Here is a 144179-nt window from a genome sequence, read left to right on the forward strand (position 1 = left end):
ACGGCCACGTCTTGGAGATTGTGGGTTCAAACCCCACTCAAATCTTTACTTGCCAAAATCAGCCATTGACCCCCATTCTGAATTTCTCAAATTTAAAAGCACTATGAAACATTTCAAAGATTCCTTTTCAGGCAAACTGTCCACCGTAAGATGAACCTAAATAGGTTTGAATGGGGTTACTAGTAGCATGCCAAAGTTTGTGCTATTGCCATTGGGAATGCATTGGGCGTTTAACTTAAATAACTCAGAAACTACAAAAATTTCAAAGTAAAAAGTTCCAGCATGTGTCTCCACAGAAAGCTGAATTATAAAAAGTGTGAATGGAGTTTCTAGGTGAAAGTGCTTTTTTGACGTGCCAATATCTGCCATTGAGCCTCATTGTAAATGTCTCAAATTTGAAAGCACTATATTTCTAAAACTATGAAACATTTCAAAGATTCCTTTTCAAGCAAACATGTCCACCGTAAGATGAACCTAAATAGGTTTGAATGGGGTTTCTAGGTGTAAGTATGTAGGACTAGTAGCATGCCAAAGTTTGTGCTATTGCCATTGGGAATGCATTGGGTGTTTAACTTAAATAACTCAGAAACTACATAACATTTCAAAGTAAAAAGTTCCAGCATGTGTCTCCACAGAAAGCTGAATAATAAAAAGTGTGAATGGAGTTTCTAGGTGAAAGTGCTTTTTTGACGTGCCAATATCTGCCATTGAGCCCCATTGTAAATGTCTCAAATTTGAAAGCACTATATTTCTAAAACGATGAAACATTTCAAAGATTCCTTTTCAGGCAAACATGTCCACCGTAAGATGAACCTAAATAGGTTTGAATGGGGTTTCTAGGTGTAAGTATGTAGGACTAGTAGCATGCCAAAGTTTGTGCTATTGCCATTGGGAATGCATTGGGCGTTTAACTTAAATAACTCAGAAACTACAAAACATTTCAAAGTAAAAAGTTCCAGCATGTGTCTCCACAGAAAGCTGAATTATAAAAAGTGTGAATGGAGTTTCTAGGTGAAAGTGCCTTTTTGACGTGCCAATATCTGTCATTGAGCCCCATTATACATTTCTCAAATTTGAAAGCACTATATTTCTAAAACGATGAAACATTTCATAGATTCCTTTTCAGGCAAACATGTCCACCGTAAGATGAACCTAAATAAGTTTGAATGGGGTTTCTAGGTGTAAGTATGTAGGACTAGTAGCATGCCAAAGTTTGTGCTATTGCTATTGGGAATGCATTGGGCGTTTAAGTTAAATAACTCAGAAACTACAAAACATTTCAAAGTAAAAAGTTCCAGCATGTGTCTCCACAGTAAGCTGAATTATAAAAAGTGTGAATGGAGTTTCTAGGTGAAAGTGCCTTTTTGACGTGCCAATATCTGTCATTGAGCCCCATTATAAATTTCTCAAATGTGAAAGCACTATATTTCTAAAACTATGAAACATTTCAAAGATTCCTTTTCAAGCAAACATGTCCACCGTAAGATGAACCTAAATAGGTTTGAATGGGGTTTCTAGGTGTACGTACGTAGGACTAGTGGCATGCCAAATTGAGAATGCATTGGGCGTTTAAGTTAAATAACTCAGAAACTACAAAACATTTCAAAGTAAAAAGTTCCAGCATGTGTCTCCACAGTAAGCTGAATTATAAAACGTGTGAATGGAGTTTCTAGGTGAAAGTGATTTTTGACGTGCCACTATCTGCCATTATACATTTCTCAAATTTAAAGCACTATATTTCTAAAACTATGAAACATTTCAAAGATTCCTTTTCAGGCAAACATGTCTACCGTAAGATGAACCTAAATATGTTTGAATGGGGTTTCTGGTGTAAGTATGTAGGACTAGTAGCAATGTAGCATGCACTATATTTCTAAAACTCTAAATAGGTTTAAATGGGGTTTCTGGTTGTAAGTATGTAGGACTAATAGCATGCCAAAGTTTGTGCTATTGCCATTGAGAATGCATTGGGCTTTTAAGTTAAATAACTCTATAACTATACAAAACATTTCAAGGTAAAAGGTTCCAGCATGTGTCTCCACAGTAAGCTGAATTATAAAAAGTGTGAATGGAGTTTCTAGGTGAAAATGATTTTTTCTAGTGCCAAAATCAGTCTGAATTTCATTTTCAGGCAAACATGTCCACAGTAAGATGAACCTAAATAGGTTTGAATGGGGTTTCTAGGTGTAAGTATGTAGGACTAGTAGCATGCCAAAGTTTGTGCTACTGCCATTGAGTATGCATGTGCATTTAGAATAAACTCCACAGAAATGCCCACCCTAACAGTTTGATCTGACTCCTATCACAACAAGATGTAATGACTGACTAAACTATTCTACGGTTGCCAAAGTTTGTGCTACTGCCATTGAGTATGCATGTGCATTTAGAATAAACTCCACAGAAATGCCCACCCTAACAGTTTGATCTGACTCCTATCACAACAAGATGTAATGACTGACTAAACTATTCTACGGTTGTGAAGTAATCTTGAAATGTGATGTAATTGTAATCAGGAATGTGATGTCCACTAGATGGTGCTAGAAACATGCAGGATGTGTGGAGCTGGCAATGTGACAAGCTGTGACATATTTTAAATATGACTTCAATATATGAGACTTAGTCATCCAATTGATCCAAACACTATATTTCTGCAATATACGTAGACAGGATTCACTGCAAATGTCAACTACCTTTACAGTGCTAACCCTGCTATAACTTTGAAGATTAATTATCTCAATAAAAAAAAAAGACATTGGACATTCAAAAAGGTGTTTTTATTTTTTCCTTATTTCGCCTGCCCTTTCAAATACACTCTGTATAGTGTGGTCAGGCCTAATTCCACAAACCATCATAGTCACAGCTGTAACTATTGCATAAATACAAAGCAACATACAGGTGATGCTCAACTTTGTGTGTATGACTAGAATGAAATACACCAAAAAGAAAAAAGAGGTTACAGTACTCAATTGCAAGAAAACCCAATGAAAACGTCATTCACAGCAAAAAAAGAAAACGGATTGATAACTTGTGTCCCTCCCCCTAAACTTTGGTTTTACATGTTGTGGTCTTTCACAAAGACCATGACCTAAAAGATAGTTTCACGTAAAGGACAAGAAACAGATAATACAGAGGAAGATAAGAGCCATGCTGGTACCATGAGGGTGAACTTGATGACACGTACTAGAAGAATAATGGGAAGGGTTGGGGGGCCAAGACAAATGTCTCTCACTGACGCCGACTCGCCTTCTCCAAAGCAAGCACCAGATTTGAACATCCTAATTGAGGTACTGTTAAACAATATTATAATACAAACAGAACCAAGTCTCACACACACCAGAAGTAAACTTTTCACCGATGGTCATGATCGCTTCTTTCCTCTCACAGCGAGAATGTTCCTGTGCAACATAAAAACATCTTTGAGATTAAGAAAAAAAAAAGAAAGAAAAAAAACACAAACCAAAAACCTCTTTTTTTTTTAGTTTTTATAATTATACAGAATCTCAAAGCTCATATTAGCTCCAATAAGATCCCAAACAATAAATATGTAGTATAAGTTTGGAGAAGAAAAATAAAAACACACAAACATATATATATGTTTTCAACTCAACCAGTCTGGGAAAAAAAAGGTAAACTCAAGTTCCACCATGGTCTGTAATGCTAAACATTTATACTTTGTCTTACGATGGTGTATAAATTAAGCATTGATGACTGTGGCTTTGACTTGAAAAGGGACGAACTGTCTTTTCAAGAGCTTCATATATGACCTTTATTCAAGCAGTTATATTTATATATAAATTCATTTTTTGTTTATTTTCTTTTTTATAAATGTGCAGTGCTTAGTATTAAGAATTTGTCATAATTATAATTACACAATCTCTCTGTTCTGAAGGGTCTCCTGACGCAAAATATATATCGGCTCTATCTCTGCCAAGAAATAAAAACAACAACAAGCCAACTCATTTTACGACTGGAAAAAGAAAACAATTTGGAAGTGTGCTTTTTGTCAGTGCCCATAATAAACTGATATAAACTTGATTTTGAATTGATGCTGGTATATCTCATTATACAGATTTTTATTTTCTTCCTTTCTTAAACAACCACATGCATTTACATTTATGGATAAAGATTATTTATGTTTTTTTTTTTTTTTGTTTTTTTACATCCGACAAAAAAAAGATAAAGATAATTAGCATTCGTAAACTAGGATCCTTTATTTTCCATTATCTCTAGGTCTCTCTCGCTCTCTATTTCTCTCTTTTTTGCAGCAGTGGAGTCCTTTGTGTCAGTGTCAGGTTATCAAGTGTCTGTGTTTTGTACATGTGTTTATATTTATAAGTGTATCTCGCATGTGTGTGCACGCTCCAACGGTGCCATCTTCTGCAAGAAGTGCGATTGTGGTTGGGGGGGGAGGGGAGGGGGGGGAGGGGCTTGCGGTTCCCTGGCCTCTCCCAAAAGGCTTTCACAGTTTGTCCGTATCAGGAAAGATGAAACAAAAAAACATGAAAACAAATCAAACGAGCAAAGTGGGAGAGGGGGGAGGGGAGAGTCCTGCCCTGCCACCCCCCTAGCGAGGGACTGGCCCACACCCACACCGGGGTGGGTGTCCAGGTTTGTCACTCGTCATCGTCCTCCTCTTCTTCCTCGCCATCGGAGAGGGAGGCGCAGGGGCGGATCTGGCGGTAGCCGTCCAGCCACTTCTCTACCATCTGTGTGACCAGAGGGTGGTTCCGGCGCCGCGAGCTCTTCTGGAGCGCCACCAGAACTCCGCCCTCTGTTACGCAGCAGTCCAGCCACTCCCTCAGCAACTTCTCCTGCTGCTCCTCGTTGCCCATCTGAAGGAGGGAGGTGGGTGAGGACGGGGGACACAGATGGAGAGAGAGAATAATCAACAAACCTACGAGGTAATCCTGGTCTCTAAAACTACCTCCCCCTGGCCAGCCGGGGCGCCTGATGGAGGGGAAAGGAACTGGTCGGAATAACGTGTTCCTTCCACGCGCTACGTCCGGCCAGGGAAATTCCCCCCTGTCAGGTGAAAAGAAGCAGCTTGGACTCCTCATGCATAGAAGGAGGCATGAGTTCAGTCCGCTGCCCCCCCAGGCTGGCAGAGGAAGTGTAGCGCCTACGAGGGAGCTTGTCATTACACCCGATTTATACCTAGTTGTTTGTGCATTGAGTTGAGCTCCAACATAGCCAATTTACAAGCTCACAATGCGTTGTGCTTGCAGAGCTTACATTTTCAGTGGCTGACACTGGCGCGCAACTAAGTACAAATCAGGCGTTACACATCAGATTCTTCACGCACCTTAAACTCATTTACTGCCGAAGACGTCTTTGACGACCTATTTCCCCAATGTTGCTCCCTCCCTGGGTTTTTATTGATTCAGAATAGCCTCTTATATCTACCGTATAGTAGCTTCACCACTAGGCAATGCTCGCTTACGCTGTGGTCCGTCAATGAAATGTTTCCCCGCCGTCCACTTCCATTATAAGTGCGATCTTTGGCCGTGTTGTTCTCGGAATTGAGGTGATTTAACCGAACGTCGATGTTAGGGGCAATACATAACACACAGCCGGAGAGTACCCTTACCTCCTGTGCTGACAGGAAGTGGATGTGGAGCAGCTTCCTCTCACTATCGACCAACGGCAGGAATGTGACGGTGACGTCGTCGTCCGTGTTGAGGTTGGCGCCCGCGCCGCGATTGTCAAAGCCATCGTTCTCCATGGCCACCAGTGCTGAGAAGTGGCCCCGCGTGTAGCCGAGGGCTATGGGGCTCTTCCAGCAGAAACTCTGCTCCCACAGCAGGGGCAAGTACACACCTGGTGCACAGAGGAAAGACAGAGGGGAGGTAAGGAACAAGGTGTGGAAGATGTCAAGGGTGTGGGAAGAGGAAAATGATGGTGATGGGAGAAAGGAGAGAATGAACGAAAACATCAGAGCAACTCTCTGGAACGAGGCTGGCCGTGGTCACACTTCAAGAACCCAATGTAAGACCAGTGTAGCGCGCCCCCTGTTGCTTTAACTTTAATAATTAACAAAGCAATCTTCTGGTGAATGTGGTGCTTCACCTCATGACTACCACAGCTGGGCTGTCTTTTTTTTCTCCCGTCTCTGAACAGTCTGCCATTGTGTTTATACTTTTTACTGGGTTCACCTGCCGGCCATTTTAAAAACGAAGGGCCCCTCCCATCCATAGGCGCATATATAGTGTGTGTCTCTCTCTCTCCCTAACTCTCTCTCTCTCTCTCTATATATATATATATATATATATATATATATATATATACACACACACACACACACACAGTGAGTGAGTGAGTGAGTGAGTGAGTGAGTGAGTGAGTGAGTGAGTGTGTGTGTACATCATTTATTTATTCGTTTAGTGTGCGTGCATGCGTGTGTCTTCCCCGTCACCCACCCCCCTGTCCATCCGTCTCTCACTCCAACCCCTGACAAACAGCAAATCATTCTTCCATTAGGCAGGCATTACCACTAGAGGCCGGTCCTTACAAAGAGCTTTCATCATCCCCCCACACACACAGCCTCGTTCTGCAGTCAAATTAAAGCCAGACTGTTTTGTTTTTTTACTACAGGCCATGGAGGTGGACCCTTTCCTCTGCTCATTGGATTGGCTGGTTCTAGACTGCTTGTGATGGTTTAAATATGGTCAGACGTGACTGCATGTGTGTCCTGGAAACATTCCCGCATTGTTATAAACATGAAAAGTAACATGAAAACATGAAAAGACTACATAAAACCCAGCAGTGTCTTTTCTTTCTTTTGTGATACACATGAAGTACAGTTCTACATTTCTTTCTTTTTTTTAAGCTAAATTTACCTTTAAAGTATCGCTCATTTAATACTAAAAACACCCTTCAATGAAAGTCACTGGGCTGCGCTGCGTTAAGATATGATTACTGCCAGATTGTTTCTAGTAAGAATGAGGGCTACAAAGTATGCCAGCTATGTCAGCTATGCAGACCCATGCGGGATTGTGCTGTTTCTCATAATTTATAGAAACACTGGAGTGAACGAGCACGAGAACAAAAAAATCCATACGGTCGATCAGATGCAAACCCCAGGGCAAAACCACAACCAGACCAGGTATAAAATAAAAGTAAAAGATGCTCACCTTGAAAACGTGTGTATCCAAGTGTTTCGCCACGGAAACTTTTGTAATACTTCACTCCGTAGACGATGATTGGCCTACGAAGTATGTGTGCAAGAACAAAAATGTGGGTCTGTTCCAAGCTGGCCCCCGGCTACAAGGAGAGGAGAAATGACACGGGAAGGAAGAAGGCACATTTAGAAACTCTGAATGCAGAAAAACTACAAGAAAAATGGATTCCGTATGCGCAGAAGAACCCAAGCAATTTTTAACCCATTTTGACCTGAGATCAGATTCTAAAAATGTCTTCTACATCCTGACAGTTTTCTGAAAAAGCTATGTTTCTATGTCAGTCGTTCTTCGATCTGTCAAAAATAGCAGACCTACAAGCTTGTAGCGCACCACTCGGTGGCGCGCTATGAGCTTGTAGATCGGCTATTTTTCAATAGCTAAAGCACAACATAATGCTAACACCAAAAGGGGGTCTTAATAACATACTAACATAGTTCCATAACCCTACATAATGAAACAGCACAATGTTTAAAATGTGGTCTATATTAGTCACCAGCACCTGTTGGAAACCTATAAGAGTTTGCTGAACTGCAGTGCGGCACTGATGGCCGACAGGATAGACTTCCCTTGCATCAAGAGGAGCAAGTTGCATAATTCATACATTCGTTGTTCAAGCGCATTTAATTGCACATACTGCCGGGTGGCAGTGGCTCAGGGTGCAGCAACAGTGGCCGGTAGAGCAGCCGCATGGGAATCGCAAGGTCCCCCCAGTCCGATCCCGGGCTCCCTCAGAGTTACTGTCGAAGTAGCCTCGGAAACCCAGACGTTTTTATTTCCAGGGAGAAAAAGAAAGTCTGGGTCCGAGTCCACTTCAATTCGGCATAAGAGTAGCGCAAACGTCGCTCACTCTCTGCTGATTTCTGATCGTCTGCACCTTTGTTAAATTGACGCACACACGCACACACACCATCCTCTCTCTCTCTGTCGCTCTAATTAATTAGACTCATGTCCTGCAGCTGCGTGTAGTTTCTCCTGTAGTTTCTATCCTGCCGGGAGCTGCCTATGCCATAGAAAGCATAGGTGAGTTCCAGTCTACTGTCGAAGTGTCCTTGAGCAAGACTCTGAACCCCTAATTGCTCCCGATGTGCAGGACAGTGCCTTGCATGGTTTCCTCTGCCCATCGGTGTATGAATGTCTGTGTGAATGGGTGAATGTAATGAACAATCTATGTAAAATGCTTTGGATAAAAGCGCTATATAAATGCACCGTTTACCATTTATCCAAAGTGCTTCACACGATGTGCTTTCCAGTCACTCATTCACACACAGACAGCAGAGACAACTATGGTAAATGGTAAATAAATGGTAAATGGTGCATTTATATGCAAGGCGCTTTACATAGATTTGGGGTTCAGTGTCTTGCCCAAGGACACTTCGACATGTAGACAGGAGGAGCCGGGATTCGAACCGCCGACCCATGGATCATTGGACGACCTGCTCTACCTCCTGAGCCACAGTCGCCCTACATGCTACTATGCATGCAAGGCACCAACCTGCTCAACTGCACCGGTTAGAGCAGGGGTTCCCAACCTTTCTGTTACCAGTCAATGACTGGCTGCTATTAATATATTGTTAAGTAAAAAAAGTAAGTAAGCCTTTGCCGAGCCATGATGTCATGAGGCCCGGTCGAGTCATGAGGCCCATAGGGCAGGAGCCTATCTCCTGTTTCTGTAGCGTGAGGCAGCTTTGATGCACAAGTACACCCCCTGGACATGACGCTAGTATGTCGCAGGGACTTACCGGCAATCCAACACCAGCTCAGTGGCCTTGTGGTTAGAGTGTCCGCCCTGAGACTGGGAGGTCGGGGTTCGATCCCTGGCCGGGTCATACCAAAGACTTTAAAAATGGGACCCAATATATTGTTACATCACTACATAATGGGCATTATTATATCAACAAGGATAGGGTGATTAAAAGAGGTTTATGTCTGTATCAGAAATAACTTTGGACAGGTGGAAAACCTTAGTTGAATTTGCAAAGTGACACATTACTTTACCTGGGTTACATCTTCTGATAGTTGTATTTGAATATTGACATGAAATAACACCGTTATTAGGGTAGGTACCCTCACAAAAAACATGCAGTAATCCTGGTCTCTAAACTGCCTCCCCCTGGCCAGCCGGGGCGCCTGATGGAGGGGAAAGGAACTGGTTGGAATAACATGTTCCTTCCACGTGCTACGTCCAACCAGGGGAACTCCCCCCTGTCAGGTGTAAAGGAGCAACTTGGACACTCAGGCATGAAGGAAGCATGAGTTCAAGTCCGTTGATCTCCCCATGTCCCCCATATATGGGGACTAGGTTGGCGGAGGGTGTGTAGAGCCCAGGATCACATTAGATAATTGACACAGGGGTGGAAAATGGGTTACAAAATCGTGGGATAAAAAAAAAGAGAAATAACACCGTTTAGTGTTTCATTAGCACAAACATGACACAATAGGACAGCTTGTTGTGACGCATCCGATTATGAACACACAAATCTAAGGCTAAAGTTGCCAAGGATTCAACAGTAATGTCACCGTTTATACACGGAAGTAGCACGGAATCGAAGCCGAAGCCGTTTAACCCATTCTGGGCGGGAACCCCTTTTGGTGTTAGCATTATGTTATGCTTTAGCTATTGAAAAATAGCAGATCTACAAGCTCATACGAGCTTGTAGGTCTGCTATTTTTCAAAAAATCGAAGAACGACTGACATGGAAACATAGCTTTTTCAGAAAACTGTCAGGATGTAGAAGACATTTTTAGAATCTGATCTCAGGTCAAAATGGGTTTTTCTCTCCGCTGGGAGGTTATAGACTCAAGGCCGGCAAACAGAATTCCACAGAACGGTGCCGGTGGTTTGGCACTAGAGGGCTGCACGGGTCCATAAAATTGGACCCGGTCCGAAACGGGACCAGTGATATCTGAACCGAACCGTTACGGATCCGAGAAACATTCTAAATTGTCCGCACCCGCCCGGAAACGGCCCCCGAAAGGATTGGATCCGGTCCAAGTGGCGCGCTACGAGCTTGTAGGTCTGCTATTTTTGAAAAATCGAAGAACCACTGACATAGAAAACTGTCAGGATGTAGAAGACATTTTTAGAATCTGATCTCAGGTCAAAATGGGTTAATATAGCCAGCGGGGGTGTGTGTGTGTGTGTGTGCGCACACGGTCGGGATTGGGGTGAGAGAGACAGAGACAAAGCGAAAGAGAGAGAGAGCGAGAGACGGCATGTTGAGGTGCATGACGAGACCCAGCCCTCGTTGACTCTGTTCAACAGGCAATATGGACTTTAGAATGTAATAATTACAACGCACGCAATGTCTATTTTTGAAACCTATTTTTAAAGTTGAAGGGTTTAATATATAAAGCTCGGATCCTCACGGGGAATTTTGGGTAACTGCATTTCAGACGATCCGAACCGAGACCCGCAGCAATTTGGAATGGATCCGACCCTGCCCGAGGGAGAAGTCAATATAACTTTAAGCAACGACGGATACGGCAGTCGGCTACAGCAACTGGAAATGGATCAGTGCTCGATACATAAACCTGCTCTCCGTCGCAGCCCTTTCTACTACGGGAGAACCTACACTTACACGTAGTCTACAACATGTCATAACCATGTTTATTGAAATTATCGCTGTCATACATTTACACCGATTGCTCCATCACCTCTCTTATGCTGTGTAATGTGTTGACATGCTCTGAATGAAGAAATAACACTAATACCATATGTCATATTAACCATATGTTTATTAAAACGGTTTTAGAATAACACAGATTGCTCCAGCACCTTCCTCTTTCCACTGCTGATCATGTCCAGCGCATGTAAGAATTAAGCAATATCGGCAAGTTAGCTGACGCGCGACGGGGTGTTTTAAAAAATAATAATAATGTGTTTATGTTTGACACATGCTGCATGGACGCGTCACCATGGCAACCAATGTCGCCGTTGCCGGAGGCTGTTTGCTTAACGATTTTGACAGCTACGGCGTGGGCGTCATAGCCGCCGTACTTCCGCGTAGCGGAGCCGTCCTGAAAACAGTCGTTGCTTAAAGTCCCTAATATTTTGGGCCCGAACCGGTTCGGGTTCGGCTCTCGGGTATTCGGTTCCTGGTGGATCCGTGCTGCCCTCTATTTGGAACCCTGGGATTCAAACAAAGTGCCTTGCTTAAGGACACTTCGACACAAAGCCAGGAGTCTGGATCAAACCTGGAACCTTTCCGATTCCCAGACGACCGCTCTACCTGGTCCACTGCGGCCCCGTGCTTCACCAATTTTAGCTAAGATACCAACACACGGAGGGCAGTATTATGCGTGTCTTAAGTACCAGGTCTTATTACTTAACTTAAGACCTGGAGGCGTGATCAATGCCATTTGGCTATTCTGAGTGGCCAAACAGCATTGACCACGCCGAGGTCTTAAGTTAAGTAATAAGACCTGGTACTTTAAGACACGCATAATACTGCCCCTAGTGTCTGGAGTGACACAGCGGCATTGTGTACGTACCTGACTGGCTAGCGAGAGGATGAACGCCCAGTCTTCTTGCCACTGCTCCTCTCTCAGCGAAAAGTGCAGGCCAAAACTCTGCGAATACCACGATTCCCACTCCTTCCAGCGTGTATAGAACCTGCAGAAAAGACAACAAGAAAAGTTAGTTTCGTGTTCCCTCCTCCGCGTCATCAGTGCCCATACCCGAGGTGGGGTTGGCGAAAGGGCCATTCTGTGTGGAGTTTGCATGTTCTCCCCGTGTCTTCTAGGGTAGGTACCCTCACAAAAACATGCAGTAATCCTGGTCTCGAAACTACCTCCCCCTGGCCAGCCGGGGCGCCTGATGGAGGGGAAAGGAACTGGTCGGAATAACGTGTTCCTACCACGCGCTACGTCCGGCCAGGGAAATTCCCCCCTGTCAGGTGAAAAGAAGCAGCTTGGACTCCTCATGCATAGAAGGAGGCATGAGGTCAGTCCGCTGCACCCCCAGGTTGGCAGAGGAAGTGTAGCGCCCAGGATTACATTAGATAATTGGCACTGGGTGAAAAAACTGGGTTGCAAAATCGTGGGATAAAAATTTAGATTAAAGAAAACAAAAAACAAAAAAACAAGAAAAGTTAGTCAGTGACACTGTTCGACCTCCCTGAGCACAAGACTGGGTATTAGGTTGAATCATGACTAATACACAGCAAAAACCTAAACAGTAATTTTCTTAGTGAACAACATCAATTTGTGAGCACTACTGTAGACTTGAGTCACATGTAGACTTGAGACTTTCTTATGTAATCTGTATCTGGGTGGTTGTATTGTCCTGATGCTTCATACTTAAAACCAGCATAAATTCCCTGGGAATCACGTCTTCTCAAACTGGCCAAATGCCCGGCCCCTAGTCTAATTCTAGTAAGCCTGCAATTCCAACCTTAGATTTAACCCCAAATCTCAACCGCCAGGACATTAGCCCCTATGCAACTACAATGCAACTTCATCATGAGTGTGAGTCTGGTGATATTCAAGTTTCTGAAATCTGAGATTAAAGGGGTTAGGGGTGATCTAGTAATTAGAGTATGTGGTAACCAAAAGGTCACAGGTTCAATTACGGATATTGGTCAATGTGTCAGTAGCCTCGGAAACCCAGACGTTTTTATTTCCAGGGAGGAAAAAAAAGTCTGGGTCCGAGTCCACTTCAATTCGGCATAGAGTAGCGCAAACATCTCTCACTCTCTGCTGATTTCTGATCGTCTGCACCTTTGTTAAATTGACACACACGCACACATGTACACACAGTCACACACACACACACACTCCTCTCTTTCTCTCTGTCGCTTTAAGTAATTAGTCTCATGTCGCGCAGCTGCGCATAGTTTCTCCCGCCGGGAGCTGCCTATGCCATAAAAAGCATAGGTGAGTTCCAGGCTAAAAGGTCACAGGTTCAATTACGGATATTGGTCAATGTGTCAGTGTCCTTGAGAGATGCTGAACCCCTACGTGCTCACTCTGTGGAAGACACCTCTGTGACTGATGTTTTGTGAACAGAGAAAGCAAACTAATAAAATCATTTTCCATGTACAGTGTCAGTATGTGTGAATGTACTTGGCCAATAATCCATTTCTGATTGTCTGAGGAAGCACTACTGCATAATGTATGTCCTACACTACAGTATGAGGTTACAGCTACAGTTATATTCAATTACAGTGTATCTCATAACTACACAGTTGTCTCTTGTCTCCCAGTGTGTAGCCTCGGAAACCCAGACGTTTTTATTTCCAGGGAGGAAAAAAAAGTCTGGGTCAGAGTCCACTTCAACTCGGCATAGAGTAGCGCAAACATCACTCACTCTCTGCTGATTTCTGATCGTCTGCACCTTTCTTAAATTGACACACACATGCACACATGTACACACACATCACACACACACACTCCTCTCTCTCTCTGTCGCTCTAAGCTGCACATAGTTTCTCCCGGCGGATCCTGCCGGGAGCTGCCTATGCCATAAAAAGCATAGGTGAGTTCCAGGCTACCCAGTGTGTTACTGGCCTAAACCCCCCAGGCCTCACCAGTGAGAACAGTCATGCAGGCTGTCATGGAGAGTCTTGCGGAGGACCGAGTCCTTGTCGTAGATCCCCCAGGTGGCCTGCAGCACAGAGTCCAGCAGGCAGTCCCCTGCGGTGCGGTTCCAGAGGGCATAGAGGCGGCTATCTAACCTGGTTCCCAGCTCCAGGGACCAGTTGATTATGGGGGACTCCTCTTCGAGTTCTGTAGAAACCACAGGGAGAAAAAAAAGATTGAGTGTTCTCGTCGGTGAGCGAGTTCACTAAAGGGTCTCTGCTCGGGTGATAACAACTAGGAAGACATCAACGGAACACAGCGTGCCGCCCGAGATGAGAGAGACCCAAGATGATCACACCACCAGATTTGTTTTGTTGTCGTACGAGAGGTGGTGACATTTGAAAACATTGGTGTCAACTATTGTATTCGTACCTGTCAAACTAGTTCACTCGACAGTGGGTCAAAAACATGAAGGCCATCTGTCTTTTTTTTGTCCCTAATCTTTGCCCATGAGTTGGACTGAATGTTGCACTGCTGCAAACATTGGCCTGGTTAAACAGATGGTCTTACTAAAAAGCACCTAGGAGAGAAAATGTGAGCTGGGTGGAAAAATACTGTGTGTGTGTGCTCGCGTGCGTGTGTGTGCGCGTGTGTGCGTGCGTGCGTGTGCGTGCGTGCGTGTGTATAGGCTGGGAGGAAGTGCAATCATTCAGCAGGGGATTGGAGAAATCCCTCAAACTCGATTAGCCTGATTAGTACAGATGCAAGTGCCATGCACGATAAGGACTGGCACAGCGAGGAGCAGACAGGCAGGGAGGGCACCGTGCCGGCCAAGGGAAATGTAATGTGTAATGTAACACTGCCCGCATCCGGGAGCATTCCCATTATAGTATATATGGACGAGGGAGGGAGTCAGCATTAGTTTGCCAAGCCACCCGACGACCACTGGATCCGGTTTCTCAGTCTTTGCAGTGACTGATTTGTATTGGAGAAAGCTGTTAAGAGCACAGAGTCTATAGTAAACAGATTACATCAGTAAAAATAGAAATGTCACCTTTCTGAACATCTCGGTCCAGCACCTCATCAAACAGTTTCTCCTGAACTGTTGGGGGCAAGTCCTCGATGTCTGCAAACAAAGCACACATAGTATCAGTTCAGTCAGACACTTTCGTCAAGTTAACCTATTTTTTTTTTTTTTTAATATTTTTTATCCCACGATTTTGTAACCCATTTTCCACCCCTGTGTCAATTATCTAATGTGATCCTGGGCTCTACACACCCTCCGCCAACCTAGTCCCCATATATGGGGGACATGGGGAGAGCAACGGACTTGAACTCATGCTTCCTTCATGCCTGAGTGTCCAAGTTGCTCCTTTACACCTGACAGGGGGGAGTTTCCCTGGTTGGACGTAGCGCGTGGATGGAACACGTTATTCCAACCAGTTCCTTTCCCCTCCATCAGGCGCCCCGGCTGGCCAGGGGGAGGCAGTTTAGAAACCAGGATTACTGCATGTTTTTTGTGAGGGTACCTACCCTAGGGGACACGGGGAGAACATGCAAACTCCACACAGAAAGGCCCTTTCGCCAACCCCGCCTCGGGTATGGGCACTGATGACACGGAGGAGGAAACACGCCCACCAGCACCCACAGCGTCCCGAGCGGGAATCGAACCCAGGACCTTATAGCTGTGAGGCGACAGCACTACCAACTGTGCCACCGTGCCCCCAAGTTAACCTATTTATTGCAATGATATTGCATTCAGTTTGGTGGCGTGTGACTCTGCTCCAGTGATGATCTGCGCAAGCATGGCAGAGAAACTGGGGACAACACTAAAGCCCCTTGTTTGGAGAGACCCAGAAAAAAGGAGCTTCAGTTCAGGATCTAGGTGTCCAGATGTAGAAAACATCTGTTTGTTTTGAAATTGACAAAACGTTGGGGTGAGTCTATTTGTAGATACCACGCACATCATGCCCCTACTCTACTACATCTAAAAGGACCTGGAAATGTTAGTTAAACCTGCTTCTGTCTTGGCAACTAAACCCATGTCAACTCCCTGTTTTGTTTTGTACTTTTCACCATGGTTGCTGGGCTTTCTCTTCATGCTCGAGACCCTTGACAACAGTAGTTTATTCTTCAGCTAAAATAAATGAATGCATTGAGTTTGGTGGAATTAAACAGAATGGGTTTCTATAGTGGCCGGAAGCCAAGGTCTGCATTGTTTTCCCAGTCAGACGACTGCTGTGCTGAGCCACCAGCAGCAATAGACTATAAACCACAATAGCCATTCTTCAGTGAAATTCAACAGAAATAGTGCACACATTCATAAAACCGTCCCTCACATTTTGTACAGAATTTGGGGGAGCGCCACAAAAACAAAGCGATAACAAATAATGATTTTTGCTACAGGCGACAGACACACCAACGTTGGTGGCTGCCTTGGTATACACAGAATGCAAGAACAATGCACAGTCAAAGAGTCAATGGTGGCCTCCTGGCTCAGACAGTTGGAAACAGACAACTGTAGCATTATGCCTCTGGGAACATCCCAACGACAAGCAATTTCATAAACCAGAAGTAAACAAAACAAGCATTCTGGCCACATACTTGGCAGGTCACCGGGGCTGGGTAGTCTACTACATTCTTCAGCTGCATTGCAAACATAATAGGCCCTAAACGAAGTACTTTTGACATAAATGACACCTTCTGGAATTTATAACACATTTTATCAATTAATACAAGACAAGTGATATCACCATGAACCTGTGAACCTGTTGGGGTGGGATAAAAGCCTGCTTGTTTCAGCTGAGAATGGAAATCACATAAGCAAGTGATCACCTTATTCATTGCATTAAAATGGTTTTCAGCGACCATACAAAGTCTTCTCACTATCTCAGGACAGTTTCTCTATATTCTTGGGGCTCCATTTTCGTCAGCGCTAAACTGACTAAACTGACTGTCGACTGGCCATTTTAACTATTCAAAAATGTTTAGCAAAATAGTAAAAAAGGCAAAGAAGTTTAGGGATAAGGGGTTTAGCGGTGACGAAAATGGAGCCCTTGGTGTCCTCTACTCAAAACCATTTCCTCTGGCCTACTTCAAAAGAGGAGGTGAACCCACCTCAAACCTCAAGATACAAATGTGGCAATTGAATGTACCGACAACTAAAAAGCCCATCGCTAAATATATTCAGGATGGAACAGTATAGGCTATGGCAGCCTAACCTACCTGCGGGTAGTGTGAAGGTGACCAGGTCTGTCAGGAAATAGCAGGTAAAGTCTCCTTTGCGCTGGTGCAAAGAGGCTGCCACTTCACGGCGGATTTGCTCCGTCAACTCAGGACACACCATGGCTGGGATGCACTTTGCTGCCTGTTGGGACACCTGGAGGAGGGTGGGAGAGAGATGGGTGTCAAAGCAGGACAGGCAACGAAAGTGAGGCTTATTCCACACAATGCATTGATTCAGTCATTCTTCTTTGCATAGCAGTGTAATACTCAGCCTGCTAGATTATGCTGTGGAGTTTAGGCTGGCTGATGGCTAGCGATTTGAATTTCAGTGGCTATATGTAAACAAGGTGGCAATTTAGGAAACTATGTCAGAGCTGACGTTATTAACCCATTTTGGGGCGGGAACCCCTTTTGGTGTTTTAAACATTACGTTATAATTTAGCTATTGAAAAATAGCAGATCTACAAGCTCATAGCGCGCCACCGAGTGGCGCGCTACGAGCTTGTAGATCTGCTATTTTTTGAAAAATCGTGAAAATATTTTTTTCAGAAAACTGGAGGATTTAGAAGATTTTTTTTAAATTTCGAAGTCAGGCCTAAATGGGTTAAATGGTACAAATAACTTCCCATTAGCTTCACCTAATCTAAACTAGGCTGCGTTACGTTCGTGGGAAAAGGAAAATAATTGTCCATGCATGCCTACGGCATGTGTGCCTTTCAGCAGGCATGTTTGAATGGTTCATCCCAGGACACACGCTCTAGCACAATCCCCTGGGATAGGAGGAGAGAGTGAGACGGTAATGGGAGCATCGGACTGAGAGAAGGTCAAGTTCCAGATAATCTGGGATCATAGCGTTAGGATCATAGCGTTGGTGGCAAATAGAGCTGCCATCACTCTTGTGTGTGTATGCATGCGGCGTACACACACGCTCGCAGGTTTTGAGATGGGTGGAAGGTAGGCTTGACACACCACTTAACGGTAACTTTTTAAAAGAAAATGTTTTATCCCATTTGTAACCCATTTCTTTCCCACCCAGTGTCAATTATTAATGTATTATTAATAATTAATGTATTAACCCATTTTGGGCAGGAACCCCTTTTGGTGTTTTAAACATTGTTATAATTTAGCTATTTTTGAAAAATCGTGAAAATGTGGTGCAAAATTGGAATATATATTTTTCAAAAATAGCAGACCTATTTTTCAATAGCTAAAGTATAACATAATGCTTAGTTAAAACACCAAAAGGGGTTCCCGTCCAGAATGGATTAAAAGCTCCTACAAAAGGGAGCACATTGACAATATTCACACGGTGGCCATTTTGGTCTTAAGTCATACTCTGGGTGGAACCAGGAGACGTCTCTTGCCGTCATACCCTAATTCAAACTGCCAAGGCAAGTAATGAAGGTTAAGTGAGGGTAGGTAAACCGTGGGTTTGTTGTTTGTGTGGTAAGCCATGACAGTTTGTGGGTCTACTTGAATACACACGTCGTCTGTGGAGCAAGTGAAGGGTTTTGGCATTTAGCAGACGCTCTCATACAGAGCGAATAACAACAAGATCAGAATAATGGCATGAACCCTAGTCAACCAACAACAGGGTAAATGGTCGTAAATAGAGTGCCAAGAAAACAAGTGCTGAAAAGCAACTACGATAGCAAGGTAAACATCAAATCTAACATCTTAAAAAAAAATCACACGATTGCAGCTCAAAAGCAATAACCCTGTATATAGTTTGGAACCGATTATTATTATTATTATATTATTTTAAATCACACTCCAGCCCTTCGCTTGGAGACACATGCCTGTGTCCTTAAGCAGAGTCTCTGTGCAATGTTACGTAAGTGTGATCATAGTAGGAGGAATCACTCATCCGGAGATCTAGCCAATTCCAGACTGGTGGGTGAAAGGGCAAACTTAAAATCCGGGTGGGAAGTTACAGTACCATTAGTGTTCAAGCGCATTCGAGTTATGTATCTTTTATCAGGCCTGCTGTGAAATAGTGGCAGATTCTGTAGTAGTTGATAAGTTTACTACCCAATCCAAGCAGAAAAATTATATATTTTTAATGACAGCTGTAGCCCCTAATACGACCACAAATGTCCCAAGACACTAGCTAGCCTAGCCACAGAGTCTGCTGCGCTCTGGGGAAAAAAGGTGGTCCCCGGACCACTGGTTGAAAACCACTGTTCTAGTTAACCCATTTTGGGCGGGAACCCCTTTTGGTGTTTTAAACATTGTTATAATTTTAGCTATTGAAAAATAGCAGATCTACAAGCTCATAGCGCGCCACCGAGTGGCGCGCTACGAGCTTGTAGGTCTGCTATTTTTGAAAAATCGTGAAAATATTTATTTCAGAAAACTGAAGGATTTAGAAGATTTTTTTGAAATTTCAAGGTCAGGCCTAAATGGGTTAAATCGGCTGGTTCATCAACTGGCCGTGAGAAAAACCAAAAAAAAAACATCTGACCTCGGTGAGCAACACAGCCAGCATGTCCTGCCTCTGGAAGCGGATGGCGAGGTGCACCAGGGTGAAGCCGTCGTCGAACGCCGACGGCCGGTTCAGGAGGCGCACCTCGTCCGACGTCAACTGCCGCGAGATGTCGCCCCCCGATGATTTGTAGGCCTCCACGGCTGACAGGTCACCCTCCACCACACCTAAAGAGCCGGACGGAAATATAGTTAATTATTCCTGGTTTCATCTCTAAAACTAGAGGTTTTATGGACACTGAAGTGGGACATAATTGCTGCACTGGTCATGCTGTGGCCACAAAAGTAGGCCACTGTTGGGGAAAACAGTTTAGACAAAACATTTTTGCATTTTTTTCATATTTATTAATGCAGACGTTCAAAGTATAAGCACTGAAGCAGACAAATCTATACCTCCGTTTTTACCCGATTACCCGTGGAACGTTTAACCAGTGTTGTGGATAACGCTGTTACTGTAATAGGATTATTGAGTGGTGCAACTACTCCAAGGAACAGCAATGTCCGTGTTAACCTATGTGACTATGTGTGTGACTATGAGTACCAGTAGGGGCAAAAGTGGCGCTGTTGTGCCAGAAACAGAGAGAGAGAGATAGTGCTGCACTGTTGCCTGCTAATGAGAGACAGAGAGAGAGGGGGGGGGGAGGAATTGCACCACTCAGTTCACACACACGGGTGTGATTTTTTTTTGTAACAGTCGCCTAACACATTACTTTTGCAATTAGAGTACTCGCTAATCGGTTACTTAGTTACATTTAAGGCCAATATTTCCCTGTTCATTCCTGACGCATTTGGACGGTTTCCTGAAGAGCTAAGTTCACCTCGTCTCCGTCAACGGAGACTTGCACGGAAACTCCCCCTTAACTGGATTTTTTTATGTTTACCAAGCTTAATCATAATGGGATATTGCATGTTATTCCTAGGCCTAGCAAAGGGGTTTTAATCGTCTGTAACGCAAGAGTAATTACTTATTTTTGTTACTTTTCTCAGAAGGTAAATCTTGTAATGTAACGGAATAGAGCGTCGCAGTCCCGCCCCCTACCAGGGCCCAGGAAATGATTCTCCGTTCATTTTCCTCAGACATTTCAAAAAGTATTTATTTAAAGACGTTTACGCCGCGGACAAAGCCAACTCGAGTCGTGACAAAAAACACAATTTTTTGGGCCGAACAAATAATTAGAAAGAAGAAAAAAACGGTTTTTCTTCTTTGTAATTATTCGTTTGGTCCAAAATATTGTGTTTGTTGTCATGAGTTGTCACGACTCGAGTTGGCTTTGTCCGCGTAACCGTCTTTAAATAAATACTTTTTGAAATGTTTATGCGAAAAATGCATTGGGAATCATTTCCTGGTCCTGGCGTCGTCATGAAAGAGGGCGGGACTGCGACGCTCTATACCTCTGAATGGTAGTAATCCTGTAGCGCAACATGTTACTTCTTTTAAAAGTAACGTTACCCAACACTGCGTTTAACTTATCTTCCCCAGAGGACAGTGTGTCCCAGTGCCAAAGATGGGCAAATTGAGATTTGACACTATTATCTCCACTGTGGCCTTACCCGCTTAACCCATTTTGACCTGAGATCAGATTCTAAAAAATGTCTTCTACATCCTGACAGTTTTCTGAAAAAGCTATGTTTGTCAGTCGTTCTTCGATTTTTCAAAAATAGCAGACCTACAAGCTCGTAGCGCGCCACTCGGTGGCGCGCTATGAGCTTGTAGATCTGCTATTTTTCAATAGCTAAAAGCATAACATAATGCTAACACGAAAAGGGGTTCCCGCCCAAAATGGGTTAAAGTCGGGGTCATATTTAATCTATAACGCATTAATTTAATGTTGTCTAATACAAGTGATATTTGACCCACAAGACTGAGAGTGTGTGCCGAGACTAAAGAAGTGTGGCTTATTGATTGTGTAAGTAGGGTAAATAGAATAAAATCCAATGTACACAACAACCGTGTTGTAACCCCATTGTAAGACAATGATTCAGAGGAACCAGATTATCCGTTTGAAATGAAGGACATCAGAGTCATTTGGCACATAATGATGGGTTATGCTTCCGTCTTGGAAATGAATTCAAAAGCAAAATTAACGAAACAATAAACTGTAATCCTCAACAGCTTTTGATCTTTGAACTGAGACAGACAGCTTCTTTGTAGAAGCTAAGAATTTAGTTTTAGTTTTTTTGCGTGGCTCTGCAGGAGTCTAGAGGGTCAGTGTGTCCATCTGTCTGTGTAAACCCACAAACTGCAGCCAATCAACACCAGAATTCTTGCGCACACTGCGAGTAAGCCACAGAACTAACCTAACAAAATCAGTGGAATGCAATAGGGAAGCAGGCTGTGATCAGGCTGAAACCCACATTTGGAGGCATAATATCACAGACATAATTGACATCTGACGACGTCACAGATGACTAGACACACGAGTCTGAGATTTACATTTGACAATGGCTCCATCACACCGTTCAGTTTAACCCATTTTGGGCGGGAACCCCTTTTGGTGTTTTAAACATTGTTATAATTTAGCTATTGAAAAATAGCAGATCTACAAGCTCATAGCGCGCCACCGAGTGGCGCGCTACGAGCTTGTAGGTCTGCTATTTTTGAAAAATCGTGAAAATATTTATTTCAGAAAACTGGAGGATTTAGAAGATTTTTTTTTTAATTTCGAGGTCAGGCCTAAATGGGTTAAGCGAGTGGATACTGAGAACCACATGATTTGAAATTATGAAAATCTATGATCATTTTGCTTTCAAGTATTTTAGGTGAATCAAAACTGACCAACAAAGTAGAAACGTAAACTAAACTTGTATGCACACACCTCACTGTTTTCCCTCAGGCCTCTCATCTGTGAATATAAAGTGTCACTTTGGCAGAAGAACACTGTGAAGCCTGTTGCCCAACTCCTCCCCTTGAACACAGACAGACCGAATAACCTTGGCTTATTGAACCATGACCCTGGGAACAGCCCCGATACGCCACAACCATTCGGTATACAGACCAGTTCACAACGGTGAGTTCCAAGTTACCGGGTTCTCCGTTTCAGTTCAGTTAATTTTAATTTATAGTGCAACATCTCTGCAACGTCTCCGTGCACTCCACAGGTTCTGACCACCTCTACCAAACATACATTAGCTGTCCTGCACGTATCGCTTCAACGTAATGTCTAATTGTGACCGAAGGTCACAGTTAACAATGGAATTGTGCATTTAATTTCCTGTCAGTCAGTCAGTGTGTCACTCAAAATCCCCATACATGGGGAAGCCCCCATATGGTGCCCAGGTCTCGTGTACAATGGATGATAGTAAATCAGGGATCATAGTAAATGCGAGCTGCTATCGCAATTAAGCCCATATAGAGATAGATCCCTGATGTCATCAATATTAGTATATGGATATATGTCAGAATCTGTTCTGACATTCCATATGTTGATCCTTCCCCATCCATCCTTCCTCTTCGATGTCTCCCTTTTGACTGATACCTGTCCATTTAAACTCTAGACGGGCCACCTCCTGCCCCAAAGTTATTTGTGCAGCCGCGCCCGGCAGCCGGCGAAAACTAGAGTTCTCAACAGGCCCGAAAATGACGGCCCGGCCCTACCTGGGCCCTCATCAAACCCTGTACACTCAAGACACTGCCCCCACTGACACCCTTAGATCTCCATATATGGAGCTGACCTGTTCTGACATTCCATATGTTGATCTGACCTCATCAAACCATGTACACTCAAGACACGCTCCATATAGAAGTAGGGGTGACCGTGCCTTTGCGGCTGCGGGCCCCAGGCTCTGGAACGCACTGCCCTTCACCATCAGATCTGCCCAGTCGATCTGTGTTTTTAAATCCCTACTCAAAACCCATCTGTTCTCCCTTGCTTTTAATTGCACTTGAGTTCCCTTGTCTATTTTTATTGTTGCTCTTTGTCAACGTATGTTATTGTTTTTATTTTTCTTGCCTTCGATGTCATGTCATTTTGACCTGAGATCAGATTCTAAAAATGTCTTCTAAATCCTGAGTTTTCTGAAAAAGCTGTTTCTATATCAGTCGTTCTTCGATTCTTCAAAAATAGCAGATCTACAAGCTCGTAGCGCGCCACCGAGTGGCGCGCTATGAGCTTGTAGATCTGCTATTTTTCAATAGCTAAAGCATAACATAATGCTAACACTAAAAGGGGCTCCCGCCCAAAATGGGTTAAAGTAAGTTTGCAGGAATTTCTCTTTGGATTACTACGTCTAGTGGCAAATGCATGTCTCTCGCGTGCGTTACACAATATTACTCATTGCTGCGGTTTTGTTCTAGAGTCGAGAGGACCACACACAGACACAATGCTTAGCAACCCAAACTGAGAGAGGAGGGGGGGCACAGATAAAGAGTGAGTGTGCGTGCGTGCGCGCGTGCGTGCGTGCGTGCGTGTGTCTGAGAGAAGATGGTGAGAGGACAAAGTGTGCCATGTGGAGCTGGCTGCTCTGCAGTGAGAGATGGAACAGGGTACAGACAGACAGTAGGTTTAAACAGCATAGTTGCTGCGCAGCGCGACGGGGAGGGATCACACAAACTAAAGCGCTCCATTAGTGTGGGCGTTCCGTTGGCCCTGCAGCCAGTACTGTACTCAATAAGGTGTTATGGGAATATGAGAGACTAAAAAACCTGCAAGCACTCAGACAGACACACACACTCTGAAAGACACCAGCTAGAGTGAACGGATTTGGGCTAAATGCACTGCTGTTTTCCCCTGTAACGGTCTAGCAAGCTCTTACCTCTTTGTTCAGTTCCTGAAGACACCCTGCATGCTTATACTCTAGCAATAAGGCCTATATCTATGACATAATAGCTAATCAAACTCTGTCTTGTTTTAACACATTTTGGGCGGGAACCCCTTTTGGTGTTTTAAACATTATGTTATAATTTTGAAAAATAAGCTCGTAGCGCGCCACTCGGTGGCGCGCTATGAGCTTGTAGGTCTGCTATTTTTGAAAAATCGTGAAAATATATATTTCAGAAAACTGGAGGATTTAGAAGAATTTCTTTACATTTTGAGGTCAGGCCTAAATGGGTTAATTTAGGGACAAAAGTAAAGACAAAGTATTGGTTTGGGGACAGGGTGACCGATTCCCTGCTGCCCCGACGCTGGACAGTTCTCTGAAAAGACTGGTTCATGACAGTGAGCTTTACAGTGGGTTGGGTCCAAGAGGAAAATAGCAAGAGGCACGACTTTACTTCCCGTATCTGCATGAAGGGGGCGGACACATTATTTAGGAGACAGGAAGAATGTTGTGAGTGAACGGACATAGACTCTTGGTTAATGGGGGCCGATTTGGGAAATGGATTCATGACATTTGCCATAATATATTGCTCTCGATGCAATTAGGTTGTCAGTGTTGTTGTTGTTAGCCTGGAGGGGGAGGGTGGTGGGGAGGTCAGGGAGGAGCAAACTATGCCTACTTAGGAGACCATTTGTAGGATTTGTAGTCCACTGCGCCTCTAGTGGCTCCAATGAAGTTCGACCATCTTTATAAATTAATAATCTTTGGTTGGGTGTGGCCCAACCACTACTTAGGCCTGACTCACACGTGCACAACAGATTGATGTATAGCTGATGCATGAGACTTGTTTACTGATGCAAGCTCACAATTCATTTCCAATGGGAGTCAGATGGTTTGACACAACATTTTTGTTGTATGAGGGGGAGGGGGGCAGTCGAAACACAGCCGAAAGCCGTACAACAAAAATGTTGTGTCAAACCATGTGACTTCCATTGGAAATGCATTGGGGCAAGATGTAAACAAACCCTTTGTTTACATGTAAACAAACCCTTTGTTTACATCTAGCATACAACATTGTATGCTAGATGCGAAGGTGTGAGTGAAGCCTTAGGCGTCATCAGAGCCAACCAATATGTGAAGATGGCCAATTCCCCACAGCAGCTGGCATTCTCCAGTGATCAGTCCCATGAATTAGACACAGGCAGGTGCATGTCCAATCAACAGGCCTCTGAGTCTCCACCTCTCACAGCTCTCCACCTCAGAACACAGGAAACAAGAGATATGCCAAATACAAAAAAACCTATTCATTAATAGAACTACAAAAATACTAATATGGTATACTAACACTTAAAGAAAAGGAAAGAAATCAACAGTGCTGCCACCACCAGATTCCTTTCACGATGTGTTGTGTTTGTGTTACTAGTGTTACCACACGGTCACAACGGAGGTATGGGCTCAGGCTGTTGCCTTGCAGACAGTGAATCATGTAAGTACGCAGATTATGGGCCCGGGCCGGGCGGCTGGCATAGCCGTCTGGGTACCTTGGCTGGTAATCCAGTCTGGCAGAGTGCCACGACTGCCGACTCCCGATCCCGACGGCCTTTACTGCGTGTCACCCCCCCCCCCCCCCCATCTCTCTCCCCATTTCCTGTCAGCCTACTGTATACCTATCCCACAAAAAATATATAAAATTAAAAAATACATTTTAAAAACGCAGATTATGTCATGCCTGTCATACATCATACAATCTGACCACCAGGTTGATCACATGATTTAACCCATTTTGACCTGAGATCAGATTCTAAAAATGTCTTCTACATCCTGACAGTTTTCTGAAAAAGCTATGTTTCTATGTCAGTCGTTCTTCGATTTTTCAAAAATAGCAGACCTACAAGCTCGTAGCGCGCCACTCGGTGGCGCGCTATGAGCTTGTAGATCTGCTATTTTTCAATAGCTAAAGCATAACATAATGCTAACACCAAAAGGGGTTCTCGCCCAAAATGGGTTTAATCATAAGATTATTATTGAGTCTCTTATGGCACTGCTGCAGAAAAAGGATAGTCAAATTGAATTTTAAGGCAAAACGCCAGATGCCAGAGGGTTAATATGGTGGTAGAAATATACAGGACTTACAGATGCCTGTGTAACTGTGGTGCTCTCAGCACAATGAAAAAAAATAAAAAGGCTGCACACTCATAGCCACGATGGTGGAAGATTATTAACAGAAACCAACGTTTCGACCTTTAAGGTCTTCTTCAGGGAATGAAGAAGGCCTTACAGGTGTTCCAATGGGAACACATCTCAACAGCAGCCATTGAATGTATGGTACAAAAAAAACATTTTCACATTTGGGTTGAGCAGCTGCAGTGTGTGATAGATTGAATTTCAGAATTCAGATTGCTACTGTACATTCAACACAGTTTTAGTCCGATACATTTTCCAGGGTAGATCGTCAAGCAGTCGATATGAAACGTGTCACCTTTATTCAGCCCACCCGAGTTTGCAGGTCTGCCTTCAATCCACTCAAAAGTATACAAATGTTGTTTGATTACATTTGAGAGTATTATATAGTAATATTAAGTAACACGGCAAGTTGTCTTTTTAATCCATCAGCCACTTTGGTCGGCAAGCTATTTAACCCATTTTGGGCGGGAACCCCTTTTGGTGTTAGCATCATGTTATGCTTTAGCTATTGAAAAATAGTAGATCTACAAGCTCATAGGGCGGCACCGAGTGCCGCGCTACAAGCTTGTAGGTCTGCTATTTTTGAAAAATCGAAGAACGACTGACATAGAAACATAGCTTTTTCAGAAAACTGTCAGGATGTAGAAGACATTTTTTTAATCTGATCTCAGGTTTGTTTTCCTGTACCCATCCATCCATCCATCCATCCTCCTTCCCCCTATTCAGAATAAATCCCCACTGGATAAAGAGCCAGTAGAGGCTTTTAAGCCCCCCCCCCCCCCCCACCCTTTTTTTTAAACAGGAAACACAAATCACCGGGCATGGGAGAACTATGGAGGGTTGGGGCGATGGACAGGAGGGAGCCACGGCTTGGGAGAGGGGGATGGCAATCATGGTAACCATATAGAACACCACATTTCTGGCCAGTGAGGGAGATGCAGCCTACATCTCATCACTGGAGCTCCCGATTGTTTTGACACGGCTCCGCGTTGTGAGGCTTGGGCCGCTTCCTCGACCTCACAGCCCCGTGTCTAGTGCACGGCAATGGCACCCTGCACGACGGCAACCTGCGTGATGGAGAGTGAGACATCGAGTGGGGAGCACTTCAGAGTAGAGGGACGGCGCAATGCCAATGGAGTGTAGTGAGTGAGTGAGCCTCTAGTCTATACCGTTCCTGCCTCTCTCTCTCTCTCTCTCCTAATGCATGAAACCCTGAGGACATGCAAGCAGAAACGCACAGACGGTGCTTTTCTTCTGCTCAATGTTAATGCATGTTACTGGCCACGCACGGAGACACTCGGCCTGTGCATGTTACCTTTCAACCACTCTGGGTGAAAAGAAGCGTTTGTCTGCACATAATATTCTCATAGAAATACATTGTGGGGTCACGGTGGCACAGTTGGTAGTGCTGTCGCCTCACAGCTAGAAGGACCTGGGTTCGATTCCCGCTCGGGACGCTGTGGGTGCTGGCGGCGTGTTTCCTCCTCCGATGGGCATCAGTGCCCATACCCGAGGCGGGGTTGGCGAAAGGGCCTTTCTGTGTGGAGTTTGCATGTTCTCCCTGTGTGTCCCCTAGCGTAGGTATACCCTCACAAAAAACATGCAGTAATCCTGGTCTCTAAACTACCTCTCCCTGGCCAGCCGGGCACCTGATGGATGGGAAAGGAACTGGTCGGAATAACGTGTTCCTTCCACGCGCTACGTCCAACCAGAGAAACTCCCCCCCTGTCAGGTGTAAAGGAGCAACTTGGACACTCAGGCATGAAGGAAGCATGAGTTCAAGTCCGTTGCTCTCCCCATGTCCCCCATATATGGGGACTAGGTTGGCGGAGGGTGTGTAGAGCCCAGGATCACATTAGATAATTGACACATGGGTGAAAAATGGGTTACAAAATCGTGGGATAAAAAAAAATGTATATGACCAGACCTCCCCGTTTGGCCAGGATTGACGAGAGAAATACAGCGAGCTTGCGGACGCTTTTTTTGGTGCGTTAACTTCCATCACAGTGTGTAATAGATCATTATATGTGGATAATATGTTGCTTTGCACAGATCGAGAGACCACAGTTTACAGGTTATCGCCCGCAGACAGTAACTAAATACTCTCAATAATGTCTCTAGGATAATTATTTTCGGGTGGCCAGAAAACTAGGTCACCAGAATTCTCCGGCTGTACTCTTATCCAACAATACTATTTGCTTATACTATCATTCCAATTCATTCTGCAGTAGCACATACACCTAATGTAAACAAGCCCCCCCCTTTCGTCTCTCCCACATCTCCAGGTGGCCGCCTGTGGCCTGCCTAAACCCTAGTAATGAAACAGTCTTCCTCTAGTAGTAAAAGATGAGAGATTGGTCTAATAAACCCCACACTGGCACAAGCGAGTAGGCTCAGGCTGTTAAAAGACTCAGGGTCTCACCAGTGAACCAATGTGCCCCTGCTGAGCTTAAAGGGTGGACTTGTGGTTTACCAAATTGAAGTTATAACTCCTCAACCTTCAGGTATGATCAGAACCCGACGAGGCTCTTTGCTTAAAGCAGGGGTTCTCAACCCGTGGGTCGCGACCCCTCGGGGGGTCGCCAAATTATTTTAGGGGGTCCCCAAATTATGAAAAAAAATATATATTTTAAAAAAAAATTATTTTCACGATTTTTCAAAAATAGCAGACCTACAAGCTCGTAGCGCGCCACTCGGTGGCGCGCTATGAGCTTGTAGATCTGCTATTTTTCAATAGCTAAAGCATAACATAATGCTAACACCAAAAGGGGTTCCCGCAGAATGGGTTAAAGGGGCAAGAGGAAAACAAGGCTAGGCTAGGCTAAACGGTAAATGGTGTATTCATATATATATATCCATTCACACACACATTCATACACCGATTGCAGCGGAAGCCATGCAAGGTTAACCTGACTCCGCCAGATGGGGCAGCAGAGGCGGGATCAAGGCATACACAGTGCTGCCTTGATCCCGCCTCTAGCTGCCGCTGATTGGCCAGGCCGTTTGGTGGCCGGAGCATCGAGTCTGCCTGGGAGTTCCCAGATGGGAGCAGGAGGGGGGGGAACCCAGTGTACTCTCTGCTGCCCCATCTGGCGGAGTCAGGTTAATGCAAGGTACCAACCAGCACATCGGGAGCAATTTGGGGTTCAGTGTCTTGCCCAAGGACACTTCAACATGTAGCCAGGAGGAGCCGGGATTCGAACCGCCGACCCATGGACCCATGGACGACCTGCTCTACCTCCTGAGCCACAGTCGCTTCAGGCCACAGGCTACTTCCAATCAGTACTTTGTGTCAGAGTCTCAGAGAGCATTCTCTGACCTAACAAATCCTCTGACATAAAACTGTTCTCTAACACAATGCTATATTGAATAATAAGTAGTTGACCCTTTAGCTTGTGCCAAACTAAACCCTTAATTAAGCATGATAAAAGAGACAAAGCTGTACATTGCATAGTCCAGAGTGTAGGGTGTGTCGGGTGACTTACTGTACATGCAAAAGACCTAATCATTTTGTGCTTCAAGTTCAACAAAATGCTGACAATAACAATATTAATCATTAAGTGACGTCAGTTAAGCGTATCATATATAATGAGATATGCTCATGCATGCTGCAGGGCAGAAGGTCAGTGCTGATGTGCAGACTTTGTTTATTTTTGACTTCTGCAAGTTGTGCAGCATCGCTGATGTTATTTTTAGTGCAGCGGGTCCCACAGCTACCAACTACAGTAGGCCTGTCACAACCCCTTCGGCCACCGATATGTGTTTACAACCGCATGTGTGTGTGCGTGCGTGTGTGTGCATGTCGAAGCAGGGGAAATCTCACTGACAACAGAGGACACTCGTGTCCGAATAGCTCAACTTGACCCATTTTGACCCGAGATCAGATTCTAAAAATGTCTTCTACATCCTGACAGTTTTCTGAAAAAGCTATGTTTCTATGTCAGTCGTTCTTCGATTTTTCAAAAATGGCAGACCTACAAGCTCGTAGCACGCTATGAGCTTGTAGATCTGTTATTTTTCAACAGCTAAAGCATAACATAATGCTAACACCAAAAGGGGTTCCCGCTGAATGGGTTAACTACAGTACTACCAGAGTTAAACTGTGCCATCCTATGCTCAACTTATTTTATTCAAAACTTGGACTATACCAAAAACGACAACAGTGAAAGCAAACATTAAAAGTCCTTGGCTGCCACATGACATCATGTGAAACATCATGTCTGAAAGCCAGATGATTATTTTTTCTCAGGATCCACTCCCTTAAACTGAACAGTGTGATGGAGCCAGGCTCCAATATTATAATGATGCAGAACCATAAATTAAGCTTAAGCGCTCTTTCAAGTTACGTTTCAACTGGTATCTGGCTGGAACAGGGTTAGTCTGCTTTGCTTAAAGGGGCAAGAGGAAAACAAGGCTAGGCTAGGCTACTTCCAATCAGTACTTTGTGTCAAGAGTCTCAGAGATTCTCTGACCCAACAAATCGTCTGCTTCAGCTCATGCAAGACGCGTGGTGAGCTTGTAGTAGATTCAGCTATTTTCACTGTCCGATGCCCAAGAGTAACTAAGTATATATATCTCAGGCTTAACATAAGTATTATGAGCAACAACTCTCTGTCACTGCAAAACACTGATGTTATCGGTAAGGATTGATGGGAAGAAGTGGGGAGATGTCTGGTGTGGCATAGCAGAGTATCTGTCAAAAAGAAATGTAGCATGTGGGTGGCGGTAGCTGCCTGGGATGGCTGGTGCACTGAATAACCCCAGTGTGCTGTACAGTTCATGGAATGATAAGATGTGTGCGTTAAGGGAATATGAAAAAAATGAAGGGGGCTTCAATCTCTGGCAGCCGGTTAGTGGTTACCAGTACTCATCGATCTTAGCCACCTGTCTAGAGAAATGGAGGAAGGGGTTTGTGTGTGTGGGGGGGGGGGGGGGAAGAGAGAGAAAGAGAGAGAGTGTAGTCTGTGCAGACTCATAGGTTTTCACTGTCTGCGGAAGCATATTAAGGTCACCATCAATATAAAAAGGAAGAAATCCAAAACAAATGGACCAGGCTGTTAAATTGCATCGCAGCCAATAACCTCACAGATGCTTGAGCCTCAACAGAGCCTTGATATTTATTGACATAACTCACCGGCGCAGGCGTTGAGAAACAGCCAGTCAGTCCGCCTCATCCTGTTCTTGATCTGCTTTAGCTTTTTAAAGTCCACCTCCTGCTCCTCTCTGCTCCCGATACCGGCCCCCAGTGATGCCAGCTCGATCGTCTGGAAGTCCATGTTCACCTCCGACTCCCGCTTGGAGGTCGGCGGCGACCTCCTCTGGCTCCCACTGCACCCCCCGACTCCCCCGACCACACCGACGCCCCCCGTGACGGCAACAACACCCCTACGGTTGTCTCTGTCCTGCTCGTTGAGGATGGAGGGAGGCTGCTGCTCGGGCTCCGACGCTAGTTTGATGGGCTCCGCCAGCAGGCTGTTTGGCCTGGGGAGGTCACACACTACGCACTTGCGTGCCTTGGGCCAGTTTTCGTATGTGCAGGCAGTGCAGGTCCAGTGCTGTGCGCTGGACCTGGACTTGGTGTTGAGCCTGTTTCGGTCATTATATTCCTCACAGGGGTCCGTGGGGGTCGTCGGGGGAGCGGGGCGGCACCCGGAGCCCGAGGTCTGGGGTGACTCGGTGGGGCTCCGGGGCTGCTGGGCATGATGACGCCCTAGGTGGTGTTGCCCGTGGTGCTGCTGCCCCTGCTGCCTTTGGCACAGGCACTGGGTGCAACGGATGGCACGGGGCCAGTTCAGGTAGGTGCACAGGTGGCAGGACCACTTGCTAGTGGGCTCGGGAACGTCGGCGATGCGGACGCGGGGCCTCGCACTGGAGTCCGGGCAAATGAGGAGACTGCAGGAGCCCCCCTGGGGTGGGCTGCTGTTGCTGTGGCCGAGGCTTTCGGGGTCCCACTGGTGCCGGCTCATGGCGTCCAAGCCGGGGCTGCTCTTGAAGGGTTCCTCGGTGATGATTGCGCCCCTAGTGGGCCTCTGTGCGCGGCACATGGTGCACTTAATGGCCGAGGGCCAGTTCTCATACGTGCAGTAGTCACAGGCCCACTTCACGCCCAGCTCGGTCATCGTCGACGCCGATGCTCAGATGGCGGTTCAACTCTCAACGACCCACACGGAAAACAGGACTCTATAGGATGGGGAAACAAGAGACAGGTCATTTTACAAATAGTCTGCATGTTGTTAACCCATTTTGACCTGAGATCAGATTCTAAAAATGTCTTCTACATCCTGACAGTTTTCTGAAAAAGCTATGTTTCTATGTCAGTCGTTCTTCGATTTTTCAAAAATAGCAGACCTACAAGCTCGTAACACGCCACTCGGTGGCGCGCTATGAGCTTGTAGATCTGCTATTTTTCAATAGCTAAAGCATAACATAATGCTAACACCAAAAGGGGTTCCCGCCCAAAATGGGTCAAACACAACAGGTGTATATAGTGCAAAATGTAGGCTTATTTAGCATTCTGTAATAGCACTCACTAATCTTTTAATGAACAGCGAGTCTTTTAAGTTTTCATTGGTTAACCTTTAAACAAATAATAAATAATGGCAGCTTTACCACCGCCACCTATTTAGCTCAAGATCTGGGTCATTCCGTATATACTGGGTCAGTCTGTATCAAATGTGGTCTTGTATGTTCAGTAAGGGAAAACACAGGCTGCCTAATGTGGCGCTCACGTTCATGTAAATCCTGACAGAACACTGGCATTAATCTGTGGCACAGTAAATCAAAGCCAGTGGGAAAGCGTGTGTGTCTTTCTTTCTAGGTACAGCTGGGTGCGAGTGGAAGGTAAGGACGAAGATGCCGTTGTAGCTGCAACATGATACTGTGTGTCAATACCTCAACCGACACTGGCTTTAAACACATACAGAGCAAATGTGTCCTACAGTAAGCTGGGTAACAAGACACAAGGACAGATGAAACCAGATATACAACACTCATAACTCGTGACTAGTAAAGACCGGTGGAAGTGCTCACATGTGTTACTTTAAGTACCATCAATACTGAAATGTAGAAATGCTCTCTTACAAGTAAAAGTCTAGCAATTTAAATTGACTTCAGTAAAAGTATAAAAGTATTGGAATCAAAATATACTATAAAGTAAAAGGTACTCATTATGCAGAATGTCCAGTTTCAGTTTTAAAATAGAACTAATTTGAAAAAATAGCATAACTAAGCTTGTAGATTGGCTATTTGAAAATGGCCGAAGTATATGGGGCATTGGTGCTGAAGTGGTGTGTGTACACACACACACACACACACACACACACACACACACACACACACACACACACACACACACACAGTGTAATATTTTCCTCTGTGATGTACTTGGTAACTTTACACACCACTGGTAAAGACAGATGCACTGACACTGAACTCACCCCAAAGTACGCATTAAAATTCAAAACAAAAGTATTTTATATAGACAACATTTGTTGAGAGGATACCATTATCATATTACTCAAACATGAAGTAATCTCAAAGCAAACAATCAGCTCGGTAGCTTAAATTAAATTTGCAAACACTTTAGTAGCCTAACTGAAGTAAAATGCAGATTGCATTCATTGCAAACGCCAGCAGGCTTGTCAAGAAGAGAGAATGGCAAACCTGGCTGCTAGAAGGGAATAGAAATGACATTAACGTTACCACTTAACATAATTATCCAGCAAATAGTTAATGAATAGCTCAACTTTTTAGAGGAGCAGGGTTACTGCACCACGCCTTTAAGGTTATCAATGTGCCCTGTGAAAATCAACACATTGGTGAAAGACAACACTCCAGACTAGCACAAAAAAACTGTCCACAACAACATAGACATTACCTATGTTTACATCACACTCCCTGCTTCTTCCCACTGGGGGGATGTAGTCATTATTTTAAGTAGTAGGCTGTTGCGTTTATTTACGTGTGCATAACATTACCTTAAAGGCTCAATACGCACTTTTTTACATTGGTATAGCCTTAAAGACGTTGATTGGTAGATGTAAACTGTGATAGTTTCAACTTTTACCCAGTCATAAATCAACACATAGATCGGCTTGATTGTACTGCCAACGTAAACAAAGACCCAAAACACACCAAATATCGTTTAGCTGTTGTCTGTTAAATCACCTTGAGAGAAGAACATGTCTCCACTGCTCGTGTTTATATTTGGTGGTGGTGCGACGGTCCATTTGTTTACATTTGAATCAGTGATCGGGCCTTTGAAGCTCTGCAGGCCGTAATAAGGTTAACAATATAATCGTGACAAACTAATACAATGTGTTCAATTACAGGTGCACGGATGATTAGACAACATTCAGCTCTATTGCCAAAGACAACAAGAGTCTGGTAGCAGCTGGTGGCTACTAACGTTACTTTTTACTCGCTAACGTTAATCGCTTCAGGAGCTCTTCTCCAACTCTGCATGGATCCACCGCGGTGGTCAGACACACAAACACGGCCTTACCCTTGATTTCTCCCCCGTGTTTACGATCCTCGTTTCCAAGTACGACCAAAACAAACAAGTCTCCGAGCTCCCCCCCCCCCCAGTCCCACTCCGACCGTGAGTCCCGAAGTCCTGCTCTTATTTGGTCGACAGCCACATCTTTGCGTCTGCAGAGGCTCCCTCCGTTCAGGACGACACGGCTTCGAGGTCCATCAAACGGAGTTACGAGTCCCCCCCCACCCCGTCCCTCTGCCGTGTATTTTGTCGTTTTTAAATCATTTTTAATCCCCGTTTCCAAACGCCAGGCTGACCGTCTTTAATGGCGTCGCGGAGGGGAATCTACGGGGGCAGACTGGTTAAAAAACAACAGTAGTGACTGTGGAGGTCCGTGGGCCTGTTACGGTCCGCACAGTCCAAATCCCATAGCCCGAAACGATTTTCACACCGTGATTGGATAGTTGGTTGTCAGCCTGTCAGGTAGCGTGTTTTGTTTTCCGACCATTCATCGTTAAATGTACGTGATAGACGATATTTTCCCACAGAGAATTGTCTGATGACGACGCTATTAAAGGCCAAATTAACTCCAGTTTATTGACAATGTAGTTGTAGTAGACAAACCAAAGAAGCGTATGAATTTATTCTCAGTTGCCAGTGACAACCACCAAGCCAATCACAACGCGACAACACTGTCCTCCGGAGGATGGGTTCTAAACTCTACACCTGAATCTGCCCGCAAAGCCCCATTGGTTACTTTCTCCGTATCCCTTCACGTCGACCAATCGGAGTGTACGTTCTCCCATTCCAAGGCGTTAAAGGGCTTCATCAAAGCCCTCTGATCAAAGCGGGTCTCAAATGTCAAATATAATAAATGCCATTCAACCTCGATTATTAAATTACCCCCTTCAAACTATGAAGCAACGACAATTTCCTTTGTACGCGTACATTTTATTCCAGAGCATCGTAGTGTTGTTGCATACTATTCCCGGCATGCAACCTCATATTGCCTTGCCTCTGATCAACACAGCCAGAAGGATGATGTCATCTACTGCAGCAGCAGCGGTCTGCAGTAATACATGACAGCTTGGGGGGGAAGCACTTCGTGATGCTGGATACGATATTCGATACACACACACACGACCCACACGCCGAATGTTGTTACAAAAGTGACTATAGTCTTAAGTGACTGCATTCCGAAGTCTGCTGATAAATTCGAAATTATTCCTAGCATTTATAATTTGCTATACACATGTAGTTTGTTTGTTTACACACCACTTCTCGTGAAGTCATCAGAAAATAGCAAATCACTGCACGCTTTTTTAAATTCTAGAATTATGTATGTGTGCATAATCCGAATGATTTTTTTCTTACCAATAGAATGGCAATTTTTAAGCAGCGGGAACCACTTTTCAGACCTCAAACAATAAGAAAGACAACAGATCACATTAGCATGTCTCTTTTATTATCTCCCAGGTAGACAGTATTTTCAATGTGGGGAGAACTCTTCTGACCAAACACACCACCATGGTCTAGTAGTTGTGTGATCAAACAAGTCTTGTCCAATACAGACATAGCCAGATAACAGCCCAAAAGATAAAGGCTGTGCAAAGGGACTTTGTGCTTCCAGGGATAACTTGCTGTCCTTGGCTTAGGGCTTCTTTGGGAAGTGGCTGTTGTCTTCAGCCTTCCGAAAAAGGGTTGCGAGTGTGAATACACATCTGTGTCATCTTTGAACTTGAAGTTAAATGGATAACAAACAACGGCACAACCTAGCTATGCTTGTGTTCTACACAGCCTCTAACTGAGACAGGCTTATTAAGTGCTGTTTAAATACCAACACCCCCCCACCACACACACCCCCGTCTACTGTACATTCATTATCTTCCTCATTTATTATTCAAATATTTATATTCCAGTGCACATAGGGAAAGGTCCTCAAGTAACTTGTTGAATTTCGCCACAAACATTTTGTGATTGTGTTACTTTCTAGGTGATTTAAGTCAAGTAACATTTTGAGTGCCAGTCCCCAATCAGCAATACATTGACATTAATAACAGAGCAAACATTGAGTGCCGAGTGACCCTAAGGCAAAAAGCTTGACATTTAAACTAGATTGTGACAGGAACGCGGGACTAGTTCACAAGGCAAAAGCTTCTGCCTACATTTGTTTCTCCACAAAATATTCCACTTGCTTCCAAAATTGTAGCTACCCATGCTTATCGCTGTTAAAATGCCTTCCAGTTGCAGTGCAAAAGTCTATCTGTGTAAAGAACATTGACTGGCTACATTCTGCACCCAAGCAGTCCACATCTCCAAGTTCTGTCATTAAAAATTGCTGGCCGAGATCTGAAACTAAGAAAGATACTTGGCTGGTCTTGCTCCTTAAGGAGTAAAAAAAAAAAAAAAAAGAGGAAAAGGTCACATACATAAGACTGTTTGCCTCACAGCGTCTGTCACTTAACGGACATTCCCTCTAAATATACAGTATGTATTAAGCATACAATTCCAGTTTCAAATAATGAAGCAAGCAGGAACGTTTTTAAGTCACAGGAGCGAGTATGACATATAGGTCCATGTATAAGCATTCACTAGAAGGTTCTGTAGTGTAAAAAAGAAGATAGTATGGTAAAGCAGTAGAGTGGTTCAGGCAGGCAGAACACATCACATACAAGGACGTACGTAGCAAATGCAGGACTAACCCTAAAGAATGACGGCAGTCGATTCCTGTAAAGACAACACCATTTTGGATCATCTTACCCCCCCTCAAGAGAGACGTTGAAATATGCTGTCTGTGTGGTGTGCAGTTAGGAGCCTGCGGTACTGTCCTGAGTGGAAGGCACTGTTATACTGAAATCGAGGTCATGCCGTCTTTGTCACATTATTGAGGTCCATACAAATAGTGTAAGCCCAATCAGGTCTGAACAGGTGAGGTCTACTGTCAACTTTGCCAAGGCAGATAGGTGATCCGCCTCTTTGCCTCCAGTTACCAGGGTTACAATACAACACACTACAGGGGGGGCACATTAAGCCTTATGTTGTGAATTTAATGCATATCGAGTCAGTGAAGTAGTCACACGGTTTCTAGAACAGACAAATCCACCACAACTGCCTTGGTTTAGCTCTGTTGCAGCAGCCGGAAGGGAACTTTAAGCATCTGGTTCAGTAAAGCTACAGTACATTGTGTTTTGCCCTGTGAACCCCAAACAAAGCACAAAAGCCGAGACGGGTACGGCTTGGTCAAAGAGTTATTACTCAAGTGGCACAACATGACAGCATTGGTAAAAGCACAATAAAGAAATCGGCTAACATTTTTGTTTAAGTGCAGCAAAGCGCATACAATTTCAGTGTTACCCCAAGAAGTTGTTTGACATCCTTGTCAATCGAGTGAGATTGGTTAAAATTATATAAGCATTAAGCACCCATTTTAGTAGTGGCAGAGTCCATCAGGATTTGACATCTATTCTAGGTTGTAACAAGAGTTATTAAAAACATACTGTGGATTTACTTACATGGAAATAAATGTAATAAATGGACAAATGTCATAAGTGTGCAGGTAAAAATTATAGTTTACATATATATCTTTCTTCAAATTTTGAAAAATAAAATAAAATGATAACCAGTCACCTACCTCACAAAAACAAGAAGTTTGAAGGCAGCAGAATATTTTCCCTTTGCTTTTCTTAAATAAAGTGTTTTAAAAGAAGGCAAAAAGTAGTGCAAGAGGTAATGGTAAAGTTGGGTGCTCAGAGATGGGTGCTGTAGCATGATCCAGAGAGTGTTGTGCGGTCGGCCTTGTACGGAGAGGACTGGCCAACCAGTTGGCACTTATTGTGTTGTAATATCCACCTCCGAGTCTCCGACACTGAAACCAGACATACCACAATGGAGCAAGCCAGATAAAAAAAAAGAAAAAAAAAAAGAAATTGTCCCCCAGACAAATTTCCCCTTAAAATGGAGATCAAACTAGGATGAAACGAAATACACACAGCGGAACCACCACCTGCGCATGCCTTTCATTTCCAGGGCTGGCACTTCCTCTGTCATATAAGAGATGTCTATATCCTTGATTGGTTGAGATGCCCACCTCTCCAGGTGCAACAACAATTTGTGTCCAATTCGACCTACATGGCCTTCATCTATTAAGTTTGTGAGCCACGCGCGTCTCCGTCAGGACTGAGAGCAGCAGGGCGGCCTTGGGCTAAAATGCTGGCAGGGACCGCTGACAAATGAGTGGCTTCACTGACTAGGTTCTCATACTCGCTACTGTCCTCGTCTTCGTCATCCTCTTCGTCGTCCTCCTGTCCTGCCGCTTGCCTGTCTAGGGAGTCGGAGCTGGATCCATCTCCGTTGCCAAGGTATGGGGTGCTGGGAGTGGGACCAAGTTTGGAGGTAGCTCCAAGGCCCAGCCCCGACCCCATACCCAGGGGACCAGGGGTGGGGTGGCCTGGGGAACCCACAGCCTGGGGCCGGGGCAGCAGAGCAGCACTGGTGGGGCAGGAGGCGGAGGAGAGTAGAGCGTCGTGGGATGTGAGGTCGGCGTAGGAAGGGGGATTAGGGGAAGTACCGGGCCGCTCTGGAGCAGAAGGAGAGTGGAAGGCTACCCTCGACGGTAGAGAGGTTTCCAGGGATTCAGTGTTCTCCTCTGGGGTGTTCTGTGACTCTGCAACATTCTGAGCCTCCCTCAGCCCTGTGTAAGTGAGGGAAAAACAATATAAATGATAAATGACGACATGGCAATTTGAATTAACCATTGATTTTGTTTAATCAGACTGAAACACTTTTGGTAAATTAAATTCATCCCATACTAATGTGGTTCAAGTGGTCTTGAGGTGGCTCCAGGGGGTCCCCAGCATAATTAATTAGTTAATATAGTATCAAAATCTGTTTAACCACTTTAATCCTATACATTGGCTATTTTGAAAGACCTGCAAGCTCACAGGTTGCAATTTAACATGCTGTGGGCTTGTAGATCTGCCATTTAATGAACATTCAGAACATTTTTGAAAACACAAATCTTGTATGGGAGTCCCTGGCACAAAATATTTTCAGATAGGGGTCCACGACCAATACATTTGGTCGTCCTTGACATGAAACTGTTTGAGAACCATTGCCATACTATGTTTAGTGTAGACATGCCGTTTAATAATTCATTCCCAAACAATTACGTACTTCTCTCCTCGTCAGCGGTTTTTCGTTTCCTGAGAGCAATTTCTAGTTTGAGTTTGTTCACTTCTTCTTGAATGTCCTCCTTCACACGTTCACTTTGTTCAACCTCACCACATACAGCCTAAAACAAGAAAACATTTGGGAGTAGTTATTTAGCAATATATCCCCCCATGCAAGAATGTTAAGGATTGTACTCTACAGGGGCTCACCTGCACTTTATCTTGCAGTGCGCTGTAGACTAGGTATATTGTTCGGATATCCTTCATCACACCATCTTTATCGAAGAACTCAGCCCTGTGCAGTAATTCACACCGGTCAATATTTCCAATAAAACATAAAAAAGCAACATATCATAGCATCTCATATATGGTATTCAAGGGAAGTTCACACAAAAAGCTTACATTAAAAGGCAATGAGACAGATTTACATGTGGACATGATCCACTACACGACATGATCTCATGAAGATGTGACTGACTATGCCAAGCGACCAATATCACTGGTCACATAGTGGGACTAGGCGTAGCCATAAACACACCAAAGTATATATATATATATATGCATATATGCACATGCAGACAATCATGTCCTTCTTGCTCACCACATGCATGAATGTTTACCCTCAATGCACCGTAAAAAAAATCACACCCGTGTGAAGTGAGGGGCGCTAATATATTAAAGTCTATCTCATGTTGATTAGGTGATGTAATGGTGATATAAAACAAACGGTGCCAACACAAACATTAAACGCCCATTAACAATAAAGAGATAATGTGACGTAAACGACACATTATTACGTACATTTTCCCTTCATTGTCAATGCGTTGCAAACTTTGAACTAAAGACAAACATTAAACCTGTGTATAGAAACAAATACAGAGCAAGCTTGCACACATATTCGCATACAGAAGCACTTGAGTTCCAAACGTACCCATGCTCTTTGATAACCTTAGCGTAGTTGAGTGAGGTGTTGGGTACTGAAGAGACTTTGTATTCCTGCTGGCTGGTGTTGCCCAGGTTGGGGATCGTTAGAGTGATCCTCTGGTTGTACCTGCTAGATGGAGATGGACAGTTAGCTTAGCACAGACTACTGATGCTGATCACACATTAGACACATATTGAAATCGGTTATTCTGGCCAATAACAGTATTTTTACCTTTCATGACAATACTAAAATGTGTCTTCCCAATGGGGCAGTTTAACTTTATATTACTAAACACTACACTGTTTTAAAGTGTCTGCAGTCACTAAAGTTGTTTCAGCTTAATTGTCAAAAACATGCAAAATTTATTTTGGCAAGCATGCTGTCTTTTCATTAACACCTGTCATTGGCAATACATCGTCATATCAGTGCAATAAATATAACAGGGATAAGTTTGATATCGGACCCGATTTCTATTTTCAACAACAATTATTGTTCAATACCAATAAGCTGACTGATATAGAGCGTCGCAGTCATTTTCCTCATAGACATTTCAAAAAGTATTTATTTAAAGACGTTTACGCCGCGGACAAAGCCAACTCGAGTCGTGACAAATCATGACAACAAACACATTTTTTTGGGCCGAACAAATAATTAGAAAGAAGAAAAAAACAGCAGGTTACAACACTTTTTGTTGTTTTTCTTCTTTGTAATTATTAGTTTGGTCCAAAATATTGTGTTTGTTGTCATGAGTTGTCACGACTCGAGTTGGCTTTGTCCGCGGCGTAACAGTCTTTAAATAAATACTAATAGAAATGTCTATGGGAAAAATGCATTGGGAATCATTTCCTGGGCCTGGCGTCGTCATGAAAGGGGCGGGACTGCGACGCTCTATATTGTACACCCCTAAAATACATTCTGTAAATGTATTGATACTGAAAAGTGTCAACAAAAAACAGATTAGTTGTCTCCTTATGGGAAAGGGTATTTTATGCAAATTTAATTGTATGTGTCATTTATAATACCTTTGTATAATAACTTTGGGGCAGGCCCTTCTAGAGTTTGAATGGACAGGTATCAGTCAAAAGGGAGATATCGAAGAGGAAAGATGGATGGGGAAGCATCAACATATGGAATGTCAGAACAGGTCAGCTCTATATATGGAGATTTAAGGGTTTGAGGTCAGATGTAGAGTTGCTGGCCAATATTGATGACATCAGGGATCTCCATATATGGGCTTAATATTGATCAGAGTAATCTAGTAAGAGAGTAATGACACTCCCATTGACTCGCATTGTAACAATGGAATGCGGAAGTGCTCATTCTATCTCAATGGGATAGTTCCAGCCATAGGAGCAATGTTTGGAACTATCGCCCATAGTCACCCGCTTTGCAGCGAGATCAAAGCGTGTCGCCACTCTTACTAGATTACTCTGATATTGATCTCCATGCCTGATGTCACGTGATGTCACCATATAAGGCATGACCATATATGGTCATGCGTGGGGTGACTAACCAAAAACCGACTGACTGACTGACAGGAAATGCACAATTTCATAGTAAATGCGACTTGCGGTGGCAACAAGTACTTCAATATGCATTCCATCATCTCAATACAATTTAGGCATTTAGCAGATGCTCTTAATCCAGATATTTAAGGAATGTTTGTGCAGGAATGTAAAAAGCGGTCAGCGGTTCAAGAGCTAATCTTGTTCATCCTTTCTCAATACCACTACCTGGCATGTAGAACAAGAGATGTGTAACTGAACGTGATTTTCAAAGAAATTCATCCTTGATCTGTGAGCCATGTGCATGTCTCCTAAGGCTTACATAAAAGTGTGCTTCTCTCCTCATGGTAACCACATCAATGTAACATCTGTGGTTTGGCTTGGAGACCTGCACTGTATGTCCTTCATACCTCTGCAGTCTGCACTAATAAAGAAAAAATCACACCCGTGTGAACTGAGTGGTGTAAGGTCTTATATAGCCTGATCAGCTCTGATCTGACGTAATGTCTGACGTAATGAAATCACACCCGGGTGAACTGGGTGACCGTAGCAACCATGCTCATTTTTTGGTACGAACAGACAGACAGACACGTAAACTAACAAAGCCAGTCGTAGGAGTGGTTTACACCACTCAAAAAACATGAGATCTTCATACCTGCTATTGGGTCTAAAGAGCACATATTCCAAGGCGTGCGTGGAGCTGTTGGCCGTGGAACAGAAGCTGAAAAGGAGGAAGACTAGGTCGGGCACACCCAGCAGTTGAGTCAGCTGCTTGTGGATGATTTGTTCCCTGAACGACATCTGCTGCTGCGTGTTCCTTCGGAACCGGTACCAGCCGATGATGTTCTACATGAGCCGAGGACATGCAGAGGAAAGGGATTCAGCCATAGTTTTGATTTGGAAGCAGAACCCAAGATTCCTACTGACAAAACAGCCTAATTTAGACTTCTTATTGATTGGATAAGACGATGTTTCATGAGCTCGTTATCCTACCTGATCAATAAAGTTTAAATTAGGCTATACCTTGGTGTGCAGGTGCCACTTCCAAATAATGTTCTGCATATAACCAAGCAGTAACAATGTGCATACAGTTGATTTCCAGTGAGTCAGTCTCTCAAGTACTCAACTACTGAGCATGATTAACAAATTATCTTTGCATCACTGCATATTTTGTTTGCACAGGCTTGTTTGTTTACACAGAATTGGTCATGATGGATGACTGAACCTAATTCAGTACCTGTCGTAATCATCATATAAATGATCAGCAATTTTAGTGCACGCACCCAGGCCTTTAGGTAAAAAAAACCACTCACTTTTCGCCTATCTTTAAGAATTCTGTTAAGACTTTCTTCGTTGACTTTGCCTGCGTAGTCATAAAAGCTGGAGATGAAAGATTGAGAACACATTGATTTCAAGGACATATTTTGATGCGTGTCAATCCAAAGCCCACACCACCATGGACATATTTCGACATATGCTGGTGTTTTCAGTGTTTACGCTAGAGATGGTTGATTCCGGCTGGATTTGGCTGCCAGTCTGAACACACACAGATCTGATCTGGTAACTTGCAAAAGCAGTGTGAATGGTTGGGCCAAAAGACTGGATTTGACTGCAGTCTAAATGGGAGCGTAGTATCACTTGAAATTCACGTCTGCCCTCTGGCAAGCTCAACATTACACTGAACAACAATAGAATCCCAGGCTTTCCTTACATCCGGATTTAGACGCAAAGCATTGTAGTACATGTCGTTTCTTAAACTTTGTTAGGCAATTCAATAGAAAATAAGTCAATTCAACTCAATATTTCAGAAATTCAATCAATATCAATAGACTGTATTAAATTAAATACATATTTTTAATGGTTTAAACTGTAAATAATAATATATGATTTTAGCAGCTGTCAAATGAATTATGCAAATTAATTAAAGTCATGATACATTCCATTCATAAATTATATAAAATTAAATTAAAATCTGAAGAGTAAATAATCATATCTTACCTAAATAATTGTGAACACGGTTCATGGTTATGGATTTCTGTCAGGGGGGACAATGAAAATGTCTGAAATTAACATCACAACGTAGACAGTGCAACAGGACTGCTTATGTGAAGAACAAACATGAGGCTAAGGCTTTCTGCATGTTTTTGCACCTGAGATCTTGCACTTTCAGTAGTTGTGTTTAGAGATGTTAGTTTTAACCTGCACTTAGTTCTTTATACAGATTATTTTACACTAGACTGTAGCTGTTGTATGGTCTTTTAACGCACAATGAATTTCACGTGCCTTTTACCCTGTAACTGGTATTGTAATTGTTGACAATAAAGTTGAACCTTGAACCTTGTGTAGAATATTAAAATGATCTAGGACAATTAGGTCAATTTAATATTTATATTTAAATGCAGAGCTGCTCATCTAAGCTGATTATTTCTTAAAGTCAGTCCTATTAATATATTGTTGCTATCGGGCAGAACACTTGTCTCCATATCTCAACGATTAATGCTTTTTCGTTAATTAATGCCCTACTTCATCATACAAGACAGTGTCACACAAAATGACATATTTCCTACTGAAGTAAGACTGTTGTCTGTGGACATCTATCTGGTACTATCTATCTGTTACTGGTTCATTTGTAAATTTCACATGAAATGAGCCGTTTCATGCATTTTGCCCCCTTAGTTTTGAAAGTTTATGTTCACTTTAAAAAAGGAAGGTTCATAAAATTGAAGTCTTCTCGTGTGAGCACTACTTACCGAATATATGAAGCAACTCAGCATTGCTGATCTGTGCGTCATTTATGCTGACAGTCTCCTCTTGCCTCACTTCTCCTAACAGGAAGCCCTCCTGTATAAATGAAAAATTATAGACATTAATAATCCACATGAACACAAGGCATCCCTATTCTGGAGCGAACATTCAGCAAAAACAGATTATCTATTCTACAAGCTCAAGATTTGGTGTAGAGCGGGGGTATTCAACTTTTTTCAGGCCAAGAACCCCTTTGCAGAGAGCGATGAAGCAGCGACCCCCAGTATGTGTGTGTGTATATATATATATATATATATATTGATTGATTGATTGAAATATTTATTAACAGTTTGCAAAATTACAGTACATTTCAAGCACAAACTCAATACAGACTGTTAACTGTGAGTGGACGACCCAATTAAGCATTACACTTGTTCAATTCATCAAAATGTATATATATGAACCACGTTGCAAATGACAATATCAAGCAACATGAACTTGCGTTTTATAAGTCAGCAAGGAGTCACTTCTTTCTACAGGGAAGTGACAGCAGTTAGCTGTCAAGGCAAATCTTCAGGTAAACAACTGCGGCTGATTTGCTCTCTGGAACTATGCAAAGAATGCAGGCAGGATTTACACCTGCCTAGCAACACCCTGGAGGGCCTGGACCACTCCTCAACAACTGTGTAAAGTTAGCTTAATCAATAAAGCTCGGAATATTATTTCATTGCCCATTTCACTTACACTAACCACAAGGCCATCCTCAAACCAGTCATCTCTGTGACTGGTTAATGTGTTTTTAAACCCTGGCTGTCACTTTGTTTGATAGAGCTCACAGCTCACTGCGCTAACATTAGCAGCTAACGTTAGCTAATGCCTTGCCGCTATGCTATGCGAAAACGACATACATGCGACGAATTCAGCTCAGCTATTATAATTCAGACAAGCCATCAAATAATGGTTTTGAATCAAACCGGTATCATTATTACAACCACATACACACGGAGTCGGAAGTCATTGGACTTAGCATATATGTTAGCTTGCTGAGCTGACTACTTCCTGCGACCAAAACTTTTCTTAACAACCTTCCCTGTTTCTGTGTGCTGCTTTGTATCAACAGTACGAGTATAACACCAGAACAGTGTCCGTCGCCTGATCCACAAGACCTGGACAACCAGAAACAAAAATGTGATCCAACATTGAAGATCACAAGTTGGTGCCAGTGAATAGACGAGACCCACAGGGGCAGCTAGGCTAGCTGGCGGCAGCTAGCAGGCAACAGGATGATGATGACAGTGGAAAACAACACATGCACTGTCGCAGCGATCTCAGCTCGCCTGGGCGACTCACGCACACAAGCACAGGTCTACCTCTTAATGTCACTGACGACATGTTCGACACTTACATGATCGCAGTTGCTGTTGGCGCTGTGATAACACACAGAAGTAAACGTATAACCCGAAATGGATGCCGCCATGATGGAAACATCCCATCTATCCCACCACCCCCTGTGACTGAGTTGTTGACTGCTGCTACACGCACGGCGTGGCGCGGACCGCGGTACCTCCTCCTCAGCGCAACTTGTTGTGGGTACTGTAGTAGGCGGCGACCTACCAGTGTTACACCTACATGTGTAACCTATCGAATGACATGACTTCCATTCCTAGCTCAATATTTTTCCTCCGAGGTGGTGGAAAGCCTGGTGAGGCGAGGTTAGCTCAATATCATGTTGTCTTTCATATATTATATATCATAATACATTTTTCAATATTATACTGTCTTTCTTATAATGAAAAATAGAGATAGATAGATAGATAGATAGATAGATAGATAGATAGATAGATAGATAGATAGATAGATAGATAGATAGATAGATAGATAGATAGATAGATAGATAGATTGATTGATTGATTGAAGAATTTATTAACAGTTTGCAGAATTACAGTACATTTCAAGCACAAACTCAATACAAAGGCTGTTAACTGTGAGTGGACGACCCAATTAAGCATTACACTTGTTTCCAATAGGGTCCACCATGTTCAAATCATCAAAACATTTAGAGACGTACAAATAGACACTTCTATAGACAGAACAGGAATTCATCATAAAGGAGGTAAAAAGGGTAAAAAGGGAAAAGAAACATATACAGTGAGGGGGAAAAAAGGGGTGGGCGGTGGGGGGGATTCACGTTCAGCTCCGTTAATTTGTTTGTTTTCCTTGGAGGAGCTGTGTTGGGTCCCCAAGTCGGCTCCGTGGCCGTACCTTGAGTTGGCTGTGTGGCCGTGACCGTCTCTTGTGTTGTCCTTGCGTTGGGTCCCCAAGTTGGCTCAGTGGCCATACCTTGAGTTGGCTGTGTGGCCGCGACCGTCTCTTGTGTTGTCCTTGCGTTCGTGTTTGAGGGATTCCGATTTTACAGGGGCCAGTTTCGAATTGCAGCCGTCCGTAGGTGCCCTTTGAGAGCGGTTTTGAAAGAGTCAAGGGATTCGCATGTCTTAATGACAGTTGGTAGGGCGTTCCACATTTTGGTGGTATAGGAGCGAAAATAATTTAGTCCCTTGTTTGTGCCGAATCTGGGTTGTACATGGTTCGTTGCACTCCCTCTGCTGGAAAAACCAGCATGTATGACCAGCATAACCAGCATACCAGCATACCAGCAAAACCAGCATATGTTGTGTTTTGGTGCTGGTATGCTGATGACCAGCATGGGATGCTGGTATGCTGGTGACTAGCATGGGATGCTGGGATGCTGGAACAGCATGGGATGCTGGTATGGGATGCTGGAACAGCATGGGATGCTGGTATGGGATGCTGGGATGCTGGTCACCAGCATGGGATGCTGGTGACCAGCATGGGGTGCTGGTGACTAGCATGGGATGCTGGTGAGCCCACCCCTGGGGGGTGTCGACCATCACCCTATGACACCAGCTATACAGTTCGGCAGAAATTCCACTTCTCTTTCAATCACAGCAGAGACAACACTCATCACTTCAGCAAGGAGCTACCAACAATACACTGAAAAAAAAATAGAATTCATCCAATTGATTATTATATAGCAACTTGTTGCAATTCGTTTTTTGAGTTGAGTCAATGTTGTAGCTTAAATCGTTGACAGAACAAAAAACTTTCCGTTGGCTTATTCATTCAGCCAATTGCAAATTTCCAGTTTAAAATGTTGACAGAACGAAGAACTTTTCATTGGCCATTAATTCAGCCAATTGCAATTTTCCAGAATAAAATGTTGACAGAACGAAGAACCTTTCATTGGCTATTAATTCAGTCAATTGCAATTCTCCATTTTAAAATGTTGACATAACGAAAAACTTTTCATTGGCCATTAATTCAGCCAATTGCAATTTCAGTTTAAAATGTTGACTGAACAAAACTCTATGTTGGCTTATCAATTCAGCCAATTGACACAATTTAGTTATCGCCACTTGTGTAATACACTCAGTCAACTAGTACTGGTTATTTAGGCATTAAAACAAATTATTTTACATTACAACATAATTGATTGAATTAAATGTACTATTTATTTAAAAGTACCAATAACATTGGGAACATATTCACTATCTTCACAATACTTGTCACAGTAAACTATAAATTCAGTGCAAAAGTGCCATCATATGGCATCAAAATACTGTCACCATGTTCAGTGCAAATGCCTTCTGTGCAAGTACCAATAACATTGGGAACAACAATGTTCAATATCTCCACAATATTCGTCAGTGCAAATGTGCCATCATATGGCATCAAAATACTGTCACCATGTTCAGTGCAAGTGCAACCATTGGCAACATACATTCTATAACCGCATGTAAAATAAATCATTGTCTGACTTATATGGCTTATGACAAGCTTAACAATTCTTGTAGTGGTTCTCAAACTTTCTTTTTAAGGTCAGGATCCCAAATTGAAACAAATTAACCCCCCCCCCCCCATTTGTATTAAAATGTTCACAATATTAGTTCAAATCCCACAATTATTCAACTGTTTTAGAAAATATCCGATCTACATGCTCACAACGCACCACAACGCCTTTTGAGCTTGTAGATCAGCTACCTTCAAACAGCCAAAGTATATGATAAAGGTTGATTTTTATGCCATTGTAAGTAATTGTTGAGAATTCCCTTCAGGACCCCATTTTGAGAACCACTGTCTTAAAGTTCTGAAGTCTGTAACAATATGTAAAAAGTAAAAAAGTTAAATGTGGCCTTTAGTTTTAGTTTAGTAGAGACATAGTTAAGATTTGAAACATTGTGTATTACTGAGACAATATGTTTCTCAGTGTCTCAACGTGTGTTGAACATTTCTCGCTTTTGCACAGCCTCAAAGAAGAACTTCCAACGTGGTGGATACTCGAGACAGTTTGGTTCTAAAGTCAATCTTGTGCAACACCTTATGCAGATCCATTTGGCAAAAGAAAGAAAAAAAAGTCTATATCTGAGACATAGTTAGATGTAGACCCCATCTTGTGCAACGCCCGTACCCCTTATGCAGATCCATTTGGCAAAAAGAAGAAGAAAAAAAAGGTCTATGATGAGACATAGTTGGAAGTCTGAGATTCAACTTCAAAACAATCGGATCTAAAACATTGTCTATTACTGAGACAATACGTTTCTCAGTGTCTCAACGCGTGCTGAACATTTCTCGGCATCCAGAGAGAGGAACAGCTTTTGCACAGCCTCAAAGAAGAACTTCCAACCTGGTGGATACTCGATGTGGAGCGCATAAATAAGGCCAAAGAGAACAGCGAAGGCACTTGGAACATCTGGAAGGCCGTCAACGACCACTTAATCCTCCAATACCACCGCAGCTTGTAGCGCCGAGTCTGGGCCTCCTGGAAGCGCCACGATCTCCAGAATAGCCATACGGACGCCACTGGTGTGCATGTCCACATCGTCTCTCTAGATTGGAGCACATTAACAAAAAATGAACATTAAGAAATATCCCAAAATGACAATGAGGTGGATTTTCATTGATTGCTGAAATGCTGATTTACCTGACAGGTCTGAACAATTGGATCCTTTTCCTTGAGAAAGAACTGCAGTCCTTTGAGTGCCACCACCCTCCTGTGTCTTATGATATATGTGGTCTACATACCAAGAAAAGAACATGAGTTAGAATTTGATTCAAATAACTGCACAACATTGCATGCTTTATTCATTGATAATCTACTCCAGACAGGACAGTGCTGATGATAACCATGTGGGAATTCCAATCAAGAAATAGATCTGTAATTACTTTTGTTAAAAAAGCAAGGAATATAAAAACCAGCTGTCTGATAATCAAAGATACTTTCTAACCACTGATTCCCATGATCTCTACTATCAGTTATACAAAATATCTTCACAGAAAATAGCCAAATTACAAGCTCACATGTCGCAAAGGTGCATGTGTGAGATTGTAGATGTGCTATTTTTGTGTGTTCCACCAGAATAGGGACTATATAGTGGCATGCGGTTAAAGGCATAGACATAAAAACCTAGTTCATTGGAGCGACCTGTAAAAAAAACAACAGAGCGGAAGTGAGGATGGCACTCTGCCACTCAAAGTGACTACTGGCCAATCAGTGTGTCTTTTCATGAGTTGTCAGAATATAGGGTGCGTTCGAATAAACGAACGACCAGAGGGCACAGCAGTGGCCTTAGTTCTATATCTGAACGCACCCTGGGTTAACGAAAAGACCCGTCCCCAACTGCCTCTGATATTTTAAGACCCTTTTGGGCATTATTTCTCCATCTCACCTGGTCATCAAGGCTCTCCAACAGGACCTTTAACTTCTCTTGACTGGGGTGGTGTGCTCTGGAGCGGTAAACTTGAATCAGGCCTCTGGTGTGCTCATCCAGCGTCGAGAGGAATGTTGAGATCAAGTCAACTCCTGTGATTCTTTTGAATTCGGCATACACCTGCAAAACAAAATTAGATAATGGATAAGACAGAATTGTACATCCTAAGACAGGTCATGTAGCTATCATAACTTCACATATCTAGCATCACAGCAGTTGCTCAGGAGATGGAGTGTCTGTGAGTCAGACACTGCCATTGAGCAGGTTGGTACTTTGCATGTGGTTGTCTCGGTTAGGGATAGGGTGCAAGGGTTTGGGTTAAAGTTACAGTTTATAAAAGGGCAGGCAACAGTGATTTTGTCATTTGTTAGATGTCCTGTAAGGTGTTTGAAATATGTCTTTTCATCACAGACCTCATTAAATTCACAAATGTCACACTTAACTGTAGCACTCTTCTGTTCTTTTAGGCTGGGATTGAGGAAATATTGTACATTTTCCAATACATTTGTGAAATGGCTTTAATTATTTGACAATGGATAAGTTACAGCTACGACAGTTAAAATGCTGCTTCAGTATTGACTTCACAATGTCATAATAATATATAGATATTAACTTATATACATACAGTAGGAGTCCTCCCAGAGAACCTGGCAAGTAGGACAGGAAACTGGAGTGACCTGGAACATAATGAAAACAGAACTACTAAGTTAACCCATTCAGGACCGGAACGCCTTTGTGTTTTAAGCATCATGTTATACTAAAAATAGCAGATCTACAAGTTCATAGCGCGGCACCGAGCCACACTACGAGCTTGTAGATCTGCTATTTTAAAAGAAGAAAAACGTGAAAATGTGGTGCAAATCTTTGAATGCATGTTCTTTCACAGCGAATGTTTTTAACTGCTTCTGGGGGGGTCCCTGGAACAACATATTTTCAGATGGGGGTCAGCGGCCATTTCCATATGATTTCTGGGGTCCTTGACATGTAATGTTTGAGAACCACTGACATAGCAACAGGTTTTTCAGAAACTTTAGGATTTAGAATGGAGTTCCAGGGGGTCCCCAACTTAATTATAGTTTGGAACCAAATGGACCTTTATGGGACTGTAACTCAGTGATACAAATGGAACCAAATGGACCCTTATGGGGCTGTAACTCAGTGATACAAATGGACCCTTATGGGGCTGTAACTCAGTGATACAAATCTGGAACCAAATGGACCCTTATGGGGCTGTAACACATTGATTTTACAATATAAATTGGGAGTCCCAGAGATAGAAATGCCATTAAATGGTGGTTGGTTGGTAGACTAATGCATGTCAAACTGCATGGGGGTCCGCGGGATAATTAGTGTCAATTTGGGGGTCCTTGACATGAAAAAAGTATGGGAATCACTGGTCGAGGAGTACTCCCAGTGACCACTGACCAGAGAACCTGGCGTGCAAACATCTAACAAATAAACAGCTATTAAAGTTCTATAGCTGTCTCCTCGAAGTTAGCAAGCTAGCGCTTAGCTTAGCCTTCCCCAGCTATCCCCGGTGGTGAATCTAGCTAAGATAACGTTAGCCACTATTAGCTGCTAACGGCTAGCCAACACTTGAAATGAATAGAAATTTCGGACAAATGGAAAAGAAAAAACACACCAAGTGTTTCTTACCTCTGCCTCCTCGTTGAGGTCGTCCACACTTCTTCTCTCACACCGTCACACAAACAGTAAACTTAAATTAATAAAAACGTGGGTCCCTGGCCTAGTTTACTGTTGTTTTAGGCGGGCGGTCTCAGCTCCAATGTGCATTACCGTAACTGCTCTGCTATACGCGCATCGCAATACACGGTTACCGTAAATGACGCCGCCCCCATCTTGTTGACCCAATGTTTGACACATTCTTCAATCCATTGACCCAATTAACATATGTTAGTTGAATCAAAACAGCCATTGTGGGTATTCACCCAATTAGATTGCCGCCCCCATCTTGTTTATTCCTCACAAAGATGCCATTGACTGGCCCTGTATCTCAAATGGTCAAATAAATATCTGATTGAGGAATATAATATGCCTTTTGTATTTACATCAGCAAAATGTATTTTATGTTAGACGTTGGGGGAAATTAAGATTCTCATTAAAATAAACTATAAAAATGCCGCCCTCAACTAACCAGTTAATCGATAAGGTTATTATCAATGAATTGATCATTCCCATCCCTAGTCTCAGTCATATAGCTCACAATTACGTTTAGTAATCAAGCACCAGCTACAAGCTGAAACTGATGAGCTGTGGGTTTTGAACAGTTTACGTTGTCTTTACATTGCTTAAACCTATGTGAGCAGTAGTGGAAAACATTTCTTAAGTTAAAGTATGAATACTGGTAGTAAAAGTCTGGTAATATTTACTTAGGTAAAAGTATTGGTATCAAAATGCACTTAAAAGTATACCAAAAGCAGAAAGTACTCATTATGTAGAATGCTTTCAAATGCTTAAAATGTATAAAACATATTTTGAAACTGGATCTACAAGTTCTCAATTGGGAACTTGTAGATTGGCCATTTTCAAATGGCCTAAATCTAAGGTGGTTTCCCTACTGTACTTGAGTCAACAAACTGTTGACTCAAGTCAACTGTTGACTCAAGGGGGTGCCATTTTCCCTTTGTTTTTTGCAGATGGGTTCCCAGATTGCTGTAGGTTTTGTAATAAAAATACAAATTAACTAGTAACTAAAGTTTTAAAATAATTGTAGTGGAGTTAAAGTACAATATTTGTCTCTGAGATGTAGTGTAAGAGTAGTAGAAGTTAATAATAATAAATCAAAATGTACTGCAATGTTATTTAACACCCTCCAAAATACATTACATAGTCCTACACAATGACAGTTGGATCACTGTGATTGTGATAATAAAAATGGTTAAATTAAAATGTACCTTTTTTGTTTACTGTACATGTGTAAGCAGATATGTTAAAGTATTTAAAATATATAAATTGATGGGGGGGGGGTCTCAAGGTTCGGGGACCCCAGGGGACCCCCAGGGACCCTCACATGGTAACTGTCATTTCTCAACCGTTTATACAATGACTACTGTACCGATGGCAGCATGAATATGTACAAAGTAATGCATGAGACCAGCTAAACCATCATAGGCCAGCTTCACCAGCATAGCTCATGCTGGTAGACCAGCATGAGCTATGCTGGTGAAGCTGGTGAAGCTGGCCTATGATGGTCCACCAGCTAGACCAGCAAGGCTCATGCTGGTAGACCAGCATGAGCTATGCTGGTGAAGCTGGTGAAGCTGGCCTATGATGGTCCACCAGCTAGACCAGCAAGGCTCATGCTGGTAGACCAGCATGAGCTATGCTGGTGAAGCTGGTGAAGCTGGCCTATGATGGTCCACCAGCTAGGCCAGCATCACCAGCTAAGCTCATGCTGGTCTACCAGCATGAGCCTTGCTGGTCTAGCTGGTGGACCAGCATGGTCCACCAGCTAGACCATCATAGACCATCATAGACCAGCAAAGACCAGCAAAGACCATCAAAGACCAGCAAAGACCAGCAGGGAAATCATGCTGGTTTTTCTAGCAGGGGTTGTGGGTGTGGACTTCGTTAACATTAAGGAAGTATCTAGACAGGTACATGGGTATCTTGGTGGTGTATCGAATCTTGTGGACCAGACCCATTGCAAGATGCTGTACTCTGTCGTCGACCCTAAGCCATTCCAGCCTGTCGAAGTGGGCAGGGGTGAGGTGGGTTCGGGGGGCTAGGTCAAGTAGGAGCCTGACCAGTTTGTTTTGGGAAGTCTGGAGCCTGGTTTTAAGGGCCTTTGAGGTGCTGTGGTACCAGGAGGTGCATGCATAGTCAAAGAAACCCTGTACAAGGGCTCCTGTTAAGGTCTTCAAGGTGTTTTTGTTGACCAGTGAGGAGATCCTGTAAAGGAATCTTGTTCTATGGTTGACCTTTTTGATTACGTTGGTGGCCATTTTATCACCGGAAAGATTAGCCTCCAGGATGGAACCTAGGTAGGTAATTTCATCTTTACGTGTGATAACATTGTCACCCACTCTAACCAAGAAGCCATTTGCCTTGCTGAGATTACTAATAGAGCCAAAGAGAATGGATTCAGTTTTTCCCAGGTAGATAGATAGATAGATAGACATGCAGGCAGACATGATTGATTGATTGCTTGATTTATTGATTTATTGATTGATTGATTGATTGATTGATTATTTTATTAGACAAAAATGCAAAACCGTACAAGTAGTCAAACACTTTGTCTAAAAGGATTACAGAGTACAGACAGACAGACAGACAGACAGTATACAGAGTGTTTTATTTTATTTTTTGACGATGGGTTGAGTTCTCACTTCTCAGATTGGGGGGGGGGGGGGGGGGGGGGACCCCACGTTGACATAACCACATCTTGCCACAGCAAACCAGTGGAACCACGCACTGTGGATACAGCGACCCCTGGTGTCACAGTATTCCATTGCTTACCGATTTCAATGCAACGTCGTCGGCATGGCAGCTAGCATGGATTCCACTCGTGGCTGTCCTCCTGATACTACTTCAGAACCAGCTGAAGACAGAGGCTCGGAAGATGATTTCGGTCCTTCAGAGCTCGGAACGAAGGAATAGTAAGTGTTGCGGCAACTTGCTCCAAAGAACAAAGAGCATCAAAAGTTTGTTAGCTTTTACTAGGGGCTTTCTAAATCAGACACATGTAAACACCACCATGGTGCAGCGAGCACTTCTGCAAAGTGTCAAACAATAATAATCCATACAAACCTTTACCTTTTGGCTGATTATCAGAGGAGCGTCTGTGACCTGTGCTATAATGTCTTGGCTGCGCTCGGTGCGCTGTCCTGTAAATAGTGTACTTCAGCGGATCGTCCACGTACAACATGTCAACATCTGACTATTTATGATTATTTCCTGCCCTCTTTTCCAGCTGGGACGAGGCATACCAAAGAGAATTGGAGACTTTCAGAGACATTGGAGATGTTGGTGAAATATGGTACATGTGTGCCCTGACTTAGCCTACACAGCAGCTCTCTAAATCTAGAAGTATAGCCAATTAGCCATGCTTTTTGTGAAAGCAAACAAAGTCCAGTTAGTCCACTTATCATCCACATATCATGTCATAAACCATATATAGCATTAGTACCGGATGGTATTAGTTTAATAAAAGTGAAGCAAAATCATTCAAAGTGAGATACTGTACAGTAATATTCATAGCAATATGTCACTAACGTCTGTTTTCTCCTTTAAGGTTCGGTGAGGAAAGTATGAGCCGTGTACTTCGATGGATGGACAAAGCTCAAATTCCAGAAAGTGCTGCCATCCTTGACATAGGCACTGGAAATGGAGCCTTATTAGTTGAACTGGTATGATGAAAGGAATACCAAATCCATAATATGGAGTTTATTTTGTATGTCTTATTCCATTACCACAGTATGTGGCTTGTAAATATGACCAGGAATGATGAGCATGTTTTTTCTGCAAGCCTAAAGAACGTTCATTTCTCTGACCACTGTTATTCTTTTCCTCGTTGTGTTGTTTTTGTGCGTAAAGGCTAAACAAGGTTACACAAATATTCTGGGTGTAGATTACTCTGCAGCGTCTGTTGAGCTGTCCAGAAGTGTTCTCCAGACTGAGGACATCACTGGTGTTACTGTAAAGGTGAGTTGACATTGATAAATGGCTATATCACTGTGTAATTACTCCAGTAGTACCGCCCCTTTTTCCTCCAAATACTGCATACCCTGTATAACCCATTTAGGCCTGATGTCGAAATTAAAAAAAACGTTCGCTCTGAAAGAATATATATTCAAAGATTTGTGCCGCATTTTTACGATTTTTCAAAAATAGCAGACCTACAAGCTCGTAGCGCGCCACTCGGTGGCGCGCTATGAGCTTGTAGATCTGCTATTTTTCAATAGCTAAAGTATAACATAATGCTTAGTTAAAACACAAACGGGTTCCCGTCCAGAATGGGATAAACTATAAACTGGTTGGTATGAATAATAAAGTCATATTGCTTGTCAAGCGAGGCGGTGATTTAATAGTAATACCACACGTATACCGATGATATACACTGCATAATTTGATACTGTACTGCAACGTGGCATCACTAACTCTTTAAATGGCAAACTGACGGTTGTATGGATAAAGACAACATGGACAATTATAATTGATAAGGACACTCCAGTCAACAGGTGGTGGTGCTGTAGAGCTGTTCGAACCTCCCGCTTCGAATGGGATCAGTGTATTGAAACGGGGAAAATCAGGTGCAATCAGGCCTTTCAATAGACTGAGTAGACGTCTACCCGTCTACTCAGGTGCTCAGTAGGTTGATTCCTTCCTATTGTGTAGGTTGATCTGTGCAGTTTAATGCATCGCATGCAGCTACTGGAGCTCAGTAGGTGATCATTCCTTTCAATGCAGCCGTGGTGTCTACCGCGTCGAACATCGAACATGCACTGCTCCCGTGCTTGCGGTTATGTTTAGGTTAGGATTAGAGATAGGGATAGTAATTTCGGAACAAGGAACCTTCTGACTAACGACACGGCACCGCTCCAGTAGCTGCATGCGATGCATTAAACTGCACAGATCAACCTACACAATAGGAAGGAATCAACCTACTGAGCACCTGAGTAGACGGGTAGACGTCTACTCAGTCTATTGAAAGGCCTGATTGCACCTGATTTTCCCCGTTTCAATACACTGATCCCATTCGAAGCGGGTGTTCGAACTGTAGGTGTGAACAGGTTATGAAGAAATAACTGACAGACAGTTCTTTATACATACATAATATATGTATAGTTAGGAGGATGTTATCAATAGCAATATATCAATTTGGTTCCTCATCAACTACCAGACAATGGCCATGGCCTGGTTTCCCAAACGACACAAACACGTTTAGTGTAAGAGGTATGGTGTAGCTGCTACACCATACCTCTTACACTAAACGCGCATGTGCTACACTGTAGCACATGCGCACATGCCCTCTAGGCCGCACACTAGTGATGCGCGGGCCGGCTTTTTTTCATAACCCGCCCGTCCCACCGCGCCACAGGAGCCAGCCCGCACCAACCTGCCCCGCAAAAAATATATAATCAACGACCCACCCCTGCGAAAACAAAAAGTAGCCTAACGACTGGCTTTTCAACACCCAGCAAGTTCAGTCCATTTCAATTGCTTTGGAGAGAGAGGGGGGAGGGGGCAGGAACGTGCAGAGGTCGCTCGTTATGAGAGAGAGAGAGGTGACGTCGTCCCTCTTTCCTGTGTGAGTCGTAACAAATTATTTGAATTAACAGTAACACTTACACATGTCACGTCTCACGTGACATGATGACATACTATCTGTCTCGGATCGTTTGGGTTGTGCATATGTGCGCTGATGACGGTCGAGGTTCAGAGCCTCAGAACGGAGAGGACACTTTTCTCCAATGGTCAACAATAAGGCAGGGGCTAAAGTGCCCTTTCATAAGCAACACATTGCACAACAGAACAAGCTGATCGTTTCAACAGGAGGAGTAGACGGTATAGACACAGGAGAGCAGGTACGGGAATGCTTTTTTCCCTACTTTTTTGGGAGGGGGGCCCGCCCTGCCTGCCGCGCGATAATTGCGCTGAAAATCTTGACCCGTCCGCCCGCCCCGCGGGACAACCCGCGGGACTTGCGGGCAAAGGGCTGGCCCGCGCATCACTACCGCACACAGAAGCCTGTGAACATAGACATTCCGTGCATAGATGTGCCACGCAATGGTAGGCCTGAGGCCTGGTATGGTATGCCTCAGGCCTCCACACCTTTCAATTAAAGAATGCTGAATTAACTAGCTTGTATTGGTAACTTTGACTGCACAATAGCGTCCCATTTAACCTCCTTGTATAGGCCTATATTTATTAACCCACAATCGAATATTATAGGCTACTAATATATGTATAGTTTAGGAGGATGTCATCAATAGCCTTATATAAGAAAGAAATATTATTTGGATTCCTCATTAACTGCCTTACTGAGCCATGTACAATGTACACACAACACAAATCAACATTTTACCCACACAGCACTAATAACAACGTATAGTGTGCTTTACTGCTTAGGGTCTGATGGACCCCAGGACATGGCCAAATCCCCAATTGATAATTAGAGGCTGTATTAAATCCTTCCACCCCAAATGCCTGTGATGCTCTTTAGCTTTCCGCAACACGGTTTGACTTGCACTCAGGCCCAGGACTGTGAGAGCAGTGAGAGGAAACTGTGCAGTGTTTACCCTGCGGGGGGGTGGGACAGAAGGAAGGCTTTAAAAGTGGTGGAAGTCTGGCCTAGCGTTTTACATTTGACCACCTCCAGCCCCCAAATGAATGGACAGGATTTAATACATCTGCTGAAATATATGTGCAAAGAATAACAAGTTCCAAATACCATTCATGCATGCGATAAGGACCATGGCATGGTGACGAGTGAGTTTTCCTCCCTCCCACATGTACATATGGTCACATATATGGACTATATATACAACACACATACCTATGCTATGGAGGTGTATTTTGCTTGGGCTGAGAGCCCTGCTGCTGAAGTCAATATTGACGCGTGTGTGCGTGCATGTGTGCGTGCGTGCGTGCGTGCATCTCAGTCTGTATCTCATGTGCAGTAGAACACTACAACACATTGTATGGATCTGTGTTTTTTTTTGTGCACATATGCAGCCTTAACCCATTCAGGCCTGACCTCGAAATTAAAAAAAAAAGTTTTCTAAATCATGACAATTTTATGAAAGATTTGAGGCACATTTTAACGATTTTTCAAAAATAGAAGACCTACAAGTTCATAGCGCGCCACTCGGTGGCGTGCTATGAGCTTGTAGATCTGCTATTTCTCAATAGCTAAAGTATAACATAATGTTTGAAACACCAAAAGGGGTGTTCCCGCCTGGAATTTGATCGTGAGCCAAAGAGCTTCAATGTCACAGGATAAGAGAGCTAGGATGTGTCCCCCTCCAAAAAAAAGGTCATCTTCACTGTCACATCATCATCCATCTCCCAGGCTGTTTTGGCACTTTCCCACATCCAGCTTTCATTTTACTGGCCTGTGCACAAATCCAAGCAATACTCCCAGCACAGCCATACTACAGTACATATTTCACTATATAGTCACTCTACTTAAACCTCCAATAAAACTAAAATGATGTGACCCTTGGGTGGTGGGATTTGTGGCTCTTTGGCACACCACCACAATGCTCTGGTGTTCTGTGCACTGTCTGGATGAAGGAGCCCTTTCATTGGTGCTGGGCCCCATCTCCACAGTGTTGAAATTGGCCTCTCCTATGTGGCCAGCTAAAGTGTACTGCAGGTTCAAAGTGAACCAGTGAGGTGTACGACAGTTACATTTGTAGAATGCCATTGAACGGAGGGTAGCATTGTAATAGTGTCAATGGATGTATATTTTATGATTAGTCAGACAAACAATGTGGCCGATCAAAGGAGTGACTATAACTTGTGTTTACCGGCTGTCACTTTTTTATCTTCTTCTCAGGAAGTGGACTTTTTGAGCTGCTCTGAGGAACTGAGGGGATTTGATGTTTGCATCGACAAAGGAACATACGACGCCATAAGCCTAAACCCAGACAAGACGGAGGAGGGCAAAGGACGCTATGTCCAGGCGCTAAGAGACGCGCTGAAGGAGGGGGGCTTTTTCATCATCACTTCCTGTAACTGGACGAAAGACCAGCTGCTCCAGAGGTTCAGTGAAGGTGAGGGGAGAAGCGGAGCCATCATTAAAATGCAAACAAGCTCTTTAAAATGGCAAGTTGTATACTGTAACAACCCCACGCCCGTGGTTGCAGAACGTAATTGTGCAGCCAGCCCGAGATACCTCTGTTGCCGTGCCGGTTGAAATCAAAGCTTGGAGCTGTATGTATATGCACATCCACAAAAATGATAGTCGTCTCTCGTCGAGATGTAAGCGTGTGCCGGTTTACATTGGTGTCTGTGCAAACAGTTAAACTGTGCCACTGACAGAGACGGTTGCCTGGAGGGCTGTCAAGGTGCAAGAAGCAACAAAAGCAAGCTCGTGAAGCTTGCAAGCTTCCATTTAACAGTCACTCCTTTCAATAGAAGTCAGAACTATGGAGAGGCTGCAGGGGGCCAAGGCCTTAAGACCTCATCTTTCACACTGACAGTCTGACTTTAAACAGCCTTGGGGATACATCACAGATGGCAAATGGATGGCTCGGTAATGCCTCAAACCTTTCTAGACTATTGTTTAACCAGGGTCATATCCCAGACATCTGAGACATTATGTCGGCGCTCAACCAGTTTCGCTGTACAAATGTTAAAACCTTTTAACAGACTGCATACATTTTTATGTATAGATTTTATGATGTCGTATTTTCCTTGTCTGCACTTTTGTAAACTTGTGTTTTTGAAAAGTAAATGGTTGTCTTTCATGTTTACATTTCTTCATTATTATTGTTGTTAGTATTATTTATGATTATTATTTTTCAAATGTGTTACTTTCTATGTTGCTGCTGTCTCCTTGGGGAGACAATTTTGTATTGAAGAACTGAATGATGATATATGATTCATATGTATAAAATGTATTGTCTACCCCGGCAATGACAATAAAAAACAATAAGTTGAAAAAAAAAGAAAAGTAAATGAATAAAATGACTGTTATAATGAATCTCTACAAATTATTTTCTCTCCTGTTTTCTGTAGGTTTCGAATTTGTACAGGAATTGCCCACACCCCGTTTCCAGTTTGGTGGGAAGACAGGCAACAGTGTAACAGCTCTTACCTTCAAGCGACTTCATTGAACCACACTAATGCCAGAAAATGTGTGATATTATATTTGTATATTTTATAGACTTTTCCTTCAATTAAATTATGGCTTTTCACTTTACAGTCCTGTGGGGGAAGAAATTGCCAATAATTATATTATTTGCACACATTTCAACCGTTTTGTAATAAATTATGTATCCCAACTTTATTCTCCAAACTCAACGCTTTATTTATAAATTAAATTATGTATATTTGTTAAGGGGCGTTTACACCGAGGCTGAGCACTATATAACGATATACAATGGTTCACCATTGTATGTTTTTAATAGTTGGTGTGAACTCTGAGTTAATTTTTAAAGCTATGAGGTAAAGATAAATACATTTTACAGTAGAGGGGGCCATTTCTCAGACTTTGAACAAACCCATCATCTTCTGGACTGGTGTCATATTTACTTTACCTTGATATTGTATGTCCAGTGGACAGATGTTTAGCCTGACTTGTATGTTAGTATATTTCAGGATATGTGCAAACATCTATGAAGTTAACATAAAACCAAATAGAGCAGTCAGCAAATGAGGTAATGCCCTGTCTGTAGTTATGTAAAATAGTCCAAATCTGAACATCTGGTGGTGAATGAAAGAATTGCTGAAAAAGTTTCCAGCAGCTATGTTATGACTAACTTTTAAAATGGTTTCAGTGTGAAGTGAACTCTAAAAGATCAAAATAAGCCCTATCAAAAACAGATTCAATCAATCTAGTTTGCTTAAAAACTCGAAGGTTGTCCATGTACACTGTACATGTACAGTATACTTAACATTGACTTTTATGATGATGTAGGTTCCCTTATCTTGTGGCGTCTGTGCTATTTGGTGCTAATATGTGGATAACCTATTTGAACACATCCTTCCTCATCATGTGCATCTACTTACATTTTTCAGTCAGAGCATCAAAGCAGATCTTGATTGATAATCTCATTCACTCATGAGACCTATTTGTCCTATTCCGGTTTTGTAACGGACAAATTGTGATCATAAAGAAGGTGTGTGTGTGTGTGTGTGTGTGTGAGAGAGAGTGTGAGTGTGAGTGTGAGTGTGTGTGTGTGTGTGTGTGTGTGTGTGTGTGTGTGTGTGTGTGTGTGTGTGTGTGTGTGTGAGAGAGCGTGTGAGTGTGTGAGTGAGCGAGCGAGCGTGCGTGCGTGCGTGCGATGACTGTCCAATGTCCATATCTCCTTCAATCAACCAGCAGTCTATAATTAATTCACAGTGGGTGTGGATTTTGTGGAGGGTTGAGGTTTTTTGCCATTTCCTGTCTAAACTCTGTCGTTAATAACTGTCAAACCCTGGGTCCCTAATTGGAATCTGGGCCAGTGGCCCAATGGGAGCAGTCCACACTGAGGCATGCTGTTGAGTAAACAGGCACGGCTTTACCAGAATTACTGCCTGGAAATTTACAAGATGGCGGATATCCTGGTGGTTGTGCATGTCATGCCCGCATTCACAAAGTCTCACCAATTTCCCATGAAATTAGATATTTTTGCAGCTCAATGACACGTTTTCTCCCTCGCTGTGATCTAGAGACTGTCGCACTGTTCCCATTGGCTCTCACTGTGTTTAAATGGCTAGACACCTTGTTTGGCTGCTTCAAGCGCCTCTTTGTTGCACTGCAGGAACAATGTCATTGTTCTGCGCTGGGGCTTAGATTGCATTACGGATTCAAGGTCCTTCTTGCAGGCACACTCCTTTCCCTTATACAGGTACTGTTGCTTAGAAACCTAGCCACAAATATACAGCAGAAGCTTTTGGGAGGCACCAAAATTCCCATTGACCTAGTCATTAGCTTTTCTGCCAGTGCATACAACATCCTGTATTGCTCTTGTGGATCATGGCACAGAGATTCTGAAGTGAAAGCCCCTATTAAAATTAATAACTACGTGGCATCAAAGGAAAGAAGCTCTTCCTTTTAATGACTATTTATGATTGGCTGGCTGGTGTGTTAATAATACCCTGCATAACCTGGTGTTAATACCCTGCATAACCTGTGTGTCTAACCTGTTCTGCTAATTTAATCCCGACAATGTCAGTCTCATTCATCACATTATTACGCTACAACAACATAGACACATTGTTGCATTTGTGGCCATGGTATGTGTCACTGAACAAACTTTCAAGAACAAAAGTGGGCCTTTAAAATGTTACAATGGTAACCTAAGCCGTAGTCTGAAGACCCACCTTTTCAGACTCCATCATGGCCCATAGCACTTATCCTACCCCCTTAGATAGCACTTTTTAGACTTAGATAGCATTTGAAACAGACTTGTAGCATGTCATGTAGACAGCACAATAATTCTATTGTATGTAGTCATAGCACATCATAGTACATATGTATAGCATAGTATAGTAAGTATATATGTATAGTTAATATGTATGGTGTCATTATATAGATATGTTCTAGTTACGTTCTTAGCTTACGCATGTTTCTTGATAAATGCATTTTGTATATGTGATGTACTCCCATACTTTTGTTCTTGCCTAATGTAAGTCGCTCTGGATTAAGAGCGTCTGCTAAATGTAAATTGTAAGCTCAACAGAGAACAGATTCATTTTCATTCATTTAAACAAATGTTTTACATAACCATCGTTATGACGGTAACCATGTCTAAATACAACCTAAACTTGTGGATTATTGGACTGTTACTGAACCATACTGTAGACACGCCAGCATCAGCACATTTTGTAGCCTCTGAGTTGGCACCTTTATTCCACTCATAACGTGAGGCTAATCAAAGGTTTGGGACCTGGCGGTGCAGCTATAGCCTCCTTGACACCACCAGTATGAATGCCATGCTTTCACTTTAACCTCTCAAGTGTGATGGTAAATATTTATGTTTTTCGCTACATCTCCTTGGATACCCCTTTGAAGGTCTCTAATAGGATTTTAGTTGAGTGATTGAATTACTCCACCATGTAGCAGTGCAGTTTTCCATGGCATGGATGCAAATGTGGAAGTGGGACTGGGAAAGGAATTCCTCGTTTGCAGCATTTCAAGACTTTTTGCCAAGTCTGAAAACTTCTCAGAAACCGTGGTTGAGCAGAACTGGCTGCTTGGAGCATCCCCTCCCTTTTGTTCTTCAAAGTTGAGTCTGGTTTCTTTTCTGTTTTCCTCCTTTTTTAATAAAAAAAAGAATGTACATTGTACACATTGTATAATATTTTATAATCTAAAGGTATTTGACAAAAAGAGTCGAGTTTGTTGTTTTTGTACTTGACAGCTATACAATTAAAAGAATATCTTGTGTTGTGAAGAGTGGCCACTGCTTAATGACCCCTCAGTTCATTACACTGACATCAGGAGTGAGAAATCACCCTGAACCATGTCAAGAGGAAATACAGCATCGGCATGACCTGTCGATCCAGTCCAAAACCTCAACCCTCAACATAACCTGCACAGCGAGCAGAAAAACGATGCGGTCCTCAACTGGATCCAGAGTCGGATGGATAGCACCCTGAGTGCAGCACCTTTGGATAAAAACTTTAGTTTTTTTCAACCAAGGTTCAGTAAAAGATGGGATTTTAGCTGTGTTTGACAGGAGGGCGGTACGTGGCATTCGAGCATGGGGCTAATTATGTATTTTTTACAAAATGTGTTAGCGATTTATTTTTTTATTATTAGTCCTACTAGACCCCAAGAAATTACATCTGGCCACAAAAGACCACGAGATCTACTGAATGTGTCAAACTGACATATTGAGCCTATGACACACAGTGTGGCTTCCCCCCAGTAGGCCTCCTTCACATTCAGTAGAACCTGTGATCTTCTGTGGCCAGACGTAACTTCCTGGGGTCTATTAGGACTATAGTAAATAATAAAAAAAGAAATCGCCATAATATTTTGTAAAGAAAATACATATTTAGCCCCATGCTCGAATGCCCCTGCCCCGCTGTCAAACACAGCTAAAAATCCCTAAAATGAAAGAAAGCAGCAAATGAAAAAAAAAAAACAAACTCATCTTTTACTTTCTCTAATAACAACCTAAAACATGAACCTTGGTTGAAAAAAAACTAAAGTTGTCCTTTAAGGTGTACTAAGTGGGGGCCCGGCTCCCTTAGAACTTGTGGGGGTTGAAATTCTGGGCTCTTTATTTAGTGTTATAGCAGTTTGTGTTGTTGGTAACGACCAACAACAGTAACAGAAAACCCACTAAATTGAATCAGAAAGAAAGCTACCTGACATACTGGAAAGAGTTACCACTCAACCCAAAACCAAAATGGAATTCTATTTTGCCTAAATAGTGAATTTGCAGTGGCAGAATACCTGAGCATTGTGACTGACCCAAAACTAAGGAAAGCCTTGACTATAGGTACAGACTCGGTGAACACAGCCTCGCAATAGAGAAAGGCATCCAACAGGCCGACCTGCGGCTCCCAGGCGAAGACAGACTGTGCACCCACTGCACACAAAATGTGGTGGAAACAGAGCTACACATTCTAAACCCACAGATACACACACCCATAGATAGTTTCAAAACATGACCAATATTTGTGAGCTGACTACTAATCATTGTGCTACTGTGTTGAACAGAGCTACCTGTATTAGATCTGCTATTTATCGCAAAACATTTTCTAGCAAGTGACATGAAAACCCTGAAAATGGCTGCTAAGCCAGAGTTTGTGATGTTTTCTAATGCCAATAAAGCTCCTTTGAATTGAACTCACAACCTGACACTGACAGACTAACAACAGCAAGATTAGGCCCACCACTTGACTCGTGTTGCACAGGAGAGAACTTGTGTTGGTGTTTGACGCCACATGAAAGAATTGTTCGTACTAAATAGACCGGAGTCTGTACTGTGTGAGTTGTATAGTCTACTCTACACAGGGTACAGCTGAGCTGTTGAGGGGTCATAAGGTACTGGCTGGCACCTTACTGGCCCCTCGCCAGCACAGAAGACGACTCGGTGGAGGCAGAGAGCCCCTTCACAACGGAAATCCCTTCCCCCAGGCCAGGGACATCAGAGCCTCTGAACCATGGGAACCTTTTTGGGGGAAATCATGGTTGGCTGAGAGGGGTAACTAGCTGGCTGCTGCCTGGGAGCACTCCATCCCTTTTCTTGTTCAGAGTTCAGTTGTTTTGAGGTTTGACAGCAACAATTAATTCCTATCGTTAAGAGTTGCCATGCTTAATGAACACACAATGTTTGTGGCTGTCTTTTGAAGAATATGTAAGATTAGGCCTTTGTTTCTCAAGTGGAAAACAGTTTATTTTGTAAATCTGTACTATAAAATGTATTCACAGATAAAGATCTGCAGTAGGGTATAGCTTACTAAATAGTAAATAATGAACAGCTCAAGCAAGGCCACTATTGGACCATACCATATGAAAGGCCTAGAAATATGGGTTGTAACTTGTAATTGAGAACTCGTCCACCGTTTTTAAAGTTTTGCCGCTTTTAGGGTTAGGCCAACAAAACAACTATAAATCCACTGTTATAGGCCTATTATTCCATTGTTGGCTGAAATAGCACCGAATGTATTTGTCAGAATAATTCTGTAAAAAATGTACAACATTCTATTCACACCCTCCCATGCAATGGTTGGGCTGTATGCGGATATTGTTACAACTTGTTTTGGTAACTATTAGTTACAATGTTAGTAGGCTACTGCACTTTATAGAGGGTATGCGTGTGACATCATCATCAAACCAGGAAGTTATGCAGGAACGCCTACTGAGTGGCAAAAAACTACTTTCTGGCCTTGACAGCCCATACATCCACACATAAAAGTCTTATCTGATTGCATTAAACAACATTAAACAATGTTAAACTCACTTTGCCTGTTGCTTTGCCACTCGATTTGCCACTCGATGTGCCATTCACTTTAAGCATGCACATACTCTCTATTGTATTGTTGGAGTATCTGAAAACTTTACATGAGCATTTGTTTCTTTGGAAACTAATGACTCCACTAATGACTCCACTACATGTCAAAGATTGTGTGCTTTTGCATGACTCCACATTTGTAGGAAGGGACCCCCATTACACAAACTTACAAAAATACATTATGAATACCAATTAAGCGCTATTTCAGAAACTGAGAAAATTGTGTTTACTTTACTTTAACTGATAAACTTGAACTTGTAGTTGAGTCAAATTTGACCAGGAGTATCATCATCATTATTAAATTCAAGAACCGCTGTCTGTCTGTGGGTCTGTCACTTCCCTAGCATAGAGCAAGACAGCTGCTCGCCTAGAGCGCCTCATCACAACTCCACAACGCACAAACCGACTCAGGGAACCTAACGCCGCGCAGCCCTGTCCTCCAACCTCAATCTGCCCCGCATTGCACACGCCAAACATTCTAACAATCATCTTCATTAAATTAATTTGCGTCAAAAAAAAATCAACTCCCTGCAAATCACGTGTCACCAGTGAAATGCATGTTGGGACGGACACTGATTAATTCTGGGGGACAGTTTTCCGCGCAACATTCCCCCTTTTCCACACTGCCCCCAGGCAGGCATCAGACCTATATACATCAGACCCACACGGGGAAAACAACTCAGACCCATAGTAGCCTACAGCTACTCTTGCGTCCGTCGACATCACTTCTTCTTTGGGGAAGCATCACGGCCAACGCGGGGGTTGCGTGGCACAGGCACCTGAAAGCCAGCTCTGACAGTTGGACGGGGCATGTTCACGTGAACACACACGCTGTTTCGACACCACATGCTTATATCTGTGATCTATTACATCACATTACCCACACAGCCACACTGAACATCATTTGCTGTTCATATATTCAGAACGGGTAAGGACTAGTATAAAGTCATTGAATTGAGTACTGGGGTTGGATACTTTGTCCACCGATGCTGATACAACTGTTATAATAGCAAGCTATGCTGTATCCCAAATCTTCAATGATGTCATGGAGATAAGTGTATCTAAAGGCTAAACAGCACCAATGATTCTCCATGCAACTCCTTGCAACATGCAACTACTCGCAAGCAACCATTAACCTCAATGGCAGTTGCAAGGCGTTGCATTGGTGCAGTTGACCTTAAACTATTTTGTTACAAGACTGGAGTTCTAGTTGCAAGAAGTTGTAAATGGTGTGGTTTGGGCTTTATATATAGCCTATTAAGCCATAAGATACATATATGTCCTATAGCTGCCCAGGGCAGTATAGGCCTATATCTCAAGGTGGGGGTCCAGTCCAGGAGGAGCTGTCCTATAGGGGTTCCCCAGCTAAATGTGTTATTATAGCATCAACAGTTAACACACTTAAACAATCTACAAGCTCACAACTTGCTGCCGTGTTGTGAGCTGGTAGATCTGCTATTTAAAATAAAATAAAATATATAATATTTAATAATAGAAATTGGATTTTTTTATAGACATTTTAACAACACATTAATTTGGGGGTCATTGACATGAAAAAGTTAGGTCTATGAGAAGAGAACCACATGGTCCAGGCCAGTGAGGGATTTGGAGAATGTTGTCTCTCTGACAACGAACTAGCCAATCACAGCGCTACCACACCTCTGAACTATGGGTTGTAGTGTGTACCTAAATTAACAGTGTTGCCATGTCCGCTTATTATAAGCGACTTTGACCTTGTTTTCTGTAAAGTTGCTTGTAAATATTGGTTTTGATTGATTGATTGATTGATTGAAGTATTTATTAACAGTTTACAGAATGGGTACATTTCACATAAAAGCACAACTCAATACAAAGACAGTTACTGTAGACGACACACTGATAAAGCGTTACACTTGTGTTACACTTTGTACACAGGGTGTACAAATATACACTTCTATATAAAAAACAGGAAATCATCTAAGGAGGTAAAAAGGGAAAAGAAACATACACAGTAAAGGCTCATTCATAGTCTGGATTTTCGGTGGTGAGGTGACCACCGCTCCGGTGGTGAGGTGACATTCCAGCCTGTCAAAGTGGTCCAGGGAGTGAGGCATAGTTGTGTTTTTTGGGCTTGTTTATAAAGTGTTTTCTTAATTTGGGTTTTTGGGCTTGGGCTTGGAATGCTGTTTAAGCCTGGTTCTCAACCATTTTCATATTATAGACATCTAGAGGACCCCGATTGCCCCATGATTGTATTTGTCCACAGGAGGACCCCCATCTGAAATACTGAAAATATTTTGTACCAGTGACCAGATTTGTGCCGATAAAATGTTTCCAAAAATATTCCACATTTTTCTTTTCTTTTTCATAGCTTGTATAGCAATTGACTATTTTCAAATAATGTTTGTGTGGCTCGTTCTTCTTGGGCTTGTTTCTTGTTTCTCCCGCAAACTCTGGCAACCCTGAAAGTGAAGCTAAAGGACCAGCAGCCTGCATGCAGTTGTTCAGTTTCACGCTGACAGCGGCGGACCGGGGGAACACCAGCTTTGAGAACACTTCATTTTCTGGTCCTTTGTTGCAAAAAAATCGAAGATGACTTAACTTCGAAAGATTCTCTGCTGGCCAGGTAGTTTGGAGATCTGTTCAGATTTCATATGATTGTATAATATGAAGGCATTCACCGATCTTTATCATCGTGACTGACTTTATAAAGTTGACTTTACATTCTATAGAATGTATGAGTGGATTTTTAAGTCTAGGCTGCTACGGCAGGGTTTATTTTCCATGTCATGCGACTAAAATTAGATGACAACATTGGTTCTTAGATTCTGCACGGAGGAAAAAATACGTTTGTGTATTTTATGTGTATTCTCGATAGCATTGCCTCTCATTCAAGTTGTGTTACAGTCTGTAAACCACAACTGGCCCCAACACAGCTCTGGGGGTTTGCTCTTGTGAATGTCTTGCTGACTGAAGCACTACTAGGCTACTAGTTTATACGCAGAGCAGAGTATAGCCTATGTGTATAATTGCATTTGAAGTTAGTGTGTAGCGCATGTCTTCCCTGCGGCAAAGCAGGGAGAAGCAGAATGAATCGAAGTAGCTTCTTGTGTGCTTGTTCATATGCAGGGGTTCTGCTCAGCTCAATAACCTGTTTCAGACAGGGGGACATACCCCCCGGTATTATTTACATTACTGAGTGTCACTACTACTATTATAGTACAGTGTAGTAGTACAGCACAAAGTCATTATAAACGATGTTGTTTGAGATGGAGGACACTCAGGACAGTGTGTTTGTGTGTCTTTTCGCGCATTGCACACTTGTGGAGTGTCACAAAGACTCTATACCCCACACATGCACATGCTTACGCGCACACACACACACACACACACACACACACACACACACACACACACACACACACACACACACACACACACACACACACACACACACACACACACACACACACACACACAAACTGATATCTGCAGCACATTTCAGCCTTATTATTATCTTGATGAACAGGCTATATATTATCAAGAGGAGGATTCTTATTCGATAGAAGTACAACTATGATGACTTACATTGTTTTTTTGTTCCTGTATGGCAAAAATATAGAGGAGCGAGTAGGCCTACTCCTGAGAGTAATCATGGCATCATGTAGAGGTCTGGCTTCAAGCTAAATAAAAAGCATGAGCTTGATGTTAGCTGCATGCTGAGAATTGTGCACTGGTCTGTACATTGTTTTGACATTTTGCCCCCAGGATGCAGTGGAAGATATGGCCACTTATACTTAGTTTACGTTCTATAAATGGAGCATACCCATTTATGATATGCCCGTCTTTGCAACTAAATAACACTTAAAAAAAAAAAAAGTTTCATTCCATGTTGATAATTATGTAATAGGCATGTATGTATGGCAGCTATCCTTGTCTTTATCTCTTATTGACTGGTAATATTGTATTCTGTGTGTGTGTGTGTGTGTGTGTGTGTGTGTGTGTGTGTGTGTGTGTGTGTGTGTGTGTGTGTGTGTGTGTGTGTGTGTGTGTGTAGCACGCACGGTCGCACGCACACACACACACACACACACACACACACACACACACACACACACACACACACACACACACACACACACACACACACACAAGAGTATGGTTTACCCATTATTCCTTTTACAACTACATTACTATATAACTGTGCATGAAAAAGGAATGCTTTTGGCCAGAAGAGCCTGAATATTGTGCCTTGTTAGACCTTGTATGGCTATATTTGGCACACAGCACCATCATACAGGCTTGTTTCCTTTCTTTCGAGGGTCAGGAAGTTAGTTATGGTAAAACGCATGTATTATTGCCTTCTTTGGTTGTCTGTGAGAGTTGCATGGTCATGATCTTTCTGGGCACCAAAACAAACTAAACCACAGAGGAAACTGGTTTGGTATACACTCCACCATGTGGTTCCCTAAACAGTGTGCCATGACTCACCAGACACCCGTTTCGACACAACTTCTTAACCCATTTTGATCTGAGATCAGATTCTAAAAATGTCGTCTACATCCTGACAGTTTTCTGAAAAAGCTATGTTTCTATGTCAGTCGTTCTTTGATTTTTCAAAAATAGCAGACCTACAAGCTCGTAGCGCGCCACTTGGTGGCGCGCTATGAGCTTGTAGATCTGCTATTTTTCAATAGCTAAAGCACAACATAATGCTGACACCAAAAGGGGTTCCCGCCCAGAATGGGTTTTAAATGTACTACTTTGTGTGTCCTCATTTCCCAATACAGAGACTTCATATACATGTTTACAAAGGGATAAGAGTCTCTATTACATCTCCATTACATGTGTAAATAGAGGTGATTTTATTTTTGCACGGATATGAATGCAGGTGTGCCTTGAGATTTTTATTTGCCCTGTACTATACAATCACCAGGATGGCCTAAGTCAAATGACTTAGAGTTGTTGCCTGCAGCCACAGTAATAGAAGTTGCCCTTGACCCAAAGGGGAGGGGCAAGAACTTAGTGAAATCTTGGGCTGAGGAGAGTATGTGTACTAGTAGATTTATGAATCCCTCATGTGGTGCAAAGCACTGCACCAACAAATGCACTCCCACATGCAAAGTGCAGTCGAAGTTCAGCTTGCAAGTCAAGCAGAAAGTCGGGCAAATATTTAATCAAATTCCCAGCTGTAGCATCTAATTACAAAGAGGATGTTGATAAAGATAACCTATAGGCGGCTCACACACTGTATGGGATGATTGTTCCAAAGAAACCTGGTCTTGGCATTTTTTTTCTCTCTCTAGCTCTGCTGGTATATATAGTGATGAAAGAAGATTTGAAATTATAATCACCAAGGCATGCTTTTAACTTCTAAAACACTAAGTGTAATGTTATTACAACATTACCATTTGATTTAGCTACCAAATGTTATTAGTATTTAACTCCAAATGCACAGCTTACTGGATGATTGCATAGCTGTCTCAAATCTGCTGACATTAACCCATTTTGACCTGAGATCAGATTCTAAAAATGTCTTCTACATCCTGACAGTTTTCTGAAAAAGCTATGTTTCTATGTCAGTCGTTCTTCGATTTTTCAAAAATAGCAGACCTACAAGCTCGTAGCGCGCCACTCGGTGGCGCGCTATGAGCTTGTAGATCTGCTATTTTTCAATAGCTAAAGCATAATATAATGCTAACACCAAAAGGGCATGCAGGGCAAGTTTACTTTTATAGTACATTCAGACAGAGCATAAGAAAACAAAGAAACACATTTTAAATGTCATTTAAAGGGGCATTCCACTCATTTTCAACATTTTACTATGTCATTAATATACCTTAGAGCTGTTGTGTGGAAATAATAAAAAGTCCCCCCATTCTGTGTTTCCTAGAACTAGAGGTCTGAAAAAAATTAACATGGTGAAACACATCTTGATGATGTCATCAAGATGTGTTTCACCATGTTAATGATTTTTTTCATAATTACAGTTCTAGGAAACACAGAATGGGGGGACCTTTTTATTATTTCCACACAACAGCTCTAAGGTATATTAATGACATAGTAAAATGTTGAAAATGGGTGGTTTTCCCCTTTAAGTATAATTAGAAAACAAAAACTGAATTAACAGAAATCATTTGGCCTGAATTTCAACCTGTCTGCCACAGTCGCAATTAATGTTTACTCTCCCTCCTATACTTTTATTACAAAGGAACTTGATATGCTAGAATTATACTATTTGAGGGCTACTTTATTTACATGGTAATGGGGTTGCTACAGCAAGCCTTTTACACAGACAAGAGGGACTTGGTTTAGGACACGGGATAGCCATAATTTATGGAAGCAATTAAGGCCAGTTGATTTTTAAGTAGGATCATCACTATGTGCTCCTGTGTGTGCTTAAGACCTGCAGGGCCTTTGTGTCGTAGGCACAAGGCCTGATTAGGGTTGCATTCAACGAGCACACATTCAAATCCTCAGTGTCAATTTAACTCAGAGAGTGCACGACAAAGATATCAATTTGTACACCGAGTTGAATTTTACAGTGTGGGCAGCTGCGTGCCTGCATGTGTGCAAGGCAGAGGGATATTCTCTCTTGTCACTCCCCCCCCCCCCCACACACACACACACACATACATGCATATTAAATAATTTCACACACTGCCTAAACTTATTCCCACAGAAGATTCGAAACAACTTCTCTAGTGATTTTATTTTTGCGTGTATTATTATTATTTCGCTATTTCGTTTATAGAGGGTATGCGCGTGACATCATCATCAAACCAGGAAGTTATGCGGGTAAGCCTACTGAGTGGCAAAAACTACTTTCCTGGCCTTGACAGCCCATACATCCACACAGAAAAGTCCTATCTGATTGCATTAAACAACATTAAAAAATGTTAAACTCACTTTGCCTGTTGCTTTGCCACTCGATGTGCCATTCACTTTAAGCATGCGCATACCCTCTATTCTCACTGTATACTCACTGTGCATCATTACCATGATGCATGGTATCTCAACATCTACATATTTTAGTTAATGTTCTACTTTGTCACAGTGTCAAACAAAAGTAGTGAAAGTGAAAGTCACTTCCATCTTTCCATTCATAAAATATAAAATATTGAATCAATGAAAAGCATTAACAAGAGACTTGACTAGATGATATCTACATTGGATCCATTTGGATTATTTCCCCCTCATTTCCTGAAAAGTAATGGTTTCGGGAAAGAAAAGGTTTACAGTCCCGACAGCGACGTTTTGTAAGTTAGATGTTTTGACGTCCACAGAACCAAAGACCTGTGGCTGCAAAGAAAAGAAACAAGGCATTCTCTCATACACTAGCAACCCCCCCCCCCCCCCAAGACAGGCACCAGTCTCTGTTTAGCCATGAAAAGGACAGATCCCCACAATCCTTCCATTGATACGTCCCATCGGTTATTAAGTGATATTCTCTCCACTTGCCTCCTGCTCTTTTTGCGTGTATAATTGTACATTGTTTTGGCAAGTCCCAGAAAAGACTCGCTGTGATTGGCCAGTAGTAACTTTGATTGGCAGTTGTGCCGAATGCTCACCCCAAAACATCATCATACTATAATTCTGACAATGTCTGTCTGAATGTCTGTCACTGTGACTACCGTAGCTCCTCACTGCCTGCACCAATCACTCCCACTTTTCACACAGGCATTGACCATAATAATATGGAGGTCTTAACGAAGCCCTTTTTCCAATTTAACAAATTATAAATTAATAATTAATTTATTAGTGAATTAAAAATGCGAAAACGCACCCAGGGGGCAAGTATTTCACAACGGGTAAGGGCTAGTGATTTATAATTGGGAGGCATACTATGGTCCGACGGAGCATTGGTTCGACATGCGTCCGCATCTCGGACTAGCGCCTGCTCCCGTGCTTGCGGTTATGGTTAGGTTAGGGTTTGAGGTGGGTTGTCGTTTTTCGGACCAATGACTAGTCGGACCAAACACATGCACCCTTTATAACTTAGGTGGCGCTGCTGAGTCAGCTGAAGCGGACTTCGCAATGTTCGACACAGCGACTTGCTCGCCTGAGCTCGCTCGGCAGTGCCTCTCGTGGCTCAAGTTGGTTTCAGACGGCGAGCCTCCGTCGCAGACAAATGATACGTTATCGCATAACGTTGCAAGGTTGTTGTGAGCTTGTAAATGTTTTTTTTTGTGGCTTTCGCCTTTATTTTATATTTTTTTATGAAGGGACAGACAGTAGGCTGACAGGAAATGGGGAGAGAGATGGGGGGGAAGACATGCAGTAAAGGCCGTCGGGTTTGGGAGTCGAACCCGCGGCACACTGCCAGACTGGATTACCAGCCAAGGTGCCTGGACCATTGAGCCATGGCCCAGGCCTGTTGTGAGCTTGTAGATCACAATTTTGCCTCTTTCTCAGATTATTTGACAATCTGGCCAATGTTTGACCATTTATAGTATAGTTTGTTGATTACTTTTGACACGTAACTTTAGAAATGTGCAGATACCCTGTATATACACACACTGTATGTTGGCTTGTTTACTGTTGAGTGAGAAAGCAATGTTAGGCCTGGGCCGTGGCTCAGTGGTCCAGGCACCTTGGCTGGTAATCCAGTCTGGCAGTGTGCTGCGGGTTCGACTCCCGATCCCGACGACCTTTACTGCATGTCATCCCCCCATCTCTCTCCCCATCTACTGTCTGTCCCTCCATACAAAGTATAAAATAAAGGCGAAAGCCACAAAAAAACTACTTTAAAAAGAGAAAGCAATGTTAACACATGATTAACACATGATTAAGATAATCATCTGGGTGGGGGAAACCCCCCAAAATCCAGGGAGTCCCCGACCCACAGGTTGAGAACCCCTGCTGGGCTAGTAGAGGATGGACCTTATAATAATTATCCTAATCCAGTCCAACAGTTATACTCTGGTCTCTAATCTTAACGTTCAGTTTCGAATAGAGATATGATTGTTGCCACAGAGGCGTGTTTGTTTCCTGCGTTAGGGAAGAGGAGTTTCCATGTGCCGACGATGAGGAGTCATATTGTTGCCGTCGGGCAGAAACCTCGTATCTCTCCGTATTCCAACTTTTTACCTAAATGAACCCATTTAGCATTATGTTATGCTTTAGCTATTGAAAAATAGCAGATCTACAAGCTCATAGCGCGCCACCGAGTGGCGCGCTACGAGCTTGTAGGTCTGCTATTTTTGAAAAATCGAAGAACGACTGACATAGAAACATAGCTTTTTTCAGAAAACTGTCAGGATGTAGAAGACATTTGTAGAATCTGATCTCAGGTCAAAATGGGATAATGCCATGCTACAAAAGCAGTGAAAATAGCTGATCTACGAGCTCAAAATGCATAGATCGGCGTCACTACTTCATTTTCTTTCTTCTTTTATAAGAAAGGAACGATTTTGACATACAAGGTTTCCACCAGACACAGAAAAAAAAAAGAAAAACAGAACCTGTTCCCAGCGTGTACTGTGTGTGATTGTAACACACATAAAGGAGTGACACTGACTGACTACACCCTCAGGGTCTTGGTTTTTAGCTAGAAAAAAAAAAAGAGAAAGCATCACTTGCATACATTTGCTAGTCAAAATAAACCGGCGTACTCACACTGTCTGACTTGTACTGAAGTGATCTCTGTCTGCGTCTCATGCAAAGCGTGTGTGTGTGTGTGTGTGTGTGTGTGTGTGTGTGAGTGTGTGTGTGCACGCGTGTGTGTGTGTGCGTGCCGTGACACGTGTGTGCGCGCACACGTTGTGTGTGTATGCACATGCATGCACGTCTGCACTGGAAAGTGCCTTTCAGCACAGCGAGTTCCCCATAGACATAGTCCTCCTGAATGACCTCATGTTTTGTCTTTCATTGTGCAGTTAGTATCATCATAAGAATGCTGTTATGAACAACAATGGTTGGCATTTATTTTTGTTTATTTTCTTCGGCTGCACTAAGGCCCGGCTTCTCCCAGTGATGCCTGCATGTTGCCCTGTTCATTGTCGAGACCAACAGACCACATAGCTCCTGTCTGAATCACTCAGGATTCGAGTGGCATGCAGGCCCAGCCTATAACCCATTCTGACCTGAGATCAGATTCTAAAAATGTCTTCTACATCCTGACAGTTTTCTGAAAAAGCTAAGTTTCTATGTCAGTCGTTTTTCGATTTTTCAAAAATAGCAGACCTACAAGTTCGTAGCGCGCCACTCGGTGGCGCGCTATGAGCTTGTAAATCTGCTATTTTTCAATAGCTAAAGCATAACATAATGCTAACACCAAAAGGGGTTATTGCCTAGTCCTGCTACAGTATTACACCCCCGGACCATAAAAGAGAAATGAAAGTTTCTGCTGACATACATGGGCATCATGGACAACCGCCAAATGTGCCACAATTACAGATTACAGAACCTGTTTTCCACATTGTGTCAGAGCCTAAATGCTCATCTGTAGGCCTGTCTCGGGTGCAGTACTTAGTTTAGACAGTTTTTGGTTTTAGACTAGTCATTGGTTAGACCAGTCATTAGTCCTACAACTACAACCTATGTCAAACCCTCACCCTAAACCTAACCTCCCACGGGGCAGCACACCTAAACCTAACCTTAACCCATGTCTAACCAATGACTAGTCTAAACTAAGTATGCACCCCCCTGTCTCACTGAGTTGCACCAATTCTACAGCATGCCATGATATGGCATTACCTCACACACAAATCTTAGGTTTAATGTGTTGAGTTAGCCCATTTTGGGGCGGGAACCCCTTTTGGTGTTTAGCAGAGATAATGTGGAAACGTTGGGGTTGGTTACAACCTGCGCCTGTCCTGTCCGAGTGCAGACAGCACACTAAGAATTACAGCCAAGGCTCGGGAGCAGATGAGATTTTACTGCCTCTTGTGGGAATTCTTTCCAGGAATTGTGGGAGGATTCTTTTTGGACACCGACGTTTCTGGTGTTCAACATAGTTTAACTTAATGTGTTGAGTTAGACATAATTCACAATTCTTGAAGTACAGTAGAGATATGCGTGTCTTGAAAATCCTATGTGTATATATGAGGTAACCCCATATGGTGAGGTAACCCCATATCGACAGTGATAATTGTCATACTGTGCCTCCAGGCCCGGGGCCTCTAATATAATTACTTCTGTAGAGTCTGGTGTGAATCATTTAACATGTGTTACACACACCTGGCTGAGACAAGAGCATCAGACTCAACAACTGGATACCGGCAACACAAATGAATCTCGGCTGCGGCGATGAGATTATTCTGGGCACATAAAAGGGGAGATCTAATGAAAAAGTGGAACCACAGGAGGTGAAGCCATTCTCTCAAGCTCACCCCAAGATCTGCAGTGGTGCAGATCATAACACAAACGTATTCAGATGGATATATAAAATGCATTATGGACCTTAACAGCACTACACTTTCTACAGAGAGGTTTAAGTTAAAGGGCCCATATGGTGGAACTAGTCTCCATGAATTTTATAGCCGTCTGCCGGACACTAAGCCCCCCACCACCGCACGCACTCTCACACACACGCACACGCACACACGCACACACACACACGCACACCTCCCCAACAGAAGAAATTGTGGTATTATGTAACTGCCCAGTCAGAGGGCAGTGCCACTTGATCCGCTGCCTGTTGATTGGTGGTGACAATCTATATAACGTCACCTATTTGCACAGTATAGGAGCGGTCCCCCCGGTGGAGCTCCGCGAGGGGGATTATGCTGTCCTGGTCTGTTCTGGAGGCTCTCATGTAATGTATCCATGATGGATTAGGGCCCTGGTTAGTGTGCACAGAACAGAACAGGCCACTCATGGGTAATGGGAGAAACCACAGGCGGAAAAGGCAAGCGGTGGCCGGGGGGTGGGGGGTGTAATTAGTGGGGTACCTGATGTATGGAGAGTCCTGGCATGCGAAGGTCACCCCAGGGGGTCAAGGAGGCCTCATACCTTCTTATACAAGAACTGAAACACCTGATCCAGATCCTGCTCCAGTTGAGTTATTAACTGAGATCGGATTCTAAAAAATGTCTTCTACATCCTGACAGTTTTCTGAAAAAGCTAAGTTTCTATGTCAGTCGTTAAAAATAGCAGACCTACAAGCTTGTAGCGCGCCACTCGGTGGCGCGCTATGAGCTTGTAGATCTGCTATTTTTCAATAGCTAAAGCATAACATAATGCTAACACCAAAAGGGGTTCCCGGGCCAGAATGGGTTAAGAGTGAGGTGGGCTGAGACTGGAGTTGCTCCGATACCGATATACTGAGGTGAGCTGAGACTAGAGTTGTTCGGAAACCCCCTCAAGGAACACCGAGGGTCCCTGGACCCAATTTTGAGAACCACTGTCCTAGATTATTTTTGAATTACACACTGGTATCGGATCGGTATAGAGGGGATGCGCATGCTTAAAGTGAATGGCACATCGAGTGGCAAAGCAACAGGCAAAGTGAGTTTAACATTGTTGAATGTTGTTTAATAATGCAATCAGATTGGATTTTTCTGTTTGGATGAATGAGTTTTTTGCCACTCAGTAGGCGTTCCTGCATAACTTCAGGGTTTGATGATGTCACGCGCATACCCTCTATACTCGGTATTGACCGATACGCAAGTTATGGTTTCGGTATCTATCAGGAAGGACAAACTGGTATCGGTACATCTCTAGCTGAGACTAGGACCATCCCAGACATGATTCTAAAGACGTCTCAAAGTACAGAGAGTGTCCTATTGGCTTTTGCAGGTTGTAGCCGTGCAACAGAGTTACTTGGCAAACAGTCTTTGTTCAGGTGTCCAATGTCTTAACACTAAACACCCGACTGATAAGGAAACGATGAGCTGTCCTGCTGACATTATTCTTTATTGTGGGGTCAGGTCTGCGTTTTTCACATCTAGAAGTGTCAGCTTTAACCTCCGTTTTTATGTACATGGCTATAGTCTGACCACAGGTTGAACTCACAGCGTCGAGAACGTAAGCTTAACACCTGTTGTTGTGAAGTCATTAGACAAAACGTGGCCCTGAGAACAGTTGGGGAAACCCCATTCTACGATATAATCTATAGCTTACTCAAGATTCATGCATTGTTAGGTTAGGTGCTATGACTATTTGACAGCAAAGTTTATGTTCGCAGAGATATCATCTTAAAACCCATCCCAGTTAAGGATATACGGTGATATTGTTGGCAAGCCTAAGCAGTAAGCACACCTCATATTGCGGTGATATATTGCAGCATACTTAGAAAATGTGGATGTGAAATTGGGGGTGGCATTTATGTTGGCCTAGTTCAGCTCGTTCCACCATTAAGTGAAATATGGATGCATCATACAGTATTCTAAAGCTAAATTAAAAGAAAGAAAAGTTTTGTGGACTCTTTCTGGGTTTCTTTGCTCATCATGTGTTTGCTGATGAAGACAGGGTAGTACACACACACACACACACACACACACACACACACACACACACACACACACACACACACACACACACACACACACACACACACACACACACACACACACACACACACACACACACACACACACACACACACACACACACACACACACACACACACACACAGAGTAGCAACATGTGACCACAGGCAGGGGAAGCACCACCCTATACAGTATAGACTCACACCATATGGGGAAGTGTGGATGCCTTTAAGTGCATATTACTAACAAGGCAAAGGGAGGGACATTTATATCATTATGAATCACTACATCCACATCGGCTTAAACTCGGTGCGTTCTCTTCAAAAGGTGTGTTTGAAGTTCATCCAGTTTTATTTCCTCCTCCTCCCACTTTTCATGCTGTTCCTGCATGTTGCCATGGGTGACTGCTCACCTTTCAAACATAAAAAAAAGGGGGGGGGGGGGGGGGGGAGACACAAGATGATTTTAACCCGTTTAGGCCCGACGTCGAAATAAAAAAAAACGTTCGCTCTGAAAGAATATATATTCAAAGATTTGTGCCGCATTTTTACGATTTTTCAAAAATAGCAGACCTACAAGTTCATAGCGCGCCACTCGGTGGCGCGCTATGAGCTTGTAGATCTGCTATTTTTCAATAGCTTAAAGTATAACATAATGCTTAGTTAAAACACCAAAAGGGGTTCTTCTCGCCCCAAAATGGGTTAACCTGCTCATCAAGTCAGGAGATAATAAAGGACTGGGCTGTTATTTTGGGCTCGAGGTTCACAGTCACTGTCAGAGCAACGTTGGACTTGAATGAGCCTTTCATTGTTTGTGCTCTTCTGGAGATCCAGTTGCATGATGGGGTGGTGTTGTTTTTTTGGACAAAGTACCCCCCCGTCCCCGTCCCCCCGTCAGTGGCTGCTAGGGTGATGGCCAGAGGGCCTTTTGGTATGTTCCTGACCTCCTCAGGACCATGTTTACGACCTCGGGGCTCAGTATTATGAGAATGGAGTGGCTGGGTGTTACCCCTTATGCTTTGACCAAAAGCACACCACAGACTTTCAGAAGAATGCGTCTCACTTTATCACACAGGAAGGTCACAAGGCGACATGTGATGATGAGGACGTGGTGAAAAGACGAGGTGTCAAGATTTTTTTTCCCTCTGGCTTCTTTAAAACCCATTTAGTCCTGACGTCGAAAAGTCTTCTGAAAGAATATATATATTCAAAGATTTGTGCCGCATTTTCACGATTTAAAAAAAATAGCAGACCTACAAGCTCGTAGCGCGCCACTCGGTGGCGCGCTATGAGCTTGTAGATCTGCTATTTTTCAATAGCTAAAGTATTAGTTAAAACACCAAAAGGGGTTCCCACCCAAAATGGGTTAACCACTTTCAGCTTGTCATCGTTATTTTGGGCATGTCATGTACTGTAGGCAAAAATGATTTTATTTTTTAAATAAAATAAAAGCTAAAACATCAGATCAGCTTTCTCATAATGCATTGCGATGTAACACTTTGTTGTGAGCTTGAAGATCGGCTATTTTCGATACTCGTCTAACAACAAAATATACAGGCATTAAGTGGTTAACACCCCCAAACCCACACACTTTCGGGTGCAGTACTTATTAGTTTAGACAGTTTTTGGTTTAGACTAGTCATTGGTTAGACCAGTCATTAGTCCTACAACTACAACCTATCTCAAACCCTCACCCTAAACCTAACCCCCCACGGGGCAGCACACCTAAACCTAACCTTAACCCATGTCTAACCAATGACTAGTCTAAACTAAGTATGCACCCCCACACTTTCTACACTATTGGTTTAATTCTTTGATCCAGATTATTTTAATATTTTAAAACGAGGTGACTCCATTCAATTTGAGGCCACTGATCAAAGGCCTGACACCAGACGCGCTCCGCACAAGTATGCTGTAAGCAGAGCCAATTGGTGATGGACACCAAACACCCCGTCACAGGGACTTCAAGGGGGCCCAAATAGGCTTGTATTCATCGGCCTCCACAAATCTCTGCCTGGGCACGGAGCCATATTATCTTCTCTGCCCTTTCTAATGCCCTCCTGAGTCATTGACTATTGTAAGCCAAGGGGGCCCGCTGTGCTGTCTGCACCCCAGTTTACACAAACCAAGACAATCTGTTTGGGATTACCATACGGTATAATCCACTATGGAACCGGATCCCATTTAGTTACTTTCCCCAAACAGCAATTCATTCATAGGCCCCCAATGCAATTATGATCATTGTTTCCACTCACCGCCGAACATTAATTTCAGTCTGTGTGTGTAAGCTTTACTGTAATGAAATGTGATAATTACATAATTACCCATGCCAGGTTTTAGGAACCAATTATGAGTATAGGATGAAGAAAATGATGGTGTGCAGAACAAAAATTTGCCAATGAGCATATATGCACATGGCGGCCATTTTGCTTATGCGTATGAAGCTTAGAGTATATATGAATAGAGACGGCACCGGATTTCTCCTCCCATCCACTTGCATTCAGTTGCTCAAAAGTGCATGAGGCGATTTCACTCCTCCTTCCGGCTAGGAACAGAGTGCATTCTGGGAAGAATTGGGCCAAATGACTATCATTGCACGCGTTCACGTATGAAACAGCGTTCACGTGTCATCATGAACGTGCGCAATGACAGTCAACGAACCAGATTTGGCCCAGCGCTGCAATACCAAATTCGGCCACTATGTCCATTTCTCCTCAGGGTTTCCTCCGGTTGCCGTCTCTATTCATATATACTAAAAGGTATGAAGTGTGTGATTTAATCTAATCATGTGCATCTTGGGATCCACATGGGAAAGGCATGCACATCCCGTGTGGATGTGGGACTTCATGTGGGGCAGCCTGTGACATGAGTAAGTAAAAAAGTAAGCCTGTGGCAGCAACGATCGGTCAAGTTGTTTTGCAAGATTGGCTCCAGACAAATGACTCACTCACAGACTCACCCTCTTACAGACAGCTATAGCCTAGAGCCAGCCATACCAAAAAAAAAGCTAAAATAAATATGTCACCATAATAAATATGGTCAATTGCCACCGTGGAATGACCTGATTTTATTTACCGTACTCTACTTTAGTATAACATAGGGTTAAGCCACATCTGTGAATTTCTACCACATGTAAATCCGTAATTAAATCCAATATCAAGATCACCCCCTCTCCTTAACCTGTGCTAGTTAGTTCAGTAAATATCGACAAAGCATGGAGATGTATAGTGTAATTGTGAAATTAAAGAACTTTAGAGGAAATGTGACATATTGCACAACTCTATAGGGTAACTAATTACTAACTGCAACCAAGATTTAGTCAGTAGTCTGACCGACAGACAGAAGCCCTGCATGTTGCTCTCTCCATTAAGCCTTCCATTCCTCCATCCTAAGGAGTTGGTTCGTTAACTGAACATGGCTCCAGGGTTGAATTCACACTCTGTTTGCCCTCTCCCATGACCCCACTTGCTAGTCGCCGCGCACACACACAAATGCGAGTCGGTACGCACATATGCGTGTTCTGTTCAAGGTACGCACGCACTCACTCACTCACACGCGCGAACACGCAAACACACACACATACACTGCTGTTCTGGCTTTAAACGGAACATGTCACACTTCCTAACTCCCATCAGTCGAAGAATACACTGTAACGATCTTTACACATGATGACCCCCACCTTAACCAACCCTTCTAACACACACACACACACACACACACACACACACACACGCACACGCACACCCCTTTTGCTGCACTGCCTTGTCCATAACTCAGTGTCACTCTTAATCAGCAAAATAATCTGTGAAACTGATCATGAAGAAAACATTCCCCTCCGTCTTCCACCAGCAGTACCAGCCCCCCGAGCCTAGCCTGTGGAGGCCCAGTCGGTCGTGCTCCGCTGACTCGCAGGGATAAATGGAGATAATGGGAGTCATATGCTGGCAGTCGGCTTCGGGCTGGCCCAGTAGACACGAAACATTAGGAGGGCTCCATGTAGTCATGGGGTTGGAGAGGAGAGGAGAGGAGAGGAGACGTAGAGATGAGATGAGAATGTGAGGTAACAGAACACGACCAGGACCGTGTATTCAATCCCTTTGTGGAAGTAGTGACTGTCTTTATCCGGGATGCCTGTCGCTACCCATCTCCTCCTTGATGACCCACATGCACGAGTCACTGCACTGTCCCACAGAACTCAGTTTAATACCTGATTGAGGCACACATGGCCTGTGTAGGCTTCACCCTTCAGCCTTGCCCTCAACCAATATTATATAAGCCTAACAACCATCACTTAACTTCCAAACTGCACATTATACCAGGGCTGGAGAGGCAGAGGCTAGCGGTTCTGGAAGGCCCATTAGTGCAATGTGTTGCCACGCTGTAGAACGCTGTCATTAGCAAACAGTTGATTGGAGGATCCGAGCCGCGTGGGTATATCCTGTAATTGCCTGCTGTGCAATGTGTTTGGTGGTTGTCTAATGAATGGGGCAGACCCCACAAGGCCAAGGTCACGGTTGCTATTCCTGCACTGCATGCGGGCTGAGGAATGATCCAACCGAATGTAGCCTACTGTATATATACACAGTCAAATAGTTGGCGTTAACTTAACTCTGAGAGTGTACAAATGGAACCAAATGGTTACGTTTGTACACTCTGGGAGTTAACCCATTTTGGGGCGGGAACCCCTTTTGGTGTTAGCATCATGTTATGCTTTAGCCATTGAAAAATAGCAGATCTACAAGCTCATAGCGTGCCACCGAGTGGCGCGCTACGAGCTTGTAGGTCTGCTATTTTTGAGAAATCGAAGAACGACTGACATAGAAACATAGCTTTTTCAGAAAACTGTCAGGATGTAGAAGACATTTTTTAGAATCTGATCTCAGGTCAAAATGGCTATTAACGCTGAGGATTTGGTTGTCATTTATCTGCCACTTTTCTCGTGCACTAAAGAAAGCATACTCGGCTTGTTGTGACTGTGTGTACATTGTACAAGCAACATCTGCAGAGGTAGACGTTAAGAATTATTTTTGTTAGTATGGGGAAGCATGTATTTTTATGTTTGCTTCTTCTAGTCCACCATCTGCGGGTGCAGTCAACCAGTACAGCCAGTGAAACCTCAGCTTGTTTTTCTGTTTGTTAGACCATCTGTTGTCATGTGATGTGAACGGTGTATTTCCCAGGAGCTAGTGTTATTATGCCTAACTCTATGGTTCATTTCACTATGTTTTTGGATCTCCGGCTGTTGTTGCGCATTTCAATTGTCCGTTGGTTTTATGCATATCGCTTGGCCCGGAAATGAAGGAAATTGTTAGTAGAGAATATTCTAAAATGTACTAAAACTGGTGAATTTAAATGTTAAACCCATTTTGGGCGGGAACCCCTTTTGGTGTTAGCATCATGTCATGCTTTAGCTATTGAAAAATCACACCCGTGTGAACTGAGTGGTGTAAGGTATTATATAGCCTGATCAGCTGTGGTCTGACGTAATGTCTGACGTAATGAAATCACACCCGTGTGAATTGAGTGACCATAGCAACCATGCTCATTTTTTTGGTACGAACAAACACGTGGACACGTAAACTAACAAAGCCAGTTGTTGGAGTGGTTTACACCACTCAAAAAATAGCAGATCTACAAGCTCATAGCGCGCCACCGAGTGGCGCGCTACGAGCTTGTAGGTCTGCTATTTTTGAAAAATCGAAGAACGACTGACAGAAACATAGCTTTTTCAGAAAACTGTCATTTTCAAACAGACATTTTTAGAATCTGATCTCAGGTCAAAATGGGTTAAATGTTTATTTCTGTGTAAAACATTATCCTAGACCAGAAGGAGTGGTCTGGTTTAGGATCTCAACCTTTTCAGGCCGCAACCCCAGAAACATAATCATATTTGAACCGGTGGGGACCCCCCAAAATAATCATATTTGAACTGAGGACCCCCACCCCACCCTGACACGCACTTGGAATTGTATAGGCATTACTGTATACATTGAGTTTGACTTGGTTCTAGAGCCAATCTACAAGCTCACAGCGCCTCACGTTGTGAGCTTATATACTGTACCCAGTGGCGTGCACAGATAGACACTAGGGGGTGCTAGAGCACCCTCTGCCCTTTTGGCAATGTGCCCTTCTTCTTTTTTTGTAGTGTAGCCTACAGTGTACACTTGTACAGTATGTGGACCATGGTGATATTGATCAATTCGTGCTAAAAAGCTTCTAATATATTATTTATGCCCCACAATCTATACATCTCACACTATTAAGGCAACCGGCCGGTTCCACGCGCTGCACAAGGTGCCCTTTTTTCCACTTGAGCACCTGCCCCTCTAAAGGTCTGTGCACGCCACTGACTGTACCTGAACTTGAGTGAGGGCTGGGCTGTGTTTCGACCCGTCTCTCTAGTCTCCACACCCTCCAGCCTAGACACACCCGCAAGTTGGAATCCTCTATCCTCCTACACACGCAATGGTGTGGCACAGCGATGGAAAAAAAGATGTATTTTGCACCTAAATGTCATGTATTGCCATGATGAGCCAAATAATGTCATAAATATATGAGCTGGCCAAAGAAAACGTATTCAGTCACACATTCCACCGACGTGTTCCTTCACTCCCGGCTTCACGTCTCTGTTGTCCTGTTATGTAGTATACTTTAACCCATGTTGGGCGGGAACCCCTTTTGGTGTTAGCATCATGTTATGCTTTAGCTATTGAAAAATAGCAGATCTACAAGCTCGATCTACGAGCTTGTAGGTCTGCTATTTTTGAAAAATCGAAGAACGACTGACATAGAAACATAGCTTTTTCAGAAAACTGTCAGGATGTAGAAGACATTTTTAGAATCTGATCTCAGGTCAAAATGGGTTAAGGTGTGTCTCTATACTTAATCATGTGTCAATCTTCTTATTTTGCCTTGTATCAACACAGGGATTGGCTGAAGTGAGACCGACCCCTCCTCCTCCAACCACTACCGTATATCTCTACAGATGGGAGGTCGTCCGTTTCTCATCCATTTCCCCCAGATGTGCCGCCGTCGTCTGCCCTCCGCCGAAGTTTAAACATGGCTTCCCATGGCCTCCTTCTGCACCGGCACAGACTGGAGCTGACCCACGTGTTACCATGGTGATCATCCTGTCCAAAACCCTGGAAAAGAAGAAGGGTGTCAGTGATGTGAGGTCCCTGGATGGTGAGAGACTGCTGGTAAGATTGATTGATTGATTGATTGAAATATGTATTAACAGTTTGCAGAATTACAGCACATTACACTTGTTTACAAGAGGGTCCACCTTGTTCAATTCATCAAAACATTTAGAGACGTACAAATAGACACTTCTATATATAGTCAACAGAACAGGAATTCATCATAAGGGAGGTAAAAAGGGAAAAAAACATATACAGTGAGGGGAAAAAGGGGTGGGCAGTGGGGGGGGGATTCAGATTTTACGGAGGCCAGTTTCGAATTGCAGCCGTCCGTAGGTGCCCTTTGAGAGCGGTTTTGAAGGAGTCAAGGGATTCACATGTCTTAATGACTGTTGGTAGGGCGTTACACATTTTGGTGGCATAGGAGCGAAAATAATTTAGTCCCTTGTTTGTGCCGAATCTGGGTTGTACATGGTTCGTTGCACTTCCTCTGGTGTTTAAGAGAAGCTAACTCCATTGCCTTTTTGACTTTTCGCTCACAGTAAGCCCGATTGATAATTATGGTCGCTGTCAGGGCTGCGCACGGTGTCTCAGATGTTAAACAGTAGTCTGTAGACTCTGTAATGTGAATAGGTCAGCAGTTGCTGCTCACTTCCCCAGATGCCACACACTTGCACAATGTGAGTAATCACATCAGACCACAGCCTAGTAGGCAGTGGTAGTTAGCTAGAATCAACGTTACCGAGCCATCTTTCAGGCTGGCTGTGCGGCTGTGGCTGGCAAGACCATTTTAGAGCCACAGCAGAGATGTTGGAATAAACCACACGGGTGCCTCTCACTCGGCCATATCCCTTGCTTGTCTTTCCTGAACTGTCTGAACTTCTCATTCCGTGTTGACCTTGAGAGCTTAATTAGACATGAGTTGTGTCTTGGCAACTTTACAATGCAGGCAATTGTGGCTTTTTGGCTACAATGAATTATTGTGGCCACGCTAGAGCTCTGGCGCAGCAGTCAAGGTCTTCACTTGTGTGTGTGTGTGTGTGTGTGTGTGTGTGTGTGTGTGTGTGCAGCCTCAGTGGACTGCAGGTTCACCTAAGTGGAATGATATTTCCTCTTCACTCAGCAGTCGGTGATATAAGAAGTCTGAGTGTGCTAATCCTAAATATCCTCAGTTGAAATTAGTGGCGTTAAAATTGTTGTTACATAATTAGAGTCTTAATTTCGGACTCTATCTTGTCCCGGAGCCCAGTGACTCCGGATTATAGCTCGGGGCATGTGTCCCTTTGTCCAGTGTATGCGGACAGCCACCACCCACAAGAAGTTGAACTGTGTTCATATACAGCCTTGCCAGAGGGATGCACACTAGACAAAACCCATCAAACAGAAGTTCTAGCAGGATGTACTGGTGCTGTCGTGCGGCAGAGTGGAATAAATTGAACGGTTTGGTTCCTCAATGCATCTTTGTCTGTCCCTCCATCTGTCCATGTCCACAGCGTGAGCTGCATACCATGAGCAGAGGGACCACCCTCTTCTCCTGTGCTACTGTGGGTGAGTGGACCGTATATGGCTCTCTCTCCTCCTCTCGTGTTACCTACTGTATGTCTACCCTCTGCCATCAGTCTCTGTTCTGCTTTAGCACAGATCCAAGGGTATAGCGAGGTATGGTGGGTCAGTGGTGTTTAAGCCATTCTGACCTGAGATCAGATTCTAAAAATGTCTTATATACGTCCTGACAGTTTTCTGAAAAAGCTATGTTTCTATGTCAGTCGTTCTTCGATTTTTCAAAAATAGCAGACCTACAAGCTCGTAGCGCGCCACTCGGTGGCGCGCTATGAGCTTGTAGATCTGCTATTTTTCAATAGCTAAAGCATAACATAATGCTAACACCAAAAGGGGTTCCCGCCCAAAATGGGTTTAAGGAGTAGTACAGCCAGGAGCAGCTTAGTCTTGTCTTAATAACATATTTGTACGCAAGATCTGAAGGTTGTGCTGGTTCAGGTGGTGCATGGCAGAGTTGTTTTTGGCGGCACATTTTGATTTTAGTTTTAGTCATAGTCTCTTGAATATAGCTTTCATTTAGTTTTAGTCACATTTTAGTCACCTGGAATGTGTTTAGTATTTAGTCTAGTTTTAGTCGACTAAATATCATAATATTTTAATGTATTTTGTCGGGCCTTCATGCCGTCGTAATGACTGATTTTACACTTGCTGAAAATAGCCGATCTACAAGCTCACAACGCATCACGCTGCGACGCGTTGTGAGCTTGTAGATCGGCTATTTTCAGCATGCAACCAAGTGTAAAATGACTTATACTGGATCTCCTGTCCACTAGTCCCTTCCTAACATTTTAGTCTAGTTTGTATTTGCTGACAAAATTGTCACTATATTTAGTCTTAGTTTTAGTCATCGTAGCTTCGTTTTCATTTAGTTTTCCATGTAGTTTTCGTCAGTGAAAAAAGGTAGTCGACGAACATTTTTTGTCATAGTTTTAGTCGACGAAAACAACACTGAGTGCATGGGAACTGTTTGTATTCACTACATGCCCAATGTAATCCAACATGTTGCCCTTATGATCTCCTGATAAGCAGAACCAGTACGGCCTTCTATAACGGGCTCTTTCTTTGTTTATGCCATTCTGACCTGAGATCAGATTCTAAAAATGTCTTCTACATCCTGACAGTTTTCTGAAAAAAAGCTATGTTTCTATGTCAGTCGTTCTTCGATTTTTCAAAAATAGCAGACCTACAAGCTCGTAGCGCGCCACTCGGTGGCGCGCTACGAGCTTGTAGGTCTGCTATTTTCCAATAGCTAAAGCATAACATAATGCTAACACCAAAAGGGGTTCCCGCCCAAAATAGGTTAAGGAGTAGTACAGCCAGGAGCAGCTTAGTCTTGTCTTAAACATATTTGTACGCAAGATCTGAAGGTTGTGCCGGTTCAGGTGGTGCATGGCAGAGTGGTTTTTGGTGGCACATTTTGATTTTAGTTTTAGTCATAGTCTCTTGAATAGCTTTCATTTAGTTTTAGTCACATTTTAGTCACCTGGAATGTGTTTAGTATTTAGTCTAGTTTTAGTCGACTAAATATCATAATATTTTAGTCGACTAAATCTACAGTTGATTTAGTCGACTAAAATGTATTTTGTCGGGCCTTCATGCCGTCGTAATGACTGGTTTTACACTTGCTGAAAATAGCCGATCTACAAGCTCACAACGCATCACGCTGCGACGCGTTGTGAGCTTGTAGATCGGCTATTTTCAGCATGCAACCAAGTGTAAAATGACTTATACTGGATCTCCTGTCCACTAGTCCCTTCCTAACATTTTAGTCTAGTTTGTATTCGTTGACAAAATTGTCACTATATTTAGTCTTAGTTTTAGTCATCGTAGCTTAGTTTTCATTTAGTTTCCATGTAGTTTTCGTCAGGCAGAACAGGCAGTTGCCTAGGGCATCATGAGGGGAGGGGGGGCATCCACCAAGCAAAAAAAAACAGTGTTTTAGAACACAAGGGGGCCATGGTCATTTTTCATGGGGGCATCACGAAAAATCCTGCCTAGGGCACCAAATTGCTCAGGGCCGGCCGGCACTGGTTTTCGTCAGTGAAAAAAGGTAGTCGACGAACATTTTTTGTCATAGTTTTAGTCGACGAAAACAACACTGGTGCATGGGAACTGTTTGTATTCACTACATGCCCAATGTAATCCAAACATGTTGCCCTTATGATCTCCTGATAAGCAGAACCAGTACGGCCTTCTATAACGGGCTCTTTCTTTGTTTATGCCTTTTCTGCCACACTCTCGCGTCTCCCTTTTATCCCTTGTTTTTGTCACTCACATCTCTCTGCCATGATGTGTAGGGTGCACCTGCCGCTACACAACGTTGCACGCTAGCCCCCTTGGGAGTCAACTGTAATCGAACGCACTGTTGCTTCTGTCAACAATTTCCCCGTTGGCCCTGTAGTCAGTGTCGCGGTAATTGTGCCCCGTGTTGTAAAAAAAGACACGCAACTGTAAACTCGAGTGGCTGCTTATCATACACTATCATCTCACGCATGGGGGGCGGAGAGGAGACATCAAAGGGACAAGCCTGTCTTTTGCTGTCTCTATTGTTAGTACTACTGACATTACAGTATGTACAGTAGCATGTCTTGTTTAGTTGAACCGGTGTTACTTTTTTTTGTCTTGGCTTCTAAAGGGACCGGCCTTTGAAAATGCATCCATTTTCTTCCTTTTACTAAGTTGTTTTCCTATAACATTCTTTTTAGGTCATCCACTCTAGCCCCCGTACATTGTTGGTTTGTTGGCCTGGAACAATGATTTTCCACCCCACCAGTGTGTGAGAGTGGGGGCCATAATTTGAGACAAACATCCCAAAGGATGGGTCTTGGATAGGGAAGAGGTATTTTTTGCCAAGTGCGTCAATAGCCTTCCGTGTTTAACCTGTGTCTGGGCTTGAACAGCCATGGCAACTACGACACTGCACTGTAGGTGTGTACTGTGTCGTTGCCCACAGACGTGTGAGAGATTCCTTCCTGGTTATGGTGAGACAGCTTTAACTTCTTCCACTCAAATCTAAAGGCAAGCCCAGTCATATACAGGTTTACTCGTCTGTACCCACTGTAGCTATACTAGGGAGTGCCTAGCTAACTGTCAACCCAGTAGAAATCTGAGATCTGAAGCAGTGGAAAGTCTAGAAAAGGCATGGAAATTGTCTTACCTTTTTAACTATTCTGTTATGGCCTGAACTGTTGTTCTACAAGAATTCATTTTCATAAAAGTGTTTTGCAATGAAGCTGGATTTATTCGTCACGTGAGAGTTTCACTTCCCCTCGTGATGTCGGATTGTTGTTTGTTTTAAACAAACCCTGTTCGTTTTAACCCATTTTGGGGCGGGAACCCCTTTTGGTGTTAGCATCATGTCATGCTTTAGCTATTGAAAAATAGCAGATCTACAAGCTCATAGCGCGCTACCGAGTGGCACGCTACGAGCTTGTAGGTCTGCTATTTTTTGAAAAATCGAAGAACGACTGACATAGAAACATAGCTTTTTCAGAAAACCGTCAGGATGTAGAAGACATTTTTAGAATCTGATCTCAGGTCAAAATGGGTTAAACTACCTTAAATCACCTGTACTGGGTGGGTGTCCTAAGGTTAATATCTCTCCTCTCTTGAGTCAGGAGTATGTTCTGTATGTGTTCTTCTCTATCTTCCTCTCCTGCTGACAACCAGTCGTCACATGGACCTACATCTTTGACCGTGCTGCCATTTTCCCCTTCTGGCCTTTGTGTGTGTATACCTACACTGTAAAACCCTGACCCTTATGTAGCCATAAGGGTCCATTTGGTTTAATTTGCAGACTCTGAGTTAAATGAACACTCAGACTTTTACTGTGTACACATTGAACGTTTTCCAGTTCCCTAGTACTGTAGCTATTATTGTTACTCATGGCTCAACACAATGCCAGTTACAGACAAACCAGTGGTTTTCAAACTTGTTGTGCTCAAGGCACACTAAAAGGGCAAGTCAAAATCTCAAGCCACGCCCATGACCTGCATTTATATCTGTGCAAAATAGCCTTCGCAACTCATTATCATTTTATCACTCTGTAAATGTTTGTTTTTATTTACTAATGCCAAATAAAAGGTTTTGATTTGTTTTAGGTCCGCACTATATCATTTGCCTCTGTATTGGGCATAAAGTAAATAATGCATAATTGTTTGTATAGTCATAACTATCCACTGTTATAGATATACTGAAAGTAGTTTAGGTTCCTGTGTTAGAGCGTAATAGGATTTGTTGCAGTATGACTCAGATTGGTTACTAATATGCTGTGTTCATTCTTGGATGTTTGCAGAGGCAGATAGGTGGCTGGACCTGCGGCGCGGACCTTCTTGCCAGTCTGGTCCTAGTCTGGAGAGCCTGTGGGACGTCCTGCCCGAGCCGTGCCACCAGAGCAGCCATGACTGGGGCAGAGAGGCCGGCAGCGCCATCTCTAGCCTGATCCAAGACCTCACCCTCGGGGACGGTAAACAGGGCGGCCCCCTTTCCCAAGACGCAAACGCCAACCCAGCGCCCACGGCACCTCCTAGCAAACGCCAGTGTCGGTCTCTGTCGTTCCCCGATGAGTTTGGCGGGTGCCGCTCGTCGCCATGGAGACCCCAGGGGTCCCGAGTGTGGACAACGGTGGAGAAAAGGAGATGCCACAGCGGGGGGAGCGTCCGAGGACTCGGGGGAATGGGATTTTCAGGCGGCCATTTCCCGGCTATGCAGCGTAGTTCCAGCTTCAGCCTGCCCTCGCGCTCCAGCAACCCCGCGGACGGAGCGCTGGAGCTGCCGTGCTTCACCCAGAGCCTGCCGTCGCATCCCCTGTTCACCGCCTCCACCGTCTCCCCCACCTCGCCTCCCGCACTCCACTTCCACCACCATTCCCTTCGATCTCTCTCCCTCTCCCACGAGCAAATCAGCCTGCTCGAGCTTCACAGAGAGGAGGCGTCCGAGCCGGCCAGCTCCCCAGACTCCACTCCGGAGCTGGGGAGGAGGCGAGCTGGGCAGATCGCCGGCGTCGGCACCGGGGGTCTGTCCCGAAGCCGGTCGCAGCCCTGCGTGTTGAACGACAAGAAGATCGGCATGAAGCGCAGGAGACCGGAGGATGCCCAGGAGCAACGGCCTTCCCTGGACCTCGCTAAGATGACTCAGGTTAGTTTGGGAAATACAGACACAAAGCACGCGCAGTTGAGTTCCTATATGAGCACGAGGGATGATTGGACATCGGGTCCAATTGACCCGATCATCCGGTTTTGTGAGGTTTGGTATCATTTTCTTGCGTTGATTAACCCATTTTGACCTGAGATCAGATTCTAAAAAATGTCTTCTACATCCTGACAGTTTTCTGAAAAAGCTATGTTTCTATGTCAGTGGTTCTTCGATTTTTCAAAAATAGCAGACCTACAAGCTCGTAGCGCGCCACTCGATGGCGCGCTACGAGCTTGTAGATCTGCTATTTTTCAATAGCTAAAGCACAACATAATGCTAACACCAAAAGGGGTTCCCGCCCAAAATGGATTAAATGTAAATCAGCCATCAGCTTAGCTCTAATACCCATATAATGCCTCAGAGTCTACTCCAACGCATTAGGTATAGCCCGGCCGGGCCAAAGCACAATTACCCAGACAAATACCTCTCTGTTCTTATAGTCGCAGGGGAAAGTTCAAGAGCTCTTCAAACACAACTTGTCCCCCCCCCCACCCCCCCTTCCCTCAGGGGGATCAGGGATCAGGATTAAATCAAGCTGAATTAGGTTTTCTGGGTCGTCAGGTCCGAGGCTTCGCTGCTAAGTGTTTCTCGGACCTTCCCCTCTCCGGGTTTTTGCAAAGTGGCACTTGCTAAAGGAGCATTCCTCGTGGTCGACGGTCACGCTGCTTTTGCTCCACGCTCTAGCAGGCCCAGCTCCGGTTATCATTTCATTTACTCTGTTGGGTAAACAGGCCCATCCAAAGGTTGAAGCCCTCGCTGGTCACTTTGCCCCGGCCCCCTTCCCTTTCTAGCTCCTCCTCCTCCTTCCTGCAACATGTTTCTAATATCAGCCAGTTTAGCCAGTCAGAGATGATTAAACCATTTAGGAACTGACGTCGAAATTTAAAAAATGTCTTTTTTAAAATGTCTTTTTTTCTGAGAATCCTCATCAGTGGTTCTCAATATTTCATGTCAAGGACCCCCAAAAATATATGAAATTGGCCGCTGACCCCCATCTGAAAATGTGTTGTTTCAGGGACCACCTCCCAGAAGCAAAGATTTGAGTTAGAAACGTTCGCTCTGAAAGAGTATATATTCAAAGCTTTGCACCACATGTTCATGATTTTTCAAAAATAGCAGACCTACAAGCTCGTAGCGCGCCACTCGGTGGCGCGCTATGAGCTTGTAGATCTGCTATTTTTCAATATCTAAATTATAACATAATGTATGTAACCACCAAAAGGGGTTCCCGCGTCAAAATGGGTTAATAGGGGGATATTTTGGATGCGAAGGCTTATATTTGTAGCTTGTTCTCTCATGAGGTCCTATACTGGCCTGGCCCCAAATCCCATCAGGATTCTATCTGTTGCGTGTTGCGTTCAATCCAACTCAGCCAGTTTGTTCACAATGGAGGAAAGGTGCTCAAAAAGAGAAGGATTTCCCTTCCCTTTTAATGACTACCATCAATTTCTCCATATCCCCTCCCTTCCTTTTCCAAAAGAATTGTGTTCCCAGTCAGTCACCCTCAGGTTCTAGCCAAGGGTTGGATCAACAAGGCCTTGGTAATGGAGCCTGGCAAGCATGTTTCCTCTATCCTTGCCAGCCACTAAGCAGGCACTGCACGCACGCACGCACACACACACACACGCACACACACACACACGAGTGACCACACAGAATACAAGCACATTTACACATAAACACATGCATGCTCTTGCATTTCCCAAACACACTACTAAACAAATTCTGCCTTTTCACTTTAAATGCAAGAGCATACCTCTCCAGTAAGCTATTCTTATGACTTCTAAAGGTATCTGGTCTCAGTAACAAACATAACGTAGCAAGTCATTTTAATTTAGTGTTATGATTCTTGTACTGTGGGCCCGAGTTGCTCGATTGTGTGTGGTGTTGCCGGAGGGCGTCGGGTAGTGCAGGTTGGATCTGTTGTATGTAAACCACTTCACACGGATGAAACCAGATACACATCTAACACAGCCTTTACATGCCAACGGTCTTGAACACCTTGTACGATGGAAACATGGCTCAGTAGATCACTCTGCATCTCGCTTCATCTTAACAGTCTCTCTTCCACGCGCACACACACACACACACACACTTTACCTGGCTATAACTATTTTATCTCACTGATTACCAGGACAGATCAGAGTCCAGAGAGAGGAAATGAATCACCACCAGCATTACCACTGGTACAGTGTGTGTGTGTGTGTGTGTGTGTGTGTGTGTGTGTGTCTGAACAAGCATGCAGGGTCACGCTACACCACCCTGAAGAACAACGTATGGTGGCCAGTATTTATTTATACACTGTCTCTCTCTCTCACTCACACACACACACACACACACACACACACACACACACACACACACACACACACACACACACACACACACACACACACACACACACACACACACACACACACACACACACACACACACACACACACACACACACACACACACACACACAAGTGCCTGTGCAAGATTCCAGTTGTTGTCTTGTGGGTTGCTGAACAACACAGCGGTTGTTCGGGCAGTACGATTCAGAACGCCAGTAGAAGCTGGCTGGCTGAGCGTGTGGAAATGAAAGAGATAATGTGGAAACGTCGGTGTTGGTTACAACCTGCGCCTGTCCTGTCCGAGTGCAGACAGCACGCAAGAATTACAGCCAAGGCTCGGGAGCAGATGAGATTTTACTGCCTCTTGTGGGAATTCTTTCCAAGAATTGTGGGATTCTTTCCAAGAATTTTGGACACCAACGTGTCTGGTGTTCAACATTGTTTAACTTAACCATCTTGCTCAAATCATGGGGATTGATTTAATGAACATGATGGTATGTATGTTAGAGTATGTTATAGAATCAGGGCTTATGTATGTGTATACCTCTTCATGGTGTATATTCAAAGGTTATGGACTTTTGAATGTGAGAAACTGAAGAAATGACATAAGAATACTAATGCATTTGATTTATAAAGCACTTTACATTCTTGTGAATCTCAGAGTGAATCTAAACACACTGGACTAAAGCCATGTCATGCTATTACACAGCACTTTCTTACAAACCCACCCCCATACACGTTTCTGAATGCATATCTGCAATTCTTTGGAACAAATCTGGTGTTACACGTTACATTGGTACAATCTCAGAGTTAGACTAAAAGGATTGTATTATACTAGAATTTCGCGGGCCTTCGGCCCGCTCATCCCAGAGTTGCGTTGGCCCGCGTTGCGATACAGAAGTCCACAGATACAGAAGTGCACAGTGACACGCGTTGTATGCAGCTGTTTTGTGTTGCAGCGCGCGTGTAGTGTTGTTATCCATATATGCGCCTCGGTTCGTCCCGTTTGTTCCACGCCAGGTGTCGACGCAGTGGTTGGCGCAAATTTCTTATTATTTTAACTGTGTATTTAATTGCGGCTAGTAGCACACATTTTTTTTTAGGAGCACGATGAAAAGTTATGAAATAATGTGTTTGAGGGCCCTCCTATATACAGCTTTAGTCCCCACACGTCTCAATATTTGCCATTGACAAAGAACAGAGAAATTAGGTCGAAATGCCGCTAAATATGACGTAAATTAAAATGTATTATATATATATGTTTTTTTAATTGAATGTAAATACTTTACTTATAAAAAAACCTGGCAACCCGCACCCCGCGGTCATTTTCCTCTAACCGGAGCGGTGCTCCCTAGCCTGCTGGAGGGGTTCACATCATCCCATGCAGCCTCGAGAGGAAAAAGAAGGCAAATAAATGCAGCCTTGAGGCTACCTCCCAATGTGGTGTTGTGGAGCTTGATCACCTCCTCGTCCTCCTTTTCTCCCCAAATTGGCAATGCCACATTTTTTTTTAGGAGCACGATGAAAAGTTATGAAATAATGTGTTTGAGGGCCCTCCTATATACAGCTTTAGTCCCCACACGTCTCAATATTTGCCATTGACAAAGAACAGAGAAATTAGGTCGAAATGCCGCTAAATATGACGTAAATTAAAATGTATTATATATATATGTTTTTTTAATTGAATGTAAATACTTTACTTATAAAAAAACCTGGCAACCCGCACCCCGCGGTCATTTTCCGCTAACCGGAGCGGTGCTCCCTAGCCTGCTGGAGGGGTTCACATCATCCCATGCAGCCTCGAGAGGAAAAAGAAGGCAAATAAATGCAGCCTTGAGGCTACCTACCAATGTGGTGTTGTGGAGCTTGATCACCTCCTCGTCCTCCTTTTCTCCCCAAATTGGCAATGCCAATAAATGCAAAAGTTGCCTAGTGTGAATACTTCCACAGCCTAAGTAGTAAAGGAGAAACTATCAGTCTGCTCCGAAATCGGTCAATGTTTGTCAACTCAGCACGTGTTGACAACGCATATTAGTAAACAGAAGCCGTATGTGTGTCACACCAAAAGTGGTGACCTATAGAATCCTGTACATAGAAGCATCACGCAATCGTCTCCCTCCCTGTGTGGGTCACGTGGTGGGCTCTGAGCAAATGGGAGAGAGAATGTAGTGTTGCCAGGTCCGCGTATTGTAAGCGAGTGGTAGTGTGTGTAAGTAGCGTGTTGAATGGCATTTTTTCGGTGCTTGTTTTCATAGACGTGGCAACAAATTAGGCGGGGGTGTCGGTGCTTGTGGCGTGTTTGTGTTTATTATTGATATTGATATTGTTTGCGAGTGTGGACGGGAGCCGGCTGTAGTGGCAGTGCGATGACAATTGTTACGCGGCTGGTGTCGAGTGTGGCCGTGCGGCGCGACATGAGGAGATAGGGAACCAACGACGCGGAGGGTAAGTGTGTGACGTGTTAGTGTGTTGTTGCAGTGTGTGTTGCAGCGTGTTGCAGCGTGTCAGTGACGTAGTAGCTGGTGCCTTTTGTTCCTGTGCGTGCTTTTGGGCACATGTTTTCAATTGTAATATAGGATATTGTGTAGTACTGGTATGCAGCTCTGGCCAGTGCTGTTTTCGTCGACTAAAACTGAGACGAAAAATGTTCGTCGACTACCTTTTTTCACTGACGAAAACTAAAGGAAACTAAATGAAAACTAAGCTATGATGACTAAAACTATGACTAATATACTAACAATTTCGTCAACAAATAAAAACTAGACTAAAATGTTAGGAAGGGACTATAGTGGACAAGAGATCCAGTACAAGTCATTTTACACTTGGTTGCATTCTGAAAATAGCCGATCTACAAGCTGACTTGTGAGCTTGTAGATCGGCTATTTTCAGCAAATGTAAAAACAGTCATTACGACGGCATCAAAGCCCGACAAAATACATTTTAGTCGACTAAATCAACTGTAGATTTAGTCAACTAAAATCCTATGTTATTTAGTCGACTAAAACTAGACTAACACTAAGACATTCCAGGTGACTAAAATGTGACTGAAACTAAATGAACACTATTCAAGAGACTATGACTAAAACTAAAATAGAAATTTGCTGCCAAAAACAACACTGACTGGTATGCAGCTCTGGCTGTGGGCAGGGCAGAGGTGTAAACAGTGGAACATCATGTAGTTTGGCCCCTTAGTCTTGTTCGACAACACCACTGAGCCCGGGTGTGAATTCTGGAGGATGCATGCCATGCTAATGGACTGTAGCGTAGCTACCGTAGGGATTTGAGAGTGCTTGCCCCTTAGAATTCTTCAAATACCCTCCCCGTCAGTCAAGTTCATCTTTCCACTCCTCTTTCCATCCCCTACATATTAACCAGCCATGTATTTGGCTTAGCCTCCTGACTCGGCCCTTTGTCTGTGTTTGTCTTGAAATAGTATAGGTCTGTCATTTGAGGAATGTAATCATTCGCAGTCTGACCCTGGGTCAGCAGTTAAATCAGAACTCGGACCAGCCGCTCGGCAAAGGCACGTTGGATTCAAACCAATTGTTGGGCATGTACTTTACCACTGCGCCACCCGAATCGCCTCCTTTAGGGATGCCAACGATTAATCGATTTTCCGAATAATCATCGGAGTCTCCGAAATCGATTTTAATATTTCATAATCGAAAATCGGGGTTTTTTTTTTTTTTTTTTTTTTTATAGCCAAAATATAGGCTAATAAGTAAGTCTGCATGATATATCGAACATGTACCTTCATCACAGTGGAGAATATAAGTATAAATCAAGTTGAGCAAAGCCACTCTTCTCTGCCCCTCTCTCTAACAGACACAGTTAACGATCGCTTGTTAAGTGCCTGCCAGACAGACAATCATGAAATGAAGGCAGTTGTAGAGTAGAGTGTAGACTAGTGAACTGAACGTTTTCTGTTTATATCAAGTACTTCATACCAGCCCCTTATGAAACTACTTCTCCCCAAAAAAAATTAAAGAATCTATTATTAATCGGCAGAGCTGTCGATTATTCGATTTGGCTGATGGTCACTTTCTGGCATCCCTACTTGTTCCCACCGTGTAAGCATCGGCCGACACATCGCCCAGTATCGCCCGAAAAGATGAATTATTTTTATCTTTTCGGGCAAGTTTTTTTTACATTTTGTAGAATCTCGTGTCAGGTCTAAATCAGGGTTAAAGCATCGAACGGCCTTTCATGGCGCCTATATGGTGCACGTTGCGTTCTATGATGCAGCGATCATTTAGCCTCCAAATTATTGTCCGCACACTAGTAACCACTTTGAAGTTATTCGTGAGCTTGTAGATTGGCAATTTTTGGGGAAAGAATACTTGGTGTAGACTCAGTGAAAGAACACCAAGAATTCAGGTCCGTTTTACCATAGAGGGTTTAACCCATTTGGGGCGGGAACGCCTTCTGGTGTTTTAAACATTATGTTATAATTTAGCTATTGAAAAATAGCAGATCTACAAGCTCATAGCACACGTTTTTTTAAATTTTGAGGTCAGGCCTAAATGGGTTAAGTGGCTAAGAAGAGGTAGTATACGATGAAAAGAGGGGTATTATTCTGTATGTGTGGGGGTAGCTGGGGTGGGAGGCTAGCTGGCACACAGACACAGTCTAACTATTAATATCTATTTGTTGGCAACCGTTCAAACTTGTACAAATGGACTCCCCCTCCCTTCCTCCCTCTCTCCACCGCTACACACCGTCCGTCTGTCTGTCTGTGTGTCTGATCTGCATCTCGTTCCATTCCTGGGATAGCAGACATGGTGATCATAGCTGAGCGACAAGCAACACCTACTGGGTGGCTGTGTGTGAGTGTTTCAAGGTGCTGTGTCGAGACATGTCACAAATTGAACGCACGCACGCGCACACGCACACACACACACAGCCTATCATGCAGCTTTCAGTAATTGAAAAGTGAATGTAACGTTCTATACTATAGAACGTTACATTCACTTTTCAATAGCCTATATATATTCTTGCTTGCCTCTGCAAGAAAGATGTATTGGCGCTGCTCCGCGGCGACATGGACATAAGGGCTACGCTTGCATGCGGGCCCTTTGTCTAAGACACATTTCTTCCTCGGGAGACAAATAATAAAGAACCTTGAACCTTGATATAATCTATAGGCTAGTTATGTTTTTGGTGTCTTATTATACTGGAAGTACAGGATAGACCTTGGGACAATAAAAAACGGAAAAATATTGATTGATTGATTCTGTGAATGCATTCATTCATTCATTCTCTCTCTCACCTCACACACGTACACGTACACACACACACACACACCCCACCCTGAATGATCTACGTGCATGCGTGCGAGCATAGACACATACTCTGTATTATCTATCTGCCCGGCATTCATGCTTAAACCCATTATGACCTGAGATCAGATTCTAAAAAATGTCTTCTACATCCTGACAGTTTTCTGAAAAAGCCATGTTTCTGTGTCAGTCGTTCTTCGATTTTTCAAAAATAGCAGACCTACAAGCTCGTAGCGCGCCACTCGGTGGCGCGCTATGAGCTTGTAGATCTGCTATTTTTCAATAGCTAAAGCATAGCATAATGCTAACACCAAAAGGGGTTCCCGCCCAAAATGAGTGAAGTACACAGCATAAAGGATACTTGCGACAGAGATATAGACACGTCACGTACGTACATAGCCATGCATGTACAAAAAGCAGGAGATTTACGCACACGTCGATAATTAACGGGAAGTCTGGGAGTTTGTAGGTGATGTGGTTAATTATCTTGCTGTCCTAGGTTCTATACTCCCCCTCTCCCCTTTTCTGTCTCAGTGTTTGTTTGCGTTAGTCAAGGTCCCTCGTTCTTCCTCAACCGTCGCCGGATGTTGTTTAACAAGTGTGTGTGTGTGTGTGTGTGTGTGTGTGCATACGCTTCCGAATGCGTGTCTGTTGAACTGTGTGCTCCTATTTTTCCTGCATGCAAGACGACTACCAGTCCGTGCATGTCCATATGCGCCGGAGGCTGTGGCCCGTATGCTTATTAGTGTGCGGCTGTGTGTATTTGCGTGTGTTTGTTTTGGTGCGTGCGTGCCTGTGTGCATTACTGTAAGCATGTCAGAGGTTCTGAGACACACAGCAGAACCTTCACCAGTGTGCTATAGCAGCACGCAGCGAAACCTTCAGTGTTCATTTAGCTGGCAGGAGCTAAATGGTAAATGGTGCATTTATATGTGACTAAATTTGACTGAGGGACTGCCATTGTATTTTTTTGAATTTTCGTTTTTTCATGTCATATGAAAGCAGGGAGCTTCAGCAGCTTCACATTGACATATTGGTTGTTCAGTTTGACCCACCAGTTTTGGAGATATGGCTTATAGAGTAATGTCTTGCAGAAAACAGCGAGTTGAGAAAACAGGCTTGAAAGGTTCACTTCTGTGGTCTCTAACATTACACCTAGCTACATGTTTGGGCATTTATTTCATATTTACATGTCGATTTCAGCTCTGACACTTATTTCAGACATGCTCTAGTATGTGAAGAGTCTGCCTGTGCTATTAACTCATTTTGGGGAAAAAAAAAAAAAAAAGTTTTTCTCCTCTGGTGAAAAGCTGTAATTTGCGCGATGGCAGTCTCTCAGTCAAATCTGGTCACATATAGCGCCTTTATCCAAGGCGCTTTACAGAGATTGTGCATTACATTCACCCATTCACACACACATTCACACACCGATGGCAGCGGAAACCATGCAAGGCACCAACTAGCACATCGGGAGCAATTAGGGGTTCAGTGTCTTGCTCAAGGACACTTCGACAGTAACTCTGGGGGAGCATGGGATCGAACTGGCAACCTTATGGTTACCATCCAGGCACTCTACCCCTGAGCCACCGCCGCCCACGGAGCTACACCAGGAAGGGGTGCCCACACCTTTTGAACTTGAGAGCTACTTTAAAAAATGACCAGCTCAACAAGATCTATACCTACCAAACAAAATATTATCCCATTGCTGAAAATAGTTTAAAAAAAATGTACCTGAGGGGGCTTTGGAATAGCGGCGCTGCATGGCATTACAAAAACCAAAAGCACTTGGAATGGGAAATGGAACTGGTAGGGTAGGTTGTTTTGTGTATTACTTTATGAGGCTATTGACGTTTGTGTGCAACACTCTTGAAAACAAAGTCTTTCATCATTGTGGGTTTAAGCTGACAGGGCCTTTTTCTGTCTGTCAATCAATCAATCAATCAATCAAGTCACCTTAAGCTGACAGGCCCTTTTTCTGTCTGTCAGTCAATCAATCAATCAAATCAATCAAGTCACCTTAATTCAAGTGGCAGATGCCAAAAATAGTGCCCCTAAAAAGAAACATTGGAAGTGGCCGTATTTGGCCTTGTCCTCCATTATCAAGGGGACATTTCCTCTAATCTCGTCATGGCCTTCGGTGTCTGCATCACAGCCAGTGGCTCCATCTGTCCAATTCCACACACCAGTGCTTTTCTAATGTTTCCCCGCTGGAATTCAAATTGGAACAAAAATATTCCTCTATTAACCCATTTTGAGATCAGATTCTAAAAATGTCTTCTACATCCTGTTTTCTGTCGTTCTTCGATTTTTCAAAAATAGCAGACCTACAAGCTCGTAGCGCGCCACTCGGTGGCGCGCTATGAGCTTGTAGATCTGCTATTTTTCAATAGCTAAAGCATAACATAATGCTAACACCAAAAGGGGTTCCCGCCCAAAATGGGTTAAAGTTGTACTTTGTCTCCAGCGTCAGAGTCGGTGCGTAATCCGAATGATTCGATTAAGTATTTGTTCTCGATGATTAATAATCTGAAATTGGATTACATTTACTTAATAGCCAACTCAACCCCCGGGGGGTTGGCCTGAACAGCATGGAACTGTGTGCTTGTGCGTGCTGCATGTGTGTGCTGTGCATGTGTGTGTGCGTGTGTGTGCTGTGCGTGTGTGTGTCGGGGCTGGGCGGGGGTAAGCTCAAATAAACAAAAGAAAAGGCAAAGCTGCGGGTAAACTGCAGTGAACTAAAACACTAAAACCCCTCCCCAATCCCGGTCTTAGCCCTAGAGGATTTAATAGGAAGCATATTGTGGAGAAGCCGCCTCTTCCTCTTTCCCCCACACTCTCTCTCTCTCCCTCTCTCTCTCTCTCTCTCTCTCCCCCTCTCATTCCTCTGGTCTACGTCTCTCCCGTGATAATTAGTAGTGGTACTACAGAGGACTGAAGAAAGAAAGAGCGAGCGAGAGAGAGAGAAAGGCCTAAAGAAATCCCCTTTTCCACTCCAGTGGGGTAACTACAGTGAAGCCTCTCCATGGCTCCCTGCAGCTCTCACATGATCACCTCAAGTAGTCGCACCACCAGACGCCGGACGGACTCGAGATGAAACCTTTCTGAGGTCCGTCGTCACCCTCCCCCTGTATCAATCAATTTAAGGATAATTCCGACAAAGCGAGCAAAAACCTATAGCCCAGGGGTTAAAAACAAAACACGTATTGTCTCTTTCAAGGAGACAAGCACTGGAATAACCCATTCTGGGCGGAAACCCCTTTTGGTGTTTTAAACATTGTTATAATTTAGCTAATGAAAAATAGCAGATCTACAAGCTCATAGCACGCCACCGAGTGGCGCGCTACGAGCTTGTAGGTCTGATATTTTTGAAAAATCGTGAAAATATTTATTTCAGAAAACTGGAGGATTTAGAATAATATCGAGGTCAGGCCTAAATGGAATAATCTGGTGCAGAAAAGAGAAGAAAAGAAAAGCCGTAAACAGGACGCCGTGGAATCGGAGACTCCCCGTGCGTCGTAACTGTTACGGTTTCGAACCCAGGTTCGAACCCTCCACCTCCACCTTCCACTTCTGGTGTTCCTGGGCACAACCCACTGCGCCGTCATCACTCTTCCACCTAGTCAGGTCCACCTCTGTGTTCCCCTTCCCCTCTGACGAGCTGCCTGGGTGTGGCACTGCACACCTGTTTCCATTCTACAATGATCACCAGAGTCTTCAAAAACCCTGCCTTCCCCCCACTCCTCGCCAGATCTTCCCATAGAAACGCCTGGCAAGTATAGTTGCTCTCTACTCAGTTGCTGTTCGTACTCTGTAGAGCTGTTCTTGTGTTTTAGCTGCAGTATTAGCTGTTTAGCTAATTTGTTTCTCTCATCCTCCAGACCTGGCAATCTGCCGTGCCACTCCTGGATCTCGTCACCCCTTTGTTCTGGACTGTCTGTTTGGCTGCCGATCTACAAGCTCGTCTTCGACTACCCTCTTGGATTCCCCCTAAGTATAGTTTTATATTATATATATCCTCATAGATACATATCTACCTAATTATACTTAGAGTATTTATGTATTCATATGGATTTATATATATATCTATACATTGTCATTATCCTGCTTTATTTGGACATTAAACTGCTTAATAGTCTTCCTGTCTCCTGAGTGGTTGCATTTGAGTTCAGAACACAACTCAGTCTTAACAGAAGATCTGGCCAACATGAACTCAGCACCCTCAGGAGGTCAGGCTCCAGAGCAGGCCTCTTCTACTGAGCCATCTCTTAACACTATGGCTGCTATCCAGCGCCAAGACTTTGTGCTTGCTGACCACGCCCGGTTGCTTCGTCAGGCCTCCACTATGATGCAGGGCATGGCTAGTGAGCAGCAGACCCAGTCACAACAGCTGCAACAAGTAGCCAGCGAACAGCAGTCACTACTAACCCAGATGAAGAACATGTGTGACCAGTTAGCTGCTCTGTGTGCTGCAGCCCCACCAGCCCATTCAGTTCAAGTAACTTCCGCTGCTATCTCACCTCCCACTCTTGGGCCTGTTGCCCAGCCTGGCCGGGAGCCTAACCTGGCTAGCCCCCAGCCTTTCGATGGGTCATTCACAGGCTACCGGGGATTCATGTTGCAGTGCAACTTTGTCTTTGACCTGCAGCCCAGCATGTTCTCTACTGACGCAGCCAAGGTAGCCTACATTGCCACCCACACCACCGGTGAGGCACTTCGTTGGGTCCAGTCTTTCTTGAGCTCCAACCTGGGGGCAAGGCACAACTATGCCAACTTCGAGGAGGAGTTCGAGAGAGTGTTTGACCACCCCGTCGCTGGTCAAGATGTAGGATCCCAGCTGCTACATATCAAGCAGGGCTCCCGCACTGTTGCCGCTTACGCAATCGAGTTCCGCACGCTTGCGGCCAGCACAGGGTGGGCCGATTCTACGCTGCGCTGCATCTTTAGAGAGGGTCTCACGGAGGCACTGAAAGACGAGCTGGTTAGAGACAAGCCCACCGACCTCAATAAGCTCATCAGTCTTGCCATTGATGTCGACGAACGTCTCCGTGAGCGCAAGAAGACCAAGGCACATCAAGGCTCCGCCCGCTTGACCCCCATTCAGAACAGCAGTACCTCTTGTTCCTATGAGACATTCGTTTCAGACTCTGTCCCAGGTGCAGAGCCAATGGAGGTGGGCAGAATGCGTCTGTCTGCTGCGGAGAAGGAACACCGCAGGACCCGCGGCCTCTGCATGTATTGTGGGCAGAGGGGCCACTCAAGGGACAGCTGTCCTAGGCTGCCAAAAGATTAGGCTCATCGGAGACCAGGGGACTCCAGGTGAGCCGAGTCTCTCGTTCCCCCTCATCCGCTAGCCCTGCCAAGTTTGAGGCCAATCTCTCCTGGCATGGAGGGACACTCTCAGTCAGCACCCTCATTGACTCTGGCGCCGATGAGAGTTTCATTGACCACCAATTGGCCTGTGAGGCTAACATTCCCCTCATCGCCCTGATTGAACCCATCCCTGCTTTTGCTCTGGATGGACACAGGATTGGCCTTATTACACACCAGACTCAACTCCTCAAAATGACCTTGTCCGGCAACCATGTCGAGGAGATCCGTTTCCATGTGTTACCGTCCCCTGGCACTCCTCTCATCTTAGGCCGACCCTGGTTGGAGTTGCATGTCCCCCATGTAGACTACGGTAGAGGCCGCATCCTCAGTTGGAGCACCACCTGCTATGCCCGGTGTCTCCGTGCTGCAACTTCCTCCACCCCAGGGCCTCCTTCTGAGACTCCCTCTCCTCCTGACTTGTCTACTGTTCCATCCGCTTACCATGACCTTGGTGAGGCGTTCAGTAAAGACAGAGCCCGTTCCCTCCCTCCCCATCGTCCTTACGATTGCGGCATTGATCTCCTTCCGGACGCAGCCTATCCCGCCAGTCGGCTGTACAATTTGTCACTCCCTGAGAAGGGAGCCATGGACAAATACATCTCTGAATGTTTGGCTGAGGGTCTCATCCGTCCTTCTCGGTCCCCGATGGCAGCTGGCTTCTTCTTTGTCAAGAAGAAGGGCGGAGACCTCAGGCCGTGTATCGACTACAGAGAACTTAACAGGATCACGGTCAAGAACAAGTACCCTCTCCCCCTCATCAGTTCCAACTTCGAACCCCTGCAGGGTGCTACCGTCTTCACGAAGTTGGACCTCCGGAATGCCTACCATCTCGTTCGGATACGTGAGGGGGATGAGTTCAAGACTGCGTTCAAGACTCCGCGGGGGCATTATGAATATCTCGTCATGCCTTTCGGCCTTACCAACGCCCCCGGAGTTTTTCAAGCATTGATGAACGATGTACTGAGGGACATGCTGGATATCTTTGTAGTTCTCTACCTCGACGACATCCTGATTTTCTCCAGGAGTGCTGAGGAACACGTCCAACACGTCCGTCAAGTCATCCAGCGCCTCCTGGAGAACCGCCTCTTCATCAAGGCCGAGAAGTGCACCTTCCATGCTCCCTCAGTGGAGTTTCTGGGATTCATCATAGAGGGTGGACAGACTCGGCCGGACCCACGAAAGGTCCAGACGGTTGTGGAGTGGCCTCAACCGGCCAACAGGAAGCAGCTACAGAGTTTTTTGGGCTTTTCAAACTTTTATCGTTGCTTCATTCGAGGCTACAGCAAGGTGGCAGCCCCCCTCACTGCTCTTACGTCGCCTCTGCGTCCTTTTGCCTGGACACCTGCAGCCAGCGCCGCCTTCGACGCCCTTAAGAGGCGATTCATATCTGCACCCATCCTGCTCCACCCTGATCCCTCTAAGCCCTTCGTAGTGGAGGTGGATGCCTCTGACACTGGCATTGGGGCAGTTCTCTCACAACAGTCTGACTCAGATGAGAAACTGCATCCCTGTGCTTTCTTGTCTCGCCGGTTCACCCCGGCTGAGGAGAATTACGACATCGGCAACAGGGAGCTCCTGGCTGTTGTGGAGGCCTTCGAGGAGTGGCGCCACTGGTTGGAGGGTGCAGAGCATCCCAGCACTGTCTGGTCTGACCACAAGAATCTCACTTACATCCGGTCGGCCAGGCGGCTGAACTCTCGGCAGGCACGCTGGGCCCTATTCCTCGGCCGGTTCAACTTCACTCTGACGTACCGGCCAGGTTCCAAGAACGCTAAGGCTGACGCACTGTCTCGGATTCACTCAGTGGAGAGAGTCCCCATTACCCCGGACACCATTCTCCCCGCTTCCCAAGTGATTGGAGTGATCACCACTAGTCTGGAGGCAGCGGTCAGGAGAGCTCAGCGCACGCAACCCGACCCAGGAACTGGACCCCCAAACCGACTGTACGTTCCTGATGCTGCCCGATCCCAGGTCCTCCAGTGGTGCCATGCCAGCCGGGTGGCTTGTCATCCAGGAGTCAACCGCACCCTCTCCTTCGTACGCCGGCGGTTCTGGTGGCCTACTTTGGCGGCTGATGTCCGGAGTTTTGTCACCGCCTGCACGGTGTGCGCTCGAGGCAAGTCATCCCATCAGTCCCCTGCTGGTCTCTTGCTTCCCCTTCCTGTCCCTGGTCGTCCTTGGTCGCATATCGCTTTGGATTTCGTCACCGGTCTTCCCCCCTCCATGGGCAACACCGTTATCCTCACGGTGGTAGACCGTTTCTCCAAGGCTGTGCACCTTGTAGCCCTCCCTAAGCTCCCTTCTTCCAAGGAGACGGCGGAGTTACTGATGGAACACGTTTACCGCCTTCATGGACTCCCAGTGGACATCGTCAGTGACCGCGGTCCCCAGTTCACCTCCCAGGCCTGGAGGGCTTTCTGTAAGGGCATCGGTGCCACCATCAGCCTCTCCTCTGGATATCACCCCCAGTCAAACGGACAAGCAGAGCGGGCCAATCAGAGTCTGGAGGGGGCCCTCCGTTGCGCCTCTGCTCTCCATCCGTCCTCCTGGAGTAAGGATCTGCCCTGGGTTGAATACTCATTGAACACCCACGTCAGTGCTGCCACCGGTATGTCACCCTTTGAGTGCTACCTGGGGTACCAGCCTCCCCTGTTTCCGGCCCAGGAGACTGAGGTTGCAGTCCCTTCGGTTCAAGCCCATCTTCGACGTAGTCGCAAGGTGTGGAAGACTGTCCATGCAGCTCTACTGAGGTCCAACACCCGTGCTTGCCGGGGAGCCAACCGTCGGCGCACCAAGGCCCCGCAGTACAGAGTGGGTCAGCAGGTGTATCTCTCATCCTCTGACCTTCCGCTGCAGGTGGAGTCCCGGAAGCTGGCGCCCCGGTTTCTAGGACCATTCCCTATTGAGCACATTGTCAATCCGGTTGCAGTGCGCCTCCGACTCCCCTCCTCCATGCAGCGGGTCCATCCAGTTTTCCACGTCTCCAAGATAAAGCCCGTCTCCTCATGCCCCTTGACACCTCCACCCCCTACCCCCCCACCCCCACAGATGGTCGATGGGCATCCTCAATGGACGGTGCGGCGGCTCCTCAAGGTGCGCCGCCGGGGTCGTGGATTCCAATACCTCGTCGACTGGGAGGGGTATGGGCTGGAGGAGCGCAGTTGGGTTTCCCGGAAACTCATCATGGACCCCGAGCTTCTGCGGCAGTTCTACCGAGACAATCCGGATGCGCCTGGCAGGTCGCCAGGGGGCTCCCGTAGAGGGGGGGGTCCTGTTACGGTTTCGAACCCAGGTTCGAACCCTCCACCTCCACCTTCCACTTCTGGTGTTCCTGGGCACAACCCACTGCGCCGTCATCACTCTTCCACCTAGTCAGGTCCACCTCTGTGTTCCCCTTCCCCTCTGACGAGCTGCCTGGGTGTGGCACTGCACACCTGTTTCCATTCTACAATGATCACCAGAGTCTTCAAAAACCCTGCCTTCCCCCCACTCCTCGCCAGATCTTCCCATAGAAACGCCTGGCAAGTATAGTTGCTCTCTACTCAGTTGCTGTTCGTACTCTGTAGAGCTGTTCTTGTGTTTTAGCTGCAGTATTAGCTGTTTAGCTAATTTGTTTCTCTCATCCTCCAGACCTGGCAATCTGCCGTGCCACTCCTGGATCTCGTCACCCCTTTGTTCTGGACTGTCTGTTTGGCTGCCGATCTACAAGCTCGTCTTCGACTACCCTCTTGGATTCCCCCTAAGTATAGTTTTATATTATATATATCCTCATAGATACATATCTACCTAATTATACTTAGAGTATTTATGTATTCATATGGATTTATATATATATCTATACATTGTCATTATCCTGCTTTATTTGGACATTAAACTGCTTAATAGTCTTCCTGTCTCCTGAGTGGTTGCATTTGAGTTCAGAACACAACTCAGTCTTAACAGTAACAGGAAAAGCAATGGCCCGCTCCGTCACGCAGACGGCCGTAGGGTGACACATTGTGACTTTGTGAGCATGTATAGATCAGCTGGTTAGTGGTCGAAAAAGTACTCAATTGTTTTACTGAAGTAAAAAGTAGCAATACTGCAATATAGAAATTGTCTGTTAGGCCTCACTCACACGGTCGCAACAGATTGCTGTATGCTTGTTGTATACAAAGGGTGTGACACAGCTTGCCCCAATGCATTTCCAATGGGAGTCACATGGTTTGACACAACATTTGTGTTGTATGAGGGGGAGGGGCGCAGTCGAAACACAGCCGAAAGCCATACAACAGCTTGTAGTCCAAAATGTGGACTACAAACCATGTGACTTCCATTGGAAATGCATTGGGGCGGCCATGACACTCACAACATTCATACAACAAGCATGCATCAATGTTTTAAAGGTCTGAGTGAGGCCTTACAAGTAAAAGGCCGGCATTCAAAATTTACTTGAGTGATTGTAGGCTACAAAAGGTACTGGCATTAAAATGTACTTAAAGTACCAAAAGTAAAAGTACTCATTATGCAGAATGTGCCGTTTCAAGTTTTCAAATGTTTTAAATGTTTCAAATAAATCTAATGGAGTAAAAAGTACAATATCTGAGATGTAGTGAAGTATAAGTAAGAAATACTCCAGTAAAGTAAAAGTACCTCAAAACGTTACTTATAGGTACAGTACTTGAGTAAATGTACTTAGTTACTTTCCACCACGGCAGCTATGGTGTGGGTGCCCAGCGAGTGTGATGCTAATCAGGCTAATCAGGCTTTACGAAGCATCAGAGGTGTCCGTCACATTGAGCTTGGGCTTCCATTGATAGGAACCTCATCTTTATTCACCTCCATGCCTCCAACATCTGCTGCCTCCCGGGGATCATTAACCCCTTCACTCCCCCCCCCCCCCCCATGGAGAGGACTCCAGGGAAACAATGACAAAACAATGACAATGCAAATGCAACGCGGAAAGAGGAAGAGAAACCCCGTTTTCAACACGTTTGAATACGTTGTGATCGAGAGTGTTGTTTTAGTGATTGTAAGGTAGTGGAGTCAGTGGTGAAGTTGTGTTTTACTGGCTGTCACGTGTCTGGGGTGGAGGGGTAATTGAGGTCAAGGTCAAGTGTTAACAACCAAGCACGCATGGAGTTACAAATGCATGCATGCGCGCGCACACACAACCTTCTCCAATTTACACATTGAAATTTGAGTACGCCTTTGCACGTTTCTCAGTTTGACCCACACACATGTTAGAGCCGGAAAGTTGTCTTTGCAGTTGATAGCATCTTCTTTTTACACCCCCAGTCTACCCCCACACATGCATGCACACAACACAACCACCCCCCCAGGACGACATTAGACAATATTATCACGGTAGCAGTGAATAACAATGACTTGAGCCAAAATACTTCCTACAAGGTTACTCGGGTTCCATCTGGTTCTATGTTATACTGAATCTTTGCCTTGGGTGTGTTGGACAACACAGAAAGAAAAGAATAGGTAGTAGAGAGGAACAGGATACCTTTGTAGTTTGTAAATGACCTCAGTCTGTATAGTGCGTATCTCCACGAGCTCTGCCTCTCACAGAATGTGCATTTACACGTGTTTCTGTGGCTATTGGGATTTTGTGTGTGTGTATTTGTCCGCATGTGCGTCAGTGCCTACTGCCTACTACACTCCCTTCACTATAAGTGGAGGGAGAACTTGGTTCCGCACAGCGAAACACAAACCCACACGATACCACATACCGCAAGACCCTCAGGTCAGGTTTCTTCCAAAAGCTGTCATAGCTCAGTCTTCATTAAGCCCGATTTATACTTCACATTGATCGCTGAAAATAGCCCACCCACAATCACAAGACGCATTAAGTGAGCTTGTACATCTGCTATTTTCATTTTGCCGTCACACCGTCACACGATAGATAGACCATAAATTAGGCATTAGCCTCTCTAGGGCAGGGGTTCTCAACCCGTGGGTCGCGACCCCTCTGGGGGTCGCCAAATTATTTTGGGGGGGGGTCCCCAAAGTTTTATTTTTTATTTATTTTGCAACTGAATGGCTGGAAAATGGAAATATACATATACACCTTCCCTAATATTATATTTATTTATTTATGGTGTACTGTCTCTATTATTAAGGTTATTGTAGCAGTCAATTCATATTGGGGGGTCGGGAGGGGGCGGGGCGGGGGTCCCGAGACACTGCCAAAGCATCTCCGGGGGTCCCCAGCCAAAAACGTTGAGAACCCCTGCTCTAGGGGACATTTAAGAAACCTTGAGGTGAACTAACCATTATTATCTGCCATTACTGTGTTTCTTCTCCCAAACAGAAACTCCAGACCTTTCAGAGCCTGAGCTACCAATCAAGACTGCCGCCTCCTCCCTCCCTCTGGAGCAGCAGCGGCCAATTAGATTCAGACTTCACCTCTGTGTCCGACTTGCGATTGGACCCTCGGCAGGAAATCAAGCGGGACGAGGAGGAGGAGGAGGAGGAGGAGGACTCCTCCTTTGAGGAGTTGGACAGCGACTCGGCGTGCAGCATGGACTCCAGGCCCGGGTCCCCCCCGGGGGACGCAGTGGACGCCGACAACTGCACCCTCTGGAAGGGTGACTGTGGGACGCAGAGGGACATCTTCCAGCTGGGCGGAGAGCTGGACCTCGACCAGATCGAGAGGAATTGAATTGGAGTTTATGTTGGGGGACTAAAAAAGGGACTTGAGAATGTTTTCAGGAAACTGAGGTACATCACATGACAGGAGTGTCGCAAATCAACAACTGTGTGTGTGTGCGTGCGTGCGTGAGTGTGTGTGTGTGTGCGTGTGGGAGGAGGTATGACCAAAAGGATGGAAACGCAGACTGAAGGAAGGAGAAAATGTTGTGGAAACGTTGAAAGGGACTGTTGTTGGGAACGACAACTAGGAAAGTGACGTGCTAGATGAGTTAGGCCTCACTCAGACCTTTACTGCATTGCTGTATGCTTGTTGGATGAATGTTGTGTAGTGTCATGGCCGCCCCAATGCATTTCCAATGGGAGTCACATGGTTTGACACAACATTTGTGTTGTATGAGGGGGAGGGGCGCAGTCGAAACACAGCCGAAAGCCATACAACAGCTTGTAGTCCAAAATGTGGACTACAAACCATGTGACTTCCATTGGAAATGCATTGGGGTGGCCATGACACTACACAACATTCATCCAACAAGCATACAGCAATGCAGTAAAGGTCTGAGTGAGGCCTTAAGGACAAAGTATGTTGGACGTGGGACTGGGATGTATAAAAACCTCTTTGGATTATGTCTTAATGACACACGGTTGCCTTGAACGGTCTCATTGTTTGTCTGAAATCAAAGAGCGGAGGGCTTCGCTGTAGCTTTCGTTTTGGTAGTTGGCTTAAAGGAGAATTCCATGCTAGAAGGCTTTCTTACCTTTCTTACCTTACTTTGTAGTCATTACGTCCCCACCAAAGAGGACCAGGTGTTTTTTGTGCAAAAACTCCTTATTGGCTATTTCCCCTACCATAAGCCCTCAATGAATTGCATTGAATTGAATGGGAATTGAATGGGGCTATGGGGTGTTATGCTAATTCGCTTATTTCCATCTAAATAAGTAGTAAAGTGTGCCGCCTGGGATATTATTTACATTATGAAGAGAGGATATATACAAAAAAATAATAATTTTGAGCGATGGAAATAAGCGAATTAGCACAACACCCCATAGCCCCATTCAATTCCCATTCAATTCAATGCAATTCATTTAGGGCTTATGGTAGGGGAAATAGCCAATAAGGAGCTTTTGCACAAAATAACACCTGGACCTCTTTGGTGGGGACGTAACAACTACAAAGAAAGGTAAGAAAGCCTTTTAGTATGGAATTCTCCTTTAACTCAGGAGAGGGGAAACCAAGGGATATATAGTCTTAAAGAGAGCCTCAAAACCCCCCTCCCCCTCTCTCTTTTCAACCTGAGGACCTTTCCAAAGTCAACTAACCTTTGGGCCATAGTACTGTAGCAGTAGCTGTAGCGGGGCAGTTCTATATTTGGCCCAAGTTTTTGTTTCTTTTTTTTGTTTATGTTGAAAGAGAGGACATGAAGGACGGGGAGAAACGGAGGGGGTAAGCGATAGTATAAAGAGCACCGGTTTGACCCTGGTTATTCATGTTGTGTACAAGCGGGAGGAGATGCTGACACTTTGCTGCGTTGCTGAATTTAAATAAGCTTTAAGATTTTTGGATAATGACCCAAACAATGCCTTCTGTTGGAAACTTACGGCTGTCTTACTTACATTCACCTCAGAAAATCTAGCCTTTGAACTGAAGACGACTTCTTCTGACCTTTATATGTAGTTTCTTAATATGCAAAACAAAATGTATATTTTGAATAAACACTGAATCTCGAGTTTTCTTTTCCAGTTCTAATATCAATGTATATTTTTCTAAGTGTTTTTTATTACCTTTTTGTGAAGGAGCAAGAAAACAAGGCCTTTCTGTCAACAGAATAGACATGAAATAAATGTGTAAACTGTAGACTCTCGTCTTGTTTTGTTTCAGCACAGCTAATTAACATTTGGCAGTCCTCAGTACTTTAAGCCTTTAATCACAACCAGAGTAGTATAAAAGAGAGTAATGACACTCCCGTTGACTCTCATTGTAACAATGGAATGCGGAAGTGCTCATTCTATCTCAATGGAATAGTTCCAACCATAGGAGCAATGTTTGGAACTATCGCCCATAGGCACCCGCTTTGCGGCGAGATCAAAGCGTGTCACCACTCTCTTACTACATTACTCTGATCACAACATAATGATGGCAGAAAATACATGACACATCAAAAGCGTGAATAAGTGCAGTTTCCAGATGCTCTTTCTTGGGCTGTTTTGAAATCCACACTCAGTCCAGTAACATTAGAGAGGCAATTCACACTAGGAGCGTACTCTTTCAACGGTCAATTGTGTTCAATAGCCCCTAGATGTTTTTGAGTGGTGCAACCACTCCCTTACGGAGCTATGTGTGTGGGTGGCTGAGTGGCTGGGTAGCTGGGTATGAGCACAAAAACAACATGGTTGTTTTTCACCACCTGTGCGCAACCTAACACACACACAAACACACACGCACATATTAACTGTATATATGATGCTTTCGGGTGTGCCAGTACAGTACAGTGACAGTACAGTACAGTACAGTACAGTACAGTACAGTAGAGGGACCGCCGCACGGTACCTCTGTCATTTCTCTACCGTTTCGGACGCGGGGCGGCTTGCTGGTACCGGGCCGGCACCCTGGGTGCGTTCCTGTGGGTCTGGACCCCCCCCCCACACACACACACACACACGGAGTTGCACCACTCACTTCACACTGGTGTGATTTTTTTGTTATTTGCCTTGACCGTTTACGAAACTGAAAATTGGCATTTAACTTTAAGAGTTAATGCTTTGCATTCTATTTATTTCTCTCTATGGATACTAGCCAGTTAGGTAAACATCCCAGTGCTCCGTGATTCTTTTACATAATAGCAGGAAGTCTAGCTGGAATATCCCCAGCCCACCGCAGCCATGATGACCTTCTAGTGAGACTAAAAAGGACATGATGTCAGTAAGTATTTTGTCCTGGATACTGGATAACAGCAGGCCAGACAGACGGACACATCCCCTCTATTCCTCTTGGGGATAGCCTATCGTGTGTCTGTCCAAGTCACCGTGACGTAAAGTACTGTACTGTATTGTAACCATCTGCGCTTGCTAGACAATCAGTTATACTAGAATAACTGTAGACTCCTAGTTAGAGTCTACTGTGTAGACTACTACCAGTACATGTATAGTATTCCATAGACTTAAGTTCTAGACATACTGCAGTCAATACAATACAATAGACTAGAATGGGCTTTTCATATAATTTATATAAACATAGTTCAAATTTGCGATTTTACAGTACAAGCCTATATTGCCTTTGTCCAGGAAACTGGCAAGTTCTAGCAAGCAGACTAAAGACTACGTCTACTAGAAATGAGTAGCAGACTACTAGACTGAGGGATCTTGGTTTTAAAGGCCTCATTGTGTGCTTGTAGTTAAGGCTATTTCCGATGTGCGACATCAGCCCACCACTAAGTATAAATCCTGGCTTTTATAGTCCACATTGTCATGATTACTCGCCTCAGAGGAAGCTGCACTGCTGAAATGAAGTGATAGAACAGATTGTTTTTCCATCATGGGGAGAAGAGTGTTTACCTCCAAAAACAGGATGTTCCAACCAGCCGTACGTGGCCTTTCCCTAAGATGGTAGCCTTGAAGGAAGGTGATATCTCAACCCTGAGGTGTTAGCTTACCCGTGGGCACACATACAGTACAGTGAGACGCAGGTTTACTCTCGTCCAAGGGCCTTGAAATAGACACCGACTGTGCCTTTATTGGTATAAACACAAAACCGGGGCCTGGAAATACAGTATTTTTTGACTGCCTCTCTCCTTGCCCTCTTTCCAATGAGAGGGATAGTCTCTGTCTTTTTCTAGATGTCAGAATAAGAGAAGCATGTTGGAGTTGGATTAACCTCCATGTCCTGCCACTTCAGGAATGTTCATGTTTTTTTTTTGTTTTGTTTTTTTATCTCACGATTTTGCAACCCAGTTTTTTCACCCAGTGCCAATTATCTAATGTAATCCTGGGCGCTACACTTCCTCTGCCAACCTGGGAGGGCAGCGGACTGACCTCATGCCTCCTTCCATGCATGAGGAGTCCAAGCTGCTTCTTTTCACCTGACAGGGGGGAATTTCTCTGGCCAGACGTAGCGCGTGGAAGGAACACGTTATTCCGACCAGTTCCTTTCCCCTCCACCTGGCCAGGGGGGGGTAGTTTAGAGACCAGGATTACTGCATGTTTTTGTGAGGGTACATACCCTAGGGGACACGGGGAGAACATGCAAACTCCACACAGAAAGGCCCTTTCGCCAACCCCACCTCGGGTATGGGCACTGATGACGCGGAGGAGGGAACACGCCCCCATGGGAATGTTCATGTTAAGGTAGCCTACAGATACCAACATCTCAAAGTCAAGTGAAAGTTGTTTGCCTGCATTGCTGCACTTTTTTTCTCTTCTTCTTCTTGTTAATGTATTTTGTGTTTATGAATGACAATTAACTACCAAAAGAAACAGATCTAGTTTGATTTCATCATCAATAAGGGAACAAGGGACAAGAAGGATAAAGAAACAGCTGAACACTGATCACAGAGAAATAGAAGATCTCTGACTAGATACAAACCCCCCCCCCCCCCCCCCCCCCTCTCTCTCTCTCTGTCTCTCATTAGCAGGCAACAGTGCAGCACTATCTCTCTCGCTCCGTTTCTGGCACAACAGCGCCACTTTTGCCCCTACTGGTACTCATGAATAGTCACATAGGTGAACGAACACATAGGTTAACACGGACATTGCTGTTCCTTGGAGTGGTTGCACCACTCAAAAGCTTGGATCATCATCATGCTTTACAATCTACACGCAGAGGTCAGTGAACCACACACACACACACACACACACACACACACACACACACACACACACACACACACACACACACACACACACACACACACACACACACACACACACACACACACACACACACACACACACACACCCCCCCCCCCCCCACCCTGGCAGGAAGTGGCGAGCTTGAGTGGGAATGAGAGTTAAAATCTAAGGTAAATCAAACACTTTCCTACTGAAAACGGGTGGCCCTGCTCTATAAATAGGGAGCATTGTATAGTCGAGGCTGGCGAAAGTAGACATTGGCGTGACGGAGCGAGGAAGGGATCGACGCACGACAAAACACTACTACAGCATCCTTACTGTGTGGCCTCGATTACATGCGAGAGAGAGAGAGACCTGTGTGAAGTGAGCGGTGGAACTATACTGTAATTGTTATACTGTACTGAACTCCTGTACAGACATACACTCAGACATACACGCTCAACAGCGCCACTTTCTCACCTGTTGGTACCCTAAACAGACAGACAGACAGACAGACAGACAGACAGAGGCCCGACTCACACCTTTAGCATACAACATTGATGCATGCTTGTTGTAATTGAGATGTATAGCTGATGCAAGCTCGCAATGCATTTCCAATGGGAGTCACATGGTTTGACACAACATTTGTGTTGTATGGCTTTCGGCTGTGTTTCGACTGCCCCCCTCCCCCTCATACAACACAAATGTTGTGTCAAACCATGTGACTCCCATTGGAAATGCATTGCGAGCTTGCATCAGCTATACATCGCATACATCAATCTGTTGTGCACGTGTGAGTCGCCCCTAAGGGACACACAAAGCTACATGTTGGAGACGGTACGGTGTGCCCACCGCTCATAAACAGACTCCTGTTCCACAGAACATAGGGATTTTACACAGTCAGCAAAAGACTCAAGCTCCTTTTTAAGAGCGTCAGAGCAGCTGTATAGCGTCTGTGACATTTTTATCTGCCTTTTAATGAGCCTTGTAACAGGCGTCAGCTTACAGATAGACGTTTTGCCACTGAACACTATAGCTGCTTGAGTGGGAATCATTGATTTTTTGCTTTAGTTTGGACCAAGAGCTGTGTGTGGGGGATTGGGGGAAAGGATCAAATGTCAAGTATATACCGAAGCTCATATGTCATTATGAGGCTCTGATTCACTGAATATAATTGTGTTTTGTTCCTGTTGCTTTTACATTACAGTATGTGGTTGCACTCATCATCTCGTACAGGCCAGCTGGGTGTGGGCGTGTGTGTGTGTGTGTGTGTGTGTGTGTGCGTGTGTGCTAGCAGACACCTATCTCAGTTGGACAGGTGGCTGCCGTGTCACATGTCACTGATTGACTAGCTGTTCACTCAAAGGTCAATGGGATCGACCGGTTGCAGCTCAGCACTCAGTCACCGTGGTTTCTGCTAATCTCTTCACCCTCTCGGCTTAATTGACCATATTCACACAGTAGCCATAATGCACAGGAGGTGGGAATTAAACACCGCCACCGCCACATATATGATGTCATAGCAAAATGGCAGCCATTGTGAATATGGTCTTATAGCTTAGATTTTCTTTTGGTGTTAGCATTATGTTATGCTTTAGCTATAGAAAAATAGCAGATCTACAAGCTCATAGCGCGCCACCGAGTGGCGCGCTATGAGCTTGTAGGTCTGCTATTTTCGAAAAATCAAGAAAATGTGGCACGAATCTTTCTTTCAGAGCCAACGTTTTTAACTAAAATCTTTGCTTCTGGGGGGGTTCCTGAAATAACATTTTCAGATGGGTGTCGGTGGCCAATTACATATCATTTTTGGGGTCCTTGACATGAAATATTGAGCACCACTGATACAGAAACATGAGGTATTTCAGAAAACTGTCCGGATTTAGAAGACATTTTTTTAATTTCGACGTCAGGCCTAAATGGGTTAATGCATTTTAATGATGTACTACTAGTATGGATACAGTACAGGCTCACAATGTGTAGTCTTTGCGTAGTATGTACACAAAGAGCTGCTGAAGTTCACCGAACTCAACTTTTCAGGAATCAAGAAAAATGGGCTTATATAAATTGATGACCATGTATTGAAATGACACAAAGGGTTCAACGCATTCTAGTGCCATTACTCAAGATATGAAGTTCCTTGCCCGCCTATAATTGTCTAAGAAAGAAAAAAATCAATAAAGACCAAATTTGTAATGATGAGGTTTTCACTCAATGGCAGCAAATTAGGCCACGCATTAATCTTTCAGTTCCCCCATTTTGTCTCCTCCATCAACGGTAGAACATTGACAGACATTCAAGGTTCTCGTTTCTCAAAATGTGGTTCACATCATTACCCTGCGTAAACACCTGGAAGTGTTCGTTAGTACGGGGACATGGGCCAGGTGACATTTGTGCGTCAACATCATTAACCCATTTTGAGCGGGAACCCCTTTTGGTGTTACATACATTATATTATAATTTAGCTATTGAAAAATAGCAGATCTACAAGCTCATAGCGCGCCACCGAGTGGCGCGCTATGAACTTGTAGGTCTGCTATTTTTGAAAAATCGTTAAAATGTGCCTCAAATCTTTCCGAAAATTGTCATGATTTAGAAAACATTTTTTTTTAATTTCGACGTCAAACCTGAATGGGTTAATTAGTGTATACTCACAACGCCAAATTGGAAAGTATTTTTAAATGACTGCTGTCTCATCTCAACGTTTGTAGCTGTCAGCCAGGATCAGACAGTGAAAGAGAGAGATGAGGAGGAGAAGGGAGAGGAGGAGGAGGAGGAGGAGGGTGAGAAAGTGATGGTGTGGAGATAAGCAGCAGTTGAGCAGTACTGTACGTACTGTACGCTTTGTTGATTCAACCGAGATAAACGCCTGCAAAATCTAGACTTCGTGTTCTACCAGTGGTGATAAATCATTCTCAGTGAGTTTTTTACGAGTAGCAGATGGAGACGTTGTCTGGCATTAATGATCTCCACACAGTGTACACAGCAGCTCGGTGGAATCGAGTGTTTCTTAAAGTGTCAATTGCCGCTAGCCATGCGGCTCATTTACACATAGCAACACGGTTAGGCTTAGAGGACAAAGTTGTCAAAGTATAAATTAGACTTTAATAAGGGGGTTCTTCCATTACAACGAGAGTCATGTAAGAGGTATTTGACAAAAAGACTTCTGCTGCCAGGCATTTACACAGCATTAAAGGCCACCCAGACATTCCTCATTCAGTTTGCACATCTGTGGGAACTGGCATTCGTGTGCGTGCGTGCGCGTGTGCGTGTGTGCGTGTGTGTGCGTGTGTTACAGGAAAGAGGCGAGAGTATAGAGCCATCTCACAGTGGAAGGACACGTGCTGAGAGAGAGAGAGAGGAAACACATGCCCCGTGTGTGTTTTTCCCATAAATCCTCTTTCTTTGGTGCACAAAGGGGAATACGTCCAGCAGACTGGCTGTTCATTTGCTACACACATACAGTGATGACTGAAAGGCAAACAATGGTGGACGGAAATAGACATGTTCTGGCAGTCCTCTAGGTCCACATCCATCCATCACACATTTGAGTCACATCTGGGTCGACTAGTGCTGCCTGGAATCGCTCTTTCTGGTCACAATCCAGCGTGGCTGCCAGCTCTCCTCCCATGAATCACAACAACACACTGGCAGCCCTCGTATTGGAAATCCAAGTCAAAGCGCCACAGAACACTAGAGTAAGCAGTTTCAGACGGCTAGATGAATATGCAGTTTCACAACCAATTATGGCTACTTTCCAGCTGTGATGTCAACATCAGTATCAGTTTGTAACGAACTGAAAGTGGAAGAGAGATTGCCTGTCTAATTAGAGTGCATGTGACCCTTGTAATGTTAGACTACAAAGCATGTAATGAGTTATGAAACACCGTCGCAATGGACTGGATTGCTCCGTGACATAAGCATCTATACCTCTGGCCCGTCTCCACAACAGAATGTCCTCCCAATTGCACTTACACAACAGCTTAATATTTGTAATGGACACATTGCGTGTTCATTGTATGGCTTGGCTGCATAAGTGAACCATATCCGTTTGATCGCAATACACACATACTGTTATGCATAGAGCTAAACCCCCAGCTTATGTAAACAGATTCGCCGCAGTAAGGCTTGCAGAGGCCCCAGGTTAACCTTAGCAGTTTAGGTCACCGTTGTTTGTCTCATGACTTATTTAATTTGTGTTATAGGTTGAGTGAGGACACGTATACTGTAATCACTATATACCCGGTCTACACCTCAGCCTCATATGGGAAGAAACAACATACTTGTCGACAGCCAGCTGCTACCGTACCTGGCTGCTTACCTCTCTCCTTACTGGCCTACCGGCATGTGCACTGAAGCCTCTCCAACTGATCCAAAATGCCGCAGCTCGCTTGGTCTTCAACCAGCCAAAATTCTCACATGTCTCCCCCCTGCTCCGCTCCCTGCACTGGCTCCCGGTCGCTGCCCGCACAGAATACAAAACTCTGATGTTGGCATTTAAAGCAACCAAAGGTATGGCTCCCCCATATCTTGCCAGCATGATTGAACCCTACAAACCCTCCCGCGCACTCAGATCAGCCAACGCAGGGAAGCTGGAAGTACCCTCACTAAAAACGCCGGGACAACGCTCCACACGTCCCAAACTCTTCTCCCTTCTGGCCCCAAAACTGTGGAATGCACTTCCCGTTGCAATCAGAACTGCAGCATCACTCCCGATCTTCCGCCGTAGTCTGAAAACCCACCTTTTCAGACTCCATCATGGCCCATAGCACTTACCCTACCCCCTTAGACAGCACTTCTTAGACTTATATAGCATTTGAAACAGACTTATAGCATGTCATGTAGACAGCACAATAAGTGCATTGTATGTAGTCATAGCACTTCATAGTATATATGTACAGCATAGTATAGCACATATGTGTAGTTTATATGTATAGTGTCATTATATAGATATGTTCTAGTTATAGTTTATATGTATAGTGTCATTATATAGATATGTTCTAGTCACGGTCTTAGCTTACGCATGTTTCGCGATAAATGCATTTTGTTACATATGTGATGTATTCCCATGCTTTTTGTTCTTGCCTATTGTAAGTCGCTCTGGATTAAGAGCGTCTGCTAAATGCCTAAATTGTAAATTGTAAATTGACCTTCAGGCCCGACTCACACCTTTACATCTAGCATACAACATTGATGCATGCTTGTTGTATGAGATGTATAGCTGATGCAAGCTCGCAATGCATTTCCAATGGGAGTCACATGGTTTGACACAACATGTGTTGTATGGCTTTCGGCTGTGTTTCGACTGCCCCCCTCCCCCTCATAGGCTGAGCTCACACGGTCGCAACACAGATTTTTGTTGTGAGTGTCATGGCCGCTCCCAATGCATTTCCAATGGAGGTCACATGGTCTGTTGTATGGCTTTCAGCTGTGTTTCGATTGCGCCCCTCCCCCTCACACAACACAATGTTGTGTCAAACCATGTGACCATTGTGTTGTATGAGGGGGAGGGGCGCAATCGAAACACAGCTGAAAGCCATACAACAGACCCCTCCCCCTATGTTGTGTCAAACCATGTGACCTCCATTGGAAATGCATTGGGCGGCCATGACACAACACAAAATTCATCCAACGAGCACAGAGCATTGCATTAACCGTGTGAGTGCACCCATAGGCCTCACTCACACCTTTCGATCTAGCATACAGCATTGATGCATGCTAGATGTAAGTGTCATGGCCGCCCCAAAGCATTTCCAATGGAAGTCACATGGTTTGATACAACATTTTGGACTACAAGCTGTTGTATGGCTTTCGGCTGTGTTTCGACTGCCCCCCTCCCCCCTCATACAACACAAATGTTGTGTCAAACCATGTGACTCCCATTGGAAATGCATTGCGAGTTTGCATCAGCTATACATCTCATACAACAAGCATACATCAATCTGCTGCGACCGTGTGAGTCGCCCCTTATAGGTTGAGCGAGGACACGTATACTGTAATCACTATACCCGGTCTACACCTCAGCCTCATATGGGAAGAAACAACATGCTTGTCGACAACAGCTGCTACCGTACCTGCTACCGTACCTGCTACCGTAGCTGCTTATACCTCTGACCTTCAGGGTACGTCTCCTGTCAGGATTCTAAGGCGGTCACGGCTAACAAAGGACAAGAGGTTTGCTACTGTCTGCCACCCAGGGAGAACATGGATGGATGACATGATTGACAGTGGTGGAAAGTAATTAAGTACTTTTACTTAAGTACTGTACTTAAGTACAATTTTGAGGTATTTGTACTTTACCTGAGTATTTCCAATTTCCAATACTTTTACTTGTACTCCACTACATCTCGGAGCCAAAATTTGTACTTTTACTCCACTACAATTATTTGAAAACTTTAGTTACTAGTTACTTTGGCGATTTAAATTTTTATTAGAAAACATACAACCACTTCAACCCTATACATTTTGGCCATTTGAAAAGAGCCGATCTACAAGCTCACAATTGTAGATCGGCTCTTTTCAATAGATTTTCTACACATTTTGAACTTGTGAAATGGGACATTCTGCAATATGAATACTTTACTTTTAGTACATTTTGATGCCGATACTTTTGTACTTTTACTCAAGTACATTTTCAATTCCGTACTTTTACTTGAAACGAAGTAGTTCTAAATTGCAGTATTGGTACTTTTACTTAAGTAAAACAACTGAGTACTTTTTCAACCACTGGTGATTGATTCTCAGTATTACTCCACACACTGGACAAAGCATTATACATGTTCTTATTTTCTGAGGTCAAGCATGAATTCATGGAACATACATATTCAAGGACATTGTGTAATCATTGCATTAGGTCTATACTTCATTAGGGACACTGCTGTGTTATGTCCCTGTCAGAACTTATTCTGTTGTGGTGTGGTGTGGCTGCAGGTCATCCATGTCACTGGCTGTCACTGGGAAATAGAGCCGTTCTGAATGTTTTGCAAGTCCACATGCTTAGGTAACTCTGAAGTCGTCACAGTTTGTGGAAAGGACCAGCTAGGTCTCTTAAAGGACCACTTCACCACTTTTCAACATCTCTTCATATAATTGGTCCTCACTAATGTTCATGATAAAACACCACCATTTTTTCCTACTCAGTCTGTGTCTCATAGGAGGGCTTTGGGCAGTTCGGACACCCGTCCACCAGTGACATCATCATTAGGCAGATTTGTTTTTAAACAATATTTGTTTTAAAATATATTTAGATTTTTATTATCGTGAGAACGATGGCTTCAACTTTTGCATTGCAACTTTTCAGGAAAAGAAAGCCTGCCGTTTCTATTAGCTTGGATTCACCATCGATGATGTCACTGGTGGACGGGTTTCTGAACTGCCCACAGCCTTCCTTTGAGACACAGACTGAGTAGAAAAAAATGGTGGTATTTTATCATGAACGATAGTTAGGACCAATTATAGGAAGAGAAGTTGAAAAGTGAAGTGAAGTGAAGTGGTCCTTTAATAACACTGACAGGTTACATCCACACAACTGGAAAGTGCTGCACTGTTCCACTTCAAAGACTTTTCCACCTTAGCTTAATGCTTAGAGGCCAACAACAGGTTAGGCCCCCCGCACATTATCACCTTCTAAAATCTGACTCTTGACCAGGACCACATAGCGTACTGCAACATTTCACGTTTGGCACGTATTATGATCTGCACCTGTTGGTGAACTAACCTGACCTAACTGTGTGTGAGTTACACTTAGTTCACCTGTTGGTGAACTAACCTGACCTAACTGTGTGTGAGTTACACTTACACGCTCATCTGAATGACAACTACAAATGCTGCGACCAGTAATCACAAATCATTGCAAGGAGAGTAGAGGAGACAACTTGTGAATGAAACGAATAAAACCACAGGGCCATAAACACACTTATGGGAGGGGAGGGGAGGATGTGTGTGTGTGTGTGTGTGTGTGTGTGTGTGTGTGTGTGTGTGTGTGTGTGTGTGTGTGTGTGTGTGTGTGTGTGTGTGTGTGTGTGTCATAAAGAGATTAGCCTATGTTTTACAGCAAATTTAGAAACCAGAGAAACAATCTAGACATAATAAAATAAAAGTGTCTAACCATTATAGTTATTAATATGGTTTTATGACACTAAACCTAAGGATGCGTGTCCACCAAAGTGTTTCTTCCCAGTTGAAAATGCAAGGCGCTTGCTTGCTAGGCCCCTAAGAATTTTGACTGATTTATCTGTTAAAAAGCCTATCAACAGTACATGTACTGTATGTATGACATACATGGGATAGACATGCAAGGCATGCCCTAACACCAGACTTATCAGGAGGGGGAAATGTTAGCTCTGGTCCATAGCTCTAATGCTTCCGCCGCTCGCATGAATGCAGTCCATGCAGCCTCTCCTCTTTAGCGTAAAAAAAAAGAACGTTTTTGCCAAAAAAAAAAATACTTTTAGTTACTCCGCTGCGCCCTCTACCGATATTGCCCAGAGAATTGCCTCATAGAGAATAGTTTTCCTCCGGTGAAAAACAATCCCTTTCTGGGCAAAAAGTACCGTTTATACATGTGGTGGGGGGCTCAGAGTGCGTCCACTAAGGAAAGTAGGCTTTCTAATGACACAACCCGCCATTGTTTTAGTGAGTAGCAAAAACGTTATTTTTATTTACGCTAAAGAGGAGAGGCTGGTCTGCATTCATGCGAGTTCCGGAAGTTGACAGTAACATAGCTCTAAATGAAACACATTAGAGCTATGGGAAATGTGGGACCGTGCCATTATAAAACGACCTATAGGCTACAACCCAGTGGTTCCATGCAGCCTTTTCTCGATCAAGGCCCACTTGAATATCTCAAGAGTGTTCGCTGATGGTTGGTTGGGCCAGAGCTTGTTTATTTTAATGACCAATCAATCGATTGTGTTCTGAGTCTGACTTGAATCAATGGAACTAAAGTTATCTGAATGACAATGAAAACAAGTTTTTCATGCAATTGCCTTTAAAAAATACTATGTTTTATGTTGTTGTTTTTTTACACAAATCGTAGTGTTTTGTCAGTTAATTGGGGGTTGCAATATCCTCGATTGGGAATTGCTGGACTATAGCGAAAAGACAACACAAATTATGTTGTCATTAAAATGGACAGTTTCTCCCATTAAAGATGGAGTGCCACAACTTTTGTATTTTTCCAGTTTTCCATGTGTCTATGAGGTGACAGTACTTCATTAGACACCCTGGAGTCGTTTTTATGTGCAATGGTGTATTAACTTTGTATTTAGGGTTTCTTCCTGGAGGCTGAACCCTTAACAGTCAAACGGGCCAATGAAATAAACCCCTCCCCCTTTATCATACAACTACAGCTGTGGGTGCGGCTTCAGTTCAGGTGGATCACCACCCATCACCACCCACCAGGCAAACCAGGCATACTTAATGAACTGGTGGGCGTGTCCACATAAAAGCATGATTTTAACAAATACTCCTTATATTATAATAATACCTGATGATCAAGTTTTAGGGTGGAAAGAAATGGTGGCACTCCATCTTTAAGGTAAATGTGTTGTCTGTTGCTTGGGCACTGGTTGGTTATGTGTACACGTGCCTGTTGGTGTTAGATGTTGGTTCGGCAGACAGCATTCTCTAACATTTTCTGTTGTACGTCGGGCCATGTGTGTCTTTCAGTATGAACTTCTCCATGGAGATACTGCTCTGTTGCTCTAAGATAGCACGGCCCAATCCCTCATCTTCAGAAAGACTTCAAAGAGAGCAAGATGACCTCCGACACAAGCATTTCCTTTTTTTCCTCTAAGGCTCGATAATACACTACGGTATAGTATGGAACATGTCACAGAATGTGCCCATGTGGAGATAACATTAATGTGAGGTAACCAGGGCACCAGGAAACCAGGGATCTTTTACATTATGTTACATTATGCTCTGAGTGAAGGCAGATGCTGCTCCGTGCCTGCAGAGTACGAGTCGTTTAAGCGCTGGAGGGAATCGGGCGGGAGGATCCGGCCAGTTTGCAGCGGCCACTACAATCGTTCCCCATCCACGCGGCCCCTCAGCAAATCCCCTCGTGGAGACAGTGATGTAAGTCCTTGCTGCCCAAATGGATTTCCCAGTTCATCGCTATGTCTCTAGAGCATGCCATCTCAGCTTTCATATAAATACACACACCCAGTGGTGTAAAGTAACTAAATACATTTACTCAAGTATTTGAGGTACATATATATATATATATATTTTTTTTTTCTTTTACTTTAGAGTATTTCTGATTTTCAATACTTTTACTTCTACTTCATCTCAGAGGCAAATATTGTACTTTTACTCCACAATTATTTTGAAAACTTTAGTTACTAGTTAACTAAAGTTAACGTCGAGGGGGGGCAACAATACGCACTGCGAGTAGGGCAACACGCCGAGGGGGGGCAACAATATGCACTGCGAGTAGGGCAACACGCCGAGGGGGGGCAACAATATGCACTGCGAGTAGGGCAACACGCTGAGGGGGGGGCAACAAAATGCACTGCGAGTAGGGCAACACGTCGAGGGGGGGGCAACAAAATGCACTGCGAGTAGGGCAACACGTCGAGGGGGGGCAACAATACGCACTGCGAGTAGGGCAACACGTCGAGGGGGGGGCAACAATACGCACTGCGAGTAGGGCAACACGTCGAGGGGGGGCAACAAAATGCACTGCGAGTAGGGCAACACGTCGAGGGGGGGCAACAATACACAATGCGAGTAGGGCAACACGTCAAGGGGGGGCAACAATACGCACTGCGAGTAGGGCAACACGTCGAGGGGGGGCAACAATACGCACTGCGAGTAGGGCAACACGTCGAGGGGGGGCAACAATACGCACTGCAAGTAGGGCAACACGTCGAGGGGGGGCAACAATACGCACTGCGAGTAGGGCAACACGTCGAGGGGGGGCAACAATACACACTGCGAGTAGGGCAACACGTCGAGGGGGGGCAACAATACACACTGCGAGTAGGGCAACACGTCGAGGGGGGCAACAATACGCACTGCGATTAGGGCAACACGTCGAGGGGGGGCAACAATACGCACTGCGAGTAGGGCAACACGTCGAGGGGGGCAACAATACGCACTGCGATTAGGGCAACACGTCGAGGGGGGGCAACAATACGCACTGCGAGTAGGGCAACACGTCGAGGGGGGCAACAATACGCACTGCGAGTAGGGCAACACGTCGAGGGGGGGCAACAATACGCACTGCGAGTAGGGCAACACGTCGAGGGGGGCAACAATACGCACTGCGAGTAGGGCAACACGTCGAGGGGGGCAACAATACACACTGCGAGTAGGGCAACACGTCGAGGGGGGCAACAATACGCACTGCGCGTAGGGCAACACGTTGAGGGGGGGCAACAATACGCACTGCGAGTAGGGCAACACGTCGAGGGGGGGCAACAATACGCACTGCGAGTAGGGCAACACGTCGAGGGGGGGCAACAATACACACTGCGAGTAGGGCAACACGTCGAGGGGGGGCAACAATACACACTGCGAGTAGGGCAACACGTCGAGGGGGGGCAACAATACGCACTGCGCGTAGGGCAACACGTCGAGGGGGGGCAACAATACGCACTGCGCGTAGGGCAACACGTCGAGGGGGGGCAACAAAATGCACTGCGAGTAGGGCAACACGTCGAGGGGGGGCAACAATACGCACTGCGAGTAGGGCAACATGTCGAGGGGGGCAACAATACGCACTGCGAGTAGGGCAACACGTCGAGGGAGGCAACAATACGCACTGCGAGTAGGGCAACACGTCGAGGGGGGGCAACAATACGCACTGCGGTAGGGCAACACGTCGAGGGGGGGCAACAATATGCACTGCGAGTAGGGCAACACGTCGAGGGAGGCAACAATACGCACTGCGGTAGGGCAACACGTCGAGGGGGGGCAACAATACGCACTGCGAGTAGGGCAACACGTCGAGGGGGGGCAACAATACGCACTGCGAGTAGGGCAACACGTCGAGGGGGGGCAACAATACACACTGCGAGTAGGGCAACACGTCGAGGGGGGGCAACAATACACACTGCGAGTAGGGCAACACGTCGAGGGGGGGCAACAATACGCACTGCGGTAGGGCAACACGTCGAGGGGGGGCAACAATACACACTGCGAGTAGGGCAACACGTCGAGGGGGGGCAACAATACGCACTGCGCGTAGGGCAACACGTCGAGGGGGGGCAACAATACGCACTGCGCGTAGGGCAACACGTCGAGGGGGGGCAACAAAATGCACTGCGAGTAGGGCAACACGTCGAGGGGGGCAACAATACGCACTGCGGTAGGGCAACACGTCGAGGGGGGGCAACAATACGCACTGCGGTAGGGCAATACGTCGAGGGGGGGCAACAATACGCACTGCGGTAGGGCAACACGTCGAGGGGGGCAACAATACACACTGCGAGTAGGGAAACACGTCGAGGGGGGGCAACAATACGCACAGCGCGTAGGGCAACACGTCGAGGGGGGGCAACAATACGCACTGCGCGTAGGGCAACACGTCGAGGGGGGGCAACAATACGCACTGCGAGTAGGGCAACACGTCGAGGGGGGGCAACAATACGCACTGCGAGTAGGGCAACATGTCGAGGGGGGGCAACAATACACACTGCGAGTAGGGCAACACGTCGAGGGGGGGCAACAATACACACTGCGGTAGGGCAACACGTCGAGGGGGGGCAACAATACACACTGCGGTAGGGCAACACGTCGAGGGGGGGCAACAATACACACTGCGAGTAGGGCAACACGTCGAGGGGGGACAACAATATGCACTGCGAGTAGGGCAACACGTCGAGGGGGGGCAACAATACACACTGCGAGTAGGGCAACACGTCGAGGGGGGACAACAATATGCACTGCGAGTAGGGCAACACGTCGAGGGGGGGCAACAATACGCACTGCGAGTAGGGCAACACGTCGAGGGGGGGCAACAATATGCACTGCGAGTAGGGCAACACGTCGAGGGGGGACAACAATATGCACTGCGAGTAGGGCAACACGTCGAGGGGGGGCAACAATACACACTGCGAGTAGGGCAACACGTCGAGGGGGGACAACAATATGCACTGCGAGTAGGGCAACACGTCGAGGGGGGGCAACGAAATGTGCCAAAAAGTGCCAAGCCGACCCTCATAACATCACATTTCTCCACGGCTCCTCCGCCGCATAATAACGAGCGGCCGTGTGTGCGTCCTCGCAAACGGCAAAAATAGCCGAACTGAATGAGGAAATGCACAAATATCCTACGAGTAGGGCAACCAAATGGTCAGCTGTACAAGCTTCTCAGTGGTGGGAAAAGTACTCACGTTAAGTAAAACTAAAAGTATCAATTCCGCAATTAGTAAGAGAAATCTATGAAAATCTGGGAACTAAATTGTTACCAAGAACTTTCTTCACCAATGTGTTTCTAAAGGTGTCTAATAACATGTACTAAAAGTTTGAAATTCAACTCCCGTGGGAAATTGAGTTATTAGCATAATATGTGACCATACCCATAACATCCTATATAATGCAAAAAAGTCCAAATTTCATCATTCAATGTACAAATGTATAAAGAAATCTTTTGAAAATAGCAGATACAAGCTATTGTCAAAATGTATATAGGGTAAGTGGTTGATGTGTGTTTTGTAATAATAATACAAATCTACAAAGTAACTAGTAAGTAAAGTTTTCAAATAAATGTAGTTGAGTAAAGATTTGAATCCAAGGTGTAGTGTAGTGTATAGTGTAGTATATTGTTACCCCATATACACATAATACACTTAATATTATGTAGTCTATATCATGTAGAACTCCAGACAGCCTGAACAAGGCTATGAGGCACCCCTTTTCTCCTTCCCCCTGTTGAGACAAATAGGCCTGCCGGCAACATGTCTTTATACTGTGTCACAAATATACATTCTTACTGCACACAGATGTATGACACCCAAACGCAAGGACAATGCATGGTCTCTCTCTCCCTTAATTCTGCCGAGGATATAATTAGTAATTGCTCCCACTGGACGACACCTGCGAGACAACAATAGTAGAAGTACGTACTGTAAGTAAATGTAATGTTATGTTAGTTTCCCCCACTGGTAATACTTGAATGTTTTTATTGCATGGCTGAAGGCCAAGAACAGGACAGGGTATAGTCTGTATTTACATAATACTGTGCTGTATGTCTGTGCTCTCAGATGTAGACCAAGCACAGGTCATCCCACTGTGTGCATGACATCATGAAACAGTCAAACAGCACCACCACAGTCTATGGAAGCCTGGAATTCTAGGAGAAATAAATATGACAGCAAAACTCACAAAGAGGGTGAAGGTATACGTTGGATCACAGTTGAAAATCTACTGCATGTGAAAAAGAGGAAATCTTCCATAGGCTATATCAACATTGTTCTTGTGAATCACCAATCGCTATTTCTGTTTGTTGTGCTGTCACCACACTAGGACATTAGTGTGATTGTGACGACTAGTGCGATTGTGATGTTTGTGGCTTCATTCACAAATTGCACACATAATGACTTACTATCAGTAGCTTAATAAGATTGGACAGGGCGGCCATGCCGTTATTAGGCCCCATTGTGTTTTTTTATTTTTATTTATTTTTTATTGTCTCATGATGTTTTTCTAACCAGCCAACCAATCATTCATCTAGACAGCCTTTTACGTCTATCCGTCAATAAAGCATCCAGTGGGCGTTGCTTCGGGCAGACACAGGAAAGGGTGCGAGCGTGCCATGCACGCACACATCTGTAAACACGGGCAGACGAGTGGGCAAGCAGTCGCCGATGTTATCACCGAGAACATTAGCCTCGGGGCAGATCACAAGGCACGAGGGGAAAAGGTAATTGCATGTGAATTGAGTCTGTGGAGGCGAGGCCGGGTTGAATGGCTGTCTAGACATGGACAACTAAATGCATTGCCACTTCGGATTCATGCGCTTCAAGACCACCACTGATCCCCCGATATTTATCAAGAATAAATAAATAAACAAACATGGCACCTGAGGGAGGGCCCCTAGTCAGGCTAAATCCCTTCGAGTGTTCACCGCTGCTCAGCCACCCTAACTACACAACACTGGAGAGGCTAGTACACACACAGGGGAGACAGTGGCTCAGGAGGTACATAGAGCAGCCGTTTAGGTTCCCTGGCTGGCCCGGCTCCTACTTTGACACTTGTTGAAGTGCCCTTGAGCAAGACAAGTAAGCCCTAAACTCTCCTGATGAGCCGGTTGGTATTAAACTTACACGGATGCCTCTATGCCGTCGGTGTGTGAACGCGTGTAACGCACATTGTAAAGCTCTCTGGAAAAAAAGGCACTGTGGAAATGCAGATAATTTAAATGCAGACACACCGCTACATTTTGATTAATTTCAGACACCCCTTTTGGTGTTAGCATTATGTTATGCTTTAGCTATTGAAAAATAGCAGATCTACAAGCTCATAGCGCGCCACCGAGTGGCGCGCTATGAGCTTGTAGGTCTGCTATTTTTTTTAAATCGAGGAACGACTGACATAGAAACATAGCTTTTTCAGAAAACTGTCAGGATGTAGAAGACATTTTTAGAATCTGATCTCAGGTCAAAATGGGTTAACTGCACTGACTGCACTGTCTATAGCTAGCTACCACAATGATCATTGCTCTTACTTGTGGTAAGATAATCCTGCCAAGGTATGAGTCATATATCTTATCCATGAGTCATTCCGAATGACAATGATACAGAAAAACAGTATTGTTTAAATTCTTCACATAGGGCCTTTATTAATATATCTTACACCTGGTGAAAATAAAAGTAATGCAAGTAAACTTAAAGTAACGTGTACTGTACCTGTCCTGGTTACATAAATTGAAAATATGAATGCAATGTTACGGTCATAAATGATTTGTATTAGACCATAACATTGTCTATTACGCCTATTAAGAGCTAAAGTACAGTTGAGTAGGTCTTATTAGGGTATTGACTGGTTGATTAACGCTTTGACACAATACAACCAACGAGATGCATCTGTGGCCAATTAATGTCTGATTGGAAACTTGCGAGAACGGTTTCGCATTGACCTGATTCACAGAGACAGGTGTCAGACGGTAATTGTGTAATATACAGGGGAATGCACCAGTATAGAGCTAGCCTCAGAAGAGACTGACAGAGATTATTTTATCGAGTTTGACCTTTGCATTATCTCGGTCAGTCTTGGTATATATCCACTGGACGTCCGTGTTTAATGGTCCTACTTTTCTCCATACATTTACACATTTTAAATATAAAGTGGATATTTCCCTTGTGTTGCCGAAATATTCTGTATTGTTCAATAAAGAAGTGTACTTCACTTGTGTTTCTCAACGAGTGGAGTGGTGCTGTTGCAGTGGTTGAAAGCCAGTGTTGCCTATACTCTCGAGGGATACACAATATTACAGAAAGCAATCAGTCCAATTCGCCAGGTAAAATCTGTGGCTAGAAGTTCATCAGTTTATATTTAAGTCAGGTCCTCGCGATACTCCTGGTGGGAGCAGGAGTGGACCTGGTGAGACGTAGGAGGGACCCGGACAGGAGGCAACCCACAGAGCCTAGTCCCTCCACTTACCAGAATAGTACCTCTCAGTCCCGGCATAGTAGTTCCGGAGTGGTTCCAACAGATTGTGCGGCCCTGTCTTTCCCTAGTGGTCTGATTGAGGGTAGCTACTGGGACGTAAGTCGGGACTTGATCACCCCGGCTGGGTCACCCGAGTGAGGGCCCGGGGTATGATGTCCGAGAGACCCGAAACCCCGATGACCTTGGGATACATCACTGAGGATACGTCCCAGTTGCATCCAGGCGATGTTATTTTCGTTCATTTAAAATGTTTATGTATTTGAATGTATACACAAAGATGGCCAATTACGCACACAGCGATATGGCGATATAACATTGGGGTGGTCGATCGAGGCTTACAGAGGTCTTGTCCAAGGCTACAGCAGCAGAGCTGTGGAGTAGCCTATATTGCATATGATTCCAGTAATCCCATCCACTGCGTAGGAATTACGCAGCCAAAGTACTAGTCTCTCACACCAGACGGAACAAACAGGACCTCGGAATGCCACTGAATCTGGGTGGGAGAGGAGGTTCCTGACAAGGCTTGCGGAGACATTCCCCGTTTCCAAACCACTGCTGATAGACGGCTAATCTATCTGAGCCGTTGTTGTTGCTTTGACGCGGGTCTCTGTCAAGGATAGGCCATGATAGGCCCGTTTGATCTAACTGGGAGGAAGGGAAAATTAGAGTGCTCTCAAAAATCCTCGCTAAAGTACCCACGGCGTCGAAGTATTAACACATTTAGGCCTGACGTCGAATATATATAAAAAAAATCGAAAATAAAAAAAAAGTCCTCTGAAAGAATATATATTCAAAGATTTGTGCTGCGATTTGTGTCACGATTTTTCAAAAAATAGCAGACCTACAAGCTCGTAGCGCGCCACTCGGTGGCGCGCTATGAGCTTGTAGATCTGCTATTTTTCAATAGCTAAAGTATAACACAATGCTTAGTTAAAACACCAAAAGGGGTTCCCGCTCAGAATGTGTTAAGTTGTACAGGTTGTCATTGTTGGGAATGAAGGCTCATTGTGCTGAGACCTTATGTGAACCTGAGATGTGTGAAAGTTTCAGAGATGGGACCGCAAGGTAAAAAAGGTGCTCTTACTCTATGAGTCTGAAAAGACCCATAGAAAGAGTGTGACGCATAGAGAGAGAGAGAGAGAACGTATACAATTGTGTTTGTACTTGTCTGTCCGCAGTTCTCTTTGTGGAAGGGCTTGGCTGAGTTGGCTTTCTGTGCACAGGCCCCACTGTTGTGTCTGCAGCCTTCTCATGTTTTAACTTCCCTATAAAGCCTCTAAATTGAAGCACGCACGCACGCGGGCGGGCGGGCGGGCGGGCGGGCGGGCGGGCGGGCGGGCGGGCAGGCAGGCAGGCAGGCAGGCAGGCAGGCAGGCAGGCAGGCAGGCAGGCAGGCAGGCAGGCAGGCAGGCAGGCAGGCAGGCAGGCAGGCAGGCAGGCAGGCAGGCAGGCAGGCAGGCAGGCAGGCAGGCAGGCAGGCAGGCAGGCAGGCAGGCAGGCAGGCAGGCAGGCACACACACACACACACACACACACACACACACACACACACACACACACACACACACACACGCTTCATGACATAAGTCAGCAATGCGAGTTCTATAGGGTGCTTGACTACTTCACAATGGTGTGCCATCGCAGAGATATAGTAAGATGGGAAAACTAACAGGATGGTTTTCCATCATGAGCGGTCGACACTTGTTTTCTTCTAGGTTTGCAGGTTTATGACTATGAGAGAGAACACACGCCAAAGAAAGGCCTCACTTCATGTTTGCGCTGCATGTGCATTTCGAGCTTGCTATACCCTTCTACTGCACAATTTGTGTTTCAGTGATCAAACAAGTTAAGAGATCAGGCCGTGTGTGTACTGTCTGCCAACTGAATTTGGCAGACGCACTTTGGGCCTGTCTGAGACTTGGACGCACCCGTTGTTTCTGTCTTTTCGCCGTTCCTCCCTTCCTTTGATACACTTCTCGTTATCAGCACTTCTAGGATGAAGGGATGAGCAGAAGGCCAGGGGCAGGCCAGGGGGCTAAGCAGAGATGGGGAGGTCTCTCTCTCCTCTTTGCCATGGCTCTGATGTCCTGTCGGCCTCCGCTCAGCAGCACGTGGTGGATCTTTCCCAGGGTCAAGGAGTGAAGTCCGTTCCGAGGGGAGGAAGTCAAACTGTCACCCGTGCTCCGATTTATCAGTTTCCCTTTAGGATTTACAGTCCTATCTGGACCCACTCCTCTGCACGGGAATCCACACGGGTGCTGTGGAGATGGAGACGCACGCACGCACGCACGCACGCACGCACGCACGCACGCACGCACGCACGCACGCACGCACACACACACACATGCACCAACGGTGAAAGGGAAGCAGGGAAGGGAAGCAGTGAAGACAAGTTGTGATATTGTGTGTGTGTGTGTGTGTGTGTGTGTGTGTGTGTGTGTGTGTGTGTGTGTGTGTGTGTTTTTGCGTGTGTGTGTGTGTGTGTTTTTGCATGTGTGTTTTTGCGTGTGTGTTTTTGTGTGTGTGTTTTGCGTGCGTGCGTGCGTGCATGGGGGGGACCAAAGCTGAGTATCCCCACCAAGAACGCAACCACGTCAATCTACACTATACTTTAGGGAGTGTTCACCAAACATCTGTATGAAAAGAAAAAGACTTCAGTGATTGGCGAGCTATAGTATACAACCGTCTTCATCCATCACATGTAGGCAATCCAGTGGTTTTTCAGCCAGGAGCAAACATGGGTGATTTCTTCTCAATACATTTCACACAAGGCCTTGTAAGGAGTGAGGGTTTGGAAAGCCCCCATGGCTCGGTACTCATTTTCCCCTCTCCGTGCTCTCCGGCAAACTCCACCCGCCTATTATGGCAGGGGTGCTCTCCAGGGACACCCCCCTCAGAAACACACACATACATTGGTTTGGAAACCCCACGTCTACGTGCCTGCGTTTCAACAAATACAAGGAGAGGAAAAGGAGTACGAAAAAGAGCAAGCTACACTGTTCCTGGCTGCATCTCTGTGGGCCGGAGTTTTCCGTCCTCTGCAAAGTGTAAACAAACAAAGACTGGAGAGGGCAAAACACAAGAGGGTATACGCCGGAGCGGAGAGCAGGAAAAGGGGAAGAGAGGGAAGAGGAGGAAAAGAACACAAACCAGTCAGCAGCAGGCGACAGCAATACTTGGCAAGGGGCGTGAGACTCAAGTCATATGCTCAATTATGGGTACCACCGACAGACAAAAGACAAGTTAATATACATGCAACACTGGCTGCAGGCAACAATGGCTGACTGCTAGACTCACTGGCAGGATTAGACCAGGGTCTTAACATGAAGCAGACAACCACTTTCAAGTTCAGCAAGAGCAGCTGCAGTTCTCAAGCTGTTCTTGCCGTGAAACCAACAACTTATGACTTGCCCGTGGCGGTTTGTGTGTCGAAAGGGCATTAACTTTATCACATCTGTAACTTGTGGGCTTAGTCATCTGCATGGGTGGAAGTTACAGTATGCAAAAAATGCCACTTTTTACGGGCATGCTGCAATGCAATGCACACCCACAAAATAGTCATATCAGTCTTCGTCAATGGAGCATTTAGGGTTAGTGCAACGAATCGAAAACTGAAATAACTCCATAACATGACAGGCTAATTCAAACATTTCAACTTATAACTGAACAATGTCAGCTGATGAATTGATTGATGACTGACAGATGGACCAATTCGCTCTATACGGAACCCTAGCGGAAGAAGAAGAAAAGGGAAATCTATACGACGTCGGTAATGACAGAGCACCTGTCAAAACAACCTGACGGTTTATGACATGTCTCAGTCTCACCGTCGTCGTAACAACCCGGCCGTTACATAACACCCCTGCTCCCCCATGTCCGCTGAACAAAGCGGTACCATGTGAACGGCTCCGTGTCCACATGGACCTCTACAAACTAATGGCTGTAGTGGGAGAGAGATTGATTGGGTGTCGGGAGACAGAGGGAGGAAGGAGCTCTGCGGGGTTAAAACTCTGGTTTCTGTTTTCAACATTTATTCACCCACACACCCCCTCTCTATCTCTCTCTCTCTCCCCTATTTCCCCCTCTTGTGTGTCTGCCTCGCTATATTATCCTCCAACCTTCTCCTTTCGCTCTCTCATCACGGGTCTATTAATAAAACCCAGGAAGTGCTAAGTTGTCGGGAGGAAATTGAGTAAAGATCTGATGTGGTAAGTGTTCACGCAGGAGCACGGCACCTACAATAATACCCCCTGGTCTCAAAGGGACCTCTGTTTATTTCCAAAATATCACGTAAAACGTGCCATAATTGGGGTTTTCCTCCCTTGCCGCCACCAGCTCGAATTTCACACATGACCTCTGAGGAGGGAGATTATTAGATTCTGCCTCCCTGTTGTGTAATATCCTGGGCTGGTAGCAACAATGCCGCCGGCGATCTAAAGCCCATGATGGAACAGGCTTGAAGATCCATACAGTAGGCCAGGGGTTCTCAACCTTTTTGGCCGGGGACCCCCGAAAATGCTTTGGCAACGTCTCGGGACCCCCGCCCCACCCCCTCCCGACCCCCAATATAAATGACTGCTACAATAACCTTAATAATAGAGACAATACACCATCAATAAATACTGAAACCATAATCATGTATGCATGTACTATGTGTACTATATGTAAACTCTTCATTTCCACTTTACAGCCATTCAGTTGCAAAAAAAAAAGTATTTCTTTGGGTTGAGAACCCCTGCAGTAGGCTACACCGGTGTTATCTACCAGTTCTCAAACTTTTTGAGGGGCGCTAGCCCCTCCTATGCCCATGCTTTGTCTGTTTGTGTGAACACAAACACGATGGTTTGACTGGCTGATCACCCCATAGCGATGATTTGATTGGCAGGAGTACATAATTGAGGATAAAAGTGAGGGCCGAGAAGTGAAGACGCCAAAAGTGATGGACCGGAATGACTTTTGTGATGATTTGATTGGCTGAGCACGGAATGTAATGTATGACGACGTATGATGAAAAGAGCGTCCCTCACTTCACACAAGTGTGATGTTTCATGTCAAGGACCGCTAAATGAATGTGTGTTTGCATTTAGGCGCCCATCCGGAAAATATTTTGTGCCAGAGACCAAATCAAAGATTCGTGTTGTTTAAAAAGGTCAAATATATTCAGACATTTTCAAAGAATGTCAAGCAAAATGTCCTCCTTTTCTTCCTTTCTATCTCCCCCTGGTGCATGCCGTGGGAGCCATAGTGGTCTTTCTATCTCCCCCTGGTGCATGCCGTGGGAGCCATAGTGGTCTTTCTATCTCCCCTGGTGCATGCCGTGGGAGCCATAGTGGTCTTTCTATCTCCCCTGGTGCATGCCGTGGGAGCCATAGTGGTCTTTCCAGCTGCCAAAGCCACCCACAGAATGCTTTCAAATCTATGTCATATGGACCGTCTGTGCTCCCCACTCCCCTTTGGCAACAACAACAAAAAAAGGGAAAAACTGTCTGAATATGTAAAGTATACTGAGCACACTGAGTGCATTCTTGTGTTACTTCAGCCCATTTTGACCTGAGATCAGATTCTAAAATATTCTTCTAAATCCTGACAGTTTTCTGAAAAAGCTATGTTTCTATGTCAGTCATTTTCCAAAAATAGCAGATCTACAAGCTCGTAGCGCGCCTCTCGGTGGCGCGCTACGAGCTTCTATTCTAGCTTCTATTTTTCAATAACTAAAGCATAACATAATGCTAACACCAAAAGGTGTTCCCACCCAGAATAGATGGACTGGCGTATAAACACAGACAGAGAGCTGCCTTGTGATCTTTCATGTACATTATCTTTTAATTTAGTCATGTCTAAATATTTACCGCCGGCTTCCTTCGATTCAGATGACAGAAGGACCGACCCCGTCCCGTGTTCAGGATGCGCGGCGAGAATCTCACCTCTGCATTGACGAAATGCTGGAGCTCGGCCAATCATTGAAACTTGTTGTTTTGGCAGGTGATCCTGTTAGGCCAGGGGTTCTCAACCCGTGGGTCGCGACCCCTCGGGGGGGGTCGCCAAATTATTTTAGGGGGTCCCCAAATTATTTTCCAAAAAAAAATAATATTTTCACGATTTTTCAAAAATAGCAGACCTACAAGCTCGTAGCGCGCCACTCGGTGGCGCGCTACGAGCTTGTAGATCTGCTATTTTTCAATAGCTAAATTATAACAATGCTTAAAACACCAAAAGGGGTTCCCGCCCAAAATGGTTTAAGGTTATTGTAGCAGTCAATTTATATTGGGGGTCGGGAGGGGGCGGGGCGGGGGTCCCGAGACATTGCCAAAGCATTTCCGGGGGTCCCCGGCCAAAAACGTTGAGAACCCCTGTGTTAGGCTGTGAGCTGTCAGCTTTGAGGGGGCTGACGCACAGATCCTAGGGAGCGAAAATAAACAGCTCTTACTGTGCCTTTGTGTCTGTATATTGAGTTCAGGTTGGAACAACTCTTCATGGAAACTATCACTTATATACGGTATAGAATCCATCTCTTTTTTTTTTTAAAGATATTTTTTTGCGGCTTACGCCTTTTATTGGTTTTTGAAGGGACAGACAGTAGGCTGACAGGAAACAGGAGAGAGATGGGGGGAAGACATGCAGTAAAGGCCGTGTCGGGCTCGGGAGTCGAACCCGCGGCACACTGCGACTGGATTACCAGTCGGGTGCCCAGACGGTTACGCCACCGCCTGGGCTAGAATCCATCTCTATGTCGTCCTCAGACAAGACCTATATCAGCCTTTCCAGTCATAAATAACCAGTAGAATAATGAACTTATATATGCACAGCAAGCCTACAGATACACTGTATAATATTGGTATATGCCTTTTATTAATGTTTTTCTCAGTTTTTTTTATTGTGATTTATATTTTATATTTTTTTAATATTGGACTATATGAGCATAATAAAGTTGAGGATGACGATATGAAAAACGAGACGACAGGTACGTATGTCAATGCCAGCAGATGGTCAAAGGTAACCGATAGCTTAGAGCAGGGGTTTTCAACAGGTGGTCCGTGGACCACAGGTGGTCCCTGGAAGTATTCATTTAGTAATGTAGGATTTGTTGATTTTTAAAAATGTCCTTCCACTAGTTGAGAAACAGTGAACCGAATGACCTGGTGACCTATGATGACTGTCATTTACTGACAAATTGGAGGTCAAGAAATTCAACAGAAAAAGGGAGTTAGAATCTCAAGAGGGGGAAGTGCAGCATCAGATTGTCTGGTTGAGTCATTATTATTAGGAAATTATTAGTAGTCAGTGGACAATTGGTTGAGAAACAGTGGAATGTATACACATGGGACGCATAGCAAGTGTTACAAAAGCGTTCATCTTAGCCCTTAGCCCATATCCCAACCCAACGCAACAGTGGTCCCCAGGTTGATTCTAAGTCAGGGTGGTGGTCCCTGGTTCACAATCAGTTTAAAACCCCTGGCTTAGAGCAGGGGTTCTCAACGTTTTTGGCCGGGGACCCCCGGAAATGCTTTGGCAATGTCTCGGGACCCCCGCCCCGCCCCCTCCCGACTGCTACAGTAACCTTAAACCATTTTGGGCGGGAACCCCTTTTGGTGTTTTAAGCATTGTTATAATTTAGCTATTGAAAAATAGCAGATCTACAAGCTCATAGCGCGCCACCGAGTGGCGCGCTACGAGCTTGTAGGTCTGCTATTTTTAAAAAATCGTGAAAATAAATGTTTAAAAAAATATATATTTTTTTTCTTTTTTTTTATAATTTGGGGACCCCCTAAAATAATTTGGCGACCCCCCGAGGGGTCGCGACCCACGGGTTGAGAACCCCTGGCTGAGAGAGTGAACATCAGCAGAAACATAGAAGTATCTCATTCTATTTATGTGTCCGTCTCTTTCGGTCTCCCTCCCTCCTTCCTCGCTTCTCGCCTGGCTGACTTCCAGGCTTGCTTGCAACATGGCCCCAATTTTGATCTGGGACGTTACTTCCCCTGCAGTGAGTGCTGTAGTGGAGAGAGCCTGCCACATGTTTTGCTTGGCTTTCACCTGAACACACCACTGGCACAACAACAGCCCTGGAGTGTTTGTCAGAGTGTGTTGGCGAGGGGAACGCATATACTGTCGACACTGGAAAAATGCATGATGATGGGAGTGATCTGATGCTAGATCCACGCCAGACAAACACACGCTCTTCCTTGTTTTGTGAAATATCGGGAAGGGAAGA

The 144179-nt window shown here is 44.5% G+C and overlaps 4 protein-coding genes and 2 long non-coding RNA genes across 7 annotated transcripts in view; 2 read left to right on the forward strand and 4 right to left on the reverse strand.

Moving 5' to 3' along the window:
* Window positions 1-2757: 2757 nt before the first annotated feature.
* Window positions 2758-35267, reverse strand: zranb1b (zinc finger, RAN-binding domain containing 1b). The gene is made up of 10 exons (XM_079511704.1): window positions 34852-35267; window positions 31483-32528; window positions 19387-19574; window positions 16923-17076; window positions 14752-14823; window positions 13706-13904; window positions 11670-11790; window positions 7131-7260; window positions 5588-5817; window positions 2758-4832 (listed from the first exon to the last, which is right to left on the reverse strand). The coding sequence occupies exons 2-10, from the start codon at window positions 32465-32467 to the stop codon at window positions 4614-4616; spliced, it is 2298 nt and encodes a 765-aa protein (XP_079367830.1). The 5' UTR covers window positions 32468-32528; window positions 34852-35267; the 3' UTR covers window positions 2758-4613.
* Window positions 35268-37846: 2579 nt separating this feature from the next.
* abraxas2 (abraxas 2, BRISC complex subunit) lies at window positions 37847-46783 on the reverse strand. 2 transcript variants are annotated; one of them, XM_079512083.1, is made up of 9 exons: window positions 46573-46783; window positions 45173-45263; window positions 44421-44457; window positions 43736-43802; window positions 43078-43268; window positions 40924-41043; window positions 40203-40287; window positions 39997-40114; window positions 37847-39514 (listed from the first exon to the last, which is right to left on the reverse strand). In XM_079512083.1, the coding sequence occupies exons 1-9, from the start codon at window positions 46642-46644 to the stop codon at window positions 38967-38969; spliced, it is 1329 nt and encodes a 442-aa protein (XP_079368209.1). In that variant the 5' UTR covers window positions 46645-46783; the 3' UTR covers window positions 37847-38966. The 2 variants fall into 2 exon arrangements, with proteins under 2 accessions (XP_079368209.1, XP_079368208.1); XM_079512082.1 differs by having other exon boundaries at window positions 40924-41046; window positions 46573-46780.
* A 2401-nt stretch (window positions 46784-49184) lies between these two features.
* LOC306931384 lies at window positions 49185-52734 on the reverse strand. The gene is made up of 5 exons (XR_013791015.1): window positions 52610-52734; window positions 51579-51630; window positions 50912-51073; window positions 50167-50259; window positions 49185-50071 (listed from the first exon to the last, which is right to left on the reverse strand). It is a non-coding gene; the product is annotated as an uncharacterized lncRNA (long non-coding RNA).
* A 2655-nt stretch (window positions 52735-55389) lies between these two features.
* On the forward strand, window positions 55390-61931 carry eef1akmt2 (EEF1A lysine methyltransferase 2). The gene is made up of 6 exons (XM_079511717.1): window positions 55390-55572; window positions 55887-55952; window positions 56208-56322; window positions 56510-56617; window positions 60477-60693; window positions 61661-61931. The coding sequence occupies exons 1-6, from the start codon at window positions 55457-55459 to the stop codon at window positions 61756-61758; spliced, it is 720 nt and encodes a 239-aa protein (XP_079367843.1). The 5' UTR covers window positions 55390-55456; the 3' UTR covers window positions 61759-61931.
* An 8149-nt stretch (window positions 61932-70080) lies between these two features.
* LOC306930644 (protein FAM53B-like) lies at window positions 70081-114539 on the forward strand (the record flags this gene model as incomplete). Its single annotated transcript, XM_079511711.1, has 5 exons — window positions 70081-70204; window positions 87937-88209; window positions 89643-89697; window positions 94004-94845; window positions 114189-114539. The coding sequence occupies exons 2-5, from the start codon at window positions 88129-88131 to the stop codon at window positions 114537-114539; spliced, it is 1329 nt and encodes a 442-aa protein (XP_079367837.1). The 5' UTR covers window positions 70081-70204; window positions 87937-88128.
* Window positions 114540-135059: 20520 nt separating this feature from the next.
* The window catches only part of LOC306931058, a 24000-nt gene continuing 14880 nt past the window's right edge, over window positions 135060-144179 (reverse strand). The window contains exons 2-4 of the long non-coding RNA XR_013790960.1: window positions 137896-138225; window positions 137132-137243; window positions 135060-136612 (exon numbers count right to left, since the gene is read on the reverse strand). This is a non-coding gene — a long non-coding RNA (uncharacterized lncRNA). The remainder of the gene's footprint in view (window positions 136613-137131; window positions 137244-137895; window positions 138226-144179) is intronic.

The sequence above is a fragment of the Electrona antarctica genome (genome assembly GCF_951216825.1).
Source record: "Electrona antarctica genome assembly, chromosome: 10".
In the NCBI taxonomy this organism is placed as follows: Eukaryota; Metazoa; Chordata; class Actinopteri; order Myctophiformes; family Myctophidae; genus Electrona; species Electrona antarctica.

What these genes read in the sequence shown, in the direction of transcription:
- zranb1b (XM_079511704.1), bottom strand. Translation starts at nt 32,467, where the DNA reads ATGACCGAGCTGGGCGTGAAGTGGGCCTGTGACTACTGCACGTATGAG. An exon ending in CACCTTCACACTACCCGCAG is followed by an intron (nt 14,824 to 16,922) that starts GTAGGTTAGGCT and finishes CTTTGTTTGCAG; the next exon opens with ACATCGAGGACTTGCCCCCA. An exon ending in ACTTCCTGTCAGCACAGGAG is followed by an intron (nt 4,833 to 5,587) that starts GTAAGGGTACTC and finishes TCCCTCCTTCAG; the next exon opens with ATGGGCAACGAGGAGCAGCA.
- abraxas2 (XM_079512082.1), bottom strand. Translation starts at nt 46,644, where the DNA reads ATGGCGGCATCCATTTCGGGTTATACGTTTACTTCTGTGTGTTATCAC. An exon ending in TTCTTAAAGATAGGCGAAAA is followed by an intron (nt 43,269 to 43,735) that starts GTGAGTGGTTTT and finishes CGGCTCATGTAG; the next exon opens with AACATCATCGGCTGGTACCG. An exon ending in AAGGTTATCAAAGAGCATGG is followed by an intron (nt 40,288 to 40,923) that starts GTACGTTTGGAA and finishes ATTACTGCACAG; the next exon opens with GGCTGAGTTCTTCGATAAAG.
- eef1akmt2 (XM_079511717.1), top strand. Translation starts at nt 55,457, where the DNA reads ATGGCAGCTAGCATGGATTCCACTCGTGGCTGTCCTCCTGATACTACT. An exon ending in GGAGATGTTGGTGAAATATG is followed by an intron (nt 55,953 to 56,207) that starts GTACATGTGTGC and finishes TTCTCCTTTAAG; the next exon opens with GTTCGGTGAGGAAAGTATGA. An exon ending in GCTCCAGAGGTTCAGTGAAG is followed by an intron (nt 60,694 to 61,660) that starts GTGAGGGGAGAA and finishes TGTTTTCTGTAG; the next exon opens with GTTTCGAATTTGTACAGGAA.